This window comes from Eretmochelys imbricata, chromosome 6, assembly GCF_965152235.1.
Source record: "Eretmochelys imbricata isolate rEreImb1 chromosome 6, rEreImb1.hap1, whole genome shotgun sequence".
In the NCBI taxonomy this organism is placed as follows: domain Eukaryota; kingdom Metazoa; phylum Chordata; order Testudines; family Cheloniidae; genus Eretmochelys; species Eretmochelys imbricata.
In genome coordinates, this window is record NC_135577.1 from 52,356,003 (window position 1) to 52,500,181 (window position 144,179).

At 43.9% G+C, this 144,179-nt stretch overlaps 1 protein-coding gene across 3 annotated transcripts; it reads left to right on the forward strand.

The window, feature by feature from the left end:
• Nucleotides 1–21,270: 21,270 nt before the first annotated feature.
• On the forward strand, nt 21,271–120,360 carry TRIM44 (tripartite motif containing 44). 3 transcript variants are annotated; one of them, XR_013346336.1, is made up of 6 exons: nt 21,271–22,031; nt 33,837–33,914; nt 58,886–59,125; nt 64,172–64,191; nt 101,168–101,298; nt 116,408–116,531. XR_013346336.1 is itself a non-coding variant. In XM_077818543.1 (6 exons), exons 1-5 carry the CDS (start codon nt 21,663–21,665, stop codon nt 116,493–116,495), a joined length of 795 nt encoding a protein of 264 aa, XP_077674669.1. In that variant the 5' UTR covers nt 21,271–21,662; the 3' UTR covers nt 116,496–116,531; nt 120,207–120,360. The 3 variants fall into 3 exon arrangements, 1 of the variants encoding a protein (XP_077674669.1); XR_013346337.1 differs by lacking the exon at nt 116,408–116,531 and adding an exon at nt 102,455–103,284; XM_077818543.1 differs by lacking the exon at nt 101,168–101,298 and adding an exon at nt 120,207–120,360.
• Nucleotides 120,361–144,179: the final 23,819 nt, after the last annotated feature.

Genomic DNA, 144,179 nt, shown 5'->3' on the forward strand with positions numbered 1-144,179 from the left:
ACGGCAGAAGCTTTTAGAACTCTACAAATTTCAGCTCTCTTTACCACTTAACTGTGTAGGAACAGGTTAAATATATCTAGCATACCTTTTATATTTTGGCAAAAAGAATGCTCTGCTGCTGGTCTCTGCTAGGTGCAAGATAGAGGCGAGGGCTTTTTAGAAGATGTGTCTTACTGCTTAGTATTCTGCCTGTTACGCTGTGAGCAGGGAGCACTGCCTAGTGCTGAGAGCATGGGTCTGGGACTCAGGAGATCCAGATTGCTAAACCCCAGCTTTGTTTCAGACTTTCTGTGTGACCTATTCTAGTTAGGTTTTTATACTGTGCCTGATCGTGGGCGTGTCACTTAACCTCTCTCTGCCACAGTTTTCCCATCTGTAAAATGGGGATTGTCATACTAAGATGTTGTATGAATTAATTCATTAACATTTCCAAAGCACTTAGAGACCCTCAAATAGAAGGTGCTATAGGAAGGCAAAGTATTATTATCAACTGAATGATGCATTTTCACTTTAGATTTTTAGAAGCATTCCTCAAAGTGACAAACCTCTCCATCCAGATCCAATGAAATAATCTCATTGTCACAACAGAGAGTATTCTGATCAAGATGTTCCCCAGAACAGAGTCTGCTCTTCTGCAACGTGCAGAACTTCAGTGCGGCAGGACAGACAAGAAGGGTGTGTATGCTCCAGCACTTAGAAGGAGCAGGCATAGATGCGGGATTGTGTTGCAGGTGCAGTTAAGCGGACCCTGTGCTGTGAAATGGACCCAGCACATCCTGATGTTCAATTGATTGTGACTTTTGAGTTCCAGCAGCACAGAAGACCATAACTGGGATCAACCATGAGGCTGACATTTTATTTTAGTAACTAGAGGTTTTTATTAGCTAGAGGTTAGATTTGAAATGATTCAGCTTATTGCTTGTCTTTTTTTCTCCCCCCTCACATTCCACCACTAATTCAAAAGTGGCTGAGTGATTTTATCTCAAAATGTGCTCCATTTTACAACAAAACAAACCCCCTTCCCCCCAAAAAAAGCCTATTCATTCCACTGCTGAGCTCTTGCAAAATCCCCTGAAAGTAAGGACAGACAGGCACTTAGCTAAAGTGGTATTAACACACTAATAGCATTAATGTAGCACATAATAGAGGAAGGAGTGAATACATTTTACACTGGTATCTCAAATGTAGCACAAAAGAAGTATGGTTTATTTCTGCATATCTGTAAATTTCAGTTGTAGGAGTAATAATTTTTTAATGGGCCTGTCTTGCTAGCTTCCTCCTTCTGTCCTGCTGTGGGGGAAAGTGCATTAATAAACCATGTTTCAAAGCTGCCTGTGTGATTTTTTTCTTCTGTGTACGATTTTTTTGGAGTTGAGGTGGGAACCTATTCACTGTATTTGTTTAAATGACTGCAGTTAGTCAATTTCCCTCAGTTTGGCTGGGTCACCTTCACACTCCTAGAAATTTTAAGCAGCATTTAATTTTTTTCCTGATAAGAGAAACCAATTGTTTCCTTTGATTTGTTAAAATTATACAGAATTTACACTGGTGTCAAAAGGTTTTGTATTGTTGCAATGCAAAATCATGTGACATACATTATGGATGAATATGGATTGACATCAATGGTTTTATTCTCCTTTCCCTCCAGTTGTACAGCAGAGTAACTATTCACATCAATGAAGATATTCCTGATTTAGAACCATGGGAGTTCAAAATCAGGCCCCACTACACTTGCAATTTGTTATATAAAAGTAGGCTAAATTATGTTCTCATTTACACCCAGGAAGGGCTGAGAGCATGAATTTGGCTGCAATTTGGAGCTAAAAGCTGCTGCTGATCATATCAATGGCAAGTATTATTTATTACATGGTTTTATCTTGCTTGCTGTTAACAATGACAAGGAGACTAACAGCAGTACTCCCTGCTCCTTCCTCTGCTTGCAAGCCAGCAGACTTCCAGGAGCCCAACTAAACAGAGAGTTACAAGAATCAGGACGGTAGGACATTTTATGATCTGCTGTATTATGGGATATTTCAGACTATACCAAAAAGCAAGGCAATCATCTGCAGGCTCGTAAAACAATTATCTGTGTAGAAATCTATCAAATGTAGCCTGGGAGGGGGGGGGAGATTTACACTGGGAAAGTCCATATAGGGGCCCAGTTATATTACTGTCAGGCTCATAAAAGAGGTTACTGGGTGGCATTCAGTTATTACCCTTCAGGAAATATACCACAGCGTGGAGGGGCACAGGAAATGACCTGGAGCCTGGTAGAAACAACTAGTGGGATGCTGCCTCAATGCCATAGACCCCTAAGGAATTTCATAGAAAAACAGTAATAAACAAGAAATCTGAGACTCAGATGTGGAAGAGCCCTACTGAATAATCAAATTCATCCCTCCATATGGTCTCTGGTCAATGCAGAATTTCTTTTCCTACAGTATATCCTCCAGGGTTTTGCCCAGTCTAATCTCAATTGACTCATATGATTGGGATTTCCTCAGTTTCTCCCGAGAGACTAACATTCCACAGTCTAACAGACCTCATGGTTAGGAATATTTCTCCTCCCGATATTTAACCTCAGTCTTCCCTTAGAAAAGTTCTTCTTGGAGGATAGAAGGCTCTTAAATAGGAAGGACTAAAAAATAATTACAGGTTTCAGAGTAACAGCCGTGTTAGTCTGTATTCGCAAAAAGAAAAGGAGTACTTGTGGCACCTTAGAGACTAACCAATTTATTTGAGCATGAGCTTTCGTGAGCTACAGCTCACTTCATCGGATGCATACCGATGAAATTTCCACGGTATGCATCCAATGAAGTGAGCTGTAGCTCACGAAAGCTCATGCTCAAATAAATTGGTTAGTCTCTAAGGTGCCACAAGTACTCCTTTTCTTTTTAAAAAATAATTGATAGAACAAATTTGCCAAGGAGGAGCTGGGTCATTTCAGTTGATGTGGTATCCTCTGGAGGAGAGGTGCTGTATAAATGTAGGAAATTATTACTTCAGACTGTAACAAGGAGAATAGATCCTTACTGTATATTTACGTGTATGAACAGCAAACCTGAGAGACTTGAAGGTGTGATATGGATGAAAGCTTCCATTATGGATGTTAATGAGGTTCTTCAAGTGTCTGTCAGCTATTGAACAAAGGATGTCAACTGATGACTGGCAGCTTTCACACTAGCTTGTGATTTACAGTGAGCTGCTGCTATGTTTCAAACTTTTAAAAGAAAGACAGGTTTCAGAGTAGCAGCCGTGACAGTCCCGTTGGAAATGGAAGGCTTAAAGGAATGTTGCTAGTTGCACCTCATGTTTTTAAAAAGCAAATTTCCTTCCTTATGTTGCTAATACACTTAGATTATTAAAACTGGAGATAAAATAAAAATGTAATTTTCTGGTCAGCACACTGCATATGTAGTTAGTTTACTTTTTGTACTTCATTCAACTTATATAATGGAAATCAATGAAGCACTCTATATTTATAGTGAGTTTCTAATCTGTTTCATTTTCCAGTCCTCTTCTTCTTTAGTAGGATGTTGCAGAATCTGGGCTGTGGATGTTATCCCTTGAAAATTAAACTGTTTCTGTTGAAATGAAAAAAAATCATGAAAAAATTTCCATGGATGTTATTTTGTAAAATGATCTCTTTAGAAAACCTATATTTTGATCTAAACTCATCTATATCTTTTTAATTCTACATTTTTCAAGCTCTCAGCTTGAGCTCCTTCATGCTGGAGGGAAGGTAGAGAAATGATTCACACTCAGACACTTATCTGCCATGAAACTGCATAGAAACAGAATAGAACCATGTTTTGGGTAACAGGGCTTTTGATTATAAGTTCTGCAAGACATTTATAATGCCACCATTGAGCATATAAAAGAGGCTCAGGCCAGGGATGGTATAAACACCAAAGTACATTTCTAACAGTTGGTTGACAAATGGGTAACATATTGCTGCTCATAGGTCACCAATTCACATAAAATGTCAAAACTGAACTTGGATCAAAACAGCTGTAAGCACAAATGTTACTTAGGAAGTCTTTCTTTGGCTCTGGATGAAAGCCGCTCAGAACCAACAACACCCAAACCTCTTCCTCCCTCACTTCAGTGTGACAATGGCGCCTCATGCCACTAAGCTGGCAGCAAGACTGTACAGCATATTAAGACAGGAGTAAAACAGATGGACAAAAAAAACAGTAAGCTCCATGATAACTCTACCAGCGTGCCTGCAAGATATCGTCAGAGGGATGGTAGGTGGTGTAGAATTTTGAGATAGACTTTTCCGAAAGCAGTTGTGCTGTCTTCTACAAACATAATATTACTCTGCAGGTTTGACTGACTAAAGCTGCTAGCGGCATAAGATTCTTTTTCTGCGTTCTGATAGTTGCTCACTGATTTTATCCAAAATAAGTGGGAAATTTGGCTGACATTTTCCAGTACGACTGGATGGCAAAAAACAAGCTTTCTGTATATTTAGTTCATGAAGGTAGCAGAGTCCTGTGGCACCTTAGAGGCTAACAGACATATTGGAGCATAAGCTTTCGTGGGTAAATACCCACTTCGTCGGATGCATGTATTCACCCACGAAAGCTTATGCTCCAATACGTCTGTTAGTCTATAAGGTGCCACGGGACTCTTTGCCGCTTTTATAGCTCCAGACTAACACGGATACCCCTCTAATTCATTAAGGTAGTTATTGATTTACACCAAACTTGCACCTTTCTCTTTGTCAGTGTCACATTGCTCCTCACAGTGAGATTAACAAGGGTTTTACACATCAAATTGGTAGCATTTGTATCAGGATATTTTAGAGCCATGCCAAAGGTGTCTCCCCTCTTCATCCTTTTTGGAAAAACTATTTTCCATCAAGGCCCTTCCTTTTAGCTTTTTACTATTTCAGCTACCACTAATATTAATAATAATGCTCAGATTAACCCCCCCACAAACACACACCTTAGATAGTGTAGAATGGGGCCTCTGCTGTCTACATGGCACTCCACCACCACCCTTGGACTCTGTGGAGGCCCTTCCGCTGGGATTCCATAATGCTGAGACTCTGTGAGACCTTATGGGTGGGACTGGAAGGGCAAGGATTAGGAGATCATCCATCTCCTTGATGCCATTCTCTGCTCAGATCCCAGATTACTACACAGAAGTCTAAGAAGGGGTTCAGGAAGTTTGTAGCTACTTGATCTCCCGCTTGGTTGCCTCCATGGCTGCTAGTGAGAAGTTGTATGAGGACTCTGGGCAACAGCAGCCTGGCTCTTACTGGAGCCATACTGCCAGTAGGGAATAGCTAGATGGACATCATAGAATCATAGGACTGGAAGGGACCTTGAGAGTCCCCTGAACTCATTGCAGGACTAAGTATAATCTATAGATCTACCCATGGACAATCTGACCACAATAATCATTACAAAACCTCCAAAACACCTTAACCAGAAAAGGGCTAGCTAATGAGAGAGACCTTGCAGTATGCCATAAAGGGCAAAAAACTTGGACTTTGTCAGTCCAGCTGAGGAAATGGACTCCAGAGCTACCTGTCTCTTAACAGAAAATGCCCTGTTCCCAGCTTCCAGACATTTTATCAGGAGGCTGTTATCTCAAGTAACTCAGCTTATTTCGACTAACAGGATGGAACACTCTCTAATGAATGAAGGATGTAGGTAAAAAGTATTATGTTCATTTTGTGAAGGGGAAACTGAGGCACAGAGCAGGTAAGTGACTTGCCCAAGGCCACAGTGTGAGCTAGTAACATATCTAGAAATAGAAACCAAGAGTATGAACTCCTAGTCCCTTGCTCAAATCATTAAGCATGCTACGCCTCCCACAGCATATAGACAACATTCACACTCATCTGCACTTTGCTACAGGTTCTCAGATGCCAACATTCTCAATACATATAAATGCATGCTGTAATTTAAACCTTTTTTTAGGACATGAGCCTGTGCTACATGCCCTCTTCTATTTGCTGCACTGGGATAAGAGGACATGCCCACACAGAGACATGCTGCTCCAGAAACTCTCTCAGACACCACTTATGGTGATATATTGAAGATGACAAGTTACTTTACTATACAAATGCAAATAGGTATTTACTTCACTGTTACCTTCCAATGTGATGGCATTTTAATGGTCCCCATAAGCTTCTTTCACTTACAGCAAGTATCAGTATGCTCACAGTCATCAAGAGAATTTATTCTCAGATAGGGGGAGTGTGCTCATAGAATAACTTTAAAAATGATCATGCTGCCTGATATGGATTATTCACAAAGTTTGTTAGCATTTCATTTTTCAGTTTGAATAATAGCACAATAAATATAGGTTTGTCAAATGGATTCCTTTATGCAACGAGATGTGACAGCATCCTCCAGTCTTGACTTTTAACATTTTATGTGTTCACAAATCTTCCAGAAATTTGTGAGAAAAGGCAAATATAAGGAGAAGAAAGCAGCATCTGTATACCACTGTCAGCGACCTGTGATACAGCATGAATATATAATAAAAAATAAGAATACTTAATAATATAGCACATCAAAAACTCATCAATAGTAATATAAATGCAGTGATATTAACAATGTAATATTAAGGCTTTGCACTTCTATAGGACCATTCATGCATGGATACTAAAAAGTGGTTTACAAACATGAATCAAGCCCCTTGCAAGAAGTATATTATTGTCCTTATATTACAGATAGGAATACCAAGATACACTGAAGTTAACTGATGTGCCTAAAGGAAGTTAGTGGAAGGGTCAAAAAACAATAAATCTAAGTGAAGTGAGGGATGTTTAAGCTGGAGTAACTTATACAGGTCCCTCCATGTAAGTTACACCAACCTTACACTCCCTCAGGCTCACATCACTTATCAATTCACAGCCCTTTACAAAGCTCTTCTGCATATGTCCCACTGGGCCAATGGGTTTTGTCTACATGAAAAAAAAGGTTGCACGGTTGTAACTAAATCTACTGAATGTTAAAGCTGGCAAACGAATACTCAGGTAGACAATGATGATTTCATGTTGGAGAATTATGCTTGTTTGGCCTGGAAGATAAAGACGATTTCTATTGAAATTTGAAGTTGGCTAATGGGTCTAGCCAAATTCAGCACCTCATATACAGTGGTGCTGCTAGTAGGGGTACAGTCATACCCCCTGGCTTGAAGTAGTAATAACAAACACCAAAGACTTGGTTTCCATGACTTCCATCAGCAGCACCCCGGCATAAACACATATGCATATATATTGAACAATGACAAAAGGAAGCACTGGTAAGATTCAGTGAAATGTAACCACTTGGCTAGACACATCCAAATGTAGGACCTGATTTTCTACTGTCTTACCCCTTTTGTAGTAATTTGCCTCTGTGTAATGTGGGTGTAAAACTAAACTGAATCCGAATGGTAGCATGTTAGTCCCACTTTGCACTCACTTTTTGTTGGTGCAAATAATAAACAAGGGGCAAGGCAGCAGAGAATCAGTCCTGTCATTTTTTTTAATATGCATTGTATGCTATTGACTACCTAATTTAATTAAGGTAAAATACTATATCGGATTGATTATTTTAAAAGAAAATAAACCTTTATTAGCACATAAAGATAATGAAATTAAGTAATGACAAGTAGGTAAGACCTCTACAGCTCATTTGATAACAAATGCAATTTAATGGCAAGTGTCATCTATTATTGTTAATGATTCCACCACTCAGGAAGGAATAGGGGAATCTAATTCTGATCTGACTCACCCCCAGTTTTACAGTCTGGTTCTTCTGCTTTATACCAATATAAGTCAGGGTAGCATCAGGTTTTGGAACTTATTTAACCCAGCACAAAGCTTTCCTGAGATTTGATCCTAGCCTGCTTTCAAATATTTTTCTTCTTTTTCCCACTGTTGCTTTTTGAAAATATTTATTTTCTTTGTGGATGGCTCTCCGGTTAGGACTAAACGGCTCATAACGGCAGCTAAGGCAGCCCGCAGCATTCAGATGCTCCTCACAGAGCCTCAAGTTTTGCTCTGTCAACACTTTTCTTAAGTGCGTTGCATTAAGAATTCTGTATGACATGTTTCCACCTCAAGGCAAAGTCTTCTTTTTCTCTCCTCTCTCTCGCTCTCTGACTTGAAACTTGAAGTCTTTTCACATCAAGTATTTAATTTTTCTTTGTTTGGGATAAAATGGTATGTAAAATATGTGTTTCCATGGATGCAAAACCCACAGAGCTTATTGATCCTCTTGCACAGGTAGTTTTCAACCAGGTCATCTAGCATTATACAGTATTAAGGCATGGATAGGGATGGGGCAAGGAGAAACAGCTTTTAAATTTTAAATTCACTCTGCTTGAAGGAAATTTATTGAAATAAATTTTAAAAAAGCCTTTTATCTAAAAGGAGAGTTGGCTGGACTGGTTTTAAATGTGTTGAGCAACATTCCTTTGTCAGGATTTCATTTTTCTTTCCCTGTATATTTTTTTAAATATCTTCACTGATAAAGACTGACAGCAGAACTCTTGTGTTTCCCAATGACTGAGTGGGATTGTTTGCCTTAAATAGGTTCCTAAACCAACTGCTTCTTTCTGACTCATTTTAAAACTGACATTTTCCCACACTGAGCCTGAGGTGGAATCCATGCGAGACTTTGAGGTACATTATGGATCAATGCTCAATTACTCTCTTTGCACCCCCTTCCAAAAATACATGTTCATGTTCTGTAAAAGCGCCATAAACATGTATCTAAGAAGCTTGTCATGGAATCCCTCATCATAGCAGATGACCCTAGCTAAGAACTATACGAAGACATTGGTGGCACGTCTGGGGTCATACACTCATAAATATGTAGAGCGTGCAGTTCCATCCCAGTGACCTGTTCCAGAATGTCCTTTTGTGACTCCTGATTAAGAGGGCCTGTGAAATGGCTTCTTTGTAAGTTTCGCATAGGTAGCAGAATAGGAGAGGAAAAGTTCTGTCCTGCAGTTCCTCACAGGGCCCCAGGTTTTGTTTGTTTTTCAGTCTGATCTTTTAATCAGCACCTATATTTGGTTTCACCCTTTGAGCAGTAGGGCTCACTAATTGCACATCCCTAACTCTTATCATTATGGCATTTGCCTGCTGCATTCTTAATAGCTCCCTAGTAGTGGGTCTACAGTAGGAGGGTATTCAGCAGGGATATGAATAGCCTGAAGTTTGATTCTGGGCTCTGCTCTGCCGGATTTGCTTTGCTCCAGCAGCCGCTGACTGAGTGCACACAGCGCCATCGGGGCACACAGCGCCTTTTGTGTAGGGGGAAACTGGTTGATGCAGAGCCATCAAAGTAGCTCTGCCATCTCTCCTCTTGACCCTAGTGTAGAGGGTGCTGTCTGTTAGGTAAAGAGTGTGTAGCAAGGGCATCCTCACACCCCACAATACCTGGCTGTCAAAACAGCCCATTGGGGCTGTTGCTAATTGGGCATAATAGCAGCCCCCAGGGCAAGCCCCGCCCCCTGCCAGTCACAGGATTAGGGTAACACAAAGGTGGTGTCAAGTATCTCTAATAGTTCCCAGGGTATCCAGGACTGTGAGACACTTTGTTACCTCCTGCTTGTGCTTAGTTGGCTGTCGGCTTCCTAACCTAGCCACTCAAGCACTCTCCTCTAGGCTATGCCAGCTCTTACTTTGCATTGCAGATTAATAATAGGTGCACTCCAGAACTTGAGTCTTTCTGAAGCATTCCCCTGTGTGGAAAAGAGGAGACTAAGGGGGGATATGATAGAGGTATATAAAATCATGAGTGGTGTGGAGAAAGTGAATGAGGAAAAGTTATTTACTTGTTCCCATAATATAAGAACTAGGAGTCACCAAGTGAAATTAATGGGTAGCAGGTTTAAAACAAATAAAAGGAAGTTCTTCTTCACTCAGCACACAGTCAACCTGTGAAACTCCTTGCCTGAGGAGGTTGTGAAGGCTAGGACTATAACAGGGTTTAAAAGAGAACTGGATACATTCATAGAGGTTAAGTCCATTAATGGTTATTAGCCAGAATGGGCAAGGAATGGTGTCCCTAGCCTCTGTTTGTCAGAGGGTTGAGATGGATGGCAGGAGAGAGATCACTTGATCATTCCCTGTTAGGTTCACTCCCTCTGGGGCACCTGGCATTGGTCACTGTCGGTAGACAGGATACTGGGCTGGATGGACCTTTGGTCTGACCCAGTATGGCCATTCTTATGTTCTTATATCCAGCCCGTCACTGGCTACTCACAGAAATACTAGGTCTGCTGTCCACAAAGAAACAGTGTATGCACCACATTGTAAGATTCAGCTCAAGACCAGCACTTCGCTTAACACCATAGCACTGAGACATACTGATAATAAAAATAAGAATACCTTCATAATCAAAGATTCATAATTCAAGTGATTGTGAGTAAGAATATTGGAAAAAAATGGTTATATATAAAACAAAATCATAACACACTTGCTAGAGACTAAACTTAACTATCAGATAAACCTGTCTAGAAAAGTTTCTCTCAATCAAAGTCTTTTGCAGCATTTCCAACCAAGATTGGCTGAGATTTTCATGAATGTAAATGTGCTGCCCATTTATTTCCTAGGTGCAGGAAGAGGGGATGTCTTCTTTGCCGCCTATCCCCAAAGTTCATTGTCTATCCTTGTTTTTCCTGTGTGCTGTTTTTCCTATGTGCGGCATCTCTATTGATTTAACATGTCATTGTTGACATCTGACTTTGTATGTAAATGGGCATCCATTGTGTTAGCTTATAATGCTTAATTTACATCCTGACAGAGAAAGAAACATTTCTTACCTCCTGTCTGGAGGACTAGTTTTTCATCTCAGCCTTGATACAGACTTTAAAACTATATTTGCAATATATACATAACTCCTTACATACTGTCTGTATGTACATTTCACAATGATATTAATGACCCATGGGACCCTGGCTTTCATTTAAGACCTCTTGTGACATTCTTTGGTGGACTAGACTGTACATACCAGAATCAGGATATTCTTGTAACCCCTTTGCCAGTTGGCATTAAGGGGTTCTTGAATCACAATAACGTGTGCCAGCTCTGCCCCCAACAAGTTCAAGAGCATTGACTCTATACTGTAGAATCAGGGCTTGGGTGTCTGAAAGGGGTAACAGAGAGATACAATTACTCCCAACTGAGGGCATTCTTTAGGGGCACAATTCTGCTCCTTTGGAAGCCTCCCTCTCTCTCTCAGACTGAGATCTAGGATCTTCCTGAATTCTAATCCAAGTGTGCTCACAGGTTTGATCTGTGGCCTTGGACAAGTCATTTAGCATGTCTGCCACAGGTTTTCCATCGGTAAGTAGGACTAATTCTATTTAAGTACTGCACATGAGAGTTGTGAGGAGTAACTAAAGTCTGTACAGTTCTGTAGGAGAACTAAATATTAGCCTTACATGACACTGTGTACATTCTATGTTTTTATGGCCACAAGTCTGGCATGCCCACATTACCTGGCAGTTGTGGCTTGTGGCACTTGGTATAACCCAAACAGCTCATAAGAACACTTTTCAATTCTAGAGAGAAACAGGCAGAAAATTTCTGGTTCATATATACTTTAAAAAATACTTTATAAAATCCCTCTAAGTTAATTTAAACCTTATTTTGTAATATCCTTTGTATTTTTGTGGCTTCATCTCCTTTCATTTCAGCAGTAGCGAACTTGCATTAGAACGTCAATTTGCCCATCATAATTACATTGGACTGTGGCCTCCATAGAGCTGCACTAAAATTGTTTCTTTTCATTTTGTCTAAAGAGTGTAACATTGCCGCCATAGACTTGGACCATAATTGGTTCATTTCTTTCCAAATCATCTCTTCCTAGTAGGTTGTATTATAATTTCTTGCACTCATTCCTTACTGCTAGATACATAAGCTTCAATCCAGCTCAGAAGGCAAGTTCTCAGTTCAGTACCCTCTGTGACAGGATCCCCAGGTTGCAACCTGGGACTGTACCCCCAAAACTCTCTCCACCCTGGGCTCTCTCTCAATGCGTTGCTAATGACAAGCAGAAAGCCCCTCCAGGCGCTGTGATCACTCAACACAACCGCATGTTGAGCCCCACACTCTGCTATATTAGAAGATGAGCAGTGCAAATTTATTAATAATTGGTTCACCACTTCCTCAACGTAAAGTGGATATACACCAGCCTTTGCAAACCTGAGCACATTTGCCACACATTAAAGGAAATTTATTGACTACAAAAGATAGTTTTTAAGTGATATTAAGTGACAGGCAAAAAGTCAGTTAATTACCAAAACAAATAAAATATAAGCACACAGTCTAAACTCTCAACCCTATTAGACTGGGCAACAACTAGACTAAGCAGTTTTTCTCACTCCACTGGATATTGCAGTCTTCTCTGCTGGAGTCTTCAGTCTTCTTATCAGTGTCTTTGTTGCTTGCAGCGTAGGTGGGGGCAGGAGAAAGGCGAAGCATGGGTCTGCTGTGTTCTGATTTATACCTTCAGTCCCATGTGCTTCAGGAACACACAAGTCCAGGCATGTCTGGGGGGCACTGCTGACTCTCCAGGCAAGGTTGAGCAATTCCCCTGGTGTGGCCTTATGCTGATGAGTCATTGAATTGTAGCTCCCTTGCTGGACAATGGTTGTTGATGGGTTGTCTGACACCCCGCTCGGGTGTTGGTTACTTTCCTTGCTGTTGCCTCTGGGGAGCTAATATCTGGCTGATTCCCCAACTTACAGCACATTTTAGGGACAACCATACAACACAATTCTCATAACTTGTGCATAATGATATACATATATGGATAGAGAAATGACTTTCAGCAGATCATAAGCTTGCCCCTGATACCTTACAAGGCATGCTTTATATGTAAGATCACGATTATATAAAAATAAGGAATACAGGGGGGTTACAGGCTGCTCCCCCACGGAACAGAATGTCACATCCCCTATACAAAAAAAAAGTAGGGCACATCAGAGGAACCTGATCAACAATTTGCATGGTTAAGCATGTGGAACTGTTGTACCTGCTCCAAAGGAACCTGGAACTAAATAAGCATGGTGCCTGAATGAGATACTTATTCAAGAAGACAGGTTTCAGAGTAGCAGTGTTAGTCTGTATTCACAAAAAGAAAAGGAGTACTTGTGGCACCTTAGAGACTAACAAATTTATTTGAGCATATGCTTTCATGAGCTACAGCTGCATCTGATGAAGTGAGCTGTAGCTCACGAAAACTTATGCTCAGATAAATTTGTTAGTCTCTAAGGTGCCACAAGTACTCCTTTTCTTTTATTCAAGAAGAGTGATCCCTCTACTTTTGGGATGAAGGAGACATTAGCATATATGCAGAATGGATGTTAGCCATTGATTTCTTTGTTTCACACTTCAGAACATTATTTTCCAATAGGGCTGTCAGACCCTGATTACTCATGAGGGCTACGGTAGCAGAAAACTGCATTCTTCTTTCTAACTGAATTGGGGCTTTAATAAAGCTATTGTATTTGACCACCAGCTTAGGAAACCGTAATGTCACACAATAAGAAAAAATCACTAATGTTCATTGAACACATCACTCGTCTCTAGCTTCTGCCACCCTAGACAGAAGAGGAAAATTCTCTTTCTGTAATTGAAGTCTACATAACTGTATATTTAATTTTCACCTCCAGCACTTTTTCCAGTAAACTGTGTGATGTTTGCTAATTTCCTCTTAAAACCTGAGGTAATGCACACTTAAAGGGGCTGTCCTGCCTGTCAGCAGGAAAATAATTATCAGGGTTCCTTGAAAATAAAAACTTGCTTCTTCTCACTCAGATGGCTCTATTGGACCTGGGTCACCTCCCAAATACTTCCCATGCCCACAATGGTCTAAAGTGGACCTTGTAGATAGATCATTACATTTTATTCTAAAATCGCTGAAGAGCAGAGGCACTGTGGCAACACACACTTTCCCTAGCCATGCCCCCAATATGTCACCTACTACAGGGACTGTAAGATATTCTCCCCTATCCAGGGACTATGCAGCAAGAATTCTTGGATTGAGAGTTAAGATGGCTTTCCTTCTGTGGTGTTAAGCAGGAGGAATGGGGTGCTTTAAAGTTCTTTGGACTAACGCCTTACTTTTCTAGGGAAGTAAATAGGCCAGGAAATGCCCAAAGCCATGGAAATTGTTGTGTACTTTCCCTTTCTTGAAACCTAGATCTGGATCCAAATTTTATAGCTAGCCTAATCTTTATAATGGGCTGTACAAAACCCCCATTTCCAAACACCTCAAAGATTGGGGTGTTCAAAATCTGCTTCTGGATCCAGATGGTTGTGGTTTGAGATTGTCTCTAGCTACAACTGAGAATAAATCCTGGCCAAATTCACCCTTGTAGAAACTGAGGCAAACCTGTGAGTCCTGCTGCTGTGGAAGCCCACTTCAATCCCCATCAAGTTCAAGAAACAGCTTACTCTCCTGCCGGCAAGCAAAAGTTGAACCACTTTTGCTAAGATCACATAGAAGACTTAAGCGCAGCATTGCAATGCCTGACCTTAGGAGCCCGACTGCCTAATGGAAAAAACAGCTCCCAGTTAGGTGGTCAGGCTCCCTACACAATGCATGGAGAGAGTTAGGTGCCTGAGAATGGGATCCATAAAAGCCAGCATGCTGAGCAGGGAGCCACCTAAGCTACATGATAGGAAATGATGAGGAGAAAGGTGTGGCCTAAGCCCCTCTTCCCCCCAGAAAGGCATGTAGACACCTAACTCTGGGCCAGAAGGAGGCACTTCTCTGTACTTGGGATTCGCAGCTGTCAAGGTTCCCTCCCCACTCTGAACTCTAGGGTACAGATGTGGGGACCAGCATGAAAGACCCCCTAATCTTATTTCTACCAGCTTAGGTTAAAAACTTCCCCAAAGCACAAATCCTTCCTTGTCGTTGGATGGGTACTGCCGCCACCACAAAGTGAGTTAGACAAAGATTCAGGAAAAGGACCACTCGGTGTTCCTGTTTCCCTGAAATATCCCCCAAGCACCTTCACCCCCTTTCCTGGAGAGAAGGGCCAGCTCTAGGATTTTTGCCGTCCCAAGCAAAAAAATTTTGGCCACCCATGGCTTTTTTGGTGCCCCTCCGCCCCAACTCCAACCCTTCCCCAAATCCCCAGCCCTGCCTGCTCTCCCCATTGCTTCCTGCGGCTCCCACCCCCTCCCACAACCCCCCACCTTAGCTCACCAGCCTGCTCCCCTGAACACACCGCTGCTCAGCTTTTCCCCCCTCCCTCTCAGGCGAGGGAGATGCAGTGCATTCAGGGGAGCAGGCGGAGCGGAGGTGAGCAAGGGCGGGGGGGAGGGGGAGTGCAGGAAGTAACAGGAGGTAGAGGAACCTCTCCCTGCCCCAGCTCACCTCCGCTCCACCACCACTGCCTCCCCCGAGTGCGCTGCCGCTCGGCTTCTTCTCCATCCCTCCCAGGCTTGCCGTGCCAAACAGCTGTTCCGAGCACGGCAAGCCTGGGAGGGAGGGGAGAGAAGCGAAGCGGCAGCGGCAAGCTCAGGGGAGAAGGCGGAGGCGAGCTGGGGCAGCGGGGGCACATTTCTAGGGGCAGCATGGCCGGCGCCACAATACCGCCCTGAGAAATGTGCCGCCCCAAGCACCTGCTTGTTTTGCTGGTGCCTAGAGCCGGCCCTGCTGGGGAGGCTTGAGAATAATCTACCAACCAAATAGGTAAACCAGATTCTTAAAAAACAGAACTTTATTATAAAGAAAAAAAGTAAAAGACGCACCTCTGTAAAATCAGGATGGAAGGTAACTTTACAGGGTAATCAAATTCAAAACACAGAGGATTCCCCTCTGGGCAAAACTTTAAAGTTACAAAAAAAAACCCCCAAACAAACAGGGATAAACCTCCCTCTTACTACAGGGAAAATTCACAAGCTAAAAACAAAAGATAATCTAATGCACCTTGCCTTATTTACTTACTCTTTTTGCAATATTGAGACTCATTTTAGGAGAAGGAGTTTTCTGACCTGATGCTTCTCTGCTTCCCCAGAAAACACACAAACGAAGACCACAAACAAAGTCTTCCCCCCAGATTTGAAAGTATCTTCTTTCCCCATTGGTCCTTTTGGTCAGGTGCCAACCAGGTTATTTGAACTTCTTAACCCCTTACAGGTAAGGAGGAATTCTGGGCTACCCTTAGCTGTATGGTTGTGACAACAGCCGTGAATCCTCTCCTGGAATTAGGCATCCTAAGCCTTTTCTCTCAAAAAAATGAGGAGGAGGAGCTGTGGCCCTTATTTATAACCTTGAGCCCAGTGGTTAGAGCACTCATCCAGGGTGTGGAAGACCAAGATTCAGATTGCCCCTCTGCCTGATTCAGAGCAGGGATTTTAATCACACCTGAGGAGAGCATCCTAACCACTGGGCCATGAAGTATTCTGGGGGGGTCTCTCTCAATTTCTTCTGTTGAAGCTGTTCCACTTTGTATAAATAACTAAATATTCATTGGGCTAGATGAAGAGTGAGAATGACTCTGTGTTCTAGTGCTTAGGGCACTCACCTGGTACATAGGACTCAGACTAAAATTCATGTCCCTGTTGAACTTGAGTCTCCCAAAGTTAACAGGGGCCCACTACCACTTGTGTTCTGTTAGCTGACCTCTGAGAATGCCTACCAGATTGGGTCCTGCAGGTCAGATAGGTGGGGAAATGCATAGTTTGAGAATCCTGCCAAGGCTTAGGCATTTGTATGATGGGACTGAGGCAGCTGTGCACATGCCCTGTGATAGATCTTTACATGCCTAATGGACTGTACCAGCAGAAACTTACAGAATTAGGTGGCAGCTACAGAATTAGGTGGCAGCTGAGCAGGGGTTTTGAAGATCTAAATTTTGGACTTAGGTGTCTAAAATAGCAGTTAGGTGTATAAATCCCTTTGTGGATCTAGTCCTTTAGCCCTAAAAAAGGGCACACTGGATCTTATTGAGTACAATGTTTCAGTACAGCATTAATAAAACCAAATGTCTTCAAGGAAAAATTTGATAAAGCTAATGTAACATTGTTAGTTGTATTTCAATGTAATGAAAAAGAGCACTACAGGAAACTGCTAGTAAACACTTTATCCAGGCTTCTCTTAAGAGCGCTTCTTGGTCAATTATGCCACCATAGAATACATCACCTTCACTCTCCAAAAAACCTACTAAAAGGGACAAAAATTAGAGGACATGACTAACATGGCTACATGATTAAAGATAAATGGATGATTGTTTTTGAGTAGCAAATCATCCTGGATAAATAATAAAAGGCTTATAAATATGTATGATTATATTTCATGTTAGAAGTTCTATTTACAAGGCAAAATGCAGCAATACTGTACAAAAAGGACTATTAAGAAATAGTTTGATCCATAATAATAAGTCTCTGTGGTTCAAAGTGGTTTTGCTCTTGTCATATTAATTTTGTGTGCACATGTGGGTAAGTGAATAAGGGTAAGTGAATACAATTAACACAAAAAGAAAAGGAGTACTTGTGGCACCTTAGAGACTAACCAATTTATTTGAGCATAAGCTTTCATGAGCTACAGCTCACTTCATCGGATGCATACTGTGGAAACTGCAGAAGACATTATATACACAGAGACCATGAAACAATACCTCCTCCCACCCCACTCTCCTGCTGGTAATAGCTTATCTAAAGCGATCACACTCCTTACAATGTGTATGATAATCAAGGTGGGCCATTTCCAGCACAAATCCAGGTTTTCTCACCCTCCGCCCCTCCCCCCCCCCCCCCCCCCCACAAACTCACTCTCCTGCTGGTAATAACTTGGATTTGTGCTGGAAATGGCCCACCTTGATTATCATACACATTGTATCCGATGAAGTGAGCTGTAGCTCACGAAAGCTCATGCTCAAATAAATTGGTTAGTCTCTAAGTTGCCACAAGTACTCCTTTTCTTTTTGGATAAGCTATTACCAGCAGGAGAGTAAGTTTGTGTGTGTGGTTTTTGGAGGGCGGGGTGAGAAAGCCTGGATTTGTGCTGGAAATGGCCCACCTTGATTATCATACACATTGTAAAGAGAGTGGTCACTTTGGATGGGCTATTACCAGCAGGAGAGTGAGTTTGTGTGTGGGGGGGCGGAGGGTGAGAAAACCTGGATTTGTGCTGGAAATGGCCCAACTTGATTATCATACACGGCTGTTACTCTGAAACCTGTCATTGTAAGGAGAGTGATCACTTTAGATAAGCTATTACCAGCAGGAGAGTGGGGTGGGAGGAGGTATTGTTTCATGGTCTCTGTGTATATAATGTCTTCTGCAGTTTCCACAGTATGCATCCGATGAAGTGAGCTGTAGCTCACGAAAGCTTATGCTCAAATAAATTGGTTAGTCTCCAAGGTGCCACAAGTACTCATTTTCTTTTTGCGAATACAGACTAACACGGCTGTTACTCTGAAACCTACAATTAACACAATTCATCAAACAGCATTTGTGGATTATGGTCAGGCAATATAGGCAGTGTAGAGGTTAAATCACAGTTTTTCTAATGAGACTAGCAGTTTACATTCTTTCATGAGCACGGAATATTAGCAACAGCTGGGATTCTTTCATTCACAATATTCTGAAATGGATTTATTCTGCAAGGGGACATCACATTTCGCTGCAGTGAGCTCTAATAAGATAAGATATTGGCTAATATAGCAACAGCAGGAGATCAGATTAGGTGATCTTGTGGGCACGCCTGGTAAAATGAAATCAGTCATAAAGTCTAGCTGCATATGAATATTGTATATATTGCGTGCAGGATTATCTGCATTAGACTGTGTATAACGCTAACTAGCTAAAAGCTCCCCTGCCCCTTCTTGAGTTTACTCCTTTCATTACTTCTCCAGGAAAAGCAAATTTCTCATTACTTACTAATCAGTATACCCAAAGTTAGAGTGATATGGAAATAAAGAAATAGCTCACTGATCACATGAAAAGGTTCCATGCATGGGGGGAAAACCAGCATCCACTTAGCAAAGGAAAGTAACTGCCACATGGGCTGACAAAGCTTCTGTAATGTTTGTGAAAATATTGTTCCAAGGGAAGGTGCAGATGCAGAGTAAGGGGTCCCAGTTTGCACTTAATAGAAAACACTTCCCCTTGTGACAGCCCCAGATAGGTGTTAATGGATTCTGATTAATACCTTAGTCACTGTGTGCTGAACATATGAGGCTGTATTCTGATCTCAGTAATACCAGGGTAAATTGGAGGTAGCTCAGTGTATTTTCCTCCAGTGTAACTGAGATCAGAATCTAGCCCAAGGTGCACTGGCTGCAAAGTTCAGCTACGTATTCCAATCATTTGAAGCAGAAGAAAAACTGGATTTGCAAAAACTGTTGAAGACACTGGGACAATCTTAATGTTGCCATCCCTCACAGTTTTATTGCAAGTGACCAATCTTCACAATCTTATTGCAAGTCTCACAATATCTGGAGCTTTTCTTAAAGCCTAGCTTCTAGATCCATGTGATTAGACAAAAAAAAGTAGCGTTTTTTAAGCCCTCAGGGTTGCCGAGAAACACTTGAAAATGTGACCCCCAGTGCAACCTGCAGACTCAGAAACCAAAGGAAAATAAAAATAACCTTTTTAAAAAATTGTGATTTTTTTTTTAAGCCAAACTCAGGATTTGGGGGAGGAGAGGAGCTGTACAAGGCCACACCGCACAGAAGTCACTATTTTGAAGAGTGCACTGCCCTGCTCTCACTGGAGTGACCTCGCATGCAGGGTGTGTGTGAGGTCACACCAGCAGAGGCGAAGCATCAAGTTCTTCAAAATGGCAGCCCCCATCCATGATACCAGACAAACTGTGTTCAGTTTTGTCTCCATACTGGAAAGGGGACGCAACCACGGAAAAAGAGGGGTTTCTGGTTTAAAGCCAGATGAATGGCCTGCCTAGATGGAGGTCTTGCTCCAGATTCTGTTACCAGATCTCAATGCTGGCAGCAAAGCAGAATATTTGGTAGCATCATGTAGCTAGAAGGGAGTTGGAAGGTCTCAGGCCTGCTGTGAGAATAGTGGCTTCCTAAAATGGTGTAACTCATACGTTCCTATTGGTATTGCTATTAGGTTTCTAATCCTCTTGAGGCCACTACAGACAAGGGGCCTGATTCTTTTCTTGCTTAAGCAAGCAAAACTCCACTGGCTTCACAGCAGTTATTCCCCACTGATGCTAGGGTGACTAGGTGTCTGGTTTTGACCAGAACACACAGTCAAAAAGGGACCCTGGCGGCTCCACCCAGCACCGATGACCAGGCCGTTAAATGTCCTGTGGGTCTAAGGCAGGCTAGTCCCTACCTGTCCTGGCTCTGCACTGCGCCCCAGAAGCAGCCAGCAATTCTGGCTCCTAGACAAGGGGGACCCACCAGGCTCCGTACGTTACCCCCACCCTGACCACTGTCTTTGCACTCCCATTGGCCGGGAACCATGGCACAGCACAGAGTTAGCACAGGCAGAAAGCCTACCTTAGCCCCTGCACTGCGTCACTGACTGGGAGCCGCCAGGGATAAGCCCATGCTCCAACCCCTGCCCCAGCCCTGAGCCCCCCCCAAAACGCAGAGCCCCCTTCTGCACCCCAAACCCCTCATCCCTGGCCCCATCCCAGAGCCCACATCCCCAGATGGAGACCTCACCCCTCCTGCACCCCAACCCAGAGTCTCCTCCCACACCCTGAACCCTGTGTCCTCAGCCCCACCCCAGAGTCTGCACCCCCCTCCTAGTGAAAGCGATGGAGGGAGGGGGAATGTAGTGGGGGGGCGAGGGCCTCAGGGAAGGGGTGGGGCTAGGGCGTTTGGTTTTGTGTAATTAGACAGATGGCAACCCTAACTGATGCTGAACTTAGTCTCTAAGCACCTTGCCCTAGGAAACATACAACAGAGTGAGATTTTTAAATGAGTCACTGAAACGGAGTGTTGTTGCCACCGTGTTGGTCCCACACCTGAAGCAGAGCTCTGTGTAAGCCTGAAAGCTTTGTCTCTCTCTCACCAACAGAAGCTAGTCCAATAAAAGATATTACCTCACCCACCTTGTCTCACTGACACACACACACACACATTTTTCATCATACCAAGAGGGAGATACTTTAAAAAAAAAAAACCTACCTTAAAATTTAATCCCAGCAGGTGAGGGATTTCCCCTTCAAATCAGCATGTTCTGAGAGAGCTGATGCTTCCTGCGGTCTTAAAGGGAGGAGAGGGGAAAGAAGAAGAAGAAGAAAAAAGGCCTCTGCCACTTTAAATGACTCAGGAAGTAAAAACCAGGATGGCCTGAACTTTAAAAGTGAAAGTAGCTGCTAATGTGCATTGGGCCCTGCTGCTTGGTTTAAGGGAGCAACTGAGATCCCAGCACCCTGCTCATGAAAACTAAGGGGAGTGAGGTTATTTTGGCGTGTTAAATCCCAGTTGCTCAGAAGGTGGGAGACGGAGGGGGATCAGGCCGGGAGCTCAGCTAGAAACAGCAGAGGGATTGTGGCTGGAGAAGAGGAAGCAGAGCAACTGGGCCGTTCAAGTGTCGCAGGGCAGAGAGCAGCTGGAGGCTTGTGCTGGAAGCGGGGAAGCCGCTTCCCAGCAGAGAGGCAGCAGTTATCCCCCCGAGCTGAGAGCTGCGGCAGGAAAGCGACCAGGCCGGGCAGGGGGCTGCAGCCCCAGCCAGGCCACCCCGGGAGAGGCTCGCCATGGCCTCTGAGGCGGGGGAGCGCGCCGAGGAGCTTCCCCCCGACGGCACGTGCGATGTCTGCGAGCCCGATGAAGCCAAGAGCGCGGTGGGGGTGTGCGAGGAGTGCGGCTTCTCCTTCTGCCAGCCCCACGCCGAGGAGCACGGCCAGAAGTTCGCGGCCCACCGCCTGCGGGGCCCCGCCTCGGGCGGCGAGGAGCTGGAGGAAGAGGCGCCCAAGCTGGAGCGGAAGAAGTGCGAGGAGCACGGGCAGGAGCTGAGCCTGTACTGCAAGGAGCACGAGAAGATCATCTGTGTGCTGTGCGCCGTCACCGGCAACCACCGGCAGCACCAGCTCATCACCCTGGATGAAGCCTACCAGGCCATGAGGGTAAGCGCCCCCCCTCCCCGTCCCTGCCTCGAGCCTCTCCAACAGGGGCAGGGCTCCTCCTTCCTTCCCCCGGTTTCTCACCGCCCTGGGACCTTCTCCTCTGCTCTGGGGGTGTCGGAGGAGGAGCTCCACTGAAGTGGCAGCATTGCACCGATGTTGTGAGTGGAGCCCCATTGCACACCCTGGGGAAACTGAGGCGCGAAGAGGGGCAGTCGCTTCTTTGCTGGGCTGTTATGCAGTGTGTCAGTTTCAGGGTCCAGTATAGCCTGCCAGAATGTGCGTGGTGGTGTTAGGCCAGACTCACTGTTACCCCATGTGTCCTCACCCCTTATGGCTCCCCATCACACTGACCCATAAACAGAAGGCTGGAAAGAGATGGCGAAAGAAGGGGCAAAGGGGCTTTAGAGCAGGCCCTAGGTACCTCTTTAGGATGGTGTGATCTCATGTCTGCCCCATACCAGTGCAACAGATAGTCCACACTCACATATTGGGTGTTGGTTGCCTGAGATGGTCCTGCACTCCAGCAGTTCCCCATTGCCACAAGGTCCTTTGGGACTATGGCATTAGGGGATGTAAAATTAGGTTAATGTTCAGGACTGCAGTATTCTGCATCAGAAGCTGAACTGGCCCCTGGTACTCCTGAACAAGGGAGGCACAAGCAACCTCCCCTTCGCCTTTGTGTCGGTATAGAGGTTAATTCCCCTGATGATACCCAGGAGTTCATAGGCTATCATGGGCTTGATTTTCCTCTTGCACAAGTTGACACTGGAGTAACGCCACTGCTGCCAGTGAAGTTGCTTTTCAATCCCATCAGAACCTCAAGAGAGTAAGGCCTCTATCTTTTTGTCTTTACAGTGCACCCAGGAAACAGACAGAACCAAATTCTCTATTGTGTATTGCTGCTGACAATCCACATATAAGTCACAGCCAACTTTTTCAGTGTCGAGTTGTGAAGCTTTCATTTGGACCCATCAGTAGGCTGCATATTGGAAGCATGGTTGTTAATGCACTCTAAGGCCTGATCCATGCCGCAAAGTTTTATCTGTAAAACTTGCCTTCTGTTGGCCCACAGGCTGTATGCAGTGTGTTCCTTCTTAGAGATCCTAGGGAGGTTTTGTCTTTCAGCATTTCCATGCCTGCCCCAAAGGGATGGTTTGTGGTGTCTTTAATATCCTTGGCAAAGCAATAATTTCTGGGACCTTTTTCCACATACTGGCATCACATCTGACCTGCCCTTCGTCTGATGAGGGCATTTTCTATACTGAAATGAAGTGAGTTAGAAACGAAATCCCAGGGTCTGTCACTGCAGACTCAAAAAGCAACCAGTCAGACCAAGGTTCTTTTCTCTGCTTCTGTGTTACTTGGGGCAGCTACAGGGACATATGTGAGTTGGCCCCAGGGAGTTATCAATAGACTGCTTCTTTCTCCATCTCTTCCCACCCTTCTGTTTATGGGTGAGTAAGATGGGCAGTCATAAGGGGAGAGGACACATGAGACAAGAATCAAGAAAGAAGAGAGGGGGAAGAAAACATACATGGTTTAGAGAGTAGGGAAAGAGACCTGGTGAGATGGCAGCAACAGTGCTGGGGCATTGGCATGTGAGGACATAGAGAAAGGTAACCAGCCACCAATCAGTTGTAAAGAGCATCTCCAATGGTGGGACAAAACATGGGAACTATGGAATAAAATCCATAGGCAAGCAGCTCTCAGTAAATGTAATATTGCTGGGTTTCCTTGGGACAACTGTTTGTCCTCCCCTCCTGTATTCTATCTGTCTGCTCCAGTCTGATGTTTAGAGAGGCTATTGACATGTATAAGCCTCTTATTCTCTGAAGTGGGAAATTCTTGCATATTTCAGTAGCCTGCTGTTGCAGTGTGCCCTGGCAAATCAAGACACAGCTGGTAGTTTAATTTTAGGCCTCCCTTCTAGCCTTCATGATTGTTTTTCTGCAATCCCCTGAAAAGTGCTGCTCTGTCTCTTAGAAAATTAACACCATGTCTTTAAAAACTCCCACACTTCCTAAGTATCAAAATAGAAAGGGGGGGAAATACACAGACATGCTGCTTCCTCTTTGTTCACTGCAGATTTATTTGCTCCATTAACAGGCAAAATGACTAGCTAAAGGACTGGTAGCTCCTCTGGGTACATCTACACTGCAGCTACGAGCTTAGAGGGTCGAGTGGGCTGGAGATCCCGAACTCCAGCCCATGCTGCTAAGCCCACACTGCTATTTTAAGTGTGCTAACACAAGCTCTGCTAGCTCAAATCCATCTACCCAGGCTGAGAGGCTTGCTCCCTGCTGCAGTGTAGACATACCTTCGGCCTACCCTGCTGTTGCCTTTCAGCTGCACATTTCTGAAGCCTTCTCCCATAGTTCCATAAAGCATGGACTGGATGATTCAGGGGGATTGGTAGTAAGATATTAAAAGCCTCTAAGTTGTATCCAACTCATTAGTTGCTGTTGTTGATTAGCTGAGAGTTTCTACCATCTGATGGCTGCTGGGTGGCCTGTGTGAAATACATTTGTTGGCTCATTCCAGTCTCACGGTCTAAATAATAAATATTGCTAGTGCCCGTAGCGCTGTTGTTGGCAGTCTCAGCAGAAGGGCCACTGAGAGCAGGCTCCTCTCCAACTCCGAGAGTTGGTCCCTTTGATCTGGGTTGCAGCCCATGGGGAAAGCCTGTCTGGCTGCTTTCCTTGCATTGCCTGTTTTCTGTCTCAAGTTGGGACTTCAGTCTCCAGGGCTGTCAAGACAGCTCCTGTTCTAAGCACTAAATTCACATGCACAATGTTTTCTTGAAGAGGTGGGTGGGGGAGAGATCTACAAATTCTGCAGGAATGCTTCCAAGCCCATCCGTGTTTCAGTGTCTCAGATTGTTATTGTGCTTCCCTTAGAAGAAGTGAAAGCTTCTGTAACAAAGACTCCACTAGCTGCAATCCATCCACAATCCACCCATTCGCAGAGGTGAAGGGGCTGGATAACAGACTGAAATCTTGTTCTTGTTTGTCAAAGTCCTTCTTTGGCTAAGGGTTCCAAGTCCCAGAAAATTAAAGATGGGCCTGACCTGCTAAATTGGAATCTGAATCCAAGCATTGCCAGGGTTGGAGGAGGTGAAGGGTGGTGGTTCTGTTAATGAATTTTTGGTTTGAAAGAGAAGTATATGGTCTGACCCCTGGAGAGAATCTTATGTTTTTTTGAAATTGGTATTGGATTTTCTTTTGGCGCTCGAGTAGTTGCTGATTAGAACAAAGCAAGTAATGCAACAGGATTAATGAATGCCCATTTCATTGAGGGACTTATTTCAAATGTGCTGAACACCCATAGCTTCCAGTGACTTGAACTGGAGCTGTGGGTTCTTAGCATCTCTTTAAAAACAAGGGGTGGGATCCTTCCCCCTGCCCCCTCCATTCCAGCTCCTTTGTTCAGGGTAAAAAGGCTGAAATGGTGTAAGCGGCTCTAAAAGCCCCGGATCTGGAAGGGACAGGTCTGGGGCAGGTATTGTGGAGACAGCCATAAGGAGTCCTTGAGAGTTAGCCTTCACAAGCCCTGGCATTGGGGGCAGGGGTGACAGGGTGTGTTGCAGCAAGCAGACAGTTTGGGGCAGTGTTGCCAGTTTAGCAAATTTGTTGCTAATCTAGCATCTTTTTAGGTCTTCAAAAGATTTTTTTCAGGCTTTCCTGCACCAAGTCTCTGAACAGTGACTTATAAATAAGTTTGTGGATACTCTGATGACACTTGCTTTTGCCCATGCTCAGGGAGTGAGCTTCAGTTCCGGTCGGGCCTTGCTTGGAGTTGGAGGCACCTGTCCATGCGCACGTCAGGGGTGTCAGAATTTGGCAGGAGGGGAGCGAGGGGAAATGCAGTGACACCAGTTGCTCCTTGCATACCTGTAGGCAGCGGCAAGCAGCTGCTGCAGTCTGACCTGTTGTCACTCAGGACCCAGCTGTGTGGAGGATGGAGCCTCTGGCTGCAAATGGTCCCACTGGGCTCAGCAGGGAAGAGACTCTCAGCACTGAGCTACCTGCCTCCCCGACCTCTTGCAGGCACTTACCATGCAGCACCTTGCATTCCTGTAGACACGCAGCACCCACCAGCCCCTGGCATCCCCCAGACACCCAGCACACATCAATCCCCCCATAGACGTTGATCACCCACAGCCCTTTACAAAGGGTCATTTACGATGAATGTGGAATCAACATCATCTCAACACAACAACCAAATACAACTCAAATAGATCCTGAATCCTCTGTTGTGCAGCTGCGAAACATGGACATTATGTTGCTCAGACTGGACAAAGCTGGAGGCTTTCCACACAAAATGCCAACATCGTATATTGGGCATAAAGTGGAATGACTTTCTTTGTAATGCAGATGTTTACTGTTGTTCCAGTCTACAGACTACTGGGTCCATTGTCCATAACCGGCATTTTACGCTTTTCAGACATATCGCCAGAATGCCACAAGGCATTCCAGCAAACTCCATTTTCTGGGTGGCTTGTAACATCCAGGATATAATTCCACTAACTGAGGGGTGGAGGCGACCCAGAGGCAGTCCTCCCTCCCCCCCCCACATTACATGGGTGCATCAAGTCTGTTCCAACATCGAACTTTCAGTTGGTTAAGCCCTTGCGGCCACACAGGAATGGACCAAATGGTGAACGAGTGGTACGGCAGATTGTTCGGCTAAGCATTGAAGGAGAAGAAGAAGAAGCAGCACCACCTGTTTAGCGGCCTTACCATCTCCTACACAGAATCTCTTGTCTGTCTGTCGGCCTTGTGTTACCCATAATGCTTCCCCAGAGCTCTGTCCACCCTCCGGCACTTCACCCAGAACACTTAAATCTTGTTACAGTATATCTGAAAGGGGAAACCTTTGCATGAGAACAGTCGGGTCCTTTTGTTGAAAAGGACAGTTCTATCTCCGCAGCCATGTGGAAGAAAGGCAATTGGTAGTCTTGATGCCGGTATTCACTTTATTTAAAATTCAGTTTTAATTATTTTAAAACTCCAATGAGTGCGTCTATAGCTGTCCTAATGTTTACCACATCTATCAGAGAAGCAGCCTTTTTCTTTTTAGCTTTTATACTTGTGGATTTTTATTTCAAATTGCATGCTACAGTAGCATTCAAAAGTGTGACATTTACAACTGACTCCGCCACAAGTTGAATAAAACCCATACTGAATCGTTCAGGGGCACACTGATGTAATTCATATGTTGATCACCTTTTTCCAAAAATTACAAAAAGAAACAAGGAGAGAGGAAATGTTTCTTTAAAATGTGTCCCTGCAAACAAATCTATAAAGCTTTACCAAGTAGCAAGACATTTCAGTCATGTTTCAGAGTAGCAGCCGTGTTAGTCTGTATCTGCAAAAAGAACAGGAGTACTTGTGGCACCTTAGAGACTAACCAATTTATTAGAGCATAAGCTTTCGTAGGCTACAGCTCACTTCATTGGATGCATAGAATGGAACACAGAGTAAGAAGATATATATATATATACATACAGATAAGTTGGAAGTTGCCATACAAACTGTGAGAGGCTAATGTTGGTTACAAGACTGCTCCTGTTTAGGAAAAGATGGAGGGGCCGCCCCCGCTGAAGTCCATGACTTCACTAGCAGTGGAGTCAGGCATCAAATCCAGAAAGTAGTGTGGAGGTGGGGCTTCTTTGTACCATGCAATGACAGCAGCCAATAGAAAACGATCACCCGGATAGCCACAGTCTGATAAAATACAGGCTCTTGGGAGTTTAGAGAGAGTTTTTTGCTCCATCTGGAGACTTTTCAAGGTCCAGATGGTGACTTCCACTGAGTGGTGGTTGCAACACTGACCCAGAGCACAGCCCCTGGAGGTTGCCATAACTTAGGCTTTTAGCTATCTGAGCCCTGACCCCGTCTCTTCTTGGGCAGCATAGAATCGCACCCCTGGCACTTTTAAATTTTTTTTATCCCAAAGTTCACAGACTAAATTAACTGCATACACTCCTGGTTCATATTTACCCACATCTAACCATGTTGCTCCCATCTCTATTACAGATAAAGATACTAGGTGCAATTTTAATTTCCTTAGAGCACTGTTTCTTGAAACGAACTAGCAATTTCTCGTTGTTCATCCTGCTTCTTACTGAGTTCCTAGCAGGGTGTCTATATCTAACTTCACCTGCTATAGAAGTTCTGTCCTGCAGGATACTGAGTGCTCTGGACTCAGTGAAATCAGTGAGCATTGAGATTTCTCTGTACCCTTATTTGTGAAATGGTAGGCCTGCAGTACTAAGGATGTAATCGATCTGCTTCAGTCAGGTGGGTGGAGGGATAAAGTTGGTTAGGTTTTTGCAAACTTCAAATTGCTGGCTGTACTCCTGTATCCACAGTGGAGAGAGAATCTTTAATGGGTAAGAAACATTTTTAGCAGTGGCTTGGATTGTCCTAGTTTTAGAATGTGTGTGTTCAGACTCAACTCTCCTTTCCAAAAGAGCATGCTCCAAATAATGGCATTGATACCTTGTGAACAGGTGAGAATAACCAGCCTTGTATGACTTTCAAAAGTCATACTCTGATACCTTATTTATCCAAAATATTTTGGATGATGTTTTAATGCTATGGAAGAGCCACATGGCAAGTGAAACGAAATACTCAGGAAATGCCCCAAGCTGATCCTAATCTCTGAACTAGGATCGTAGGAGCTACTGTGGAGGATCTAGAGCACAGAAGTTTACATCAGATGGAACATGCTCACATCTCTCTGCTTTGACATTTAATGTCTTTTGAGAGGAAAAATGCTCTTGTTTTCTGTCTCTGGGTGTGTGATAAGGATCATTGGGATTGTCATAAATATAAAGGGAAGGGTAAACCCCTTTGAAATCCCTCCTGGCCAGGGGAAAGCTCCTCTCACTTGTAAAGGGTTAAGAAGCTAAAGGTAACCTCGCTGGCACCTGACCAAAATGACCAATGAGGAGACAAGATACTTTCAAAAACTGGGAGGAGGGAGAGAAACAAAGGGTCTGTGTGTCTGTCTGTAGTCTGTCTTTGTCGGGGATAGACCAGGAATGGAGTCTTAGAACTTTTAGTAAGTAATCTAGCTAGGTACATGTTAGATTATGATTTCTTTAAATGGCTGAGAAAAGAACTGTGCTGAATAGAATAACTATTTCTGTCTGTGTATCTTTTTTGTAACTTAAGGTTTTTCCTAGAGGGGTTCTCTATGTTTTAATCTAATTACCCTGTAAGGTATCTACCATCCTGATTTTTCAGGGGGGATTTATTTATTTCTATTTACTACTATTTTTATTAAGTCTTCTTGTAAGAAAACTGAATGATTTTTCATTGTTCTCAGATCCAAGGGTTTAGGTCTGTGGTCACCTATGCAAATTGGTGAGGCTTTTTATCCAACATTTCCCAGAAAAGGGGGGTGCAAGTGTTGGGAGGATTGTTCATTGTTCTTAAGATCCAAGGGTCTGGGTCTGTAGTCACCTAGGAAATTGGTGAGGCTTTTTACCAAACCTTGTCCAGGAAGTGGGGTGCAAGGTTTTGGGAAGTATTTTGGGGGGAAAGACGCGTCCAAACAGCTCTTCCCCAGTAACCAGTATTAGTTTGGTGGTGGTAGCGGCCAATCCAAGGACAAAGGGTGGAATATTTTGTACCTTGGGGAAGTTTTGACCTAAGCTGGTAAAGATAAGCTTAGGAGGTTTTTCATGCAGGTCCCCACATCTGTACCCTAGAATTCAGAGTGGGGGAGGAACCTTGACAGGGATGCTGCTTGCATTGTTTAAATCACTCTGCCTTCTGTCTCCTGTCAGACTAGTCCTTCAGGACACTTGCCATTGGTACCTCATTGGAAAAACTTCTATTTGGAAACAATCCTGCTTATACCATATTTTAATAGTTTATTTGGTTGATTACTTGGAGCACCTGTATACAAATAAGATCTTTGTTGCTTTTGATTTTTGTCTGTTCCTGCTGCTTCTGCCTCCTTTTGAAATCCTAATTGTTAAGGGGCTTATTCCTTCACCCACTTCCTTCCCTGGTCCTTCTCGCATGAACAGAGAGCAACAATACCCGAAGTCCAAAGGTGCAAACAATTCGATGTTTATTGGGGTGAACTTCCAGCGAGCATGATTCCTTCCTTAGTGTCCCTCTTCCCAGCTCTGACACCACAGAGGCTTACCTGTGTCCCTGTTCCCATTTCCCCCTTTAGCTAAACATGATTCCAATTTCCCCACCCCCATTCCCTGTTCCCATTTCCCACCCACGCACACACTCACTTCCTGATTGACTGCAGATTGTATAGTAAAACTTGAGATCCGCTTAGCTATACCTTAACCAATCATTTTCCTGAAATTTAACTAACCAATCCTAACATATTGTAACATGATTATGTAACCAATCATATCCCAGCACCTTAATTAGTTTACACCCAGCAAAATTAATTATACAGCAGACAGGAACAATCATAGAACCAGTCAGATTATACAGACAAACAATAGCAAAGTGGGAACTCTAGTGACAAAACAATACAGAAGTGAGGATTTCACATCCCAGCTATTGATAAGTGAGTTCTTGCCAGACAGGATGCTATCCGACGAAGTAAGCTGTAGCTCACGAAAGCTTATGCTCAAATAAATTTGTTAGTCTCTAAGGTGCCACAAGTACTCCTTTTCTTTTAGCGAATACAGACTAACATGGCTGCTACTCTGAAACCTATCAAACTAAGTTTCCTTTTACATCTTCTAGGCACTTCCCTTTCTCTGGAGGCAATAGGCATTATCAGGACAGGATTGTATTCCTAACAGCCCAATAGCACCTTCTTTCAATGTGACTAGTTTGGAATATGAGGATGTGACCGGTCGCTTCCCAGCTTATGGCTGCCTCCGTTGCTTAGCCAAAGGCCTTAGCCTAAGAACAGGGCCTCAGACTGTCACAGTAAGAGAAGGACCTTACACTGGCAGACAGTGATTTTGATTCTTTCTTTTATACCTAGCTAAGTGATAAGAATACACCTAAATTCTTAGAGTCTAGGCCTTTACAGACAGGCGTGAATATCTATATCCTAACACTAATCTGAACGTGTGATGTCATAATTGATTGCTCAAGGAACAGAGGATACTATGCCTGGAAACTGACTGGGGCTATATGAACACCTTAATTAGGTACGCTTCAATGAGGAATGAGCAATAGAAGCAGATGACATTGTGAACACAGTATTTCTGTTTTGATGCAGCTGTCCTAAGTAATACTTCCTTTTTTTTAAAGGAAGACATCGGAAACATTCAGTATAAGCAGAATCATCCTGAAATGGAGGGGTGCATTTTGGGCTAAGGGACAGACCGTGACGGATAGAATGGGAGCAGTTCAGAGCGGCTCCTCAGCAGCAATTACTGAAGAAATCCTGGCTGGTTCACCCAGGATACTTTCAGGAAGCAAAAGTTGCATCGCTGTTGCCATACCTTTTGAAAGAAGCCATTGCCCTTTGCAGAGGCCCAGCCTTCAGCTAAATCACTCCAGCCCTTGCCTCATCTTTTCCCATTTTAGAGCATTATCAAACCTCAGGAGCAACAGATGGGGTTTGAGAACTGGAGGATTGGGATTGTGGCTAGCCCTTGCATAAAACTGCACTGTTCCTAGGCTAGGGATTGAACTGGGGGGAGGAAGGAGTGCTATCCTCCCAAACACTGCCCACAAACCAAGCCTTGTCCATTCTGAGGCAGAGTGCAAAACGAAATAGACCAACCCTCCCCTCCACCCCAGTCCCATTTTCAGCTATTCTGGGTTTGGCTCAGTGATGTTTGCATATGTCTTTCCATTGTACAGAAGGAGCAGTGGGAACAGCACCCCACAGGACATGGCCACATTGGGTTTGTCTACACTGCAGCTGGGAGTGAGCCTCCCAACCCAGGAAGACAGATTTATGCTGGCAGGGCTCAAAGTAGTGCATTGAAAGTATCAGTGTGGACACTATGGCTCTGGTGGAAACTTGGGCTAGCTGCATGAGCTCAGATCCAGGGAGTCGGTTATGGCACCCGAGCTGCAACGTCTCGCTGCTATTTTTGCACTCTAGCTCAAGCCCTGTTAGCATAAGTCCATCCAGAGATGGCTGATACCTGCTAATGGGTGTGGAGGGGTAGGAGGCACAATTTAAAGGTCCCCTCCAACAGCTTGAGTCATGCGTCCCCCTCTTCCCTCAGTGGCCCCTCCCTGCAGCTTTCAGGTGTTTGCTGCTACTTCTCCCCGTGAAGCTAAAGCAACGGCCCCTCCCTGTAGCCCCCAGCTGTTTGCTGGTGCCTCTCCCCGTGGTTGCAGCTTGCCAGCTCCAGGAGCTGCTGCCCAAGGAGGAGGCCTGGCTGGCAAATGCTGGCATAAATCTGTGGGGGGGCACATGTCGCCCCCCCCCCCCCCCCACGCATCACCTCTGAGTCCATCTACCCAGGCTGGAAGGCTCTCTCCCAGCTGCAGTGTAGACAAACCCAGTGTGGCCCAACTACAATATGGCTCTTCCTTGGGGGGGTTGGACCGCACCCCCAATCATGGTTGGACTCAGTTGGTTTGTTGTCTCTTGCTTGTGGGGCTCTTGGTTACTGCCTGTGCTGTTTTTCCTGTGTGCTTTGGGGATGCTGCTTCTGCCCCCACAAGCAGGCAGTAAGAATTGTTGGCACTGTATTTCTGACTAGCAGTGGTGTCTGTCAGCTGGAGGTATCAGAGGCTCTAGGTTGTGGTGTGTCTGTCTGTCTCTCTTTTTCTCTTGGCTTTTGAGCCCAGTCATGTATTTGTATTTCGTGCCAGGGCCTCTCTGACCAGTGGTGCTGGTGACAACACAGGGTGGTCGCTGAGGAGACGAGGAAAAATTCAAAATGGCAACTGGCAACAAAAAGTCCTGGCTTGCTGTGCAACTACAAGCATTTCTTGCACTGGAGTTGTGGGTAGCCTCTGCAGAGATGGACAATGAGGCTTACTTGCTTTCTTTTATCCCTTCTGTGCTGGTATAATAGAATGTTTTCCATGAGGTGTCAGTATTCTGATAGCTGCTGTAGATAGGTCTGACCCATGTCTTGGAGAAAACTGCCTTAAGATTGCTGTTTAACTCTTGTATTTGTCACTGCGATCATTCTCTGCAAAAAGTAAAATTACACTTATTTGAGAGGAACAGTTGAAGCAAAGGAAACGAATATTCCAGGGATTCCATAAGTGCCTATCACTTCACTTCTCTCTCCTGAAGTATGAACTCTTGATTGCTTCCTTAATTAGTTCTTTCCTTTTTTAATCTCTCTCTCTGCTCCGATTTATAAATGGATATACAAAAAGTGCAAGATTAAATTATCAGGCAGCCAGTGCCCATAATAGAATATAAATGTTACATGGACCCAGGCCACCCATTCTTGCAGATCCTTAGTAAGAGCCTTATCCTGTAAAGTGCTGAGTGCCTCCTGCAAGTTACTGAGCCATTGGCTTTAATACTAATTGAGAGGCAATGAGCATCTTCTAGGATTGGACCCTAATTCAGTGAACATGGGTGCAGCTGAGCCACGAGACAAAGCAATGAATGAGTCAGCCTGTGCAATTGCATTTAATTTTCATTCCAATAGTTTTCCCAGCTCACTTGGCGGCTTTTTTTTTTCTTCCCCTTGTGCCTTTTGCCTGAACAAAAATAGTCCTAGAAGAGAAGGGAAATGTATTAATGGGCTCACTGCAACATGGCTGATAGAATTAGCTGAAAAATTGCTGCCTCCCATTGTCCTGTGAAAATCCTTGTTGTGCTTGGTAGAGTTAAAACGAGTACTGTTTAGTGACCTCTGTCCTCCCTTCCTTGTAGAATAGAGAACCCGTTGACCTGAAGGTGGCCATGCTGGAGATGGTGGAAAGGTTAAAGTTCAAGTGTGCAGACCCTAAAGTAAGTTACTGAAATGAATGTTTGTTTGAATGCGCGCACTCTCTCTTTCGCCTTTCATTCTCCGTGAGCTAAGTGCAGTATATTGTTAATGACTATCTGAATCGTACATTGAGATCTAATTAAGCATGTCAATCAAAACACAGAAAGCAGACTTCTGATATGTCATATGTTTTCCCCTTCTATTTTATGACTTTGAACATACAATCATTAATTGTTTTCCCTCAACTGCAGACAAGTGTGTTGTTAATTTCCTTTGCAGTAGCACTTACCTTAGAGGCCCACACCCACTCTAAAATCAGTGTAGCTAAACGAACTGTGAAAGGTCCACAACAAGCTGTACTGTTGCTAAGGTGGCACCAGAGAAACATGATCTATTGGGGAAACTAGGACAACAGTCTTCCTTCTGTCATCCAAGTGGAGATGATAACCAAGAGAATGTGCTAAGGCTCCACGTGACAAGGAATCTTGTCAGAAGATGTAAAGGTGACAATCTTCCTGGGAAAACAGACCTCCTGGAAAGAGAAGGGAAGGTATAACCTTTCAAGTGTATGTATTCCAGTGCAGAGTCAGGGAGTGGACTAAGAACTACCTACTGGTATACGGTGTTATTAACATGGACTCCCACTTGCTAGCCAAAACACTGCAATGGAAGTGGCATCTGCAAAGCTTCATTTGAGGGCCTGGGAGCGGTGGTCAGAAGGGGAAGCCACAAACGGGAATTATCATTGACAAACAACCCAGCAGGAGAGAGGAAAGAGGGCTTCTACTTCTCAACATTGTGGAAAGTATAAGGCATACTACATCAGCAAAATTGAGGCTAACGTGGTTTATACAAGTGCTGGGAGCTATTCTCCTCTTGGAGGTGGTTTTATTACAGTGCTGGAGCCGCGACTACACAGCCACGGATGCCACAGCAGCGCTTTAACGTCAGCTGTGTAGACATACCCTTAGACCAGCTATCAGGAAAAACTTCCAAGCGGCAAGATCTATTAGATTATGGAGGAGTCTCCTAAGGGAAGTTGCAGCAAGTCCCATTGCTTGATGTACTGAAAACACAATGGGACAAAATAGAAGCATAACAAAGGAGCCATAATATATAGAGTATAGTAGAACCAGTCAGTTACCAACACTAGAGTTACGAACTTGCCAGTCAATCACACACCTCATTTGGAACCAGAAGTACACAATCAGACAGAAGCAGAGACCCAAAAAAAAGGGGGAGGCAGCGGGGAATAAAGCACAGTACTGAGTTAAATGTAAACTACTAAAAATATAAAGGGAGAGCAGCATTTTTGTTCTGCATAGTAAGATTTCAAAGCTGTATTAAGTCAATGTTCAGTTGTAAACTTCTGAAAGAACCATAACATTTTGTTCAGCATTACAAACATTTCAGAGTTACAAACATCTTGGGAATGGAGGTTGTTTGTAACTCTGAGGTTCTACTGTAGGTGACTGGGTAGATCTTCCTTATCTCTTATCCTGTGCACTTATATTCTCTTGAAGTTTCCTGATTGTTTCCATATTTCCCTGCAGTTGCTAAATCATGTATTTACTTATTTGTAAGTACTTCCAGGGTTTGCATAGTGTATGGTAATTGTATTCTGCTTGCTCCACGCTAAGGGGTGTTCAGTACTGGAATTCCAAAATGAGCTGGAGGAAAGTTGTGATCAAATGGACACTGAGTATACCGTACAAGATCATGGACTGTAATGTAAAAAATTTTCTACTAACACCCAAATCTCACGTTAACTGGGCTTTGGTACAGTAGCTGGGGTGGCTGACTGCCCCCGTCCATTGTGGCCAACATCTATTTTTCCTTCTATAATAGACTATTGTGTGACCTGAGATTTTTTTTTTTTTTCCCTCTGCTGTAATTCTCCTGGAACATCTGCTTGAACCAGAAACAAACGGCTGTTCGTTCTCTGGATACTGCGTCGTTGCCTGAATGCTCTGGCCCAGAAATCATCCAGCGTTTTGTTCCTGTAGCGTTTTTTCCCTGTAGCACTACAAGACTTGATTAATCCAAATGTTGAAGTCCCGCAGGCACTGTAGTTATTTTTAGCTTTAGAGCTCTGCAAAAGGTGAATGAAGATTTATGATTTCATCTAATATAAATCTAGAAGCTCTTCCCTTCCCTGCTAGGACTTGGATGGATTCCAGCAACCTCCTCCCCTCTCTTAAATAGCCTTTTATTTCTTTAATTATAAAGTTGAGAAGGGCCAGTGACTCCTTCAAGGTCCTAAGGTGCATGGATAAAATAGGTACAACATATAATGTTAGGAATTTCTGCGTATGGCTGCTTTCTTTTGGGGATTATAAATTGGCATTTGCAAACACCCATTTATTTTGTGCATTGGTTCGATGTCTTGGGGGTGGGAGGAAGAGGAGGCTGGAGTGGTGAGAGAGACTGGTTAGGCTAGTGATGAACCTTAAAAAGTTTGGAGATCCATTTTGGATGCTTACCTAAAGTTCTAAGGATCACTTATTTGAATATCTCCTTAAGAATGGCCTCCATCTTTATGCCACCTTTCCATTTCCCTATGTACTTCATCTTTTACAGTTGGCTTTCAGAGACGCTGACTCTTATTCTGAGGGGATAAACCTTAGAACAGGGGTCTGCAACCTTTCAGAAGTGGTGTGCCGAGTCTTCATTTATTCACGTTAATTTAAGGTTTTGCGTGCCAGTAATTCATTTTAATGTTTTTTAGAAGATCTGTCTTTATAAGTCTATATATTATATAACTAAACTATTGTCATATGTAAAGTAAACAAGGTTTTCAAAATGTTTAAGAAGCTTCATTTAAAATTAAATTTAAAATACTGATCTTATGCCGCTGGCCTGCTCAGCCCGCTGCCAGCCTGGGGTTCCGTTCACTTAGGCCAGCAGCAGGCTGGGCGGGGCCTGTGGCCAGGACCCTGGCTGGCAAGGGGCTGGCAGCCAGAACCCCAGACCAGCAGCGGGTTGAGAGGAGCTGGCAGCCGGGACCCCAGACTGTATAGCTGAGCCCGCTGCCAGTCTGGGGTCCTGGCCCTGCCCACACAGAGTGGGTACCTACCTTCTCCCTGGTTCTAGCCCATTCTCTTCCTCTCTTTGCACTGAGCACAGGGCTGGGGGTGGAGGAGCAGGCTGGAGGTTGGGGTGTAGGGTCTGGCCAGGAGCTAGAATGAGGGAGGGGGCTCTGTGTTGTGGCGGGAGGTTTGGATGTGGAGTGCTTACCTGGGCAGCTCCCATTTGGTGCGAGGGGTGCAGATGAGAATGTAGGGAGAGGGGTAGGAGCTCCCGTTTGGAGCTCAGGGTCAGAGTGGGGAATGTGGGAGGTGCAGGGGTCAGGGCAGAGGGCTGGGGGTGTGGGCTAGGGTCCTGGGGTTGCTCCCAGCCCCTTGCCCAGAGCGGCTCACGGCAGGGGGCTGGAGGGGATATGCCCTGATTCCACTCCACGGCCCCTTCCCCCCCCCTCTTCTCCGCCTCCTCCCTGGAGCAGCACGAGTGCTACGGCTCCACTCCTCCCCCTCCCTCGCAAGGGCCATCAGCTGATGGGCAGAAGGGAGGGAGAGGACGAGGGGCAGGAACCCAGCACACTGGGGGAAGAGGCGGGGGAGGGGGGAGCTTGCCTGCCCTGCAGCAGCAGCTGGCAGGACCAAGCTTCTTCACCCTGCCCCTGCGGGGGCAGAGAAGACTGGGCTGGGGCAGGCAGGATTTTTAATGGCTCGCTGCTGCCTGCTGGGGTCCCGGCCTGGGTTCGGCAGCGGCCTAAGCGGGGCCAGTGGCTGGGACCCAGCAGGCAGCAGCATGCCATTAAAAATTGGCTTGTGTGTCATCTTTGGCACGCATGCCATAGGTTGCCGACCCCTGCCTTAGAACATAAGAATGGCCATATTGGATCAAACAAATGGTCCATCTAGCCCAGTATCCCATCCTCTGACAGCAGCCAATACCAGATGCTCAAAGGGAATGAACAGAACAGGGCAACCATCAAACGATCCATCCCCTGTCATCCAGGGTGTCCTTAGGCAGCCAGATGCCTAGGGACACCCTGACTATTTTGTCTAATAGCTATTGATGGACCCATCCTCCATGAACTTATCTAATTCTTTTTTGAACCCAGCTATAGTTTTGGCCTTCACAACATCCCCAAGCAACAAAGTTGACTGTGCATTATGTGAATTAGTACTTCCTTATGTTTTGTTTTAAACATGCTGCCTATAAATGTCATTGGGTGACTTTGTTCTGTTTGGCTCTTGTGTTATGTGAAGAGGTAAATAACACTTTCTCCACCCCAGTCCTGATTGTATATACCTCTGTCATGCCCTCCCACGCCCCCTTCGTCATCTCTTTTCTAAGCTGAACAGTCCCCATGTTTTTAATCTCTCCTCATACGGAAGCTGTCCCATGCCCTTCATCATTTTGTTGCCCATCTCTGTGCCTTTTCCAGGTCTAATATACCTTTTTTGAGATGGAGCGACCAGAACTGCACACAGTATTCAAGGTTTGAGTGTACCACAGATTTATATAGTGGCATTACTGTCTTCTTATCTACCCATTTCCTAATGGTTACTAACATTGTTCGCTTTTTTGACCGCTGCTGCACATCGAGTGGATGTTTTCAGAGAACTCTCCACAATGACTCCAAGATCTCTCTCTTGATGGTAACTGCTAATTTAGATGCCATCATTTTATACGTGTAGTTGGGATTGTTTTCTAATGTGCATTACTTTGCATTTATCAACATTGAATTTCATCTGCTGTTGTGTTGCCCAGTCACGCAGTTTTGTGAGATCCCTTTGTAACTCTTCACAGTCTGCTTTGAGCTTAAATATCTTGACTAATTTTTGTGTCCTTTGCAAACTATGCCACCTTACTGTTTACCCTTTTTTCCAGATCATTTTTGACTATGTTGAACAGCACTTGTCCCAGTATAGATTCTTGGGGGACCCCGTTATTTACCTCTCTCCTTTCTGAAAACTGACAATTTGTTCCTACTCTTTGTTTCCTGCCTTTTAAACAGTTATTGATCCAGGAGAGGATCTTCCCTCTTAAAGAAAAGGAGTACTTGTGTGCGGCACCTTAGACACTAACAAATTTATTTGAGCATAAGCTTTCGTGAGCTACAGCTCACTTCATTGGATGCAACTCCACTTAAGAGCCTTAAAGACCTTGTCAAGGATGTTATGAAAGTCCAGCTTCACTATATCCAGTGGATCACCCTTGTCCGCATGTTTGTTGACACCCCCTACCCCAAAGAATTGATGTGGCATGATTTCCCTTTACAAAAGCCATGTTGACTCGTCCCAAACAGATTGTGTTCATCTATTTGTCTGATAATTCTGTTCTTTGCTATAGTTTCAACCAATTTGCCTGGTACAGATGTTAGGCTTACTGGCCTCTAATTGCCAGGATTGCCTCTGGAGCCTTTTATAAAAATTGGCATCACATAAGCTATCCTCTGAACATCTGGTACAGAGGCTGATTTAAGTGATAGATTACATACCATAGTTAGTAGTTATGCAGTTGTATATTTGAGTTGCTTCAGAACTCTTGAATACCATCTAGTCTTGGTGGCATATTACAGTTTAATATATCTGTTTGTTCCAAAATCTCCTTGATTGGCACCTCAATCTGGGACAGTTCTTCAGATATGTCACCTAAAAAGACTGGCCTAGGTGTGGGAATCTCCCTAACATCCTCTACAGTGAAAATCAAATGCAAAGAATTTATTTATCTTCTCCACTATGGCCTTGTCTTCCTTTAGTGATCCTTTATCAGCTTGAGAATCCATGGCCCCACTGACCGGCTGTCTGCTTTTGATGTACTTAAAATTGTTTTTGCTACTAGGTTTTTGCTAGTTGCTCTTCAAATTCTTTTTTGGCCTTCCTAATAATACTTTTACATTTGACTTGCCAGAGTTTATACTTTTTTCTATTTTCCTCCATAGGATTTGACTCCTAATTTTTAAAGGATGCTTTTTTGCTTCTGCATTTTTCTAGTTACCTTACTATATATAAATATATATTTAATTTGAGGCTCTATAATAGTGTTTTTTAAAAGTTTCCATGCAGCTTGCAGACCTTTAACGCCTGTGACTGTTTCTTTTAATTTCTTTGTAACTAGTTTCCTCATTTTTGTGTACTACTTTTTGAAGTGAAATGTTACTAGGGTGGGCTTCTTTGCCATTTTCCCCCTTACAAGGATGTTAAATTTAAGTATATTATGGTTGCTATTACTGAGCAGTTCAGCTATATACACCTCTTGGCTTAGATGCTATGTTCCACTTAGTACTAAATCAAGAATTGTCTCTCCCCTTGTGGGTTCCAGGACCAGCTGTTCCAAGAAACAGTCATTAATGGTTCTAGAAACGTTAAATCTGCATCCTGCCCTGAGGTGACATGTACCCAGTCAATATGAGGGTAGTTGAAATCAGCCATTATTATTGAGTTTTCTATGTTTAAAGCCTCTCTAATTTCCCTTAGCATTTCACTTTCACCATCACAGTCCTAGTCCAGTTGTCAGTAGTATATTCCTATTGCTATACTCTTGTTATTCAAGTATGGAATTTCTATCCATAGAGATTCTGTGTATAGTTTGATTCATTTAAGAGTTTTGCTATATTTGGTCTGAGCTTTCTTTCACATATATAGTGCCATTCCACCACCAGCACGACCTACTCTGTCATTCCTATATATTTTGTACTCTGGTATTACCATATCCCATTGATTATCATTGTTCCACAAAGTTTCTGTGATGCCTATTATATCAATATCCTCATTTAATACCAGGCACTCAAGTTAACCCATTTTAGTATTTAAATTTTTACCATTTGTATACAAGCACTTTTTAGTTGTCTGCCCTCCAAATGATGTCATTGAATGGGACTCTTTTTCATTTGACCATTTCTCTTCAGTTCCTCCCTGTACTCTATCAACTTCTATCCTCTCCTCTTTGCTAGGATATAGAAAATCCCTGATAATAGATCCTCCACTATAGGATGCATCTGTGTGAACTGTGTGCTACTCCATACCTGTCAGCTTTCCCCCAGCCCTTAGTTTAAAAACACCTCTACGACCTTTTAAATTTTACATGCCAGCATTCTGGTTCTGTTTTGTGGTTTAGGTGGAGCCCATCCTTCCTGTCTAGGCTCCTCCTTTCCCAAAAGGTTCCCCAGTTCCTAATAAATCTAAAACTCTCCTTTCTACACCATTGTCTCATCTATGCTTTGAGACTCTGCAGTTCTGCCTGTCTAACTGGCCCTATATGTGGAACTGGAAGCATTTCAGAGAATGTTACCATGGAGGTCTTGGGTTTTAATCTCTTACATAGCCGCCTAAATTTGGACTCCAGCACTCCTCTCCTACCTTTCCCAATATCATCGGTACCTACATGTATCATAACCACCCGTTCTTCCCCAGTGCTGCACATAAGTCTGTCTAGTTGTCTGGAGAGATCTACAACCCTTGCATCCAGCAGGCAGTTTCCTTGGAGAAGAATTATTTGGTGTGGAGCCTTTGGAACTTGTTTGTTAGCCTTCAGGCCCACCTTTGCTTCTTGTCTGTGAAGCGATGTATGTTGGCTGTATAACAGCAATGTAGGCAGGTTAACTTTTCTGTTTGTGTATTTAACGGGTTTGTCAAAGGTGCCTAGAGAATTGGATGAGGCCATTGTATGATTATATAATAAAAGAAATCCAAACAAAGAATGAATAAAAGGCCCAGACTAAAATTGTAAAGTTCTTCTAAAATGCTGGCCATAAATACAAGCAACAGCTTCATGGCTTTGTGACCCGACACATGCTCAGCAGCTCATTGGCCAGCCTGGTTAACAACCTTTCTGGAGCCAGCACAAAAAGGCAGCAACAGTCCCCGACTTGTCTAAAAGGGAAATAGTTGCAGGATGTACCTTTTTGTTTGGTAGGGAAGGAGAAGCAGGAAGGGGAGAAGGTTAAATGGCCTTTTTTAAATGTCAACTTTATTTTTTAAAGCCGTGAAGAGTTCTTGGTCACCTCTTCTGTTTTATTGTTACTGACAGAGAAGCGTGGACTTTAAACAGTTCAATACAACTAAAATATTGCCTCTTCATCTAAAGTTTTAGCAAGTAGTTTTCAGAAACGGTCTCTGCCAAATGGTGATTCATTTGCCTGAACACCTGATTATGAGGCAAATTCCATTTTTGACGAGCAGAGCTGTCAGACTCTTTTTCCCTATAGGAAACTACATTTCATGTTTCTAGTGCCAGATGATATGTGACGTTTAATTTAAGACCCTTGCTACCTACTTTATTGTAATAATAGTGACAAAGCAGCTGAGTGTTGCATTTGACAGTCATCTTCCCTTTGCCTAGTTCATCCGCCTGTTCAGTTTGGGCTGAGATGCCTTGCTTGCATTAAAAAAGAGGCTTAACCCTACATTTTTACGAATTAAGAAGATCTGACTTGTAGATAACAATCTGACAGTTTTCAGAGTAGCAGCCATGTTAGTCTGTATCCGCAAAAAGAAAAGGAGTACTAGTGGCACCTTAGAGACTAACCAATTTATTTGAGCATAAGCTTTCGTGAGCTACAGCTCACTTCATCGGATGCATTCAGAATCTCATTTAATCTCTGGGATCATTCACTGGCTCACTTGTTATATGCCGGGCAAATGTATACAATGCAAAAGGAAAAAGGGGTAGGGGATAATGGCATCATAGGGAAGGGTCCTGTAGTTAGTTCATACAATTGCTAATTTCCCACTGGAGTAATGCAGATTTCATTGGTCCGTAATTGAAATCCCCACAGAGGAAAGGGCACTAATAATATTGACAACCCTGTTACCATGAACAGGAAAAGCTGGGGTTTTTTTTTTGTTTTTTTGTTTTTTGTTAAGTTTATTGATGGTATTGGCATTGGTGTGACCCTGTCAGATTCTGCAGGCTAAACTGGGTCATGCCAGTTCAGTCTCTGAATGGGAGACCTCCCAGGAAGCAAGGTTAATGATTCACTGAGTGGAGTGTCTCCTCCTTGGTCAGTGCAGAACTCATGCCCCAGTGTGGCACTGGTGGGTGTTTTCCCTCAAGTGAGATATAAAACAAGCTTTGACCACCAGTGGTCATGAATTTGGTAAGGGAAGAGGTGGTGATAATCGTGGTGTTCTGGCTAAATTCCAGATAGGCAAAAAGTGATTTATACCATCAAAATTACTACCCCCCCCTTCCCCCAGTGCCGCTATTGGATAGCATGTTCCCAAAGCATGGTCCTCTTATCAGTCTTTGATAGTGGGAGTTGTATAAGTACCTTACCATTTGAGCACCTCACAATCTGTAATGTATATATTTATCCTCATAACACCTCTCTGTGGTAGAGAAGAACTACTATCCCATTATATGGATGGGGAAAACTGAGGCACAGAGAACAAAGCAACTTGCCCAAGGTCTCTCAGCATGTCTGTGGCAGAGCAGGGCGTTGAACTCTAGTCTTCTAGTCACCGACTTCTATGGAAACAGAATTGGAACCTTAATTTGATGGAAGTTGCAACATAAATGTAAATTTATTGTTGGGGTAACTTTGGACTCCAAGCATAGGGTGTGGCAAACTGTAAGGCTGCAAGTGGATTGATCACTTGTAACTGGCATTTGGTAGCTAGTCCATCCCCCTCTTCAAACAACTAGAGAAATGAGGTAGTGTCATCATACATTCAGCAGTCAGAGGTGGCAGTTGCTGGGTGAATGGCAGACTTGCATGTAACTGTGGGGTCCCTGGCTACTAGTTCTGTTATAGGAAAGCATTCTTCCACCATTTGTAAGTTCACCCTCAGTGCTGCAAAAAAAACCTTAGAATGTGTACTGTCCAAATGAATTGTCCCAGTGCCGGGAAAAGTGGAGAGCAATGGACAACCAAGCAATCTCCACCGTCTGATTGGTTCTACTGTGAAGTGCACATAGCAAGCCCAGCTTTTGGCAATGAGGCCTGCTCTGTTTTTCTCTGAGCCCTCATCAAACTGCTGCAGCGATTTTACTGAGATGTCTCTTGCAACGAATGTTTAATCCTGAGTTTTACTAGGAAAGGAAAATGTAATAACGAGAGTCCATAAGGTAGCAATCTCCCCACAGATGCCCTTGCTGTATGTGCATTTTGCATGTTGCCACAGGTGAGACTCCAGCCTGACCATTAAGTATGTAGATTGCTCCTTTACTAGGTGAACTAATAGGGGCTGTACTAAGGTTGTGTCATAACTGTCTTTGGCTTGGTCTATACTAGACATTTTTTTCCCCTGCCTTAAAAATTTCCCACTATTGTGCTACCACGAATGCTGTACCACTTGTGTTAGCTGGGGCGCGAGGGTGGGTGGGGGAGAAGGGTGTGAATGATGCTTCCGATCAAGAAGTTACATTTGCAGCCTTGCACCAGAACTAGAAAGCGCTTGGGTGGGGAAACCAAGGGGCTGACGTTTCAACTGTCTTTCACTTTGAAATAAGTGGACTCGTTTGGGTGTGGAATGAATCCCCTTTTGTCTCTGTAAACCGAATGAAATATGTTCTACATCAGTTTTAAATATAGTGCCTGCCTGAACAAAGAGCCTCCACAAACCTTTTGTGTCACTTTCAACCACCCACTTCCTATGTGATTACTCCTAGAGCGGAATTGTTTCTCTAGGTTTTGAGAGGAGTGGGTAGGAGAATTGCAGAAATCCAATAACATTAGACAGCCATGATTCTCGGAGTGGATTGGGGCTATGTCTGTAGTACTTTGTGCTGCCTATTCCTAAGATGGTTAAAGTATTATTTAGAGACCCTTTATACGCACACACAGAAAGGGAGGACAAATCCACTGAAGCAACGTGATTCTTCTAATGCGTTGCTGTATTTTTTCCTCATGGAAACTTATTGCCTCATAACATTCTAAACAAATGGCTATATTCTAGAAACAATAAAATGTTGGCTGAATGTCCATTACTAATCAGCTCTTTCTTAGGTTTTGTTAAATCAGGGCAGTTGCTGTACATTTACACTGGCAAACTGACCTCACACGCCTGATGACTAGCCATCAAAAGGCAAATGCACAGTGTACTAATGAGCTGCTAAGCTATTGTCAGAGCCATCATTTTTAATGGGGACTAAACTGCACTGTAAACAGATGAAGTAGAATGTCTGTGAAAGACTGTTCCCGAAATTGCTTGAATTGGTTTCTAGTCATGAGTGGAGATTCCAGTTTTAATTGGAGGGTAGGTTGACTGCGTTTTGCTTTTTTGGAGTGTCTGGTTCAGAAACTGAATGTCTGTCCAGTAGGAGCTGTCGCCTAAACTAGCAGATGAAATAATGGTGTAAATGACTACTCGAGGTGAAAGACAGTGAGGAATAAAGCTCTGTGTGTCTGGAGACATGGATCCAACTCCCTGTTCTACAACAGACTTGGTTTGACTTTGGGCAAGGCGTAGGCTACACCTATGCTACAGACCTCTGGTGGCCACATGTAATGTACATGTATATGCCATAGTGAAACGCAGGCTGTGTCCACACTTTGTTTGTGTGTAGCTACACGTGTCAGTGAAGGGTTCTGGCAGAGGTGAGGCAGTGGAGAAAGGCTTCAGCGGGGGGAGCTGCCAGAGTCTTTCCCTAGTGCTGGAGCCTTTTCCAGCTGCAGGAAAGACTCGGGCAATGAGGAGGCAGCAGGGACACTACACTGCTAAAAAGCAGTGTAGATGGGAAGGCATGGTTTGGGTTACTAGTAGGTTTGCCCGCCCTCCAGGATTGTCCTGGAGTCTCCAGGAATTAAAGATTAATCTGTAATTAAAGATTATGTACTGTGATAAAATCTCCAGGAATTTGTCCAACCAAAGTTGGGAACCCTAGCTACTAGAGAGTTGTGTAGATAGGGCCCTTCATTTTCAGTTTTTATTATTTAATTTTTCCCAGGTATTTATCAGTGTTTATTACCACCACCACCACCACCACAACAGGTGAAAATCGGTGCAAAAACCTGTTAATTTTTCTGGGTAAATATCGGGGTTTATTTTGGTGGCTGGAAAGACAGGAGAAATAAGTATTCAGTAGATTGATGAATGGAATTCAAAGCATTTAAGTGGTTGGCTGCAGAACTAAAACGGAACTCAAAACACAATGCCACCCCTGAGTTTGAGAAAACAATACATCTCTAATCCCCAAATAAAACTTTTTTCATTTGAATAAACAGTTTACTGTTGTAGACTTAGAACTATTAACCTATAAATATTTACATTTAATAATTGGGCCACACCATTTGCAGCACATACACTCACTTCATACTTTTCTCCTGTTTGTTTTTTTAAGACTTGAATACTTCCTTGTGTTCTGAAATGTATTCTGATACAGGTTTTCATTTTCTTGCCATTTAATGTGTCAAATCTTTAAACCATTATCTGCTAACAGCTTGAAATGTGTATGTGGTGGTTGTGAGATTCATCAATATGTTCAGATGCGTACGCACTTCAGAGCTTGCATACGTGCCTGTTTCTTTATTGCATGTATCTTCTAGACTAATATATAGCCTTACTTCAACAGACCGCTTTGCATATACACCCAACTTAATGTATTATCGTAATACATATATCTCATGCAACATATTGTATTGTCCTAATAAAACAAGTTGTTTTTTTATATATTTAAATGATACAAAAGTAGGGTGAAAATCAGAAAAAACTGGATAATATTTTTTGTAAAAACCTGGGAATTTTTCAATAAAAATAGGTTTAAACTGAAAACAAAGGGGCTTACATATAGGGTTGCCGATTTTGTAATATATTAAAAACTGCACACTCCTCCCTTGCCCCGCCCCTTCCTCTGAGTTCCCACCCCCCCGTTTGCTCCTCTTTCACTCTACCCGCATCGCTCGCTGCTCTTCCCCCTGCAGAGCCCGGTCTGGGAGCCGCAGCTGCCCGATGCAGGTAGGAGGCGGTTCCAGCTGAGTGGGGCTGGCGTGGGTAATGACTAGGTGTCTCCCCCCGCCTGCTGTAAATGGACTTTGGGTGTCCAGTCAGTAGATCTGACCGATCTGACTGGACACCAACAAGTCCCCCTTTCAACCAGTCTTTCTGGTCGAAAACAGGACACCTGGCCACCCTAGGACCTTGCAAAACTCACATACATACATACCCATACCCTTTGGGCCTGTTCAACTAAGCTGTATGGCCCAGGTGTCATGGTCTACACAACTATTCTGTGCTGGGGGGCTATGCATGTACATATTCTCTACACTGCCAAAAAAAGCATGCAGTATAGACATACCCTTAGGCTCCGTACCTCGGTTTCGCGAGGCTCATCCCTATTGCAGTGCTGGTGTACAAAGGAAGTATGGCTATTGTACTAGTCCTCCGGCAGTCTTGTGATTGCTCTTGCAACTGCTCTGTTTAAGGTCTTCTGCAATCGTGATTTATTATATTGCAGGTTCTGTAACTTTTTATGTGTTTATAAAGTACAATGTATGCAGTCTTAAAGCATTTCTTGTTTAAATACATAATGTATTACAGTACATACATTAGAGGGTTGCACACTTCATTACTTCTGAGCTCATTGTATTTCTCCTTTCCCTCCCTCCCCCCCCCCCCCAAGCTTCTTGTTTGCTACTCCAATGCTGGGGCTCTGTGCATCCCCTCCCCGATTATTTCTTTTCTTTCTGTCTGATAAATCATTCATTTTGTCAGTATTTATAACTGGTTTGATATATAGTTGCAGCTCTGCAACCAGTTGAGTTTGCTGACCAGATGCCAAGGGTTCTGTGTGCCCCCCCATTTTTCCCTTCTGATTTTCACCAAATAAACAGGGTTCTTGATGCTTAGAGCATTCCCTGAAATTTCGTAGTTTGATGGGAGGCAGTGTTCATAAGTTACCATGTTACAAAGAGACGCCATCAAATTAAGTGTAAGGCCTCTTTTTCTCCCCTCCCCCCACTTCTCAATGTAATTTGTTTTGGCCAAGTAATGTTGGACTCACAGGACACAACTCCTCTCTCCTGCTGCCAGCTGAGGTACTGTCTTGGGGGTTGGGAAATGGGTTTCTGGGTCTACTCTAGGGAGTACTTGTGATGAGCGTGACACAGCTCTCTTTCTTCCTGATTCCTGCCCCAGGTGGTACCTCCAGGGAGAGGTATGGGGCCATGTGCTGGGTTTGATGAATGGAGGCAGGGGGTCAGGAGCCATCCAGGCTCTCTTTGCTCTCTTGCCCATTCCAGCAGCTCTCAGGCATTCTCACTGTGCAGTGTACTACTGCTTTGGTGGCAGGGTGGGCATGGCTCATTAGAATGTGTGTGCTCAGTTATTACTTGAGCATTCTCTCCCCGTATTCCTGAGGAATACAAGCAAGAGAAGGGAAATGACAATTGTTAGCAGTTAATATATCTGGAAAACCCACTGTCCTTTCAAAGGACAAAGAAAAGGCACTTCTCGAGCCAGAGAGCTTTCCTGTAGCTGCGTTTCAAAGGCCTGCTGCAAACATGGAGGTGTTGGAGTGTCTCTCACAAGTTGCAAGAACCTTTTATTTTGGGAAGTGTTAGGCAAGCTAAATATAGGAGTTGCTGTCAGCTCCCCCTACACCTTTTATGCACTGCTGATCTGCATTAATTTTACAAAATACCCACTGTTTTATACAATGGAATGGCAACTTACAGAGTTTATATTTTGAAAATTCAAAACTCCAAGCATGGATTGCTGCTCTGACAAACCCCTATGTCAGAGAGCTGTGCTGGGAACTGTAGGGTACGTACTCTCAACTGACTGGTAATACAGTGATGTGAGTGCTGTGTGGGAACACACTGAACTTGTTTTACACAAAGCATGATGATTAGTGTGACTACCTGGGACTGTTGAACATTACAGTGGTTCAGCTGAGCCATTGTGTGTCCAGTGTAGACGAGGATCTGTCAGGTTATGGCCACTTCTCTTTAATGTAGTGGATACATTGGAGAAACCAAAAAAAGGAATGTTCTATTTACAATCCAATTACAAACCTCCTCACTAGGCAAAGTTACCCCCCCCCCCCTTGCTGCCTTTCTCATTCCCATCTCCAATGTACTGACAGATGATGCTTTAACAAGAGCTAGCTGACCAGCAGATGTCCAGTGGGAACCCCTGCCATGTAGTCTGGGGGAGCAGTAAAACCTGGGTGGGCCCTGTGCTGCCAGTTTCCATTTTGGTTCTGCCCTAATATATAGAGAGAACCTGGTTTAGAAATTATGTGGGGGTTGCAGATTTATTTGAGACATGGCGCTTGTTAGTCAGGTGTTTTTGTTTCATTTTTTTGAAAAAACGCTGTTCAGGGAGTGTTTTTTGACATGCAGATCCAGCCCTCTAACTAAACTCAAAATGTCAACAAAATCCATCATTTCTATGGCAAATCAGAGCCCTGGAAGGCAGCAGGATAAAACTATCAAGAACAAATGAAGACATTTTCATTTCATGCTTATGAAGTTGAAACCGCTAGGGTGCTCGTGCTACTATGCCTGCTCTCTGTGCTGGCTGGGACAGGGCAGATTCTCAGAGAAGTGCTTTTTTTTTTTTCTTTTTCTTTTCCCCAAGAACAGCGACCATTCAAATGAGCATCTGAGGTAGAAGTACTCTTGCCTTGATTTTTATTATTAGATCTGTAGTTTCAATTCTACTTTCATTTCAGCCCTTTCCTCATAAGGTGGAGCACAGAATGGCTTTCTTTATACCTGGCAGGTAGTCTGGCTAATAGGATGAATGCTTCAGAAGCAAGTGAGCCATTTCAGCTTTCTATTTGTGCTGCTTTCTGCCCTTGACCCTTGCAAGTTTTTGCTGGAGAATGCCCTGTGAGTGTTTTCAAGGAGTACTTCCAGCACAGGTTTCCATCATTATCTAATAGTGTCAATTAAAGGGGGAAATGTATCCTGTCTTGCTACTTGCTGATAACAGCCCTGCCAGCAGATCTGGGACTACCTGTCCGAGGCTCACAGAATGATACCTACAAAGCTATTGTGTTTTGTGTGTTATTAATTCTATTCTTTTTTCCTTCTCGTTTTTAACTGATATAGGTGGGGCTGGTAGTACTGCTTACTATAAAGGTTGCCTGGGACTTTCTATTATAAGACCGTTTTCAGTTGGTTATAACTATAGCCAACTTTAGCTGCAAAAAGAACAGAAGTACTTGTGGCACCTTAGAGACTAATGAATTTGTTTGAGCTCACGAAAGCTTATGCTCAAATAAATTTGTTGGTCTCTAAGATGCCCCAAGTACTCCTGTTCTTTTTGCGGATACAGACTAACACGGCTGCTACTCTGAAACCCAACTTTAACTGGTCACACTGAAATGTTCCATGCCAAGTGTCCATCTGAGACTGGGTTTGTTTGAAACTTTTTAGCCAAAACAGTTCAGCCATTTTTGAGAATGAGGTTAAGGGGGAAAAGATGTTTTGCAACGTTTTTTAGAAAAATGTTGGTAACCTTTTCTTGAGAAGCTCTAGCATACTGTTACTTTGGTGCAGAGACTTGAAATTTGACAGGGTGGTATCCTCTGTGTCAGGATGTGCCTTTTGCTTGTTGCTCCAGGTTGGAATAAGACTAGGGACTGGACCTGAGAGCAGAGAACCTGTTTTTCCTGTGCTCTCAATTAGCTTCACCTCTTCCCCCTGTAACTCCTTTCTCCCCCCCTTCCCCCCCCCCATGCCCATATAGTGTGGAGGAAGAAACTGCCTGATTTGAGTACAGAGGGGACAAGAGCTGGACTGGGGCCAGGAGGGGAAGAGTAGATTGGGACAAGGAGGCTGGTGGGACTGGATTGGAGGGAATGACTGGGAGTTATGCTTGGGAAACAGAGACTGGGAACTGCGGAGGGAGTGGGACTTGTTGACTGGGACAGGGGAGGAGAGGCAGTGGGTGTGAGCAAGCAAGGGAAATGGGTGTGGGAGACTGGGACTGGGAACCAGTGTGGGAAGAATGGACTTAGAAGGGGAGTGGTGACAGATATGGTGGAGCTGGGGTGTGGGGGTAGAATTGGGACTAGCTAGGGCAATAGATCATACAAGGAGCTGGGGATGTGGTAGGAGGAGGGAGAAGGAGATTCTCTGAGGAGCAGAGGAAGGAAAACTAGGATTGGGAGCCAATGGAAGGGGCTGGGAATCCAGGGAGAGAATGATCGGAGGGTGGGTGAGGACAGGTGGGTAGAGGCAGATCAAAGAAGTAGCTAGGATGGGGAGACTAGGACTGGCTGTGCTAGAAGACTGTGATGGGGATGAGAAGCCTTAGGAGTATAGACTGGGACAGGGTAGGCAAGGAAAATAAGACTGGAGTGGGGAAGTGACAGGACTGGGACAGGAACAGGCTGTAGAGGATGGGGCCGAAGAGGTTCAAGCTTGGGGGAGGATGCTCGGAGGGGTTTGTGTATGCTACAGTGCACACCTCGCCTGACCCTGGAAAGAAACCCAAGATTCCTGAGTCTCACCATTCCTCCTGCAGTCAGCATATATATGTGAAACCTCATCCTTCTCTAATCCATAGTGGTCCTTATAGAGGATGACAACCTACTATTGCTATAATTTACTCCGTTTGCTCATGTGGAAGTGGTCTGTGCAGTGGATCTAAAGGTTCCAACTCTTCTAATGACCCACATGACTGTCAGTATGATTCCACGTTATGGAATTTCTGTTTTTTCAGTTTTTTTTAGAAAAAAACACTGAGGAAATTAAACACACAAAACTAGATTAAAAGAGCATTAAGCTTGCAAAGTCAAGCATTTGATATTTAGGAAATGCCAGAATTAAGGTTGCTTGGTGCAACCGTAGTTCAGCCCCCTTGTGTGTATAGGCATTAGGATATAGTTTTTAATTACATGATCACAAACTATATTTTCCAGAGGCCCAGCTTCATTCAGTGCACATGATGGGAGTGATGAGGATTGTGTAGTAAATGAGGCTGTTGTCTGTAGAACCCCCTGCTTTGTTTGTTGCAGAAGTTGGTAGATGTATGGTGAATGAGGCAGGGGATTGCAGGAATAAAAAGGAGAGTCTCTTGGTTAAGGCAGTTGAATGATGTCCTAGAGAACTGGATTCTGTTCCTGTCATGAAACTTTGGGGCAGACTGTTAAGAACCAGGGCACAAATCCCAAATTGGCGGTGAGTTCTATACTTAGATTTCACCAACCAGTTATCAGTTATGAATGCCTTAAGCACTATAACAGCTTAAACATGGTGTCATAGGCAGTCCTCTTGATTGCTCCAATCTATCTTGTCACCTAAGCAAGTCTACTTTTGTGATAGATGGTCACTTACACCATGAATCACAGCAGTATTCAGGTTACTTCCAGTCCCAAAGGACCAGTCACTTCTCCCAGGTCAGTTGCACTGTAGATCTCACACAAAACACTTGTAGCCAATCCTATAATAAACTATATGGATTTATCAATAGGAAAAGGAAATGTTATTTACAAGGTTACAGCAGGTAAACATATATACAAATGAGTTACACTCTTAAATTTTCAAAAGGTGAAAGAAACTTCTACAATGAACATGCTCTGTTGTCTTAAAGGGCTAACCCAGCCTAAGCAGCTGGTGATTCCTTACTTTTTCCTAGAAAACTTTTTCCCCATTGTCCAAGTAGCAATGAGATGCAGTTCCTCCTTATTAGAGGCTTTTATTTTGTTTCTTCCTTTTGTTTTGAGTGGCAAACTCAGCTGATGGGAGGAATTAACTTGCAAGAATTCTCTTCATGGGGGCAGAGCCAGGAAAAGAGAAAACAAAAGAAAAGTCTTTTGTCCTCTTTAATGTTCCACTTCAGTCCATCTGGTGTCCAGGGGCATTCCTTGTCAGTCAGGTCATAACACTTTCTGTTGGAGACCAGCATTTCACTCTAGTTAATGTCTCTCTCCTTTCTGATGATTTGCATAGTTACAAAGGCTTAAAATGCCAATATTCAAATATTACCTTACCATATGGGATACAGATCTTATCAGTGAGATTAATGCATGCAGCAACTCACGAGCGTTCAATAAAGTCTAAACACATTCTTATCATTCTAAATCCTGTTTTAACAATGCTAACACAGAGATGAGCCAGACTGATTTCAGCCATGTATTTGTCAGTATTCAACTGAGGCATGGGGACCTTGGGATGAGCTGGCATCTGGTTTGCCAGTTTCACAATCCCTGCCTCTGCCACAGAATTCTTATGTGATACTGGACAAGTCACTTAAACCAGATTTTTTTACAAGTGGCCACTAATTGTGTGTGCCTCAGTTTCTGGGTGCCTGACTTGAGACCCTGGTGTATAATTTGCAGGAGTCTTGAGCACTCAGCTGCAAGTGAAGTCAGTGGGAGCTGTGCTTTGACTATATGAAATGCTATATGAGGCAATGTACTCTGAAAAAACCAGGTCCTAGTTGTCTCAGATTGGGCATCCCTAATTAGTAGATTATCCTGACCTAAGTGCTCTGTGCCTGTTTCCCCTTCTGTGAGATAATACTGCCTCATCTCACAGGGGTGTTGCCCATGAAGAAATTAATAATTCTGTCTTTTGGAGCAGGGTTTGAATAGTGTGCAGTGAAGTGTGTCAGCTTTGCAAAACATGTGCGTCACCAAATCCGTGTTTTTCAGCCAAAAAAAGTTTCAGCCAAAAAACTTCACCCAGGCCTAGATTTATAGGTTGTCCTCGTCCTGCACTCAAGGGCTGTGCTGCTGCAGTCACTCAGACATTGGAAGTACATTTTTGGGGGGAGGGGGTTGTGAAGGAGTGTAGATTTCAAAGATGCCCTGCACCTAACCCCCCATTTACTAAAAAGAAAAGGAGTCCTTGTGGCACCTTCGAGACTAACCAATTTATTTGAGCATAAACTTTCGTGAGCTACAGCTCACTTCATCGGATGCATACTGTGGAAAATGTAGAAGATCTTTTTATACACACAAAGCATGAAAAAATACCTCCCCCCACCCCACTCTGCTGCTCCCCCCACCAGCAGGAGAGTGGGGTGGGGGGAGGTATTTTTTCATGCTTTGTGTGTATAAAAAGATCTTCTACATTTTCCACAGTATGCATCCGATGAAGTGAGCTGTAGCTCACGAAAGTTTATGCTCAAATAAATTGGTTAGTCTCTAAGGTGCCACAAGGACTCCTTTTCTTTTTGCGAATACAGACTAACACGGCTGTTACTCTGAAACCCCCATTTACTGTGATCCCATCAGACTGCAAACTAAGTAGGGTAAGATTGGGTCAGTACTTGGATGGGATGGCTGCAACCAGGCTGCGGTGCTGCAAGGAATGTTGTTGGTAATTCAGAGGGCAACTCTTCCCTTGGAGTTGTCGCTGCGTGAGTACCGCATCATGGTGTGCTGTGTTTCTGTCTTTTCAGAAGATATGTAAAGCTGAGGTCCTGCTTGCTTGTGTTCATTAACAGTCCTGCTTGTATCGCCAAGGGGGTGTTAAACTTGGTGTGCTGGCCAAATTCTAACAATAGGAATTTAATTCTCCCTAACTAAATTCTGTCTTCAGTTTCACTTGCACACAGTGCTCTTGTTCTGTAGCGGTAAACAGGAGCTGCTGAGTTTGACTCCAGAAGTGACTGCATTTTGGTAAAGGATTACTCTAATCCATTACAAGTTTTTAGATTCATCTACATTTGGAAAGTGCTTTGAGATGAAAGATGCTGTATAAACAAAGTGATGTTATTTAGTCTAATTATTTTTCAGAAAACTACTGGATTTGAAAAGGTTGTATTTTCTCTTTCCCTCGCTCCCCTGTTTCATCTTAACCTGAGGTAATACTGCAATTGAAAGGTTCATCTGTTCTTTTGCACTTCCAAACTGCCCATATGTCCTAGGTGCCGACTTAAACTGTCTTTCGTTTGCACCTCATGTCCCTAGAGTCTTGGAGGGACTCTGCTATGGAGTGACGTCTTCCTTTCCAGAACACATCACAGTACAACTCCTAGACTAGATCTGTCAGTCTGAACAGTGGTGATCTGATCTTACACATTCTGCTTGGCCCCAGTATATTTAGGAAAGGAGAACGTAAGATCAGAGTTTTTGTTAAGGTCTGACTGTATTCTCGCTGATGCACAAGGCACAGACAAAGACCATTTCTGTCCTGAGGAGCTACTGAATGCTCCTCTGAGGGAAGGTCATGCCCCCTTTGGCTATGAATTTCTTTATTGAATTCAAGTCTGTGTGAGACAAATAAGGACTCTGGTTGCATTACCACAATGCACTCCTTGTGGGGCAACCTGAGAAGGTAACTCAGACTTCAGCTAGTGAGAGAGTGGCTGCCTGCATAATGACCAGGATTTCACATGGAGCATGTTGTAATGTGTCTGTGCTTTCAGTTGGTTTCCATGGGTAAATCAAGGTGTTGGAAAAGAAAATCTTTTGTAGTTTTAATCCTGGATCTTGGAGATCATCTCCCACTCAGTTTGCCTGTGCTAGGAAAGAAGTGGATGCCTAATTCTCTGCTGGTGGGCACAGTGGTGAGGGCTGGAGTGTAGAAATGCTGCTCTTGCTACAGCATCATCTAACTGTAGGCTATCCACTATTGCGAACAACAGTGTTGCAATATGGATGCTGAACTAATGGGTCCAGTTTTGCCAGTGCAGAAGCAGCCTATTCAGGCTCCAACTTGGCATTTAAGATCAGCTGGCACAGTTGAGCTCAGAGCCTTCTGGTTTGTAAGTCTGAGGTCTGAGGGAAGGCTAGTCCCAGAGGAGGGCCATTCACTCTGGAGCTCACTGCTCCTCTTACTGCACTTGAATCTGAGACTATTTTCCCACAGGGTATGTTGCAAGGTGTATGCGAGGAAGGATGGTCTTGTGGTTAAGGCATTGGACTGAGGTTCCAGAAATCTCGGTTCCGTTCCTTTTTCTGCGAAAGACTTTCAGTGCAACTTTGGGTAAAGTCACTTAAGTCCAGATTTTTGAAGTTCTCAGCAGCCACAGCTGGGGCCAGATCTTCAAAACTGCTCAACATCCAGAAGCTCCCCTACATTTGTGGTTAAACTTTCAGATCAACTTAGCACCCAAAATCCTGAGCTCTCTCAAATCCATCTATTTTGGTGCCTAAATGGGAAATGAGCTTTTAATCACTGTGTGTGCCTCAGTTTCCCCTCTCTAAAATGAGGAGAATGCTTCCTTTGTCTTGTCTATTTAGACTGTAAGATCTTGGGGGCAGGGATTGTCTGTTTTACTAAGAGTTTGTACCATTGCTAGTACAGTGAGGTCCCAACCTCCCAATACAAATGAATTTGTTCTATCTTTATTATTTTATTACTGTCATCTCAGGAAAAGCTTTTTGGTCTGCAGAAAAAGTGTTTGAGGGTTTCCCTTTGAGGTGGGAGAATAGGGAGTCCTTTTGGCATTGATTTGGTGACGGATGTAGATGACCTTAGCGTTCGTACATGCACCTAAAGGCTGAAATGGACAATCTTCATTATTACTTTTATTCTTTTTTAATAAATTGGAAAACGGAAAAATTTTCCATTAAAGCAAAAAGCATATGGAAAAACTGCCATAGTCTGAAGGCTCTGGCAAGCCTTCCTATTTAGGAAGTGTGAATTTATGCATTTAATTACAGGCCCCTGTTCAGAGGAAACTGAATATTCGTCAGGATTAACAGAACCTTTACATGAGGAGTGTGAAAGTGGGTTGTCAGCATAACGAACGTGTTCCTGTTCTCAGTTTTGCGACTCATGCAGTCATCTTGATGTGTCTTTTTAAAAAATATTTATTATTTATTTACATGGTGCCAGTTATGTGCCAAGGGCCTTTACAGACACACAACCTGATTCTAAACTCACTTACACCGTTCAAACTTCATTGGTGTAAGTGGAGTTACTCCCAGTTTACATAGTGGTCAGATCATGTTCTGAAATATACTTTTGCTCAAGGGTGTGGCTAGGGCCTTTTGAGTCAATGTAGGGGGAGGCTTAGACTGCTGCTGCCAGGGCTGTATCTGTTCTGTGGATAAAAAGAAGACTTCAACCTCCAGGGCTGTCAGTCAGGGACCTTTCTTCAAAGCTAACTATCTATATAAACACTAGTCTTGCAAAATTCTGTCCTTCCAGGGTGAGCAAATGACTTACTAATTTTTTTTTAAGTAAAATCATTAGTCTATTCATCAATAATCATCATGGCAAAGGACGACAAGTAAATATAATGCCAGGATTGTATATTTGCAGGACTTTCTTTATCAGGCTGAAAATAGTAGAGTGAGACAATTACTTGAAGTTCATAAAGAGAAGGATGCTGTGGCAATGAATGATCTAGTTCCAATTTCTTTACTTAATTGGTGTGGCCCTTCTTTGATATCCATGTCCTAGAGGAACTACAGGGAAAACTATGTGCAGTGTTCATCCCGTACCACTTGCGCAACTAAGGGCTTATCTGCACATCCAACACTAAAGGGGCGCAGCTGCACCACTGTAGCGCTTAGGCTGTGTCTACACTAGAGAGCTTACTTTGGCACAGCTGTACTGATGCAGCTGCATTGTTGTAAGATCTCTCTTGCAGCTGCTCTGTGCTGATGAGAGAGAGTTCTCCTGTAGACATTAATCCACCCCCAGTGAGCGGTGGTAGCTATGTTGGCAGGAGAAGCTTTCCCACCAACGTAGCGCTGTGCACGCTACTGCTTATGCCGGCATAACTTATGTCGCTCAGGGAGGTAGAATATTCATATCCCTAAGTGACATAAGTTTTGCTGACATGAGTGGTAGTGCAGACATAGCCTTAGCGAAGAGACTACCTATGCCGACAGGAGAGCTTCTCCCCGAGAGGCAGTACCTTGTCAGCGGGAAAAGCTCTCCCATCGACCTAGCACTGTCTAGACTAGGGGTTAGGTCAATGTAACCGCATCACTCAGGAATATGGACTTTCCACACCCCTGAGCAACATAGTTATACCAATGTAAGTCTGTAGAACAGACCAAGCCTAAGGGCTGGTCTACACTATGGGTAGAGAAGGGGGAATCAATCTAAGTTAAGCAACTTCAGCTATGTGAATAACGTAGCTGAAGTCGACATACTTAGATCTACTCTACCGCAGTGTCTTCATAAGGTGCCCTCCTGTTGATTCCCCTTATCCTTCTCGTTGAGATGGAGTACAGGAGTCGATGCTAGAGCGATCAGCGGTCGATTTATTGTTTCTATACTAGACACAATATTGACGATTTATTGTGTCTATACTAAATACAATAAATCGACCCCCGCTGGATCAATTGCTGCCCGTCGATCTGGGCGGTAGTGTAGACAAGACCTCAGACAAAGTGCTGTGAAGTGTACTGATGTGGTCAGATAGTTTTGTTGTTAACTGTTGGGTCCTTCACCTTGCTGCAGTAGAAAACCTTTGTTTACCTCGAGTCTCTTTTTTTTATGCCAATTTTGAGACCTTCCAAGTTAAAATAATTTTACTTTACTTTAACTGCTGTATCCTAATCTTTGGTAAATGAGATAATGTCCCACTTGCTATCCGGTAATTGATCTTGTCAGGTTTATTAAGTATGTTTAGCTTTGGTTCACCACACCTCTGAATCCATCAGTCATTTAGCCTACAGGGATTAATCTAGGACTCTGCTGCACAGAATCTCCTGTTTAAATATAGAGCCAGACCTCTACACTTCCAGCCTAGTGGCATGAAATGTAGACTTGGGAGCAGCCTGGGACTTAGGGGTTTTGAAGGCTCTACAGAAATGCGAGGGAGAGTTATGTTGCTGCTGGAGTGGCAACAAAAACAGCCTCGCTGTCATCCTTTCTGTGTGGGGAATGAACTCCATTTATGGATGGAGATCAGAGATTCACTTGAAGGAGGAAAACGATGACTTCTAGTTTGAAGGAATGGGCCTCTTCTGGAAATATTTTGTAATAGGCTTTTGTTTTGGGGGCAAACAGGTGCAGCAATGGAGAAGAGGTTCTCAGATGCCTGGGGAGCAGGGATCAGTTCAATGCTTTGCCTGCTTCCAAACAATCACCGAAGGGGTGATAGCTCAGACACTTGCACTATAAAGCTGTTCTCTGACAAGCAACGTTCTCTCCCATGTGTGTGACCTGCAGGTGACTCGGAGTGAGATGAAACTGTGTGTTCAGCAGGAGTTTGACACTGTACGGCGGCTGGTCTGTGAGGAGGAACGGAAAGCTCTCCACCTAGTGGACCTCCAGGAAGCGGTGGCCACTGCTCATGTGACAGAGGTGCTGGCGGAAATCAACGTCCACATGGCAAAGCTGATGACTGAGATGGCAGAGATCAGAAGGCAGCTGAACACCTTCAATGAGTTAGCCCTGCTCAAGCCTGAGGTAAAAACTAAGAGCAGATTAAATGATTATGGCAGGAGGCAACACAACGTTGTGATGGATGCAGGAAAGCAGTCTCCCATATGTCAACATTAAAGATGCCCTCAAATGCCACTAAATGTCTGAGGTGATAAGCCAAGATGCAAGTAATAGTGCAGGATGAGTTGTGCGGTCATATTGGATACTCACTTTCTTTAAGTGGTTAAAGGGGCACAAAGCCAAATGCCTGTAACCACTTAATAGTGGATTTCTAGTGTACTGCAGTTGTAATTTTTGAATTGTGCTATTGCTTCATAAAACATCCAGAGAATGCTTTAACATTCTTGTAACATGGCTAACAAGTGGTGAGCTTCAGGGTTACAATAGCCAGCCAGCCTGCCCTCATCCTCACCGCTCCACTTGGGATACCCATTTTTGGCATAGCAGGACTATTGTAGATATAATAGTGCATGTGCGTTCCTGAGAAAATGAAACACCTAGGTCAGTGGTATTCCATCCTTGGTTCTTAAACTATAAGTAGATCTCAAGGGTCAGGGGCTGAACAGCACTCTTCTCTCCCTACCTGAGTTCTGAGTTTGGGATTAGTTAAGCAAAATTCATCTATAGCCAAACTCCTTGAGGGTGCACACCTGAACTAAAAAAAATCTTATGTAACTGGCATTTCTGTTTCTAGTCCTCCTTTGAATCCCGAAGTGCAAAGATGGGGACGGGGGCAGGGCAGGGGGGATTATGGTTGTAGTAGGGAAAGGGGAAGCCTAGTCAAACACTTCAAATGTGCACAGCTTCAGTTCTAAAAGCCTGCAGTGGGTTTTTTGTTTGTTTGCTTTTGTTTTTCCCCAAACCAATTTGCCTCTCCCTTGTCTATCACTTTACCCATCAATTTATGCTTCCTCTATCTTCAGCACTGTAAAAGCTTCATAAAACACTAGCTTTTCAGAGTGTTCATTACATGGTAAATGAAATTCCTGTAACTGTTTAGACCATAGAATGATATGGTAACTTTATATATGCCTGCTAAGGGAAGCCAATTCTTCACATGTGGTAGTTGTGTACATCAATGTGGAATTTGTGTTTTTGTTTTTGTTACAGTACCGACCAAAGGCCCCAACCAAGATCAGAACCTCTTTGTGCTAGGCACTGTACGCTTAGTAAGAGAGAGTCCCTGCCCCAAAGAGTTTATTATCTAATATTGAACACCTGTATAAGGCCCACATATGGGAATACAGGTTTGCAGTTTAATCCTTTCTATGAGGGAAAGATGTATGGTTTTATTTCACATAAGATCTCTTTTAACCATCTTCACAGACAGTGGTTGAAATTCAGCCCTGGTGAAACTGTAGCCACTTTCCTGGAGTTACAGCAGGGATGAATTAAGAATCTCAAGTTGGAAAGAATCCCAGCAGGTCAAGAACTAAAACTTGAGCCATAAGAAGTTCTAGGAACAAATTAATTCTGCTCAATATCTTTTGATGCAATTGCACCTGTAATGTAAAAGGAACTGAAGACACTCTGATAGTGGAGTTGAATCAACAGTCTTTCACTGTTGGTACCACTAGAGCCGGGATCAGCAACCATTGGCCAGTGGGAGCTGCGATCGGCCAAACCTGCAGACGCTGCAGGTAAACAAACCGGCCCGGCCCACCAGCAGATTTCCCTGATGGACCGTGTGCCAAAGGTTGCCAATCTCTGCACTAGACTCTGTGTTCAATTGCTATTTTTTCAATTGCTTTCACATTATTCAGTGAATTGCCACTGAAGTGCCTAAATCAGTGGTACCATGAAGAGATTGTTTCTCCAGCAGTGAGAGAAGAGTGTTGCTAAATCGTGACACTAGCCATTTTGACACTGGTACCTAGAGGTTGTGCACTTAAAGTGAAGGTCTTAAAATCAGAATTTTGTATGAGTCTAACTGTTAAGGTGTCCTGGTGCTTCCTCTTAACCAAGCTTTGAAGAACCTCCACCTAGCACAATGGGGTCCTGGTACATAACTGGAGCATTACTGCACTATAAATAATAATTGCTTTGCTACCAGTCCCTGGTTCAAGATCACTGTCTTGAATTTGAGTCACCACTGGCTTGAATCTTGTACATTCCAACTGTAAAGGGTCCAATTCTGTTACACTAAGGCCCCTTTACGCTGCTCTTACAACATAACAAGACTCCTAAATACTGCTGGGGTTTAGGGGGAGCTCCCAGCCTGCAACAGCAGGCAGACCCAGCTGGGAAATTGAACTGGGAAATGTGTCTGCAGCACGTTCTTCTCTGGCTATTCTCTCCTTTCTGGGAGCCAGGGGAAACAGAGTGTAGATTAGAAAGGAAAAAAGAAAAGGAGTCCTTGTGGCACCTTAGAGACTAACCAATTTATTTTAGCATAAGCTTTCGTGAGCTACAGCTCACTTCATCGGATGCATACTGTGGAAACTGCAGAAGACATTATATACACGGAGACCATGAGGGTAAGAGAACCTGGATTTGTGCTGGAAATGGCCCAACTTGATTATCATACACATTGTAAGGAGAGTGATCACTTTAGATAAGCTATTATCAGCAGGAGAGTGGGGTGGGAGGAGCTATTATTTCATGGTCTCTGTGTATATAATGTCTTCTGCAGTTTCCACAGTATGCATCCGATGAAGTGAGCTGTAGCTCATGAAAGCTTATGCTCAAATAAATTGGTTAGTCTCTAAGGTACCACAAGTACTCCTTTTCTTTTTGCGAATACAGACTAACACGGCTGTTACTCTGAAACCTAGATTAGAAAGGGTAGAGTAACCCTGAGGCTATTGTAGTTTTTCTGAGGGCCAGACAGAGCTCTGCCAAGCCCAGAACACAGGGAACTCAAAGAAAGCTTGAAGCCACCTTTGCCCCAAGCACAGTGATTGCGAAGTGGATGTAAGAGTGCTACTGATCTGCTTTGGTAATCTTATACCTGCTTTGCATTCCCTTGTATAATTGTATATGACTACATCAAGTGCAAGACAGTGATTGAATCAAGCCTAAAAAGCCAAATTCTGTTCTTGGTTACAATCATGCAACCCTGCTGGAGTCAGCAGCCTTGCACAGCCTCACCAAGGGCAGAATTTAGCCCCCTACTTCAGAAACAATGGAGCAAATCAATCCATGTTAAGAATCCTTTAACTTCAGTGCAGTTACACCTGAGGTTGAGTTGTCCCACTGTGTGCCAGAAACTGAAATTTGGATTCACTGGTGGAACAGCATGACTTCTGGTAGGGTTGTGAATTAATTTGTGTCTGGAATCTCCATACTTAGTTGTAGAATTCAAAGTGAACAGTCCACTCCTCATTATTCTTTGTAAATAAATACGGTTTTGTAGAATTTTCAAAACTCCAGTGGAAAGTTGGCGTGGGGGAGGATGGGGTGTTTTCTCTAAATGAATAAGCCTAGTCCATGGAGCTTGCAACCCAAACACTTGCAGCCTAGTGTTGGTACCTGAAAACCTAAAAGTGAAATTGTTTAGAAACCTGATTGTGATTTACACTGAAGTAGATCTAATTCTGCTCTCCAGATTTAACTATAAAAGAGAAGTGAAGGTCCAAGCTGAGAGAAATGAAAGGAACTAGAGAAATAGCATTGAAAAGTAAATCAAACTTGTGGGAATTCTCTTAATCTAAGGTTAGATTAGTAACCTAGGAAAAAGAACATGCTCTTTAAAAGTCTGACTGTGCTTTTAGCCTGACTATGGCCCTTGAACTTTTCTCTCTGTGGTTGGAAGGCTGATTGGTACATGTCAATCTTGGGTGCAGCAAGAACAAACCAAAGTCTGCTTCAGCAAGTGGGCGGTTGGTTACTGACCTCAGATACACAGGTGAAAGATACTGGGGTGAGCAACCAAATTTGGCCATGATTCTTTGCTGCAGTGGATGGTTGATGTGGAAACGTTTCTGATGGGATGCAGAATAGTGACTTGACTTGGGGGAGATGACAATCCACACAATTGCCACTTGTGCGTGTCCTTAGCTTTGCTTACAGATAATTTTCTCCTTCATAATTATCTAAGGTAATGTCAAGTTTTTGTCCATCAGGTGTCAGCTGTTCTATAAGGCAAATGATTTAAGCATTTAAAGATGTATTGAGGTATGCTGTAGATACGTTGAGTTGCCTAGTTATGAAAATCACGAAATTGCATGACTCTGCTGGTTCATATAATATTTCCTATCAGACTGTCCAAGCAATCAGAAATCAGCTGATTTCTTGCTTGCTTAACATAGCTCTTTTGCTTTTGCTTTTCTCCCGAGGAAGGCAGTGGAATGGGAGTGTTGTTTGTATATCCCCATTGTGGAAATACTGCAATTTGCATAGAATTTTTGACGGATGTGATTGCAATGCTCGTGCTGTATTAACATCTCATTTAAATAGTTTTATTGCTCTTGTACTGAATGAATAGCTTTAATGAAGAGTGACTGATTCTGTCTCACACCAGTTTTACATCTGTGTACTTTCATTGACTTCAGTGGAGCTATTTCTTCTTTACCAGTGTATGTGAACTGAAAATCAAGCCCAGCATGTTTTGCTTTATATGCAGTTACTATTTAAACTCCCCTGTGTATATAGAAATGTAGACTATCGGATGCCAGGTAATATTAGGCCCTTGTGCATTTACACACCATCTGCTTCCACACATGCTGGATATCTGATCAACCTGTCTGTGTAGCAAGTAACAGGATGGTGTTACCACAAAGGGATTGCATTAAGCCAGTTTCTCCTTTGGTGCAGGTGGGAGGAAAATGGGGCCTAAAGGATGTGAAAATATTTCAACTGTATTGGAAATTGATGTGATTGCATACTGCTGGGGGATATTGGGCTACGTAGGCCTTATAATAAACAATGACCTGTCCCTCTGGATCGCTGGTCAAGCCAAGCCTGTGATTTTTAAATGTGATCATGATGACCTCAGCTGTTGGAGTATAAACACTTTCCTGCCTTTAAAGACAGCCAGCCCTGAATGTGCCTATGCAATAGTAAATAGATTACTAAAATGTTTGAAAAGTGATAAACCCAACACTGCTTCTGTTTTTGTTTTTCCTGCAGAGCAACGATGAGGAACGCAGGTAAGAGTACTTCATTTCTCTGCTCGTCTATAATGTCTGAAATTCCATTTGAAAAGCCGTATGTCTTTAGATTAAAGATTGTGAGAAGCAGCATAGTCCAATGGACTGATCGTGGGACTGAAATCCAGGAACACTAGAGGTATAGTCCTAGTTGTGCCTCCGACTCCTTCCACAGTCTTAAGCAAGACACTTCCGTCAGAATATTCAAACTTAGCTGCCTGACTTCAGGAACCTAACACTAGTTAAGCCCTCTAAATGACATGGCTTGATATTCAGGGATCCTTAACACCGCCAGCTCCCGTTAGCTTCAGGTATACCTGGATTTGGCCTAGTTTTTTGTTTTGGAACCAGTTTTAATATAATATAACTTTTGTTTCTCTAGCAATCTAGGCAGGGCAAAAATTTATTCAAGCTCAGTGACTGTAAAAGAAGCTGTTGTTCCCGGCCTTATCCAATCCAATGCAATGTAAAGCTACCTACCTATAAAGCAGTTTTAAAGAATATGAATCTGTGCACCACCAGGCTCTGGGAGGGAGTTTGGGTGCAGAAGGTTGGGCTCTGGGAGGGAGATTGGGTGAAGGGGGTTGGGGTGCAGGCTCTGGGATGGAGTTTGGGTGCTGGGTGCAGGCTCTGGGCTGGGGCAGGAGGTGGGGTCGCATGCTCTGGGAGGGGGTCGGGGTACAGTGCTTACCTGGGGCTCCAAGGCAGGGCAGGCCAGGGGGCTTCCGTGTGCAGCTGCCCCCAGGCACAACCCCCGCAGCTTCCCATTGGCCACAGGGGTGCTTAGGGCGGGGGCAGCGTGCAGAGACACAGCCCCACCCCGCCCCGGTGTCGCAGGGAGGGGCAAGCAGACATGTGGAGCAAGCAGGCAGACACCACTCAGCTCCCCTGTGCTGCCGGTGGTGGGCAGGGCCCCGGGCCATTGTAAATTGCCTGTAGGGGAGCGCCCGGGAGCAGCAGGCAGGGCCAAGGGAGAGACCCAGCCCCAAAATTGCTGGAGCCCCCAGGCCACATTGTGGAGGTTCTCAGCCGCAGCTGGCCCATGGGACGGGAGTTTGAGACCCCTGATGTAAACTGAAGGGACCCAATCTCCTTTATAATCTTATGCTACAAAAGTGAACAAGTACAATGAGAATCAGTGCATGCTGACCCCTGTGGTTACGGTTACATTATGTAACTCTTATTCAATCCTAAATTAAATGTTATCCTTTTTAAAATGAGAAAATGCATGCATGCTGAAATGTTAAATCCAAGAATTAGAAAGAAGGGGGAAAGTGAATTGTTAAATATAGGGGCTGGTTCATTATCATGTCTTCAACAGTGGCCGGAGAAAGGTACAAGAAACTCTCCAGAAAGCAATTATGGAATAACCAACTCATTGCCCTAACAAGGAAAGTTTCTTCCCACCCCCCATTAGTTAGAAGTAGTTTTATGTCCCAAAGCATGAGGGTTTATAACCTTTCCAAAATTTAGTTATTTCTTTAATGCTTACTATCATAACTCTACTCCTTTTCTTTTTACTATTGGCAGCTTAGAGACTAACCAATTTATTTGAGCATAAGCTTTCGTGAGCTACAGCTCACTGCATCGGATGCATTCAGTGGAAAATACAGTGAGGAGATTTATATACACACAGAACATGAAACAATGGGTGTTACCATACACACTGTAAGGAGAGTGATCACTTAAGTTAGCTAAAACCAGCAGGAGAGCGGGGTGTGGGGGGAGAGAAAACCTTTTGTAGTGATAATCAAGGTGGGCCATTTCCAGCAGTTAACAAGAATGTCTGAGGAACAGTGTGGGGTTGAGGTGGGGGAAATAAACATGAGGAAATAGTTTTACTTTGTATAATGACCCATCCACTTCCAGTCTCTATTCAAGCCTAAGTTAATTGTATCCAGTTTGCAAATTAATTTCAAATCAGCAGTCTCTCGTTGGAGTCTGTGATATATGCCATCATGTGCCAGCAATACGCCTCTGCCATGTACATTGGTCAAACTGGACAGTCTCTACGTAAAAGAATAAATGGACACAAATCAGATGTCAGAAATCAGATTACATATTATAATTATGTCAAGAATTATAACATTCAAAAACCAGTCGGAGAACGTGTCAATCTCTCTGGTCACTCGATTACAGACCTAAAAGTCTCAATATTACAACAAAAAGCCTTCAAAAACAGACTCCAACGAGAGACTGCTGAATTGGAATTAATTTGCAAACTGGATACAATTAATTTAGGCTTGAATAGAGACTGGGAGTTCCTTGACGCTCAGGAAAGTGTTACATGTATTCTAATAGTCTTCAAAAGACTTGTAGCATCCTACATATGTAGGATCCTAAATGAACAATTGAATCTGTGGATGGGCTGAATTGGGGAGTATGGTAAGAATGAACAGTTTAAGGTAATGGGATGACAGAGGTAAAGCAGTTCTTCATGTTCTGTTTAGTGTGGGACTTTTGATCTGGCTGCAGATGGTTTAGTGTCCTTTCAAAATTGCAGCCGGTAGGTAACAAATGGTGTTAAGTCGTTAGAACCCAGTGATGCATTGCTGCCTCCATGAAGATGCCCTGGTGTACTCATTGGTACTGATTAGTTTGTTTATGTTGAGCTTCTGTCTGACTGGGTCTATTGTAACTAACACTTCGGTGCCAATTTTGCTGTTCTTATTCATTCATTTATGATATGCTCTTCACAATCACTGAAAGTCAACTGCATCTTTTTGACAAAGGTGCTGATAACAATTTTGGAATGCAGCTTAATGTAAGAGAGAGATCAGGAGAGGCAACAACACTTCTGTAAATGGGGGAGTATAGATAAAAATAACACTATGAATTGCTATTCCAATTCTTGCACCAGCTTGGATTGCCTGGAGCCCAGGACAAGTAATATTGTGCCTGTTGTTATTGACCATTCCATGCAGTGTTCGCATTCTCTCTCAACCGTGTTAATAACCCAAAAAACTGTGGATGCACTGTGGTACACTGAAAATGTGGAAGAAGTGTCGAATTGACTTTAATATCAGAATAACACAGGGGTTACTGTGGTGACTATCGTCTGGTTAATAAAAATCTCAATTCTTTCAACATATCTGAAGCTGCTGTAGAGTCGAGGGACCCTGAAGTAGATTTTCGGTCAAATGTGCCATGGAGTAAGTGAGACCTTGTGCATAGACTGAGGCAGCTGGCCATGAGTCTGTCTACTCCAACAGAGGGAGAAGCAGCATCAAAGGCCACCGAGACCACTGAAACAGAGCTGGTCCCTGCTGCTCTGGCAGGACTTTGCTGATATCACACCCCAGCGAAAAACTCTGCAAGCCACCCTACCATTCATGGCCCTCTGCTGAGGTGGGCAGGGGTTGAGTTCTCTCTCCTTTTGGGATGGACCCCAGCCCATGGGAAGACAGGTTTCATGGCCAGCTGCCTCAGCCTGTACAGAAGTTCTCACCTACTCAATGGCACATCATACCTAAAATCTGCTTCAAGGTTGCTGGACTCTGCAGCAGCTTCAGATATGTTAAAAGAAACCATTAGGAAAAGGATAGATAATAAAGAAAATATCATAATGCTACTATATACGTCCGTGCTACACCCACACCTTGAATACTGTGTACAGTTCGGTCGTCCTATCTCAGAAAACGTATAGAGAAGGGCAACAGAAATTATTAGAGGTATGGAACAGCTTCCATTTGAGGAGAGATTAAATAGACTGGGACTGCTCATCTTAGAAGAGAGATAAGGTGGTGGGGTCAGAATATGATAGAAATCTATGAAGTCATGAAAGGTGTGGAGAAAGTGAATAAGGAAGTGTTGTTTACCCGCTCATGTAACACAAGAACCAACAGTCACCCAATGAAATTAATAGGCAGCAGGTTTAAAACAAACAAAAGGAAGTACTTCTTCACACAACGCTCAATCAACTTGTGGAACTCATTGCCAAGGGATGTTGTGAAGGACACAAGAATAACTGGGTTCAAAAAAGAACTAGATAAATTCATGAAGGATAGGTCCATCAGTGGCTGTTAGTCAAGATAATCAGGGATGCAAATCCATGCTCTGGGTGTCCCTAAGCCTCTGACTGCCAGACGTTGGGACTGGACGACAGGAGATGGATCACTCGATAATTGCCCTGTTCTGTTCATTCCCTCTGGAGCATCTAGCACCGGCTACTGTCAGAAGACAGGATACTGGGCTAGATGGACCATTGGTGTGACCCAGTATGGCCATTCTTATGTGGTGGCCCAGAGATTAGGAGAGGCCTCTACTAGTCCAAAGAGTAGTGGTGGTGGAGGCCTCAGCTTTTGTGGTGGGTGGCCCTTTCCACTACCACCCCAGTTAAAGGGTGACAGGACTGTCAAGGCCTCCATATAAGGGTATTCCTAGGGGCTAGACTGCCTTAATCTAGCCTCTGTACAAGTGCATGTATGTTGGATAAAGTCCTTTTAAAAATCAATGTTCTTTGTGGATACTAAAAATTTCATGGCCCTCTTTGTAAGAGGAGGAATTTGCATTGTGTCCTTGCCAAAATTTCCTTTCTCTGCCTCTACTGTTCCTTCCTGCTACACGGGGTTTGCATTTTGCTCATGCTCTGTTTCTATAGCGTGTAAAACGCTTCATGATGAAAGCCCCAGTAGAAATTTAACATGCCATTTCTCTGGCCTAAATGGTTGGTTCCTAGTGACTTCACCTTTCCCACTTACCTCCAAGCCTCTGTGCATTGTAACAAATGGCTTAGTATCTCACAGGGGCGGCTCTACCAATTTTGCCACCCCAAGCAGTTGCCGCCGAATTGCCGCTGCCACTAAATTGCCACCACTCCAGGAAAAGCGGTGGAGCTGCCGCCGAATTGCCGCTGCGGGACACGAACTGCTGCCCCATTCTGAATGACGCCCCAAGCACCTGCTTGGAAAGCTGGTGCCTGGAGCCGACCCTGGTATCTCATATCACATCCATGCTTTCTTTAGCCACTTCACCTTCCATATATGCAATACTAGTATCAAACATTCTGGATGCTGTGCTTACTTTGCAATAGCTGAGCTACAGGGCTTTCTATACTGCTCATTTCCTAGGATTCCGTATATAACCCGTCATTATTCTAAACAACAGTGATTGAAATCCCTGATGAAAATGAAGAGTGATTGTAAAGCAAGCATGCACAAAATGAAGCTTGCACCCTACCATAGTAGTGTGCATGCTGTATGGAGTCTGCACATAGCTCACTTACACTGTAGCAATATTGGACAGTAATTTTCTCATGCACTTTTATGATCATAGGTTCTTATTCCTGCATCGCTTACAAATATCCTTCAATGTGATGAATAAAGGAAGAGTTTGAAAGTTACTTGGGGCACCCATCCAACCCTACAGCCATCGGAGCCCTAGCTTTACTAAAGCTATCTCAGTGACAGTAAAGAGATATTAACAGGATCCCAGAAGAAGAGTAAATTATAAACAGGAACAATCTGCTCACCTTACACAGAACAATTTTGAGTTAATAACCCGCTTTGCCACTAGGGAGTAGTTGTCCATTGTCTTTCCATCTGCCCTTATTTTGTCTCTCTCTGATTAGAACTCGTTTGGGTGGGGGCGTATTGATGTGCATGGAGATGGAGGTTTAACCAGTGCTTAGTCATTTTAAAGAGGGTTTTTGCCGAGGGCAGACTTGTAAAACGGACAGCAGCTTTCCATCTTCTGCCTGCTATTCTAGGCTGTTCCTGTCCAGGTGAGTTTTTCTTATCCTCCTTCTGCCTGATCTGGAGGTGAAGTATTGCACTGTGTGAAACTGTCGTCAAAAAATTTCCAGCCTAAACGCAATATCTAATCACCCACCCTTAGCATGATGATGAAAAAGCAAGTGGTATTTTATTTGCCCACCGGATAAAATTATTTGCCTTAAACTTTGTATGTCAAATGACACTACCAAGGCTTCCGGGCTCCATATAATACCCTTGCAACTTTTCCTGCCCCCTACATAAGCTAGCCTTGCTTTTGGAATATAACTGTGATGCAAAACTGACACTTGGTGTTAGAAAACTAAGGTAGTAATAGCCTTAAGCTTCACAGTTGCTAGAATATGCCCCCTCAGTACATCTGTTTGGAGCACTGTATGCAGGGCTAGCCCAGGTTATGCTTTAAAATTACGGCCTCTCTCTCTTCAGAGAGCCTTCTGTATACTAACAATATAGGGCCAGATTCTCTTCATAACGGTCTGCCCCAGTACAACTCCAGTGAGTTAAATGGAACTGAGAGGGTATAATTGAGAGGAAAAGCAGGCCCACAGTATTTAAATAAGATTAACATTTTTGTCGGAGTGGGCTGGCAAAAAAGACAGTGTCTATATTTGTGACTTGGACAGTAGGTGTTTTGTTAGAAAGCATTTGTTTTGTCTTTTCTGCTGTGAGTTGCTCTGACACACAAAGTGTGCTCCATAAAGTGAGCTGTGCATCATCAGTTCATTGCACTCTGAGCAGGAATGCTAATGCAGCCCTTTTATTTCTCTGCTGTTATGAATTCATTGCTTGGTTGCAATTCATTCATTGTTGCATTACCTTAATTTCGGTGGGCTTTCTCTTAAGCCCAGGCATATGGCTGTGATACTAGGGAAGCAGAGAGCATGTGAGAGAGGAGCCATTTATCATTCTAAGAGACCTTCAAATACTCTTGTAGGACTGATGTATATAGACTCACCTGTCACACTTCAGCTGTGTAGGGTGAGCGGGATCTTTCTTCTCCCTCTCCTTTCTTTCCCTCAGTAGGATGAAAAGTGGGGCTACTTTATGTGAGCTCTGTCTCTAACAAAACCCAAGCAGTAATTAATTTTCAGAGCATAACAGCTTGCTAATTGCAATGCTTTTTATTTTGTAAGTTTCAGCATGCTTTCAAGAGAATGCTGTCCACACCAGAATATCTTAAATGGTCCCTCTCTATCACTTATTGTATGTTTAATGCTGTGAGCATAATTCATGATGGCTCAGGTTGGGGAACTGGGGGGAAAGAGGTGTGGGTGATGTGGTAACTGTGTGCCCATTTACGGATGTTTAGACTGGTGTGTCTGAAGGGGGTCACTTATGCAGGGAGCACCCCAGTAATTATTAAGAAGAATGGCTGTGTGCTCTAGAATAAGATTCCTCTAAAGTCTCTGAAGCCAGCCCCAGAGGTGGCCACTCTATGGTTCCTTTAAGAGTAGGTTCTGTGGTGAATTCTTTATATATTGTTGGCCTTAACATCTGTTGGTCCCATGATAAGAAGACATCAGGAATCGGTGAGCTTGCTTTCTCAGCAAAGGTAACGTAGGCACCGGCTTGTCTCCTCCAGCCCAGGAAAGACTAAGGCAGCACCCAAAATCTGTTCAGGGCCTTCCTTCAGGGTACATTTTTATTCCTCAACCATAAGACTCACAAAGTAACACCAAATAAAGCTAGTCCCCATACCAAAGCAGGCTCTAGGGGCCCAGAAGCCTCTTTCCCACTGCTTCAGGCCAGCCACAGAGAGCCATCTGCTCCCCACAGCTTGCTTGCTCAACTGAGACACTTGTTGGCTTGTATAATCACTTGATCAGTCTCAGCTGGGAAGTAGCTGATCATTCACAGATGAGACTGAGCCCCCACTTCTTTAAAAGGGTCAGTCACCTTGTGACAGGTAGCATTTTACTGAAGAATCAGAATGCAATATTCTCCTATCATCCAGCAACTGGTTAGTCTGACTGGGGACTCTTAGGTTTGGCCTATAGGTTAAATATGTTTTAATTGTAATAACTGCTTTGAGGTTCTAACTATAGATGAGCAGGTATTTCCTCCTCTAATAGTGTGCATACCAGTTATAAACTAAAACCCTATCCCATCTTCATGGAGAATGTGTGACCTCTTTAGTGATGCACAAAGAGAGGAATTTAGTCAGAAGTCTGACAATTGTTAACTTTGTTTTTGCCACAGACAGAACTGGCTCTTTAAACTACCCTGACAATGCCAAGATGTTCTTTCAGGAGCATAGAGTTTTCATTTTTTTGACATTGCTCCATTCACCTTACTCTTACCTACCATGCTGGTGAACTCTGTATGGGGCAAGAATGAGAAATCCTGATGAAACCTTTATAAGTCTAATCTATGCAGGCATTTACACTGTGGTATTCTTGCTGGGGTATTGTCAGTGACTTCATCCTCTGCATTGCTGGAAGTGCAGACCTTACTTTGACTTATTAATTTCTCCCACTTACTGAATGTGATCTGATTGGTTTTTGGTGCATATGGTTACTCTTTATGATGTAATAAGGGATGTTTTTTAAATACCTTAGATTTCTTTCCTGTTCAGCTACTTGACGGACTTTCTTTTTAAAAAACTTAAATGCATATACTGGGGACTCTGCTCCCTCTTTCCAGTGTTGTGTAGAGCACAGGTCTGCAGCCCAGGGAATCTGGGACCATCTCTCAATAAGAGCAGGGTTACAGCTGCATTGTCTTTATATAGGACCGTTTTTAATACAAAAAGGAAATTACTGATTTAAGTTGCTATTTTCTTAGAAGTAGTATGCTTTTCTCTACTACCTAGTCTTACTTGACTTGTGAAAGTCTCTTTTAAAGTCCTGGCAGCAATTGGTAATTCATCCCATGGAGTACATATGCAACTCAGCACAATTAATGTAACATTAATGAGAGGCTGAGAGGTGATGCTGACAGGTAGTGGATCTTATTACTACTTCTTAGAATAGTAACGGAGAAGAAAGATTATCCTTTTTCAAAGCTACAATGACTTATCTGTCATCCCAAGAGACAGATGGGGCGGGGGGCACTCAGAATCCAGTGAAGGGATGGCATAAATTGTGTCTAAGGGTATGTCTACACTGCAGTTAGATACCCATGGCTGGCCTGTCCCAGATGGCTTGGGCTTGGGCTAAGGGGCTGATCAGTTGCACTGTAGAGGTTCAGGCTCGGGCTCTGGGACCCTCCCATCTCATGGGGTCCTGGAGCCCAAACCTGTACACTGCAATTAAACAGCCCCTTAGCCTGAGCCCTGTGAGCCCAAGTCAGCTGGCAGAGGCCTGAAGCAGATTTTTAATTGCAGTGTAGACCTGTTCCAAATGCTTGTGATGGGTCATTGGCCTAATCTTCTGCATGAGTAAACATAATTTCCTGTGGGCCACAAAAAATAGGCTATTACCTCAGTCTCTCAGCAAATGAAGTATTTGTTTTTGTGTTCCCAGTTCAGTTTCTTTTTTTACACTACTGCTTCCTGGAGGCTGGATGGTCACAGACATGTTGCCCAATGGAGATGTAAATAATTTTATTTCTTATGACTTATGTTCTCAGCTCTGGCACAATAAACAGGACAGTATGACGGAACTTAATGAGCTGGCCAGGCACATTCAGTAGGACAGCTATTCTGCGTAAATAACGAAGTGCAGCTGAAAGCTCTCCCGGTTTCCAGGTGTGCCCAGTTAGATACTTTTACAGATGCTGGTCAAGTTGTATTCATTTAACAAACACATACGTGGGAGAAAACGGGCATGATGTTTTGTCAGCTAGAAAAACTGGTAGGCCCCATATCCCTAGCATTTGTGTTATAGAATTATTGCTCTTTTGCTGAACAGTAGCAGAGTTCTGGGCCTTGTAATTGATGAGGAGTTGGGTATTTTCTTAATGTAACATTAATGTTTACAAAACGTGCACAAGACTTGTTTCTTTGAACAGGGTGGCAATAGACTTCATCCAGGCAAAATGCTCTCTTGCAGAATCCTCAGGTAAGGCACCAGTGCCCTGTCCTAAGAAGTAGTTTTCTTGGACCTCTGTCTTCAGGTCCTCATGCAAGGCTAAGGGTGTGATCTATGAAGCAACTTATGTACCTAAACGTTAGCATTAAGTGCCTAAGAACCTATGCACAGCACCACTGCTCTCCATGGAACTCCAGCTTGGCTGCTTCCAGACTCCGTAAGTGCCTAAACACACTCGGCACCTAACATTCTGCTGTAAACTGGGCACCTAAGTTTTAGACTCTGGGGCATGTGTACTACTGTCACACTCTAGGCCTACAAATGCCTATCTCCCACCTAAGCCACTGTGTGGTTCACGAACAGGGGGAAAATGAACATTTGGCCAACTATGTTGTGTGCAGGTCCTGATCAGGTAGGTGTGGTCACAGGCCACCTACCAAATTGGGTCCCATTTGAAATGGAGGGAGCGGTGACCTCACTGCCCACCGAATAGCCCAGTGGACAGAACACTTGCCTGGGCAGTGGGAGATCCAGATTCAGTTCTCCCTCTCTGCCAAAGTGGGAGAGGGGATATGAACAGGGGTCTCCCACCTTTTAGGAGAGTTCTCTAACTACAGAGTTATGGCATAGTCTGATGTGGGGTTACTTAACAAGTGCTTAACTCATTCCCATGAGAAGGGGCCTAAATGCCTAAACCACCTAACTCCAGGAGGTAGGTTCCCATTCATGGATTGCAAGAGATAAGAGAGGGGTGTGCACGCATCTCTGCATTCGGCATCTCCGATTGGTGTGTTTAGGCCGCTCTCTGTCTAGTGTGCTGGCTTTTGTGAATTGCATAATCTCAGGTGCCATCGCTCCCCATTCATTGTATAAGGAGCCTAGGTGCCTAACTCTGCTTTGCTGATCACAGTGGTGTTCCTGTAATTTTTCTAGGTGGCTAAAAGTTCGGTGCTTTGATGCTCAGCATTGTAGCACTGAAGACCCTTCTTGAACTCCACCCTATTTGCTTTATCAACTCTGTGCCCCTTTTCTCCTTCAGCCCCTGCACTTTACCTGGCATCCCCCTATTCTCAGGTTGTTCAGAGACTACATGGCCTGCAAAAAGGGGAGCCTGGGCGTCTTCCCTCCTTTAGTGTATCTCCGTTTCAATACAAAGGAAGCCAGAAAGGTGAAAGGGCACAGAGAAGGGTGCTTTAAAGCACATTATATCCTCAACAACTCGGGATGAGTTCTGTATGGCGTTTTTAACTCCTTTCTCTGGAGAGATTTCATCTTGGGTGCTTATTCATCGGGTGACCTTAACAATCAACTACTAGCACCTTTTGGCATAACAGAACCATAGCAGTTCTGTTATGAGGCGAGAGGACAAGGTGTCTATTAGATTCAAGATTATTCTGTGCAATATATCTTTCCGGTTTTGTCTATTGCACTTTAAAATGTCTCCAGGGTTGGGGCTTGTGACATTTCACTCCCCTTGGCAGATTATTTCAGTTTTCTGCTGTATAGATCTTGCTGTCAAGAAGTTTTTCCTTGTTAGAACCTAAATTTCTATTCCTTAGCTTTATCCCACTGCTCCTTGTTATCCCCCTCTGTACAATGCAAAATAATTCATCATCTTGCTGTTTACTTCCTCTTTTTGTAGAACGTTTCCTCATTCATTCTGATTAATGTGAGGTGCTATGCAAGCATAAAATATTTGTAAATGAATTATTCTAAAGGGATTTTATAGATCTGGCGAGTTCCCTCTGTGTAAATGGGGATTGGCTAGCACCGTTTAAAAAAATAAAAGTAATGCTATCTCAACTACTTTTAAACATATTAAAAGACTTCAAAAAAATCCGACTTGAACAAACAAAGAACAGGTAGATAAGATCTCATGGGAAGAAAATCTAAAGGAAGGAGGAGTTCAGGAGAGCTGGCAATTTCTCAAGGAGACAATATTAAAGGCACACTGCAAACTATCCCAATATAAAGGAAAGATTGGAAGAATAGTAGGAGGCCAATATAGCTCTATTCGGAGCTCTTTAAATGACCTGAAAATCAAAAAGGAATCCCTCAAAAAATGGATACATGGACAAATTGCTATGAAGGAGTACAAAAGAATAGCACAAACATGTAGGAACAAAACCGGAATGGATAAGGCACAAACTGAGTTACACCTAGCAAGGGACATAAAAGGCAATAAGAGGATGTTCTTTAAATGCATTAAAGAGAAAAATGAGGAAAAGTGTAGGTCCTCTAGTTAGCAGGGAAGGAGAACTAATAATTGATGACATCAAGAAAGCTGAGGTGTTTAATGCCCATTTTACTTCAGTCTTCACTAAAAAGGGTAATGGTGACCATACTCTCAACACAATTAATATTAGCAGTAAGGGGGAAGGAATGAAAGCCAAAATAGGGAAAGAACAGGTTTAAGAATATTTAGAGAAGTTAGATGTATTCATGTCAGCGGGGTTGAATGAAATTCATTCTAGAGTTCTTAAGGAGCTAGATTAATTGCTAATGGTTCCAAAATTGCTTATCTTTGAGAACTCCTAGAGGATGGGTGGGGTCCTAGAAGACTGGAGTAGGACAAACATAGTACCTATCTTTAAAAGGGGGGGATAAAGAGGACTCGGGGAATTATAGACCAATCACCCTAACTTTGATACTTGGAAAGAAACTGGAACTAATTTGTTAGCACCTGGAGGATAACAGGGTTATAAGGAATATCCAGCATGGATTTGTCAAGAACAAATCATGTCAAACCAACCTACTTTCCTTCTTTGACAGGGTTAGCGTCCAAGTGGATAGTGGGGAAGCACTAGATGTGATTATATCTTTATCTTTAGTAAGGCTTTTGGCACAGTTCCACATAACATTCCTAAATTACTATAAGGTTGGTACACAACTGATTGAAAGACCATACTCAGAGTAATTACTAGCAGTTTACTATCAAATTGGGAGGTTATATCTAATGGGGTCCTGCAGGGGTCAATCCTGGGCCCAGTATTATTCAATATTTTCATTAATGACTTGGATAATGAAATGGAGAGTATGCTTATGCAATTTGCAGATGACACCAAATTTGGAGGGGTTGCAACACTTTGGAGAATAAGTTTAGAATTCAGAACTACCTTGAGAAATGGTCTGAAATCAGCAAGATGCAATTCAATAAAGACAAGTGGAAAGCGCTTCACTTAGGAAGAAAAAACCAAATGCACAAATACAAAATGGGAAATAACTGACTAGGTGGTAGTACTGCTGTAAAGGATCTGGAGAGTATAGTGGATCACAAATTGAATAATTCAACAGCGTGATGCAGTTATGAAAAAGGCTAATATCATTCTCGGGTTGATTAGCAGGAATGTCATATGTAAAATACAGGAGATAATTGTCCCACTCTGATTGGCACTGGTGAGGTCTCAGTTGGACTACTGTGCCCAGTTCTGGGCACCTCACTTTAGGAAAGAAGTGGATGTATTGGAGACAGTCCAGAGGAGAGCAACAAAAATGATAAAAGGTTTAGAAAACCTGACCTTTGAGGAAAGGTTTAAAAAAAGCTGGGCATGTTTAGTCTTGAGAAAAGAGGGCGGGGGGACGGGGTCCTGATAACAATCTTCAGATATGTTAAAGACTGTTTATGCAGAGGACTGTGTTCAATTGTTCTCCATGTCTACTGATTGTAGGAGAAAAGTGTTGGGCTTAATCTGTGGCAAGGAAGATTTAGGTTAGATATTAGGAAAAACATTCTAACTATAAGGATAACTGAGCTCTGGAACCAGCTTCCAGTGGAGGTTGTGGAATCCCCATCATAGGAGGCTTTTTAAAAAACAAGTCGGACAAACGCCTGTCAGGGATGGTGTGGGTTTACTTGGTCCTGCCTCAGCACAGAGGCCTGGACTTGTTGACTTCTCAAGGTCCCTTCAAGCTCTACATTTTGATGATTCTATTGTGATTTAACAAAAAAAATCTGAGAGATTGGCTAATTCCGAGGACTGGTAATGACATCTAGAACCTTCCACTTCTCCCATGCACACCAAATCAGTAGTGACCAAAAGTTGTTACTGTTTTACAGCAGTGTGCAAACTGAATGTATGCTCTCTTGTACTTTCCCAATATAAATCCTACCTGCAGGCCTTTTAGGGGCTGTCAGGGGCTAATACTTTTGTACAGTGCTTTTTATTCAAGGATCTCTGAAGGGTAAGCATTTAACCTATATTAGAGATGGGAGAAATGGACACATGAAAATTTACGGACAAATGTTTTAGAGGTGGGCATGATTTTTGGTTTTGCAGCCTGAACCAGGTTGGGTTGGAGTTTCTGAAGGCGCTGAAGTTAGACTTCAGTTGGAACTCAGCACCTAGAAAATCAGGCTCAAGATGTCCCAAAGTGGGCATCCAGAAATATTGGAGACACCCAGAATTAGAGCGACTATTGAAAAATTTGATCTGAAGTCATTTAATAAACATCGCACAGAGAGTCTGTGGCAAAGCTGGGTATAGAATCTAGGTCTCCTGACACCCTGTCCACTGGGGCCACACCACCTTTCTATATTAGAGAAACAAGGTGGGTGAGGTAATATTTTTTTTTTAATTATTCTACAAACTTCTATTGGTGAAAGAGACAAGCTTACACAGAGCTCTTCTTCAGCTCGAAAGCTTGCCTCTCTCACAGCAGCAGTTGGTCCAATAAAAAGATATTACCTCACCCACCAGGTCTCTAATGTCCTGGGACCAACACAGCTACAACACCACTGCATGTAATCTTTGTATATGGTAGTTTGCTCCTTGTACTCAGTTTTCCATGTAATACACGCAGAATAGGAAGTCACCTATTGCAGTGAAAGGGGCAGCCAAATCTTCAGCTGCTCTGTGTTGGTGTCCGTGTCTGTTCTTTACAGCCCACGTGCTGGGATGCCTGGAGCAGCAGACTGCCGATGGCTGGCGCTCCCTAGATGCATTCCCACCCAACGTCCCTCTTATCCCTTCCTAGATGGGACTCCCAATATTTACATCCGACTTATGGGAAGAAATCACAACCGCAGCCAATGAGACTTTTTCTTTCCAAACGGGCCACTGTTCACCCAGTGGCAGATGCGGGCCAGTTGTTGTCATGGCAACAAGGGCAGAGGGAGGAAAGCCACTTAATTCCAGAGCTGATAATTAGCTGGGGGGGAATAATTGTAGCAGGAGGGGAAGCTCTCAGTAATTATAGGAGAACAGCACAGATGAAAAGGCAGGGCACAGATGCTGTCAGTGTTGTGTGCCCTGCTGTAGCCATTTAAGTTGTCACAGGCTGGGAAGTGTTGCGAAATGGGACACTGCCATTCCTAGCAGAGAAGAGCACGTCCTGGGGAGCTTTTACTTGGGGAGGGATTGAGGAACAGACCCATTATGGAAGCAGTAAGGAGATCGTCAGAAAGGGGATTTAAATTTACAAAGCAGATTCCAAAATAGGCTGCTAACCAAATTCCACTCACATGTACACCAGTATATACCAATAATATAACCGAAGAGCTGAAACCAAAACAAGTGGTAGGTAGATATTGGCAAAGAGAACATAAGGCTTACACTGTGTGATGGAGAGCAAAATTACAATTAGATGAAATATATGCATGGATACCTATGAAATGCAGCCATTTCTGTGGTGGAACACTGCAGCCAGTCATCTTGGCAACATTAAACAGTTCTTCAGAAGACAGCTTCTGAAAGAAGTTGTTAGGGCTTTGGCTTTATATCTAATCTGAAAGGCAGTAACACAGCACAACACAGCTATGCAGAGCACCGTTCTATTGCTGACTCAGAAAGACATGAAGCACACTTTCTGAATTATCAATGCCATTATCTACAGCTCCTGTTTCTCCTTGGGGATGTGACTAAGGCTGACTCTCTTTAGTCTGAGATCTGACAGAATCACAGGGAGAAGTGGTTTGGCTTTTAGGATGTTACTTGGGATGTACTTTGACACTCCCTTTCTTTGCCCTAAGGGCTGTAGAGTAGATGGTTTGTGATAGAAGCGGTTGTGAGGGGAGGGGACGCTGGGGTCAGTAGAATGATATTCAGTAGTGCAGTGACCTACTTCTGGCCAAGCTGCTGGGATGTTTGTAGCTACCCCGCTTAGGATCTGTTCTCCTAAAATCACCATGGTTTTCTGTTAATAACATGAACTTCCTCTTGTTTTCTTCCCAGAGTTTGCTATATACCAAGCTGCTGTTGGAATCTATAGACAAGCAATTAGTATTGGAGTTGGGGTGTCTGACTGACACAATAATTACGCTGGAAAATGTAATTTCCCCTGCATATTAGCAATGGGGTTATTTCAAGGAGCTCTCATTAATGTGCTGTTTGCCAACAAAGAGCCCAGTAACCTCTCTTTTAATAAGATTAGTGCAGGGGTCATAATGCAGCAGGCTGTTAAGATGATAATTTCTCCCTCTAGAACAAAAAGCTGAATATATCTTCTGCTATCTACACTGGTATAAAGGAGAAGCTTTCATTTAGAGAGCTGGAGACTCAACAATCGCTCCTTTCCTAGTAACCAGTGCCCACCCTTCTATGCACAGATGCTGTGCATCCTCACAGTGGAAGTTTTGGAGTTGGGAGGGGGTGTGGTGAGTAGTGGCTAGAGCAGAGGACTGGCAGCTAGGTCTCCCGGATTGTCTTCCTAAATCTGCCAATTACATGCCATGTGACCATAAACAAATCCCCTTAACACCTGTCTCATTTTACCCATGTATAAAAGGTAAATATTTGCCTCCCCAAAGGCAATTGTTTGTAGAACATTTGAAGTTCTACGGGCACCTAGAGTGACCAAGTATTATCATCATGTTCGTCCTGCTGAGTTCCAAATGCAGTAACAGGTACGTAGGAAAGAAACACAGTGAAGTTCAAAGCGACTCAAGCAGTTTGAATTATTTTTAAATTAACTAATTTTTGAAAATTCAGCCTTCCGGTAGAGCTTTAAGCCATGTGTAGACAGTTGTTGTTTTAAAAAAAAAAAAAAAAAGTGTAGGACTCTTTCATTGCTTCCTGCTGATGTTTGTGAGGGTTTTTGGGGTGAGCCAGGGGACAATACAACCAAACACGCTTAGGTTCCATCTTTCCCTTTCCACTCTGTGAACCCATCTGTATACCATCTGTTTTGGTTTCAGCTCTACTACTGTGTTACTGGTAAATACTGTCTTGCAGGGCTTGGAGCACAGAGTGCATGGGAATGTTTTCCATCTAGACCAGTGTGTAAAGCGGTGGTTCTCAAACTTTTGCACTGGTGACTCCCTTCACACAGCAAGCTTCTGAGTGTGACCTCCTCCCCTCTTGTAAATTAAAAACACATTTTTTATATTTAACTTGATTATAAATGTTGGAGGAGAAGCGAGTCTTCAGGACGGAGGCTGACTGATTGCAACCTCCCACGTAATAACTTCATGACCCTCTGGGGGGTCACGACCCCCAGCGTGAGAACCCCTGGTATAAGGGATATCTTCCTGATAGCACACCAAACAGGAAGTGCAATTGATAGGGTTGCCAACCCTACAGGAGTCTCCGTGAATTAAATATTGATATTTTAATTAAAAGATTATGTCATGTGATGAAACCTCCAGGAATACCTCCAACCAAAACTGGCAATCGACCATCAGCCAAACAGGGTAAGTTGCTGTATGTAAAGTGCTGCATCAGGGAGCAGACCAACTAGGATCAGCTGCTGGTCTGCTCCAAGTAACTTTGCTACTAGGCACCCAGTGAGCCCAGTTTCACTGCTTTGGAACTGACAGAGTTGCCACAGCCCCTGATTGGTGCTGGTTGAGCAGCCCTGCTTATAAGCCTGACCCACAACAGCAGATCAGGAGCTGCCCATCGTATACCAAGCCTTCAGCTGTGCTTGCCCTTGTTCCAGTCCCTACTCCAGGCCTCTGCTCCCCTCCTGCTTGAGATTTCTGGCTTTGATCCCCAGCTTTGCCTCTGGCTTACAACTCTGGTTGTCCCTCCGGTTCTGGCATTCGGCTTCTCTCTCTCTCACCAGTACTGACTCTCTGCCCATTTCCTGGACTCTGCCCACCATGAACCCAGCTCTAACTGGTAGGCTGAACTCTCGCTGACTACCCACAGCCTGGTTGGCTATATGATGTCACGTGCATAAACAAACAACTGGGTTTGGGGGCATATTTTTTCCCTCTTCCTACTTACTTCAGGCCTTACTCATAGCAACAGTATATATGATATTTTCAGTTAGAAATATTTTTTCCACTCCCACATGAAAGACCACATTTTGATTTATGACCCACTATGATAGCTGTGCTCCACTCGGACAATGCAGATTGCCAAGCCCAGGACAAAACGCGTTAGAACTGGGATCAAACCATTTTCAGTCAATGTGATCCAACTATGGGACAGATTTCTAGAGGAGATTAGGGAAATCCAGAGACTGCCTATTTTTAGAAAACATTGCAAAACCTTTCTCTTTGGAAAAAGCCTTTTCACTGCAAGAAACACATTCACAACATGGACACCTCTTCTACTCCAAAACCTCCACTAACTTAAAAAAAAAATTATTTAAAAACTACTTCAAGCAGTTTTTACTTGAGAATGGAAGATTGTTCCACGGACTTTGTGAAATCCACAAGGGACTATGCTAATGCTATTGATTTTTACACAGAAGGTGCTCAGATACCATGGTGGTAGGAGGCATGATAAAATCCTTAGCTTAAAAAGCGGCATCAGTTTCCATCAATGTGAGATTAGCTGCTTTAGCATAAATAACATTGCTTATTGTCTCAGTTTCATGATATAATATTTGTGCTTTGAATAATTTGCAACAATAGAAGTGAAAATACAGAGCATTAGATTTATGTAGGATGGAGGGTCATTTGAAGCTGTGATAATGAGGAGCCATTCCAAGCTATGTTTGGAAGCAATTTGCTTATGAAATAATTAGTACCTAGCGTTAATGGGTTTCGTGAGTAGAGTTGGGTGAATAACTGATTTCTTTTTTTCCAGTTTGCTGGCAGTTCTGAAAAATGGAGGGATAATTGGTTTGGGCTGAACCAAATCAGGAATTTTGGGGAATTTTTGGCAAACTGAAAAAGCTTGTTTCAGGTTGAACAAAACATCTTGTTTCCAGGCATTTCCAGGGATAGATTCACAAAACAGGAGAAGTGGTGCCCTCCTTATAACTTCCAACCCAGTGGATTAAGGTGCTCACCCAGGAGGTGAGAGGCTGGGGTTCAATCCTCCTGCCTGATATGGAGAAGGTCTTTGTACTTGGGTCTCCCCCTTTCCAGGTAAGTGCCCTAACCACTGGGCTATAGGCTGAGGTTCTTCCTTGAGTGGCTTTCTCTCAATCTCTCCTATTGAAGCTGTATATTTTTATAAATATTATATATAATTATTGTGACAAAGCTCTGTCCTTGCCTCTGTGGGTCCCATGTTTCCTGGCAGATTTCACTAGCCTCAGACTCACTGTGACCTTCCACATAACCCTTCTCTCTCTGAGCCATTTTCATCATAAGACAGTGAGGGAGGTGAGGAGAAGTTATCCTTCCTTGCACAGTCTCTGTTGTCTCCCAGTCTCGGTGATTAATCAGGGGGCAAAGGTGGGGGAGGGAGCCCGGGCCCACCCTCTACTCCGGGCTCCAGCCCAGGGACCCTAATAGTATCAGCTATGGTAGCTGACCTTTTAGAAACATGACATGTACAATTCCCTGGGCTACTTCCCTCACAGTAGCCCTCACTTCCTCAAGCTCCACTTCACTCTTACCTCAGGGCCTCCTTCCTTGTGCCTGATATGGTGTGTACTACTCAGCCTCTCCAACAGCGCAACTTCCTCCCACAGCTCTTGACATGCACACCCACCTGACTAACTGGGAGGCTTTGAACTAGTTTCAGCCAGCCCCTGATTGGCTTCAGGTGTCCCAATCAACCTAGCATTCTTCCTGCCTTCTGAAAAGTTCTTAATTGGCCCCAGGTGTCTTAATTGACCTGGAGCAGCTTCCATTTCACTTATCCTGGTACCAGGGATTTGTTTAGCCTGGAGCTAATATATCTATCTCCCACTACTTTTCTATAGCCATCTGACTTTGCCACGTCGCATTATACATTATTAATGTTTATAAATAATTAAAAATTCACTGGAGCAAGGACTTGAACTTAGGTGCCCCATCGCCCAGGCTATAGAGTCAGTCTCTCTCGCTTGCTGGCATAATGGACAAAGCAAGTACTGTATGTATTTATTTATTATACAAACTGGAACAAGCAGAACTCAAATAATAAACAATGGTTACTTCAGTTGCAGTCTCTTCTATATATCTCTCTGTGGACAGATTATGCCTCTAAGAGTGGGCTCACTGCTGGTAGGCACTCTTCTGTTGTTAAGTTAAGACAAAAGTTGGTAGTGAGCCCTTTCTTAATGTGTCATAACCAAAACAGTTTGTAGATGGACAAAGGAATTTTGATTAAGGGCAGGTGAGTCTTGTTCAGTTTGATGGATTACCTAAACAGTTTATAAATGGCTAAAGGGAGTATTAACTAAGTCCTATGAAACCAAATAAAGTATATATTGAAATCAGTTCCTCAAAAGAAGCAGTTCAAGGAACAGTTTTAAGACAGATAAATGAATGCATATTAAGAATCTTATTTGAATTAAATCCCACTACAGTAAAAGCTGTGTTATCTGGCACTTTACCAACCGTAAAGCTATAGAAACCAGCATTTCTGATATCTCCCAATACAAATTTTCAATAGGGTTGTCTGGCTCAGTGTGGCTCCCCGGAAGCAGTGACATGTCCCTGCTGCTCCTAGGCAGAGGAATGGCCACCGGGGCTCTCTGCGCTGCTCGTTCCCCGCCCCAAGCCCTGGCTCCGCAGCTCCCATTGGCCGGGAACCGAGGCCAATGGCAGCTGCGGGGGTGGTGCCTGTGGGCGGAGGCAGCGCACAGAGCTGCCTAGCTGTACCTCCACCTAGGAGCAGCAGGGACATGTCACCACTTGTAGGGAGCTGCCTGAGGTGCGTGCCACTCAGATCCGGCACCCCGCATCCCAACCCCCAGCCCTGAGCCCCCTACCCCGAGCCCCCTACCCCGCCTAAACTCCAGTCCCCTCCCACCCCAAAGCCCATGTCCTGCACCCTGTCCTGTGCCCCAGCCATGAGCCCCCTCCCGCACCCAAACTCCTTCCCTCCATTAATAAGTATAACTCTTAGTTAACTGGAATTTTTGACTAACTGGCACCCCCCATTTCATAGATTCGTAGATACTAAGGTCAGAAGGGACCATTATGATCACCTAGTCTGACCTCCTGCACAACGCAGGCCACAGACTCTCACCCACCCACTCCTGCGAAAAACCTCACCTATGTCTGAGCTATTGAAGTCCTCAAATCATGGTTTAAAGACTTCAAGGAGCAGAGAATCCTCCAGCAGGTGACCCGTGCCTCATGCTACAGAGGAAGGCGAAAAACCTCCAGGGCCTTTCCAATCTGCCCTGGAGGAAAATTTCTTCCTGACCCCAAATATGGCGATCAGCTAAACCCTGAGCATATGGGCAAGATTCACCAGCCAGATACTACAGAAAATTCTTTCCTGGGTAACTCAGATCCCACCCCATCTAACATCCCATCACAGGCCATTAGGGCTATTTACCATGAATATTTAAAGATCACTTAATTACCAAAATCATGTTATCCCATCATACCATCTCCTCCATAAACTTATCAAGTTTAATCTTAAAGCTAGATAGATCTTTTGCCCCCACTGCTTCCCTTGGAAGGCTATTCCAAAACTTCACTTGATGGTTAGAAACCTTCGTCTAATTTAAAGTCTGAACTTCCTGATGGCCAGTTTATATCCATTTGTTCTTGTGTCCACATTGGTATTGAGCTTAAATAATTCCTCTCCCTCTCCAGTATTTATCCCTCTGATATATTTATAGAGAGCAATCATATCTCCCCTCAACCTTCTTTTAGTTAGGCTAAACAAGCCAAGCTCCTTGAGTCTCCTTTCACAAGACAAGTTTTCCATTCCTCGGATCATCCTAGTAGCCCTTCTCTGTACCTGTTCCAGTTTGAATTCATCCTTCTTAAACATGGGAGACCAGAACTTCACACAATAAACCAGATGAGGTCTCACCAGTGCCTTGTATAACAGTACTAAAACCTCCTTATCCCTACTGGAAATACCTCTCCCTAATATGCCATATAACAAAGCTGTTACTGTATTTATTTCACCGATATAAGGAAGTATTTACATTAGAAACTTTTGCATTTAGATAAAATATTTGCAGATATACATCTCAAAAGAGGCTTGTCCTCACAAACATTTAAATTACCAGGTTTGCACCATTGAGAGGAAACATAAACTGGAAGCTACTAATATCTTCTGTAAAACATTTTCCAACCATCAATGTTTTTCTTACCATTTGAAGGTTTAGAGTACCTATAAAAGAAATTACTTTCATTAGGAGTTTTATAACTGGGGAGTTTTTTTTCTCTATGAAAGAAGGAGGGGAGAAAGACAGCCTCCTTTTATGACTTAGTCTTTACTCTGACAGCACATCTGTACATTCCTCTTTGTTCTAAAACAGAGCATTCTTATATTCTTTTGAAATCAGAGTGCTTTCTAAAAATAAATATCTTACAAAGATTGTTTGTTTTCTTGAAATGCATAGCTATTCCAGACTAGTCTCTTCTCTGAGAACACAATCATGTCATTTGTTTGCCTTTTTGACCAAAATGGTCCTTTCATTTACGACTTGCCATTTGTAGAATATTTACAGTTTGCAACTAAAGACTTCCCTTAAACATGCTACACAAAGCACAACAAACAATGCTTATGTCCATTTTCAAAACCTAGCATAAAAGAAAATAGAAACATAAAACAAAATAAAAGTTATGAAAGCTGCATTTTTAGAGCTTGTGTTAACACACTTGAGTATAACAAACATGGTTTTGTGGCCAGAGGTGTTATCTTGCCTGATATTTGGCTTGGCCCTGGTGACAGAAAGCAGAAACCTCTTGGAATTTCTTTAAATAATAAAATAAATAACCAAAACCATAGGCTTGTGTTATATTCTTCAGGCATCATGGATACAAACAGAGTTGTAGGTATCTCTTAACATCAATATTGCATCAATATTGAGGTTGTTTGCCTGAGAGATCCTCTTTTCCCCCAAACATCCCCTTATTCAAGGCCCAAGGTCAGTAAGATTCAGCTCTGGGTATGAGAGTTCTTCTGTCCTGAACAAACTTGAAAAGCTGTGATATTTTATATGTAATATCATGTCTCTGCAGAGCTAGAAACAGGAAATTTAAACCATTGTGAAGGGAAGATTATAGAGAATCCATTTTTGTCCCCAAATGCATTATGCTCATTTTTTTTTTCTTTTTGCCAGGATTCAGGGTTGGAAATTCCAATGATGATGTGTCCATGAGTCATTTCTTTGCTAACACAACTGAGAATGGAAGACTGATGGCTAGGAAATCCTAGCTGAATTCAAAAGGGCATGTGTAGCCAGGGTCATTTTTCAGTACTCATAGCCCAAATCTCAGATTTCATAACTGCTCAGTTTCTGCTCTCTCACTCCATTATTTATATGTATAACTTTTTAAAAAATCTCTACTTTCTCTTCAGTGCCAAACAGTAGGTAAAAACACAATAGCATTTTCCAAATAGATAAGCCAAGTGGGACTCTGTGTTTGCAGAGATAAAGTTCCACTTTAGTAAGTAACCAAAAAAAATTGAACAATTCTCTTTAGTTTGAATGATGTAAACATTACTCCAGCTTTTCAATAAATGGTGGAGCACTTTATATGCTGTAACATATGATTTCAATATTATTACCAGCTAACTCTGCTTGTGTGTGTAGGGCAAAATTGCCTTAAAGTAAAAAGTGTGTAGTGGCCATGTGGGATTGCAGTAAGAAAAAAATTAATTGGGGGAAATGCATGGGTTTGACAATGGGCAATACATAGATTAAAGGTCAGAAGGGACCACTGGATCATCTAGTCTGCCCTCCTGTGTAATACAGGCTATAGCATTTCAGTTACTCCTGTACTGAGCCCAGTAACTGGTTTGATTAAAGCACCTCCTCCAGAAAGCCTCCCAGTCTTGATCTGAAGACTTAATTAAGCAGCTGTTCTTCTCAGTCAGCTGTTCCAATCCAGCCTGATCAGATCCAACTAGACTGATAGTGATAAAAAGTTGTTACCAGATGATAGCTGTGTGGTAGCATCTGAGGTAGCTTGGTGGACTGGGCCTAATTCCTAAGGGAAAGGTGAATACTTTACAGAAGTCCACCAACAGAGCTGGCACTAATTTCCCCCTGCCTGTAGTTAGGCCATGGATTGATTGGGCCCGAGCACCTCAGCTCCCGTCTCCTCCTTAAAGGTACGCCCTCTTTCGGCTTTCACACTGTCTCTTGCCCTCTCCATTTTGGTCCTTTTTAGGAGGTGGCTGTCTGTCTTTTTGAGTCTTGTATGTTGCCGGTCACTTGTGGTTATTGCTAAACAAAAGTAATAATGGGGTTTTACTGTCTATTCATATGTGACGAAATAAGGGGATCACTGTCGTGACAAATGGCATCGTAAGGGTATGAAATGAGGCAGCCATTTGGATGGCTGTAGCTTGGCCAAGAATGTTTCATTTCTTTGCTTTCTCTTTAAAATTAGATGGACCATAAGGGGAAATGTAGGGTAAATAGGTACTTGTTTATAATGGTGATGAATGTGCCATAAGACCGTAAGAGGGACCTTCATTTTGAGGGTGGGATTTTTTAAAGCACTCTTTGCCAACCTAACTTTGCATCCAACTGAAGTCCATAGCAAAACTCCCAGCCCTGATTTATTTTGGTGTGTCGGTCTTTGCTTTTGAATATATTTTCTTTAGCAGTTTGGCCCAACCTGCTCAGGAATGCAGCAGAGATTATCTCTCTCAAGTGGGTCTCTTCAGGCGCAGCTGCGGCAGCCATAAAACCAATTGAGTAAATTCTTTACCTCTCAGGGGCGTGTACTCATGATCTCTCAGGACTGAAGGATGCTTGCTATAGGATGCCTACTTGGCCCAAAAGCATAAAAGGCTTTACTGCTATATCCAGCCCTCCAGTTTGCCTGTGGTACAGCCCAGGCACTTTGTGCTCCTATTCTGTTGGCTGCTGTTAATTCACTCCATTTTCCCTGAGTAATGAGGATGGTGCTAGGAAAGAGAATGCTTTTGAAGGAAAAGAGAAATGTATCTCTCAAAGATGCAGCAGCTTCTTAGAATTCTGTCTCGGCCTCCAAAAGCTGATGCACGGACGTTGAGAGTTCCAAAGCTAGAATTCTGCAATATAGGCTGAGTTGGAATCCTATGGCATTTCTTAGTGAGACTGAGGTTACCCCTCTGTGTCCAGGCTGAGCTGAAGGTCAATTAGTTTCAGATTCTCCTAATCCATTGGGATACTAGCAGGGAGCTGGGCATGAGGAGGTATTAAAAGTGTGAGATCCTTGCTTGCCTGCTGGCTTCCAAAAAACGTCAACACCTTGGTTTGGATAAATTCTACAATAGCAATTGTTGGCAATATTAAGCAACAGTGGTCCCTCTGAAGGTTACAACTGAGTTTCCACGGTAAGATTTTTGGTTCCCTCTCTAAAATCCACAGATGTATTGGTTTCAAAATCAGTAGTGAAATTTTTCTACAAAAATGTTTTGAAGTGAATCGGGCAGAACATGCTTGTGACCCTGAAAGACGAGCTGTTCAATATGTCTTCTTATACGCGTTAGTTCTCTGCAGCAATAGCAAACCTTTGGAAAGAGAGGGATCTTACGCAATGGCTCTTCACTGAGATTGAAAGTAAAAATTTCAGGCACACCTAAGTGACTTAAGAGCCTAAGTTCATTTTCAAAAGTGACTTCAGCTCTGAGGAACTTAAGTTAGCTGGGTGTTGCAACTCTGAGTGGAGCAGTGCCTAAATACCATTAAAAAGTTGGGCCTTAATCACTTAGAGCTTTTATATATAAATAGGGTGACCAGATAGAAAGTGTGAAAAATCAGGCTGGGTAGGGGGTAATAGGAGCCCATATTAAAAAAAAGTCCCAAATATCAGGACTGTCCCTATAAAATCAGGACATCTGGTCACCCTATACATAAATATTTAGTTTGTAGCAAACTGGGATATGACTCTACCTCTCAGTAGCCTCCCGTGGACTAGCCATCCCTGTGGACCCTGTTGGTGCACATTAACAGTTTGTTAGTTTATGTTGACGTAGTTCCATTTCAAAGCAGACTAGATCAAAGCGTGTTAACTGTTGGTCTGTGTCAGTATGGTCCACATGGAAAGTTAGTCCCTGGCAGCCTAATGCAAGGTAGATTCACACCCCCAGCTTGCCATAACTAAATGTTGGTGTAGACAAGTCCTTAGAAGCTCTTGAAAATTTCCCCTAGTGCCTAGGACCAAATTATTTAGTTAAATTTTCAAATAAAATTGCCAGTGTTATAAGCTAAGCTTTCATTTAAAAAACAAAAAAGTCTTTCTAGCTCTTTTTCTATGCAGAGCCAGATCTTAAAATGTAAGTAGATAACACTAGTGAGATTTTTGTCAGTGTTAAAACCAGAAGTTTTCTACCTAAAGCCACACAAATGAGGTCCAGCAAGCCTCCTAAACCTTATTGTGGATCTTGCTCTCTTGCAAACTTGAGGAGATTCACAGAAAGGGTGACTGCATGTTCCTTGTGGTAAAAAATCAATGAACTAAAATCAATGCTAGAGTTTGTAAGCACTGAAACCCCACTGATTCCAGTGGCATTGCATCCATTTACTTCGGTGGTTGAATGTTCTGTCAGTGGGCTGTATTTCCCTGCTTAGACTGGGAGTGCATAGCCATTTGTTGTGTAGGAGTGGGGGTGTCTTTGTGTTTTCTTGTATCTTTGATTCAAGGGAGGGAGGGAAGTGCATAAACTTGAACAAAACATTTTCTGGCAGAATGATTTGGACAAAATTGCATGTTGCTGAAGAAATTGTGATTAAAATATTTGTCTGCATTCCACTCTGTGGGCTGGATGGCTGACAAACTTGTTTCTGCCCACAGCATGGGAGGGAGCTGGGGGGCAGGCAGCTGACACAGAACCAAAGATGGTGATTCTGGACAGTGCTCATTTCTTTCTTCATTGCAGACACAAACTGAATGTTTTGGGCTTTTCATTTTGCCATTTCTTGGTGAATAGCCTAAGATAGTGGGGTCTGCCTCTGGGACACCCAAATGGTGTGTGAAATAAACACACAGATTCTCAAAGCCATACATCTCTCACATTTCTGCCGGGGGTGGGGGGTGGGTGTAAGCCATAGCAATTGCTCACTTTCAGGTTTTTATTTTGATTTTAAAGTAACTTTAGTGCTGGTGAAAATCAAAGGTGCAGTAGTGCAAGTTTCACACCCTCTGTGCCTTGCTGATGTACATCAGTGCTCAACTGAAGAGATGCCCATCGAGGGAAGTTTAGGGTTAGGTTTGCATGCTCTCTGAGCTACATTTCAGCCAAGGCCTCACTCTGGTGCCGCTCGCCTACCTCCGATAAATATCTTGACTCTCTGTTTACTAATCTAGTGCAACACTGGAATTGAGATGTAAATGGTTTGTAGAAGACCCAATTTTTGTCCTGGTTTTTGAACAAATTAAGAAGGTAAATTTAGGCTGAATATCAGGATTTTTTTTTTTTTTTTTTTCTACCCAGCAGTTTTGACAGACTGTGGAGTAGTTCCCTAAGGGAAGTGGTAAAAGGTCCTCTTCAGGAAGCTGAAACTAAGTTGGCTAAAGCAGTGGCACTCGACCTTTCCAGTCTATTATACCCCTTTCAGGAGTCTGATTTGTCTTGTGTACCCCCAAGTTTCACCTCACTTAAAAACTACTTTTTTTACAAAAGTCACAGCACACTATTACTGAAAAAAAAAAGCTTACTTTCTTATTTGTAACCATATAAATATAAAGTAAATCAATTGGAATATAAATATTATACTTCCATTTCAGTGTATAGTATGTAGAGCAGTATAAACAAGTCATTGACTGAATGAAATTTTAGTTTGTCCTGACTTTGCTAGTGCTTTTTCTGTAGCCTGTTGTAAAACTAGGCAAACATCTAGATGAGTTCATGTATCTCTTGGAAGAGCTCTGATTATCCCCAGGGGTACGTGTACCACTGGTTGAGAAGCGCTGGGCTAAAGCACTAGTAAATGTACTGTAGTAAATATACTATGTACTAGTAAATGTACTGTAGTCGATAACCTGCAGTGGCCAGAGAAGAGGCTCTCTAGAAGACCAAATCAGCTCAGATAGAGATGGAAAAAGACCAATATTAGGGAACAGCAGCAATCCTTTTACAGGAAAGTGTTAAGAGCATGTGCACTTGTATCTCCTTAGAGCCTTTGAAATGGCAGTTCGCCATTATGCAAGTCTCCCTTTAATTTATGTGTTACACCCATGTCCTCTATCACTTTTATTGATATGAAATCCAGCAACACATTGCTTTTTAAATGTCCTGCCATTTTGAATGCATTTGCTGTTCATTGTAATAGCGCTCATCGTAATTAATTTATTTTGCATTTATGTGGATGTCACCGGCACTTTGGATTGTTTAGCTGTAATTTATGTTGGTAAATGGACACTTAAAAGCATTACCTGCATGTCCATTACTCTACCAAGAGAGCAAGGGTTAAGTGTGTTTGGATGTCAGGTTTGTATACCGCTTAGTCAGAAAGCTTCCACCTGGCTCAAAACGAGTGACCAGACATTCTACATTGATTGATTGATTATTCCTTGTGACAGCGTATACCCTATCCAATTTGTTGCATATGCAACTTGTACATCAGTGTTCGTGCTATAGGTGTTCCGCTGTGATTTAGCAGTTGGCTCAGTTTAATGGGCCATGTACTATATCAAATATCTGTCTTAAGTTTTTCAGTTCAGGTGAAGAGGAGGGAAATCCTCTTAATTTATCATAAGAAGCATTCCTGGCTCCTTTGCTGAATGCTGTGTGTCTTTCCTCTCACATGTGCAGACTTTAGCTGAGAGAGGCTGGCACTGAGATGACAAGCCTGTTGTCAGTGGATAAACTCTCTAGTTCAGTGATGCAGAATCTCTGCTCAATGAACCAAGAGAGAGAAATAATTTGGTGGCAGATGTTTGGAGTTCAAAAAGTATAGACCTATAAATGCTGGTATGAAATGTAGTGTGTGGAGGAAGGGAAACAGAGGAGAGCAGAACAGGGGACCAGCGAAGCTAAGCACTCATGTAGGCCCAAGAACAAAGGACACAGAATGCTGAGATGAGGCATTTGGGCTCTTTGTAACATTCTTAATGTGGGAGCTGAGCTGCACTGGATGAGTCCCATTAAAGAACAAAAGCTTGTAGGGCTGGGTGCATGTGTAGAAGCACTAAATATTTCTTGACCCTTTTAAGACCAATCTTCTGAGTGTTAAGCATCAGCTGGGAAGTCCCAGTGATTTCAGCAGGAGTCGAAAGCACTAGAAACCAGCCAGGAAATGTTCTGCACAGGATTGGACCTCTGGATTACCTATACCTCCAACTGAGAGTTTGATATTCTCCCCATTTTAAAGGTAGAGAAACCGAAGCACAGAGAGACTGAGTGATAGACTGAGTCAGTAATAGCTGGGATTAGAATTTGGAAGCTCCTGGCCCTCAGCCCTGTGCTCAGTCCATCTAGCCCTTCTCTCTCTCCTCTAGTCTCTCATTGTATAGCTCCATATGCAGACCTGAAAACAGGAATCCTAGATACAGCTTCCCCACATCCCCACCAATTGGGCATGACTTCCAGGCACGATACGCTTGTATTGCATTCTGGAGCGATGTATTTCTTGGGGTTGCATCCGTTAAGAAGTTATTGTCCCCAACGTCATAAGTTAAATATATATATGGGATACAAGCACAAACAAAATGTCTGGTACTTCACCTGATCCCACTGTTGGGCTCTAACTAGTGTCCTAAGCATTAAATCAGGAGATAGAACAGAACATTTAAATCTAGAAGCAGTTGGTTCAATTTTTGGAGATGCTTGGGAGATAGAGGGCCAGAAGGCTGTAGAGCAGAGGGTTGGGCCCAAAACCCAAGAGTAGAAAATACTGAATTGGGTCCTCTCAGCTATCCTTGGAACACTCTCACGTCTTGCAATGCATAATCCAGAGCATTTCATCTAATAAAGGCCCATGTCCCATGAGTTCTACTCACTTTAATGTAGTGTAATCTTTGGACCCTCTTATACACAAGGGAAAAATCTGACTTGTGTGTTTGTGTGAACATACGAGAGAGAACTCTGAATTGTGAACAGTAGGCAGAGCATTGGTTAAATCTTAAATGAAGGGAAAGGGCTCCTCTTAGAGCCATTGTTCTTGGTTGTTTTTCAGCTGGAGACTTTTAACAACTAACACCTGCTGTTTCATGGCTGTAGCAATGAGTGGAAGCATTCAGTAGCTAGGCCCACTTCATCAGAAGTATGTGTGTGTTGCTTTAATGCTTCTGACCAAATTAATCTCTGCTGACTTCCACACAGCTCCAGCTGTAGCTAAGTGTGAGGACCATGATTTCCAGGCACATTTATCTGTAGTTTATTAGAAATGAGGAGAAAGGGTTAGTCTTTTTTCCACATGAAACTCAAAACCCCCAACCAATATCTGTTCTGTAAAGTGGTAGGATTCTCGGACATGATCCTGCAAGGTGCTAGGTCCTCATACCCCACTGATTTGAAATCAGGGGCCTGATTCTGCAAAGTGCCACACACCTCCAACTCCATTCATGTTGTGGCATGAGGCTTTTGATTTCCTGCCTGTTCTGAAATTCAGACCTGGTTCAGTGGTGGGTTCACAGGTGATCAGCAGCCCGTCAAACCAGTGTAGGCTGAGTTTCAGGAGAATCTGTGCCAATTTATAGTGGCAGTGTGAAACTTGTTGATTTTATTAAAGAAGTTGATTTCAGCCCCAAACCAGACAACATATAAGGAGTTTTGCCCTGAATTTTTGGAACTATCTGAAGATTCAACTCAAAGCAACACTCAGGGGGATGCAAACCCAAAGTAAATTGGAATGGGAAACAGAGTAACAGCCGTGTTAGTCTGTATTCGCAAAAAAGAAAAGGAGTACTTGTGGCACCTTAGTCTCTAAGGTGCCACAAGTACTCCTTTTCTTTTTGGAATGGGAAAGAAGGTTGTCACGAATGGAAACCTCTGAGTTTCACTCAGTCCTAATAGTAAAAGGGAACATGTGCACATGAGCCTGCAGTGGTTATTATTGGCATTACCAGTGATGCCTAGATGCAATGGAAGATGTTCTTCACCTGTGCTTTGCAGGCCTGCAGAAAGCTGGCTGGTTACATGGTTCTGGCCCCTCCTTGTTTCCAGGTGCTAAACTGCATTAAAAGAGGTTAAATATACATTAAATGTTTCCCTAGAGTGTTTTAATATAAGAAATCGCTGTAGAATCTTCAGCAATTATAGTTGTCAATGAGAAGCAGCCCAGGAGTTCATAAAATGCAGGGGATGTGTTCCTGACTTAATTTCTCTAGTAAGATGTAGTCTGCACTGTGTGAATGCTGGAGAACTGCTACACTACAGTGATTAGAAATGCCTGAGATAGGCAGTGTTACTAAATATACAGTAATGGTAATTCTGTCAGGAACTGTTTACATGCCACCCTGTTGTCCAAATCTTCATAGAGTCAAAGCTGTTTGATCCAGGGGCTGTCCAATGATCGATTGAAGCAGTATATGATATGAGGTATGGCCAACCATAATCAGTAATGCTTTTTATGGGAGTGCAGAAAACAAGAACCAAAACCCTGCATTCAGAGCACAGTACTGTTCTACCTACTGTGTAATTTCTCTGCTTCCCTTGCCGCTCTGGCTTTGTTCAAATCAGCTGAGCCAGCATAAAGAGATCTGACTGCTAGAGAACTGGGGGCATACTGCTTCATTCCCAGAGACAGGCCTAGGTTTGATAGATGCGTCAGCAAGTTGGAGTGAGATCTGGCAGCTCTGTGAAATCACTCGAAAGAGACAACCTCCAAGACTAGAAACAAATGATAAAGATGTGAATAGCCTATTAAAGATGTCACGTGACTTTTAAAGAAGTGTTCCCCCACTCTAAAACACGCAGAGATGTGGCTAGAGATGTGATCTGAGCTTTGCGTAATCTTAAAGTCCTCATATTTTTATTTTTATATCTGTTAGTCCCTTTTAATTTCAAGCTGTATTTTCCATCTCCACCACCTAACCTCCCTTGCCTTTTTAATTTAAAATATTCTATTAACTGGCACATTGTCTTAATGGACATCTTCTCTGGCCAGTTAATGTGCTTGTTACACAAGACTAGGGCTGGGTCTGTTTTCGGGTTTCAAGAGCAAAAGTTTGTTCCCACTTGTGCAGAAGTAAGGTTTTGAATCTTTACAGTGTCTCTGCTTTGGAACAGAGGTGGGAAGGAAGCAATCTATGGAGGATCCCCACTTCTCCAATTAAAAGTACCAGTGATCCAGAGCCTCATTCAGTAGCTAGGTATATTAAGAAAGGCTAGCTATTTTGTGGTTAAGAGGATGTGGGAAAAGATGTTTAGGTCTAAGGGATTTGGATACCTAATTCCTATGGAAATAGTGGGAAATGAATGTTCGAGTCCCCAGGCGGTTTTAAAAATTGCAGCCTTAGGCTAGGTCTACACTAGCACTTTTTTCGGTATAACTTACATCTCTCCGGGGTGTGAAAGAAACACCCCTTGAGCAACATAAGCTACGCCGACAGAAACGCTGATGTAGCCGCCAACATAGCTCCCGCCGATCGTTGGGGGTGGCTTAATTACGTCGATGAGAGAGCGCTCTCCCATCAGCATAGAGCGGCTACATCTGAGATCTTACAGCAGAGCAGCTCTCTGCCGCTGTAAGCTCTGTACTGTAGACGTGGCCTTAGATAACAGAACAGTATTAATTACAAAAGGCTTTGGGGAATTAGAGCTAAGATCTAAGTGCAGAATAACTGAAGAGCAATTCCTGAAGTCCTTACTTAGTACGTAGTTGGGGAAAAAATCCCATTGAAGTCAATAGGAATTTTTTGCTTGAGTAAACATTAGGGTTTAGCCAGTATAACAGCAGGCTCATGTTTCTAAGCAACCAGGTGAGAAACTTGACTGTTGCTGTCTCTGTCTCTGGAGTGGGTATTTTTCTCTCGAGTGGTATAGCTGAATCCTACTAGCTGTGCTAAATGGCTCTCTGCTATAGTATGCCATGCTGACAACTGCACTAGAAATTCCATGTATTGACACTTGAGTTACAGGAAGTGGGCCTGAGCTACTCTGGGTCAGTTGTGTGCCCGCAATTGATTGTGGCCCTATTTTTATTGCATTTTCAGTTCACTGATGGGGTAGAAAGTCGTTTTTCCTCCATGACTTGCAGGCACACACTGGTATTTAGTCACCTAACTCCTAATGTTTGCACCCACAATTCAGTCTTGACCAATCATTATTAAAAATGTGAAGTAAATAGTTGGCTATTAAATCCGATTCATTGTTCCGTTTTTGCATGCAACGGTAGCTGTTCATGTAGTTTGATTGCATGATCCAGAAATGGAAAATCCATTTTTATTTATGGTCCCAGATGTAAAGTACTCAAGTTCTGAAATCCTTCCAGATGGCTCAATGACCTGTCTTTTTTTCTCTCTTGAGAGTAGCATTGCTCTCATTAGTGAAGAGTGAAGGAAGAAGGCTCTCTTTTATTAAAAGGGAGAGTGGAGGACTGTCTTTCATTTGTGTCTAGATCCTTCCCCCAGCCTACCTTCATGATTTTCTTAAGTGTGTTTTAATGGCTGCCTGAAACTAGAAAGAGATTCCCTAGTGTGAGTTCAATTTGTCACCCTTGCTTGTTGCCAGAAGTGACCTTGTGGTTTGCCTCTCATTGTGACCTGCAAAAAGAACCCTTTGCTTTTGTAGAAGTGCAAGATAATGAGCCTGATTCCTCCCTGTGTAAGGGCAGAGAAGAAGCAGCTAGCACCTCTTCTATTCTAGGGTGAAGGGGCTGGTACAGCGCGGAGTAGTGCAGCTGTGAGAGCTGTCCTAACTCGTGGCACTGTAGCAATGACTCCTATGGCCCCTTGCAGGGTGCAAAATTGCCAAAGCATGGGCCTGCCAGAGAACACCCCCTGGACCAGGGCTTTCTGTAGGGGGAGCCGATTCCAGCAAAGGTCCGCCTGTGCTGCAGATATGCCTTGAAATGGGGGTCTTGGGGCTGCAGTGCCAGTGTGAATTCTCTTTTACTTACTGGGAGATTAGGAAGAGGGCTGGAGGTTGTTCTTTATCCTAGCCCCGATGTCATGGGCATACATGCAGTCTCACACACACTTAATGATTTAATGAGCAAGACATAGCCAAAATATGCTACATACCTTTGAGGCACTCCTTGGGTTTATGTGAGCATGTGCAGTAGTTGGAAAATAGCCACTGAGTGCATACTTGGCGAGGTGGAGAGAACTGAGTAATTAGTGCAGGTCAGACTGTCGTATGTTCAGCTTTACTTCTTCTGTGATTTTTCAGTAATAATGTGCTGTGCCACTTTTGCATTATGTCAGATTTTGTAAGCAAGTGGTTTTTAAGTGAGGTAAAAGCTGGGGTCTGCAAGACAAATCAACCTCCTGAAAGTGGTTCAGTAGTGTGAAAAGGTTGGGAACCACAGGTTAGAAGGCCTAAAGATAAGAGGGGGAATCTACCTTTGTCTCTAGTTTAATAGCTGCTATATTTCTTTCCAGAGGTGACTGCAGATCAGAACTGGATGAAGCAGTCCCTAATTGTACTCAGTTATACCAGTATAGGTCAGGAGCTCATTTTATTGGTGTATCTGAGAGAGCAATTTGATCCACTTTTTATACTGCACTCTGGGATCCTGAGGTGGGGTGAGGTTTAGAGTAAGCAGGGCATTTGCCCTATTTCCCCAGTGAAATGAATGTGCAAGTATATTCTAACCTGAGATGGTAACTGTATTGGATTTCTTACAACCTTCATATTGGAAGTATCTTTTGATAAGCCATGAACAAAAGAACGTCTGACAAGTGGAAGATCTCAGCCCTTCTGAATAAGTGGATCTGTTAGAGGTCCTGAGGAGACATTTGTGCAGGGACAGTCAGGTGCTTCTCTAGCTTAGGATGGATGGCAATCTTTGAGGAGTTCACCTAGCTTTGTGTAATAATTGCTAATCTTGTCTTCACTCCCTCACCCCTCTTTCTGTGGTATATTGTCTTTTTGACGTGGCTCACATCATGAGGTTTCACAGCTATCCAGAGTTTGGATTTTATGGGGGAAGGAGATAACTGAGGGTGAGTCAAAGGCTCACGATCCCCTGTGTTAATTGGGAGATGGGAGTCATCCTGTCTACTCCTCTCTTCTTATTATATGGCATGGGAACTTTCCTGAGGAATGGATAATATTTTCGCAAATTATTTGGCAAACAGGATTCAACAACAAATTCAAGAAAAACCCCTTTAGTTTTAAGAGCAGAAAATGAGGACTTTGTGATTATCCATTATGAATTATTCCTTCAACTTTTGCCCCTTTCTGGGAAGAATGGTGTTTGACCTGGCTCTGGCTAACACTGTGAGGCTAAGGTCTTACACTCTAACCTCTACCACTGTGGAAATCTATGTGTTGAAGCAAGGTTCAGAAACACAGTTCAGTTGCATTTATATGCTGGGAATCACCAGGTTCCCAAAAACCACATAAATTCCAATGGCTAATTGGCTAAGTCTTGTATCCTTCCCTTAAATTGCTGGACATGTATAGAGATATCAGCATTCTTTCCGATAATCATTCTTTCTTCCTCCAGGCTTTGTTCGCCCTGATACAGCATTTCAAAATGTTGAACACAGAATTTAGAGCAGCACATTTTACTTTTTGTGAGAAATTGGACATGAATGGCACAGAATAGGGCCATCTTTCATGAGGCAATGAAATGACTGCCTGTCAGCTGGCTCTTGCAGGTCAATTTTGTTAGGGAGCAAGGTTGAATTCAAACTAGTTTGACATCTACAGTACAGTGAAATGATACACTGTCCTGAGAGGCAGGCATCGGTGCTGGAGATATATGTGGAGAGAGGGTGCAGCTAGTGGAACTGTGAACATTAATCTAGCTTAAATGTTTGGTTCTCCTAGATAACAACAATGAAGTTTAGGTGGTGGTGGCCTTTCCATCCTTGATCCCTATTTTCTGTCTCTTGGACACTCCTCCCCATCTTCAGTTTGAGGTAAAGCTTGTCATGCTTCAGCTCAGTTTAGAAGTCAGTTTGGTTTGGGGAAAGCTTCCTTACAAATCCATTTGACAGTTTTGAGTTTGACGCTTGAGAGGCAGGGAAAATGCACATTTTACAATTAAACTTTGCAGATGCTTTTCTTCACACATTGGTAGCTAAAAATGCCACTGCGTTGTAGCCTGACAAGTACATAGTCCTGAGTGATGAATGCATGCTTTCCCTGGTTGTGAAATGCCAACATTTCTTGTAAGAGAGTTATGTAAGTATTGAAAGAGTGTACTTGGTGTGGATGACACATTATTTTCCTTAAGATCTGTAATCTACGCTGTGATGTGAAGATTCCCAGATCCCTAAGGGAATATGTTGAAATATACAAGTAGGAGAGGGGGAAGGAGCCATTTGTTACATTGGTATTTGGATGCTTTTGAAAACTGTACTTGATGCCTATTGGCAGGAAAAGGATTCTAGTACCCCTCTAATCAGAAAAGCCAGCTCTATACTGTTTCTTTCAATGATAAAAACAAAGGAAAATCTGGGAGTACAGTGAGGAAAGCAGATGAAATTTTAAAAAGCTCTTTTTTTCTCTGCAAGCCCAGAGCAGTGAATGGCAATAACTGGACAGTGGTTAGCAGACTTGTTCAGCCACAGCTTTATTCTATGCTGTCCCATCCTCAACCCAAGAAATAGTTTCCCTTGGCATAACAGTTGGGGTGAAATCTTGGCTCTACTGAAGTAAATGGCAAAACTCCTGTTGACTTCAGTAAAGCTGGGATTTCATCCGAGACCATTTTGTTGCTCTAGCAATGTCTGCACTACACCTTTAGCAGTGTGAGGAGACCCCATTACAACAGCAATGCTCTGTATTGCTATCAGAATGTTAACTGTCCCCACACTGAGATGACCATGGTGTTTGCAGAGTTCAAATAGAAGGTTTAAAAGCTGAGTCCTATCTATACTACATAATAGAACAGCATTCTTACCGTGTCCCCGATCTAGTTCTCAGAGCTATCATGCCTAAGATTGCTTAATAACCAGTCTACTGCATTATTTTCTTTCAGTGTTCTTAATAGATAGATGACTGACATCATCAACACAAGAAATATCATACCAGTGAAGGCAAAATTAATTTCTGAGGCTTGGATCATTGTGTCTGAGGAGAAAGAGGAAAGAAAGCATGAGTGTCCATAGGGTATGTCTACACTACGAAATTAGGTTGAATTTATAGAAGTTGTTTTTTCAGAAATTGACTATATAAAAACAATTGTGTGTCCCCACACAAAATACTCTAAGTGCATTAACTCGGCGGAGTGCTTCCACAGTACCGAGGCTAGCGTCGACTTCCGGAGTGTTGCACTGTGGGTAGCTATCCCACAGTTCCCGCAGTCTCCGCTGCCCATTGGAATTCTGGGTTGAGATCCCAATGCCTGATGGGGCAAAAAGCATTGTCGCGGATGGTTCTGGGTACATGTCATCAGGCCCTCCCTCCCTCCCGCTGTGAAAGCAACGGCAGACAATTGTTTCATGCCTTTTTTCCTGAGTTACCTGTGCAGACGCCATACCACGGCAAGCATGGAGCCCGCTCAGGTAACAGTCACCGTATGTCTCCTGGGTGCTGGCAGACGCGGTACTGCATTGCTACACAGCAGCAGCAACCCATTGCCTTGTGGCAGCAGACGGTACAATAGGCCTGAAAACCATCCTCATCATGTCCGAGGTGCTCCTGGCCGCCTCGGTAAGGTCGGTCAGGAGCACCTGGGCAGATATGGGTGCAGGGTCTAAATTAGAAGTGACTCGACCAGGTCATTCTCTTTAGTCCTGCAGGCAGTCCTATTATACCATCTTATGGTGAGCAGGCAGGAGATGTGGATGGCTAGCAGTCCTATTGCACCATCTTCTGCCGCACAGGCAGGAGATGAGGATGGCTAGCAGTCCTATTGCACCATCTTCTGCCGAGCAGCCAGGACATGTGGATGGCTTGCAGTCCTTCTGCACCATCTGCTGCCAGCCAAAGATGTAAATGATAGATGGAGTGGATCAAAACAAGAAATAGACCAGATTTGTTTTGTATTCATTTGCTCCCCCCTCCGTGAAGTCCTACCTGAAATACCAGAGGAAGGGATAGCTCAGTGGGTTGAGCATTAGCCTCCTAAACCCAGGTTTTGAGTTCAATCCTTGAGGGGGCCATTCTGTGTGACAGTTGTTGTTTTTGTTTCTTCTTGATGTAAAGCCACCCCCTTTGTTGATTTTAATTCCCTGTAAGCCAACCCTGTAAGCCATGTTGTCAGTCGCCCCTCCCTCCATCAGAGCAACGGCAGACAATCGTTCCGCGCCTTTTTTCTGTGCAGATGCCATACCACGGCAAGCATGGAGCCCGCTCAGATCACTTTGGCAATTAGGAGCACATGAAACACCACGCGCATTATCCAGCAGTATATGCAGCACCAGAACCTGGCAAAGTGAAACCGGGCGAGTAGGCGACATCAGCGCGGTGACGAGAGTGATGAGGACATGGACACAGACTTCTCTCAAAGCACAGGCCCTGGCAACGTGGGCATCATGGTGCTAATGGGGCAGGCTCATGTGGTGGAACGCCGATTCTGGGCTCGGGAAACAAGCACAGACTGGTGAGACCGCATAGTGTTGCAGGTCTGGGACGATTCCCAGTGGCTGCGAAACTTTCGCATGCGTAAGGGCACTTTCATGGAACTTTGTGACTTGCTTTCCCCTGCCCTGAAGTGCATGAATATCAAGATGAGAGCAGCCCTCACAGTTGAGAAGCGAGTGGCAATAGCCCTGTGGAAGCTTGCAACACCAGATAGCTACCGGTCAGTCGGGAATCAATTTGGAGTGGGCAAATCTACTGTGGGGGCTGCTCTGATGCAAGTAGCCCACGCAATCAAAGATCTGCTGATATCAAGGGTAGTGACCCTGGGAAATGTGCAGGTCATAGTGGATGGCTTTGCTGCAATGGGATTCTTTAACTGTGGTGGGCCATAGACGGAACCCATATCCCTATCTTGACACCGGAGCACCAAGCCAGCGAGTACATAAACCGCAAGGGGTACTTTTCAATAGTGCTGCAAGCACTGGTGGATCACAAGGGACATTTCGCCAACATCACCACCCCTTGGCTCACTCTACTTCCCTGAAAGCTAACCACCCTCCCCTCCTCCCTTCGATCACTGCTTGCAGAGGCAATAAAGTCATTGTTGCTTCACATTCATGCATTCCTTATTAATTCATCACACAAATAGGGGGATAACTGCCAAGGTAGCCCGGGAGGGGTGGTGGAGGAGAGAAGCATCAGGAGGGGTGGTGGAGGAGGGAAGGACAAGGCCACACAGCACTTCAAAAGTTTAAAACTTTAAAACTTATTGAATGCCAGCCTTCTGTTGCTTGGGCAATCCTCTGGGGTGGAGTGGCTGGGTGGCCAGAGGCCCCCCCACCACGTTCTTGGACGTCTGGGTGAGGAGGCTATGGAACTTGGGGAGGAGGGCGGTTGGTTACACAGGGGCTGTAGCAGCGGTCTGTGCTCCAGCTGCCTTTCCTGCAGCTCAACCATACGCTGGAGCATATTAGTTTGATCCTCCAGCAGCCTCAGCATTGAATCCTGCCTCCTCTCATCACGCTGCCTCCACCTTTCAGCTTCAGCCCCTCTTCAGCCCGCCACCTCTCCTCCCGGTCATTTTGTGCTTTCCTGCACTCTGACATTGTCTGCGTTCGCACATTCATCTGTGTGGGAGGACAGCATGAGCTCAGAGAACATTTAATCATGAGTGCGTTTTTTTGCCTTCGAATCTTCACTAGCCTCTGGGAAGGAGAAGATCCTGTGATCCTTGAAACACATGCAGCTGGTGGAGGAAAAAAAAAAAAGGGACAGTGATATTTAAAAAGACACATTTTATAGAACAATGGGTACACTCTTTCGTGGTAAACCTTGCTGTTAACATTACATACATAGCACATGTGTTTTCGTTCCAAAGTCGCATTTTGCCTCCCCCCACCACATGGCTAGCCCATCACTCCTCCCCCCTCCCCATGGCTAACAGCGGGGACCATTTCTGTTCAGCCACAGGCAAACAGCTCAGCAGGAACGGATACCTCTGAATGTCCCCTTAAGAAAAGCACCCTATTTCAACCAGGTGACCATGAATGATATCACTCTCCTGAGGATGACACAGAGAGATAAAGAACGGATGTTGTTTGAATGCCAGCAAACATACACTGCAGTGCTTTGTTCTACAGTGATTCCCGAGTACGTGCTACTGGACTGGAGTGGTAAAGTGTCCTACCATGGTGGACAGAATAAGGCTGCCCTCCCCAGAAACCTTTTGCAAAGGCTTTAGGAATACATCCAGGAGAGCCGCAAATGCCAGGGCAAATTAATCCTTTCACATGCTTGCTTCTAAACCATGTATACTATTTTAGAAGGTACACTCACCAGAGGTCCCTTCTCTGCCTGGTGGGTCCGGGAGGCAGCCTTGGATGGGTTCAGGGGGTACTGGCTCCAGGTCCAGGGTGAGAAACAGTTCCTGGCTGTCGGGAAAACCTGTTTCTCCGCTTGCTTGCTGTGAGCTATCTACAACCTCATCATCATCATCATCTTCCTCATCCCCAAAACCTGCTTCTGTGTTGCCTCCATCTCCATTGAAGGAGTCAATCAACACGGCTGGGGTAGTGGTGGCTGAATCCCCTAAAATGGCATGCAGCTCATCATAGAAGCAGCATGTTTGGGGCTCTGACCCGGAGCAGCCATTTGCCTCTATGGTTTTCTGGTAGGCTTGCCTCAGCTCCTTAAGTTTCACACGGCACTGCTTCGGGTCCCTGTTATGGCCTCTGTCCTTCATGCCCTGGGAGATTTTGACAAAGGTTTTGGCATTTCGAAAACTGGAACGGAGTTCTGATAGCATGGATTCCTCTCCCCATACAACGATCAGATTCCGTACCTCCTGTTTGATCCATGCTGGAGCTCTTTTGCAATTCTGGGACTCCATCATGGTCACCTCTGCTGATGAGCTCTGCACTCACCTGCAGCTTGCCACACTGGCCAAACCGGAAATTGAAATTGAAAAGTTCGTGGGCCTTTTCCTGTCTACCTGGCCAGTGCATCTGTGTTGAGAGCGCTGTCCAGATCGGTCACAATGTAGCACTCTGGGATAGCTCCCGGAGGCCAATACCGTCTAATTGCATCCACAGTACCTCAAATTCAACCCAGCAAGGCTGATTTCAGCGCTAATCCCCTTTTCGGGGGTGGAGTAAGGAAATCAATTTTAAGAGCCCTTTAAGTCAAAAAAAAAAAAAAAAAAAAAAAAAAGGGCTTCGTCGTGTGGACGGGTGCAGGGTTAAATCGATTTAATGCTGCTAAATTTGACCTCAACTCCTAGTGTAGACCAGGGCATAGAGGTCTTGCAGACTTTCTCTTCTCTTTCTCTTCAGCCTTTGGCACTGGAAAGAGTAGGACAATAGTTTTAGGTAACACAAGCTTAAAGATTTAGGTCTTGGTTATTAAGAACTATTAAAGGTACTAGGTAACCCAGCAATGCCAGAAATGTACTAATGAAGCTGCAAAAATTAGAACTAGTTTATTAGATTATTAAAAAAGAAAAATCACCATGCTTAACTGCCTCTTAAAAAAACCAAATATACAGCTTTTTTCCTTTTGAAAGGTATAAATTCAGTTTACTAGCTTTTATCACCAAGTTGCATTAGAAACCGCAGAAGGGCTAAAAATAGTTTCCTATATGGGTGGCTTTAGTTTTTCCTTTTAAGTAGCTTGATTTTTTTTTTTTCAAAGCCTAGTAATCTTTTTCCTCTTCTCTAAGCAGAATGATCTGGTCCATCCATTAGTAACTGATTATCTCTTGTCATTTACTGCATTAGCAGAGCTCTCATTGCTCCACCTTGTTATGTTAAAAACGCCACTTGGGTACATTCTGAGCACAGCATCCATTGGAAGGAGGCCTGTAAATTCCATCAGAAAATTCCAAGACATGCATGAGGCTGAAATCTCCCGCTGAAATCTCCCACGTAAATCCATTAGAGTTCATGCATAATTTACTTTTTATGTAGCTGTTTTGGTGCTGTGAAATATCGTTAACAATAACTTGCTTCCTTTAAAAACATAGTGATGTCTGCAGATAGGTAACATGCTCTTGGAACTGAGAAACCATTTTCTGCCTCATTAATTTATAAAATCTCCTTAATTATAAAACAAACAAAAACCATTTATTTTTCCCAGTATCCTAAGAGAGGAGATTGTCAGTAGACTTTGGCTGCTTTGGACCAGGAGCAGAAGCACAAGCCAGTGTTTAGATCCTACTGAGAATACCTGTTCCCTGGATGTACAGATTTATGAACTGTTAGCACAGGGGTCCCATCTGATCTCAAATATAGTGTTATCATGCAGAGATGCTGTCTACACTGGCTTTTTAGACCTAAAATTTCCCTCTGGTGCAGCTACATAGGTGGTGTCAACAGTAAGAGTACTAGTGTAGACCAGCTACTGCTACTTTTAAATGTCCAGTCTTGCTCCAAGCAGGTCTAGACAATGTTGGCAACTCTCAAGGCCTTGTCTACACTAGAGCTCGCACCACTGCAGCAGTGGGATATTTAAAATAACATTAGTCTAGTATAGACCAAGCAAGGGAAAGAGAAGATCTCTCCAGGATTCAAGCTGCATTGGACTTTATCAACTAAAGGGACCAACATGGTGGGGAACAAGAGGGTTGGTTGCAAAAAGCAGTGGCTAGTCAAAATAAGGAGTTTATCTTGCAGCCTGTATCCCCCTTTATCAAAGGGAGATGTAGGATCAGCGTTGACCATCTTTCTGGTGATCTATGTGAAATGAGTCAGTGGTCTTTCTTTTGTTCTTAGTAGGAAGCTCATCTGCATCACAACTAGCCCGCACACTCTCAGTCTTAGCAGAGAGGCAAAAGACAGAATGCAGACTGACTTCTCCTGTGGGCCGTAGAGGGGTTCCCGCTTAAAATAAGACCGAGGACATGCTAGTGGGAGAGCACAGGCACTGCTGGGGGGTAGCTTGCACTGCTGCTGTACCTGTTCAGTGAATGAATCATAGAATCATAGAATATCAGGGTTGGAAGGGACCCCTGAAGGTCATCTAGTCCAACCCCCTGCTCGAAGCAGGACCAATTCCCAGTTAAATCATCCCAGCCAGGGCTTTGTCAAGCCTGACCTTAAAAACTTCCAAGGAAGGAGATTCCACCACCTCCCTAGGCAACGCATTCCAGTGTTTCACCACCCTCTTAGTGAAAAAGTTTTTCCTAATATCCAATCTAAACCTCCCCCACTGCAACTTGAGGCCATTACTCCTCGTTCTGTCATCTGCTACCATTGAGAACAGTCTAGAGCCATCCTCTTTGGAACCCCCTTTCAGGTAGTTGAAGGCAGCTATCAAATCCCCCCTCATTCTTCTCTTCTGCAGGCTAAACAATCCCAGCTCCCTCAGCCTCTCCTCATAAGTCATGTGTTCTAGACCCCTAATCATTTTTGTTGCCCTTCGCTGGACTCTCTCCAATTTATCCACATCCTTCTTGTAGTGTGGGGCCCAAAACTGGACACAGTACTCCAGATGAGGCCTCACCAATGTCGAATAGAGGGGGACGATCACGTCCCTCGATCTGCTCGCTATGCCCCTACTTATACATCCCAAAATGCCATTGGCCTTCTTGGCAACAAGGGCACACTGCTGACTCATATCCAGCTTCTCGTCCACTGTCACCCCTAGGTCCTTTTCCGCAGAACTGCTGCCTAGCCATTCGGTCCCTAGTCTGTAGCGGTGCATTGGATTCTTCTGTCCTAAGTGCAGGACCCTGCACTTATCCTTATTGAACCTCATCAGATTTCTTTTGGCCCAATCCTCCAATTTGTCTAGGTCCTTCTATATCCTATCCCTCCCCTCCAGCGTATCTACCACTCCTCCCAGTTTAGTATCGTCCGCAAATTTGCTGAGAGTGCAATCCACACCATCCTCCAGATCATTTATGAAGATATTGAACAAAACCGGCCCCAGGACCGACCCCTGGGGCACTCCACTTGACACCGGCTGCCAACTAGACATGGAGCCATTGATCACTACCCGTTGAGCCCGACAATCTAGCCAGCTTTCTACCCACCCTATAGTGCATTCATCCAGCCCATACTTCCTTAACTTGCTGACAAGAATACTGTGGGAGACCGTGTCAAAAGCTTTGCTAAAGTCAAGAAACAATACATCCACTGCTTTCCCTTCATCCACAGAACCAGTAATCTCATGATAAAAGGCGATTAGATTAGTCAGGCATGACCTTCCCTTGGTGAATCCATGCTGGCTGTTCCTGATCACTTTCCTCTCATGCAAGTACTTCAAGATTGATTCTTTGAGGACCTGCTCCATGATTTTTCCAGGGACTGAGGTGAGGCTGACTGGCCTGTAGTTCCCAGGATCCTCCTTCTTCCCTTTTTTAAAGATTGGCACTACATTAGCCTTTTTCCAGTCATCCGGGACTTCCCCGGTTCGCCACGAGTTTTCAAAGATAATGGCCAATGGCTCTGCAATCACAGCCGCCAATTCCTTCAGCACTCTCGGATGCAACTCGTCCGGCCCCATGGACTTGTGCACGTCCAGCTTTTCTAAATAGTCCCTAACCACCTCTATCTCCACAGAGGGCTGGCCATCTCTTCCCCATTTTGTGATGCCCAGCGTAGCAGTCTGGGAGCTGACCTTGTTAGTGAAAACAGAGGCAAAAAAAGCATTGAGTACATTAGCTTTTTCCACATCCTCTGTCACTAGGTTGCCTCCCTCATTCAGTAAGGGGCCCACACTTTCCTTGGCTTTCTTCTTGTTGCCAACATACCTGAAGAAACCCTTCTTGTTACTCTTGACATCTCTTGCTAGCTGCAGCTCCAGGTGCGATTTGGCCCTCCTGATTTCATTCCTACATGCCCGAGCAATATTTTTATACTCTTCCCTGGTCATATGTCCAACCTTCCACTTCTTGTAAGCTTCTTTTTTATGTTTAAGATCCGCTAGGATTTCACCGTTAAGCCAAGCTGGTCGCCTGCCATATTTACTATTCTTTCGACTCATTGGGATGGTTTGTCCCTGTGAATCGAGGACTTCACTCCCGAAGGTGGTCGATCTCAGCACTTTTCATGATCCCTGAATTCACTGAGAGGTCTCAGCCCAACAACGTGCTGCGCTGTTGTTGTGGAGGATGTCTTACTGTGGGGGATGGTGAAATGGCACTTGCATGTCATGTAGGGTTGTAGAGTAACAGCCATGTTAGTCTGTATTTGCAAAAAGAAAAGGAGTACTTGTGGCACCTTAGAGACTAACCAATTTATTTGAGCATAAGCTTTTGTGAGCTACAGCTCACTTTATGCTGCTTTGCTGGGGATAGACCAGGAATGGAGTCTTAGAACTTTTAGTAAGTAATCTAGCTAGGTACGTGTTAGATTATGATTTCTTTAAATGGCTGAGAAAAGAATTGTGCTGAATAGAATAACTATTTCTGTCTGTGTATCTTTTTTGTAACTTAAGGTTTTGCCCAGAGGGGTTCTCTATGTTTTGAATCTAATTACCCTGTAAGGTATCTACCATCCTGATTTTACAGAGGTGATTTCTTTACTTCTATTTACTTCTATTTCTATTAAAAGTCTTCTTGTAAGAAAACTGAATGCTTTTTCATTGTTCTCAGATCCAAGGGTTTGGGTCTGTAGTCACCTATGCAAATTGGTGAGGCTTTTTATAAGTGAGCTGTAGCTCACGAAAGCTTATGCTCAAATAAATTGGTTAGTCTCTAAGGTGCCACAAGTACTCCTTTTCTTCATGTAGGGTTGTGTTACTGCAGCTTTTAGAAAGATAGATCTCAGCCATCCATCTGTGTCAGAGGATCTTGCATGTCTGCTCTCTTGATCTCCAAGGGAAAACCTCAGGCAGTGAAAAGTATTCCAAGGTCTCCCTTGCTTCCTGCTTCTTCTAATCTGCATTCTCAGGAATGAATCAAAAGTGTGAAAGGAGTTTGTGTTTGGTCCTATGCTTTAAAGGGCTGGAGGGGAAGAGCAGGGAGAAAAGAGATGAGATCTATTTATAAGCCAAGAACAGACTTTTCTCGTCTGACACTTCAAGGTCTTATTTGAGCAGACAGTCTGGTGAGAATAGTTACACGTGTGTGTCCTACTCCACCAGCACCTTAATAATAAATAGTGATGTTATAACTAATACTCCAAGAGACTGGAGTGTAATTTTTCTGTTTTATCTTAGTCTCTTGCTGCAGTGTTGTGTATATGTGTGCTTTTATATTGAGCTGGCATCTTTCTGTATCGAAAGGGAAAAAATAAAATAAAATGCAGGTTTGGCCAGACAACCAGTGAGTTTGAGTAGACACTTATCCTATCTCCTGTCTGGGCTGTGTAACTCTGCCTGTTAGGGGCAAATGAATTTTAAGAAAACAAAACCTGGCACCTTACTGCCAGCCACTCAGAGTCTTTCCCTACAATGAGGAAAACTCTCCGGCCTGTGAGATCGCTTATGAGAATTTGTAGTTCAAAATATCTAGAAATAAAAAGGCAAAGAATTAGGAGAGGCAGTGTATTCCAGTGGCTAGAGCAGTGGATTGGGAGTTAGACGACCTGGATTCTGTTCCCAGATCTGCCAGTGATCTCAGGCAATTTACTTTCCCTCTGTTTCCCCTTCCCCACGCTCACTTCTTCTCTTTGTCTGTTTAAATTGTAAGCTCTTCAGGGCAGCGGCATTCTCTAGCACAGTGGGGCCCTGATCTCTGTTTGGGGCCCAGAAGTGTACACTAATAAATACAAATAGGTGGGGAAAGCACTGAAAATTCCCATTTCTGCTTTTTACTTTCATTCTAGGTGACCATTTGCTTCCAGGAAATGTGTGTAGATATTATATATATTTGCATAACGAAAATATATAATGCCTGAGACTTAATACAACACTTGCCTTCCCAGTGAGAAGAAACTAGTGATGTGGAATTTTTTTTTTCCACTGACATTTAGTGACCATTCTATTAACAAAGAGTACAGAAGAGATTAAGTGCCTGATGATGTTGTCTTCGCTGATCCCGGAATTTTAATTTTGCCAAACAAGTGTGAAACTCTCTGGCAAAGGGGGAGACCATTCTGCAAGCTGAGGAGCCTGATCTTTCTTGGCTTGTCCCCTAAGATGTTCTTCCCGGTGATATACTCATGACTGGCACGTGTTATCATTCCGAGTGCTCTCCCGGTTGTGTATAATGGTGTAAAATGTTTTTGAGAGCCCTGGAGTGTGGATCCATTGTATGAAACATTCTCTGTCTATTTCTGAAACATCTGTGTTTTTGCTGCCTCCAGCAGGATTGCACTGAAAGTGTTCCTGATTATTTAAAACACAAACCGAAACCTGGGCCGACTGAACCTTCGTGGGATAACTTGTTTTTTCTATAGGGCTGGCCAGCCTGTTGGTTTGTTTTCCACCTCCCCAAGAAAAGGTCCTCTGCTCTCCAAATGTTCATACTGCCCCCTTCTATTTACTAACTTCCCCTCCCAGCTTAATATCATGCCAAACACCATCCTAAAATAGGGATGATCTGGCTCCTTCCTAAAAGTAGAAAAGAAAAATATAGAGCAATCCTCCACAGGCAATGGGTTGAATTAGTTTCAGCAAGTAGATCTCCCCCATTTCTATTATCCATGTTTGAAGCTTGTCTCCAAATTGGCTAGAAGGGATCACTGTGGTTTAGTATGAGGCGCATTCCCTTCCTCTGGGGACTGAGCGCCCTGCCAGCTAGGGAGAAGAGGTTACTCGTATTCTCTCCAGCTGCAAGAACACCCACCCCAGGAGAGGGACAGATCTGATGGAATTAAAGAGATTAACTAAATGTCAGCCAGGTCTAATCAGAGGCAGATAGAACAGGTCAGGTAGATTTTGGGGGGGGGCACATGGTTGAATATGACACTTTAATGGGGCCAGTTTTATGAGATCACTGGTTATGAGCTGTCTTCCATCACCTCCTTTTGGGAGTTGGGCCATCCGTTCAGACTTCACAGGACACTAAGAAAGTGCGGGGATTTTCCCCAACCACCTTTAACTGAGGGCATCGTGTACTCCAGGACCCTCCTCCTTCCAGCCTGCAAACCCTTGAAAGAAAAGCTCCATTAATTGCTGAGGTTGCCCCTTTTTTCCCTTCCCCGGCCCATCCAACTCTTTTCAGAAACTGTCCCACCCTTTGGTTGCAGACTGTTCTTTTCCCCACCTCTCCATTTGTCCCAGCAGTTGTCTGCAGCTGTGCCTCTCTGGAGGCCATCACTCTATTGATGTCTTGCATAAACTGGGAGATTGTTCTCCCCCACCATCCCGCCGCCCCATCTCCTTTAAATGATGGATAGGCTGCAAAATAGTCTGTGTGGAAGATGAATACACTGGGGACACTTTCAGGGTGCCTCACAAAATGGAAATGACTTCCTGAGATTCCCACTGTTTCAGAGAGCCATTCTGCTACTGCTTAGCATAACTTCTCAGGATAAGCCTCAAGTATTTACTGAAGACAGCCTGGCACCCCTCTTTAGTTGGTTACCTTGGTGCTGCTTGTTTGCACAGTGAAACATGCAGTATTTTTATGAGTAAAGCACCTGCATTTCTGACCAGGCTGCTCAGGAGAACTACGCCAACCATTTAAAAATATGACCAACAATATTAAGCTCAGTATTAAAACAAACAAAAAAATGTAACCTAAACAAGAGCATCATCTCAGAATTAGGGAGGGGCCTCACCCGTGTAACGCTTGCTTAAAATACAGTATGACTCTGAAAGTGAGTTTTCTAATCAGGGATTTATTCTGCACTATATACACCTGCTTCTGCAGCAGTACAGACTGCTGGTGTGTGGACAAGCAATTGCCATCCTATATATATATATACACAAACGTGTACAGTTCATAAACATGATAGGGTACAATGAGCACTTTGTTGGAGGCAATGACCTGTTGCACGGAAACGGAGAAACCAATTTGCACACAGCTGTGTACGCACACTTACACAGTACAGGTTTTATATGCACTGTGTAGATTCCTGCATGACCTTCAATTGCTTACACACAATGCTAGTGCAGTATAGCATATGCTCACTTAGAGTGGTCTGAGAAGTCTCTTGGTTTTAAGCAATTGCTAATTTTTAGCTTAATGAGAGAGTGTGGACTAATGGCCAGAACAAGGGATTGGGAGTCTAGCTTACTGGATTCCATTCCAAACTCTGCCCCTGACCTGTTCTGTGACCTTTGGTAAATCTGTTAATCTCACATTGCTTCATTTCTCCTATCTGAAATGAGCATGGTGATACTTGCCTTTCTCATAGGGCTGTTGTGAGGTTTTGTTAATGTCTGTTGAGATCCTCTGATGAAAGGCCCAACAGAATTGCAAAGGTATTATCATTATCTTCCAGGCTTCTCTTCTTTTACAGATACACGTTCACTTGCAGTCAATATCTAATTATTAGCACAGATTTCAGCAAATCAAGATGAGCCAATAGGACTCCATTCTTTTGTCCCCTCACAACGAAGAATGCTCTTTCAAGACTTTGGCACATGAGCCAATCAGATGAGCTTTTGTGTGTGCTGAGGACAACTTGACAGCAAGATACCCCAGAGGCAGAATGGGTGAACTGGTCTCCCTGGGGAAATGTTTTTTGCAGAACCCCTGATTAGTGTGTTGTGCTCTGGGGTGTGCCCTGAAGAATTTCAGTTTCTTGTCTGGGTTGGTAATGACTGAAAGTTGTGATCATCCGATGGCTGTTTTGCTGAACCTGTGTGAAATGATTTTCTGCAGTCTCAGTCCAAGTCCCAACGGACAAGTAACCACATCACAAGCCATTACTACATATGGCACTAGTCGATCTTTGCTGGCCATATCAGCAGAGACCAAGGACCAGGTAGACCATGGACACTGACATTCACTCTACTCATTCCCTAGCAACGTTCCTTGCTGCTCAGGGTTGACGCGTGCTGGCCGGGCCCATTGTGGGGGGGAAGTTTACACTGCTGTTGCCTATGCTTCCACCTGCTCTGTGAATAAATAAAGCTTCAGTCTTCAGGGCTGTCTGTCTAGCACCTTTCACTAGCACAAAAAGAAGGACCAAAAGAAACAAATGAATTCTTCAGCATGGATTAGGAATTGGTTTTAAGATTCCTCATTGCCTCCCTTTGCAGCCAGTCCTCATGTAATGGAAGGGGAAGGGTGTAAGCGAGTGCTGTCCTCCCTGATTAGCTGGAGATATGTCCCCTGCTGTTGCCTGCCATGCCTCTACTAGTTCCTATTTTCCTTTTCCTGAGGGCATGTCTACAATTAAAAATTACAGCTGTGCTAGTTGGTTAGTCTCTAAGGTGCCACAAGTCCTCCTTTTCTTTTTGCGAATACAGACTAACCCGGCTGCTACTCTGAAAGCTGTGCTACTGTAGCACTTCAGTGTAGACATGACCTGTGCCAACAAGAGGACTTCTCTCTTTGGCATAGGTAATCCACCTTCCCAAGAGGTGGTAGCTAGGTCAATGGAAGAATTCTTCCAGCAACCTAATGCTGTTTATGCTGTAGATTATGTCAGTGTAGCTATTATCTCTCGGGTGTGGATTTTTCACATGCCTGAGAGACATAGCTATGCCGTTGCAAGTTTCTAGTATAGACCAGCCCTGAGTTTCCTAAGCGGGGAGATATACATGTGTCTTGAAGGCTGCTCACAGCTGGATGCAGAGTTCAACACATTGCCACAAGAGCAGATGTCTTATGCAGAAGACAGATTAGCGCAGCCATACACAGAGATTAATAGATTTAGCCAGAATTCTTGGTTGGTGTGTGCCTGCTAGTTTCTGGGTCGTGTGTTGCTGATTTCATCGTGAAATAAGATTTCCCTCAGCCCCACTGTGCCGATACTATTCTTCCTGCCTATTTGTGTCAGCAGGCAGCTCCGTCTAATCTGCTCATTACTGTGTTTGGTTTTTATATTAGTTTAGAAGAGGAGTAGACATTTATGGTGCACCACTCAAAGTACAATTCCTAAGGACATTTACCTGTGAGAGAGATCATTATCAGTGCATAGAGACCCTAGACAGACAAACTGAGCTTTCATTTTACCAGCATTAGTGAGAAGTGACTGGAAAGCCAGGCTGAGCATCTGTGAAAGCAAAGGGGGTGGTGAGGTTGTGAAATTCTCCAATATTGCATGGTGCACAGCCGAGCCAGAGCATCAGGAGACGTGTGAACCCATTAATCATTGGAGGGCAGCTGCCAGCTCTCTGACTTTAATTGCGGGCCTTCTAATATTTAAGCTGATTTTGTGGGGTAAAGGGCGCTGTTAGAGAATTTCATTGCCCACGCAATGAGGTGTGAACTTAACTCAAGTTTGCCGAGTGACTTTCAACTACTGGGGGAAATAATGTTAGCACCATTTTCCTTCAGAGATTGCTGTCTCGGCAGCACGTTTAGATTTTTGTATTTTTCTCTCTCTCAATTTCCTGTTGCCCAGGCCCTCTATCTCAATGATTTACAATCTGCTGCATTTTTATTAAAGATTCTCATGGAGGGAAACTGCTTTGGAGAGAGTTGCTTTTCAATATCCCTGCCCTGAGAAGGGGGGTGAGAGTTGGGAGGGAAACAGTTACTTAACAGGGAGAGGTGGTTCGGGAAGTGTGTATTTAAGAAGAATGGTTGAAAGTGTATCTTATAAATTCCACCCACTTTCTAATAAAAGAGGGTGCCAGACTATATAAATCAAAACACCTGCCTGGCCCTCAGGACTATGTGACTTTGCACTACAGCCAAGCTTTTCAAGAAACCCAGCTGCATTGTTGCAAGCAAAATAGGGATGCACCCCCTCTCCCTTTTTGTTTTTAATTGAACAGAAATTGAGCCCTGATTTGTCATTCCATGCTCTATATAATTTTCTCCTATGATTTTTTTAAATGGCGGTTCTGTGGCATTTGGTAACCTAGTGCTACCACCTGCCTAACCTGTATTCCCAAGAGTATGCAAGACAATGAGCCTTGAATCTAATATTGCACCGATGTTACACCAGCCTTTCTTTGATTTCAGTGATGTTACTCCTGATTTTACACTGGGGTAAGTGTGAGGAGAATCAAGCCCTGTGGATGCAGCTTGCAGGTGTATAGCTTGTACACCTGTTACAAGGTGCAGCCCTGTGTCCAGAGGAAGGCTTCTTTGCAGGTCATCTGTCACACAGGGGGAATCATTCATTGGTGTATTGTTTGCGTGGGCTCTCAGCTCTTTTCCCATCTCTGTTTTGTTTGATTACAGAGCTGATCCTTTCCCTCCTGCCTCTCCTTCCCGAGGAAACGGGCGATATGATGACAAGGACCCATCGTCGGCTAACGGGCCCTGCTGAGACAAGATGGGTTTGGCTGCAGTGGAGACATTACAGGTATTTTTCATTTCCTCATCAACTGCTACCTCTTAAATTTACAACACAGGTAAAGGTAGGAAGGAGCATGCTCCTCCAGTGACCTCCCACACCCAAGTGATGTCAGGGAACTGACTGAGCAGGGATAAGGCCCGCCTGCTATGAATAGAAGGACAAGCTAATTTATTTTGGTTTTTACATTGCACCCCTCACCATGTATCTGAGCACCTTCTAGGGGTACATTAAGCAGTGTGACTGGCCCATGTTGCCTTCTTCAGAAGAAGGTAAGGTCTTTGAAAATCTCCGTCTAAGGCGCTATGTTATCTAGGCACTCAAATCCCATTGAATTTCAATGGGATTTGGGTGGCCTAATTTCCCTAGGAGCCCTTTGAAAATCTCAGCTTTAGCCAGTATGTGCTGGGTGAAAAAAGTCTCAAGCCCAATATGGCAAACGTGTCATTGGTCCGATGCTAGTCTGGGGATCATCTGTTCACCATGTTTACTCACCTTGCCCCCATTTTATATTCCATCTCTTGGTAATGCTAATAGATTTTTCTTAAGTCATAGTAAAGTTGATTCATGTGCTGGGAAAAGGGCAGCCCAGATGTGGTTGATTAGTCATATTTTCTTGAATCTATTTGGATTTTCAGCCCCACGTTCAGTAGTAAAAGCAAAGGGGAACAATAAGATCTTGCTTTAGGTTTCATACCAGTGGAGTCCAGGGATGCAGTTCAAACTCTGCAAGGCTTCTGGTGGGAGTCTTTCACAAAAGACACTTTGTTCCCTTTGGGACAGATACCACCAAAGAGTAGAGTTTATTTCGTAATTATTTTTCCAGGGCCTCACTGTTTCCAGCTTGCTCACAAATACTTTGCATAGAGATTTGCTTGGAATGGCACGAAGGGGGACCGACACTGACGATTTGCTTTCTATGCATGACATGGCTTGCCCTGTCTTCATGAGATCTTTCTTGTTCCTAGGATACACTTGCTTGCCTTAATTTATGGGGCTAGTTTCCCCACCCTCCCATTTGGCTGAGATTTGTTTTGACTTTCTCACTAAGCTCCTTTCTGTGCAGGGGCAAAACCACTAACAATTAATTTAAGTGAAATGAAAATACCGTCCTTGTGCTCAGGTAGGGTCTGGGCTGCTGCAACACACTCCACCTGCTCAGATGCAAAAGGAACCTCATGTTTTGTTCAACAGGAACCCATCTGAAGAGCAGAGCGCCACTTGTGGGAGCTCCAGAGGAACTCTGCTCCCATCAGTGTAGTTTGAAAGATGTGGACTACAAGAGTGATGGCATGTGAACTAAGGAAAGGAAAGAAAAGAAATGATCTACTAGATCAGACCAAATATCCACCTAGTCCCCTCTCCCGACAGCAGGTAGTTCCAGATGCTTCAGAAAATGACATAACTTCTCCGCTCCCCTTGTTCAACAGTGGCTATTAATAATGGAAAATAATCATAATTACTCATAGCATATGAATAAATGTTATCAAAGCTAATGAGGGATACCACCTATTACTAATAAAAAGGAAACGTACCTCATTCTGCGGTAACATTCCAAGGGTTGTGGGGAAGGGCAATTTTTTCCTGACCACTAATTTGTGCTCTGAAGCATGAGGATTGATTGCCTTGTAACTCACCGTAGCAGGTGTCATTGCAGGTATCATTCTTGTTCATATGTATGTAACATTTGGATTCTTATTGCACCGTTTCAAGTTGAGAAGAAAATTTAAGGCTGCACAAATTGCTCCCCAGAAACATTATTACCCAAGGGACTAAAGGGGAAATCCAGTGTTAAAATCTATGTATCTTGTAGGCCCCTTGCTTCTTAGTGGACTGGATGCATCTGCCTTTAAACCAGTAAAAAAAGATTGAGAGCAGTGGAATCATTTAGTTTCATTTAGTTTTTCACGGTGTTACTGCACGCAATGAGCTCAAAGTCTGAGCTGGACAAAATCTCCAATTTTCTGCCCATCCCCCCGTGGGGAAGATCAGCGATCAGGTCCCAAGCTTGGGGGTCTTGCTCTTTTGGCTTGTGATGGGCTGGGAATACTATGATAGACAGTCAGGGGAAGGGGGAAATAGGATTATGTGGCTCTATAGAGAGCCACAGTCCCTGTCTTCAGATGTTAATGTCAAACAGGGGAATGAGCAAAGTAAACTAGTCAGACTACCTAGTGCCCTCCATAAAGGGACTGATGGCTCAGGGGGTTGATAATGGGATTTACTTCAAGGTCCCTGGTTCAAATTCAGCCCAGATCAGTAAAGACTAATAGTGGTTATCATCCAGTGACTACTATGTGGCTAATGGAAAAAATGTTTCAGCCTCAGCCCAGCTCCTAGAGAGCAGGTGTCCACATAATAAAAAACTGTCTCCATTGGTAGGTTTGTCTACAATCGTAACAGAGAAGCTATGTGTTGAATAAGCAAGACACTGAACTTCCTTCTCATCCCTTGAGGTGGCTCAGTCAGGACTGAGGCACATTAATAGAGCTTGTACACAGTAGCGCTTACTCCGGTATAACTTAAGTCGCTCAAGGTGTGGAAAAGCCGCCCCCCTTCCCCCCCTGCCTGTGCCGTATCTGCTTTGTGGGTGGATGGATGGATAGATCAACTCCGTCTCCGAAGCTGTCACTCTTGCATTTCCAGCTAGCACTAGATTATCTTAAACTAGATGAACAAGCCCTTTGGGATGTCAGTTGTTTCAAGAGCATCCTTTTGAAGTTAAAGGTCCCGGAAATCTATTTTTGGTGGAACCACTGGTACAGCCGTATACATTATGAGTTAACGTTTTAAACTCTGTCCAGTGTCAGTTGCATGCAGCTGAGCTGGTATTTGTCTCCTCTTATTAAAAAGTTTAGGCGGGGTAGAAGAGCAGTCGTGTAATACTTTACTTATCACGGACAGAAAATGTAATCTGGCCCCTAGAATCTTCACTGCATCTGTATTTGTCATTACTGGTCCCAGCGATTTTACTAGTAATGAAATAGAAAGAGCACAAGTAAGAAAGAAACTAGACAGAAAGTGTGACTCTTGATCCAAACCGATGGAGGTGGATTCAAAGAGCTGATGATTGTGTGGGCTGATGATCTCTGAGGGAGGAAGAGATAGGAGAATGTGTTCTAAATGTGACTTATGGTAAGTGGACAGGTCATGGGATATAGAGACTTTGTAAGCTCTTCACTTGCAATGTAGCCTAAGTCCTAGATACTAAAATTTGTTACCAGCTAATGACTGTTCATTGGTCTATGTGCAGTGAGTTGGAGAATCTCAATCCAAGTTCTCCTATGGACAGGTGTCCACGTCACAAACTTGGCCCCACTATAACTAGTCCTAACTGCCCCCCTTGTTGGCAATCTCCATAGAGTGCCCAAGGATTGAATACGTGATATTCTCTCCTCCATGACCTGGTCGTCCAGAATCCCGTTGAGACATGCCAATGGTGAGAAGTTGGCCAAATCAGACACCTGAAAGGTGTATAGTCATCTGGAAAGGTTGAGCACCACTGCTCTAAATGACAGAAGGAGAAAATGTTCAGGGTTTGATTGTGTTTAATTCATGTAGGCTCTTACATTCGAGCTGGGGAGACCTATTCATCATCATGAGCCATACATTTTCCACCTGTAGATCACCTGTCATTTCCCTGCTGTTCCCTTACTAACAGGAAAATCTGCTTTTGCTTCACAGAAGGATCCTCTCCACACAGACTCCATGTGATGCTGAGCATGCAGGAAGAGGGTCTTAAGTCACACAACTGCAGCAGAAGCAGCAGCAACCGTTTCCTCCCTTTACTTTGCTGTGTCTTTGGTTCTCCTAGATAAAAATATGATCCTTCCACGCACCTGTCCTTTGGGAACACACTTACTGTCACGCCTAGCAACATATTTCCCGAGCCGCCTTTTCTTAGGAGGACAAATATCCTGCAAAGATATGACACTGGGGAACCAGTAATTAGAATGAAGAATGCAGTATAGTAGAAAGTAGAAATATGAGTCTAAAAGCCACACTGGAGTTTTTACTGATGGGGGTTATTGAGGACTTCAGTTTAATAATTCAGTGCAGCTAAGATTAATAAATGATATGAGGTGGAAATGGTCTTTCAAGAAGAAGGATTGGAGTGGTATGTTAACAGTTTAATTTAGTGTGTTCTGAAAAATGCTGCATGAAACCCTGTATAATAACTGAGCACAGTCCTAAGATTTCAGAGCCTTTGTAGGGGGGGAGAATGTGTATCATGAATGATATTTATGCCTCATGAGTGAGGCTGTCTGAGCACAGGCTAGAGAGTCAGGGATCCCAGCTCTGACACTGGCTTCCCGTTGGGCTTCCAGCAAGTCTCTTCATCTCTCTATCTCAGTCTCTCCACCTGGAGCATGGCATTGGCTTTCATTTTCCAGGACCAAGGGCTGCCACAGGGAACTCCCACAAAGCGCTCATCTTCAGGTTTCCCACTTGTAGCAAATCACAGCCCCTGAGCACTTGATATATTGTCATTCCCTTCCACCCCTTCTACCCTCTTTGCTCCATCTGTCTGTAATGTCAGTGAATTCCAGCCCTGCTTAATGAAAGGGCTTCAGGAGACCTAGATAGAGGTCTATGCAGCTTAGAGGCTCATCCTGCCATCACATACTACAGGTCATTGGCCCAGATCTACAAAGGGACTTAGGTGCCTAAATACTTAAGCATTAGGCCAGGGGTTTGGGGGGAACAGTCGCCTGGTGGATATGGTATCCAGCAGGGAGGTGGGAGACCCAGAATCTAGTCCCCCTGCTCCAGTGAACTTTTATCTTATACAAAGTGGAACAGGTTCAACAGGAGAGATTACAAGAGCCCCTTCCCTCCCCATTAGACTATTCCATAGCTCAGTGGTTAGAGCACTCTCCTGAGAAGTGGGTGTCCGTGTTCAAATCTTTTCACCCCCCCCCAGGCCAAGGAAGAAATTGAACCTGTCTCCCCCACATCCCAGGTGAGTGCTCTAACCATTGAGCTAAAAGTTATAAGGGAGCTACATCCTTTGGGAACAATGAAACTGTCATCCAGTATGGGGAGGCTCGTGAGAAGAGTGAAGAGATCCTTCTGAGGAGCGGTGAGCTCACTCCTGTGAAAGATAAGAATACCTACTAACCATGCCTCATTCAGGTCCCTGATTCATCGAGGTACTTTTAAGCAGTGAGCGGTTCCTTGACTTCCTCCTCCTCCTCCTCCTCCTCCATGTTCTCCCATTCCTCACTCCAGATGACTCCTGGCCAGTGTTAAATTGATTAGTTGATTACCTTGCTACTGTAGAGAAGATTTGGGAAAAATCTTATTTCCTGGCCATGCTTCAGATCTTTGTATATATTACAGCCATATGGCTGGGGTACAAGTGGTCTAATGAATTCCCTGTCAGGGATGCGGGATGTCAGAGTGTGCGTGCACATGTTACCCTGGCCGTCTCAAACGTGCACATATATTCTCCAGGTACCTCTTGCGCTATCATACATTTAGTTTATGCCACTCAGTTTGTTTAGTTTTGACTTAACAAACAAACAAACCAAAAAAAATTCTGCTTTCATTTTTCCATTTTTTCCCATTAATTTCATTAATTATTATTGAAGAACTGGGCCAAAGTTCACTCTGATGTAAGCCCCTCCAATTCCATTGAAGCCAGTGGCGTAATCCTGCTTACAGTAGTGGTGAATTGGGCTCCGTGAGTTCAATGGTATAGATGGAATTTAGTGACTTCCTAAGGTGCCGTATAATGTATCAGTTTCTAGAATAGCTTGAAATTGAATATCAAGGTTTGGGAAACACCTTGGGTTACTCATAGGTACACAAATAGCAACATCAGTGGAACCAGGCATGTGAATAAGGGAAGCAAATGTGGCCCTGAATCTCTAAACAACAGGATCCACCCACTAAACAGGATTGTCACAAATCTCAGAAGTTGCACAGGATTGTTTTTATTTAATTTTTTTTTTTTTAAACAGCTCCCGGTGGGAGGTTGTTTTTTTTCTCCTCAGCAGCACAGGGTTTTGCAGGCTACACCATTTAGATAGATTTCAAGGGAAACCGATATTTTAGTCACTGAGTGAAACATTTTTACTTCCTAAAATTAAAAAAAAAAATCACAATTTGCATAAAAATAAAGACCATCATTCAGAAACCTGTTATACGAAACTCAATAATCCAGACAGAAAGAGGTACTGCAGTATATTTTTGGAAAGGTTTCTGGTCTCTTTTGCAGTCTCATGCTGTCTAGGACACCTGGTAAAAACCTGAAGCAGGGAGAGCATTAAATACAGAGCAATGGCTTGTACAGAATGACCCGTGATTTCTGTTTTATACATTTGATCAATTTAAATCCTGTGATATTTCCCATGATTGCTCCAGCAGCTTTCCATAAACTACACAGTGCCATGTTAGTCCTTCAGCATAAGAATTACATTGTTCCCATATTATTCTTAAACCATACTGTGTAAGGGCAGATGTATTATTCAGATTGGATTGAATTATGTTTTGATTTGACACGTGCTGCAGTACTCACAGAAATACCAAGTAAGCCTTTATCGGGGAGCAGGTAACAGCTTCTGTAATGAATCAGGAGCTGAATAAGGGTGACTGGTTGCTATCCAAACAGAAGCAAAAGTTCCTATTTAGCATGGCTCATTAAAATGATGGTGCACCCAAGTGGGTAATAGCAGCAGCAGAGGAGATATCCTGTAGGTATCAGGGCATTGATACAACTACACTGGGAGGAAATAGCTGAAATGACATTTAACTCCCACTGCTTTGCTCCCTAAACTCCCTGTGTTTTAAACGAATGCCTCTGCCACTGGGTTGCAAAGATGGACAAATCAAAGTACTTTGTGGACATTAATTAATCCTCACAACCTCCCTGTGAGATAAATGATTCTTATCCGTATTTGACAGGTCAGGAAACTGAAGCATTAAACAGCTAAGTGACTTGGCCAAGGTCCCTCAGTGACAAAGCAGGGAATAAAACCCAAAGCTCCTGATTCCGTCTCATTTTCTAACTACTACCCAACAAGATCCTTCTTGTGTGATTCTCTTTCCTGCTGTTCGCGTTAATAGGAATCTTGCTGTATCCTGCCCTGAATGGGTAGTAGTTAATGTCTGATGTAGTGTTTAGAAAAAACACACAGCATCTAGGCCAAAGGATTAAAAATATGAAACTCATGGACATACTGGAAACTCAGCTGCTGTTACTATGAAGCACTCTTGACCCTCCAGATGGTGCTGTATATTTTTACATAGACATAAGTCTTCTCCATACTCTTGTACCGTTGAAGCCTTAAATATAGTTGCAGGTATTTTTCTCCAACCAAGGAAAGCCTGGCTCCTATTTTTGCTGAAATGCATAAAGCTGAAAGACGCTCCAATCAGTAAGGCTACTTATATAAAGTTCCCTTTGCTGCAGTTCCTGCAACAGAAACATTGTATTATAATGGAGATTTCAACTCCTATGTTGCACAGCTCTTGGGCAAATCTGTCTTCCTCATTTAGCTTTGGGTCCCACGAAGGAGGATGATGGGAATGCCAATTAATCTCCATAAAAGCCACAAATCAAGCCCTGTCATAACTAAAGAGCGCTCAATGTGGTGTCATCATTACTTACCTCTGGGTGAACATGAGAAGCAGGGCGCTCAATCTGGGCCTAATTGCAAGTGTCACAAATTACTTGTAGTTGAGAGATTGGCTCATTAGTTGAGAGCCTTTTGCACTGGGAGGCCCAGAAATTCTGATGCAATGTGGCACTGCAGGAATGGAGTGGGAAGAAAACATGCTTCTGAATCAGCAGAAATCACAAACATTAGGACCTCTCTTCATGTCTCGCTGTGCCACTCTGATGGTTAGCTAAAAGAGAAGAGGATTCCCTGGGTAGAGCCTTCTCTACTACAGTCCAGATTCCACAATCTATCTTTATTTAGGCCCTGATTCTGCAAAGCTCTTCAGCATGTACTTGAGGTTAAGCACAGGCTTAAGTCCCGTTGAAGCTAATCATGTATTTAAGTGCTTTATGTAGAAACTACCACTGATTAATAACTGCTCTTGTTCAGTTGCCAAATGTTCATCACACAAGCCACAAGGGAAAGCTATTACATATGACTGCCTCTGGGCTTATTGAAAATTAATACAGTTTGCAGTTTCTCCATGAAAAATGGCATGGCTATTTTTTTTTCCGTTTCCAGATCTTTGATCAGTCAAATCGGTTTCCATGCATTTACTTTTGAGGAGGAGGCATGCTTTGAGTATGCACCTGGAAGTCAGGAATTTGAGTTCTAATTCCAACTTTAGCCTTAGGCACAGCATGTAACCACTCTGTGCCTCAGTTTCCAAATCTGTAAAATGGGGTTAATGATACAAGGGTGTGGTGAGGATTAACTAAATTCTGTTCAAGTCCTTTCAAGAGGGATAACTACTGTATGTAAATATTTGGTTTGCTTTTTGCTACCTAAGTCTTTTCCTTTCTTCAGTCTCTTTAGACGAAAATCATACATGCCACAGGCTCCACAGAGTGAAGCTAATTTTTTCATAATATTATTGTTTTAAAATCCTAAATTATGCCCAGTGGCTGTTATTTTAATATAGTCCCAGGTTAATTGGACTGGAACCATATGTATATTTGGCAACAAAGTATAACTAAAATGTTCTCTCTTTAGTTATTGAGAAAATAATCTGCTGAATGCGAAGAGTCATAACTATGGTCCCTGTCCTACAATCAGTTCTGTACAGGTGGACCTCAGTTCCCATGCTGACCCCTTTTGATGCCAGTTGATTTACATGCACAAGCAGGGATCCACACTACTTGATCCATTTGCAGGACTGGGCTCAAATCGTGAAGTCCGGCCTTGCTTTTCTCAGTCCTTTTTCAGGCAAACATTATCAAAGGGGACTTGCCTGAAGCAAGACTACATTTGTGGGTGAGGACTTCAGGACTTTGAACTTTGGTGAGGGCAGATAGGTGCCTCAATGGGAATTAAGTACCTAGGTGCTTTTGAAATTCCCACTAGGCACCGAAGTGCACCTTTATGTACCTAAATGCCTTTAAAAATCTGGCCCCTATGCAACTCACATATACAGTGTTCATTGGGGGGAAAAAAGAGAATTACATCCACACACAGGGTCAAAAGGGACCTATCTGCATCTTTAGGCACTTGGGCACCTAACTCCTGTTGGTTTCAGTAGGCATTAGGAACCTAAATACCCTTCAGGATCTGTGTCTTAGGGTATGTCTACACTACGAAATTAGCTCAAATTTATAGAAGTCTGTTTTGTAGAAAGCGTTCTTATATAGTTGATTGTGTGTGTCCCCACACAAATGCTCTAAGTGCATGTAGTCGGCAGAGTGTGTCCACAGTACCGAGGCAACCATCAACTTCCGGAGCGTTGTACTGTGGGTAGCTATCCCACAGTTCCTGCAGTCTCCGCCGCCCATTTGAATTCTGGGTAGAAATCCCAGTGCCTGATGGGGCTAAAACATTGTCGCGGGTGGTTCTGGTTACATATCGTCAGGCCCCCCTTCCTTCCCTCCCTCCCTCCGTGAAAGCAAGGGCAGATAATCGTTTTGCGCCTTTTTTCTTGAGTTACCTGTGCAGACGCCATACCACAACAAGCATGGATCCCGCTCAGCTAACCGTCACTGTATATCTCCTGGGTGCTGGCAGACGTGGTACTGCATTGCTACACAGCAGCAGTTTATTGACAGCAGACAGTGCAGTATGACTGGTAGTCATCATTGACGTAGTCCTGGGTGCTCTTTTAACCGGGCACCTAGGCAAACATGGGAGTGACTCAGCCAGGTCATTTCCCTTGTTTCGGCTCATGGCGATTGAGTCCTACCGGCAGTGCACTGTCTTTTAATCAGCAGCCAGCAGAAGATGATGGCCAGTAGTCATACTGCACCGTCTTCTGCCGAGCACCCAGGAGATGATGATGGCTAGCGGTCGTACTGCACAGTCTGCTGCCAGCAAGATGTATAAAGATAGATGGAGTGGCTCAAAAGAAGAAATAGACCAGATTTGTTTTGTATTCATTTTCTCCTCCCTCCTTCCCTCTGTGAAATCAACGGCCTGCTAAACCCAGTTTTGAATTCTATCCTTGAGATTTTGAGTTCTGTCCTTGAGGGGGCCATTCAGTTTCTCGCAAAGCCACCCCCTTTGTTGATTTTAATTCCCTGTAAGCCAATCCTGTAAGCCATGTCGTCAGTCGCCCCTCCCTCTGTCAGAGCAACGGCAGACAATCGTTCCATGCTTTTTTTCTGTGCAGACGCCATACCACTGCAAGCATGGAGCCTGCTCAGATCACTTTGGCAGTTAGGAGCACATTAAACACCACATGCATTATCCAGCAGTATATGCAGCACCAGAATCTGGCAAAGCGATACCGGGCGAGTAGGCGACATCAGCACAGTGACGAGAGTGATGAGGACATGGACACAGACTTCTCTCAAAGCACGGGCCCTGGCAACGTGGGCATCATGGTGCTAATGGGGCAGGCTCATGTGGTGGAACGCTGATTCTGGGCCTGGGAAATAGGCACAGACTGGTGGGACCGCATAGTATTGCAGGTCTGGGACGATTCCCAGTGGCTGCGAAACTTTCACATGCGTAAGGGCACTTTCATGGAACTTTGTGACTTGCTTTCCCCTGCCCTGAAGTGCATGAATACCAAGATGAGAGCAGCCCTCACAGTTGAGAAGCAAATGGCAATAGCCCTGTGGAAGCTTGCAACGCCAAACAGCTACCGGTCAGTCGGGAATCAATTTGGAACGGGCAAATCTACTGTGGGGGCTGCTGTGATGCAAGTAGCCAACGCAATCAAAGATCTGCTGATATCAAGGGTAATGTGCAGGTCATAGTGGATGGCTTTGCTGCAATGGGATTCCCTAACTGTGGTGGGGCCATAGACGGAACCCATATCCCTGTTTTGGCACCGGAGCACCAAGCCAGCGAGTACATAAACCGCAAGGGGTACTTTTCAATAGTGCTGCAAGCACTGGTGGATCACAAGGGACGTTTCACCAACATCAACGTGGGATGGCCGGGAAAGGTACATGAGGCTCGCATCTTCAGGAACTCTGATCTGTTTCAAAAACTGCAGGAAGGGGCTTTCTTCCCAGACCAGAAAATAACCATTGGGGATGTTGAAATGCCTATAGTTATTCTTGGGAACCCAGCCTACCCCTTAATGCCATGGCTTATGAAGCCATACACAGGCAGCCTGGACAGTAGTCAGGAGCTGTTCAACTACAGGCTAAGCAAGAGCACAATGGTGGTAGAATGTGCATTTGGATGTTTAAAAGTGTGCTGGCGCAGTTTACTGACTCGGTCAGACCTCAGCGAAACCAATATTCCCACTGTTATTACTGTTTGCTGTGTGCTCCACAATATCTGTGAGAGTAAGGGGGAGACGTTTATGGCGGGGTGGGAGGTTGAGGCAAATCGCCTGGCTGCTGGTTACGCAGAGCCAGACACCAGGGTGGTTAGAAGAGCACAGGAGGGCGCGGTGCATATCAGAGAAACTTTGAAAACCAGTTTCATGACTGACCAGGCTAGGGTGTGAAAGTTCTGTTTGTTTCTCCTTGATGAAACCCCCCGCCCCTTGGTTCACTCTACTTTCCTGTAAGCTAACCACCCTCCCCTCCTCCCTTCGATCACTGCTTGCAGAGGCAATAAAGTCATTGTTGCTTCACATTCATGCATTCTTTATTAATTCATCACACAAATAGGGGGATAACTACCAAGGTAGCCCAGGAGGGGTGGTGGAGGAGGGAAGGACAAGGCCACACAGCACTTCAAAAGTTTAAAACTTTAAAATTTATTGAATGCCAGCCTTCTGTTGCTTGGGCAATCCTCTGGGGTGGAGTGGCAGGGTAGATGGAGGCCCCCCCACCGCGTTCTTGGGCGTCGGGGTGAGGAGGCTTTGGAACTTGGGGAGGAGGACAGTTGGTTACACAGGGGCTGTAGCAGCGGTCTGTGCTCCAGCTGCCTTTCCTGCAGCTCAACCATACACTGGAGCATATTAGTTTGATCCTCCAGCAGCCTCAGCATTGAATCCTGCCTCCTCTCATCATGCTGCCGCCACCTTTCAGCTTCAGCCCTCTCTTCAGCCCACCACCTCTCCTCCCGGTCATTTTGTGCTTTCCTGCACTCTGACATTGTCTGCCTCCACACATTCATCTGTGCTCTGTCAGTGTGGGAGGACAAAATGAGCTCAGAGAACATTTCATCGCGAGTGCGTTTTTTCCACCTTCTAATCTTTGCTAGCCTCTGGGAAGGAGAAGATCCTGTGATCCTTGAAACACATGCAGCTGGTGGAGAAAAAAAAAAGGGACAGTGGTATTTAAAAAGACACATTTTATGGAACAATGGGTACACTCTTTCATGATAAACCTCGCTGTTAACATTACATACATAGCTCATGTGCTTTCGTTCCAAGATCGCATTTTGCCTCCCCCCACCATGTGGATAGCCACGGGGGGTGGAGAGGGGGAGGGCGCGGAGGATGGAGGGGCTAACAGCGGGGACCATTTCTGTTCAGCCACAGGCAAACAGCCCAGCAGGAACGGGCACCTCTGAGTGTCCCCTTAAGAAAAGCACCCTATTTCAACCAGGTGACCATGAATGATATCACTCTCCTGAGGATAACACAGAGAGATAAAGAAAGGATGTTGTTTGAATGCCAGCAAACATACACTGCAATGCTTTGTTCTACAATGATTCCCAAGTACGTGCTACTGGCCTGGAGTGGTAAAGTGTCCTACCATGGTGGACGGAATAAGGTTGCCCTCCCCAGAAACCTTTTGCAAAGGCTTTGGGAGTACATCCAGGAGAGCCATGAATGCCAGGGCAAATTAATCCTTTCACATGCTTGCTTTTAAGCCATGTATAGTATTTTAAAAGGTACGCTCATGAGAGGTCCCTTCTTCACCTGGCCGGTCTGGGAGGCAGCCTTGGTTGGGTTCAGGGGGTACTGGCTCCAAGTCCAGGGTGAGAAACAGTTCCTGGCTGTCGGGAAAACTGGTTTCTCCGCTTGCTTGCTGTGAGCTATCTACAACCTCATCATCATCATCTTCCTCGTCCCCAAAACCTGCTTCCATGTTGCCTCCATCTCCATTGAAGGAGTCAAACAACATGGCTGGGGTAGTGGTGGCTGAACCCCCTAAAATGGCATGCAGCTCATCATAGAAGCGGCGTGTTTGGGGCTCTGACCCGGAGTGGCCGTTTGCCTCTCTGGTTTTCTGGTAGGCTTGCCTCAGCTCCTTAAGTTTCACGCGGCACTGCTTCGGATCCCTGTTATGGCCCCTGTCCTTCATGCCCTGGGAGATTTTGACAAAGGTTTTGGCATTTTGAAAACTGGAACATAGTTCTGATAGCACGGATTCCTCTCCCCATACAGCGATCAGATCCCGTACCTCTCATTCGGTCTATGCTGGAGCTCTTTTGCGATTCTGGGACTTCATCATGGTCACCTCTGCTGATGAGCTCTGCATTGTTACCTGCAGCTTGCCACTCTGGCCAAACAGGAAATTGAAATTCAAAAGTTTGCGGACCTTTTCCTGTCTACCTAGCCAGTGCATCTGAGCTGAGAGTGCTGTCTAGAGCGGTCACAATGGAGCACTCTGGGATAGCTCCTGGAGGCCAATACCGTCTAATTGCATCCACAGTACCCCAAATTCGACCCAGCAAGGCCAATTTCAGCGCTAATCCCCTTGTCGGGGGTGGAGTAAGGAAATTGATTTTAAGAGCCCTTTAAGTCGAAAAAAAGGGCTTCGTCATGTGGAGGGATGCAGGGTTAAATCAATTTAATGCTGCTAAATTCGACCTCAACTCCTAGTTTAGACCAGGGCTTAAATACCTTTGGAAATCTGGCTTTACATCCCTTCTGTGTCTTAGGTTGGGCTGTTAGACTTTAGACCTTGTTAGACTTTAAATATTTAAAACAACCCTCTTTAAAAACAACATCTGTAGTATTATATTTCAGTTACAAAGCTTGTTAAAAGAGGGAAGGATTTGTGTTTCCAAACTGGAAAACCAGACTGTATCACATTGGTTTGATTTTTGTTTTCAGGAGAATGCATACATTATTTTAATGTAAAGGACAAATCAAATCCCATCAGCTATTATTGACACCAGCATTATCACAAGGGAAATCATGCAGACTCTGTTTTAGCTTAGGATGAGCTTCGTAATATACATAATTCTTAATGAACTGGAAATATTGCTTTTTTTGCACTTTCTGGGCTGTGTGTCTTGATCCAAGTTCTGTTCTCCATGAGCATTATTTCTTAATGGTTTAAAGTTGCAGATGTTTCTTTGTTTGCCTAGACCAGTCCAACTAAAGAGGAAAAAGTAAGTCTGCAGCCTGAGGAGACTAGGTTGAGACTTTTGGAAGGCAGCAGAGGTAAATGGTGACAGTGAAGCAATCAAGTGGTCAGTCTTAGTTACTGGAATAAGAAAAAGGGATGAAATGCTACTTGAAGTTGATTGAGTCATTAGCAAGCTTTCAATATGACAAAAATGCTACTGCTCCTGTGGCAGCTAGCCTCGCTTGCCTTGTTTATTGCAGTCTAAGTATCGTCGTATGCATCCATAGTAGTTCTATTTCTGTCTGCAGAGAGTGTAACGGTCTCAGCCTGATGCTTTGCAGGCTGAACTTCTTAAAATTCGATTTTACTGGGATGAAAAGTAATAAGCAAGTTATAGATCAGATTTATAAACTCATTTATACAGCAAAGAGCTCGTTCCTGATCTCATTTATACCAACGTAAAGCCAGAGTAACCCCACTGAAGTTGATAGAATTTACACTAGTGTAAATGAGGTGAGAATTTGGCCCAGTATTCTTAGGCTTTCCCCATAAAGCACAGGACATTTTTAGTTCTGCAACACTCAAGCCTCTTTATTCATGTTCCCATCTGCTGATTTGGTTTATGACAACACTAGCAACAGACAGTTTCCCTAGGGCCACATCAAAACTCTTTAAGACATCTGAATCTGAAGATTGGATGAGTGGCGGGAAACGCAGCTGACAATATTCACCCTCTTCTCTTGCAAAGGCCTAGATAATGAAATCTTTAAGCAAAACAAATTGATGTAAAGAAATTCAGAGGTTTCTGGTGGGCTTAGAAACCATTACAGCAGCCAGCTTCTGGAAGACTGATTTAATTATACCAGTCTAAAGGGGCGCTGATCACTTGACATCTCTCCAGCCCTCAGATAGTCTTGGAACTGGACTGGAGAAATCATTTGAACGCAGTGGTGCTCATTCAGTATCCAATTTACCAGCAATAGGAAAGCATTACAATAGGATTGACATTATAAAATATGCCCTCTCCATGTCCTTTGTGCCAAAATCAGAGATGTAGTTCCTCCATAGACAGCTGTTTGGTTCCTTCCCTCTTATGCTGTGATTTCTGGCTGTTCCCTGTCTGCACTCTTGCAGCAGGTCATATCGTGATATTTTGAGGGGACTGAAGTGTTGTGAAATATTTTTGCATGGCAGGAGATGCAGGTGAGTTGACTGGGTAAGAAAGATGTGGAAAGATGCCAAATTGACCAAAGACACCTGTATAGCCATAGGACAGCAGGAGGAACAGCGATGTAAATCCTCCATGCAGTCCTCCCTCAACTGACCTGCAGGGACTATATGTAGGGGGATTGAGTGTAGTTTACTCTCCAAGACCTGTGCAGTCTTCTGCCGCAACAAGGGCATCAACTATTGCCAGTGGACACTGTTCTCCTAGGAAGTGGATATGGGTCCATGCTCCATGTGCCATGGTGATGAGAGTTGGTATAAAAAACTAGGCATTGGATTATGTAGGAGACTGAATGCTGTCAGATGGTCACCACTGACCTAAGATGGATTTAAAGCATTGCCCTAAAAAGGAGGGGGCTCGATGGACCTGATTCTCAACCACCTTGCACTTTATGTAGTCCCTTACACCTGAATAGAAGGTATATCATTTGGATGTAGTAGCATTTCATATGCACTTTACACAGGTGTAAATAATCACAGAAATCTGCACAGCAGAGACCCAAGATGCATATCCCTGTTACCATGCAGCCACCATTCTGCCATTACTTTAACACAGCAGTTCTCAAACTGTGGGTCGAGACCCCATTTTAATGGGGTCACCAGAGCTAGCTTTAGACTTGCTGGGGCCAAAGCCAAAGCCTGACCCTCACTGCCCGGGGCCAAAGCCATAGCCTGAGGGCTTCAGCCCTGGATGATGGGACTCAGGTTATAGGCCCCACGCTTGGGGCTGAAGCCCTTTGGCTTTGGCCCCTGCCTCCAGGGTAGTGGGGTTTGGGTGGGCTCAGGCTTTAGTGCCCCCTGTGGGGTTGTGTAGTAATTTTTGTTGTCAGAAGGGGATCATGGTGCAAGGAAGTTTGAGAACCCTGCCTTTGAAGCAAGCAAGCAGCAAGACACAACAGTCCAAATTGGGGCTTAGCAGCTGCAACATCCAGGAAACTCCACAAACCCTAGGTTAGTGCCTAGACTCCCTACACAATGCATGGGGAGAAACAGGTGCGTGAGAATGAGATCCACAAAAACCAGCATGGTAGGCAGGAAACTACCTAAGAGCAAATACCAACGAGAGGGATGTGCCCTAAGCCCCCACCTCTCTCAGGGAGGGAGGCACTTACCTCTGCACCTCTCCACAGGTGCGATCTCTATTCTGGAGTCAGGCCCATAAGCCATTTCATGCTATAACAGCAGCAGCGTACACCTAATTCCACACATAACAGCTGAGTAGGCAAGCCTCAGAACCGTAAGCCCAGTGGGTAAAATACTCACTCAGGATGTGGGAGACCCCAGCTTAATTCCCCCACTCTGCCTGATGAGAAGGGATTTGATCCAGGCACTTCCACCTTTCAGGTAAGTCTCCTGCCCACTAGGCTGTGAAATAGTCTGAGGGTGGGGCTCTCTCAGTTTCTCGGGTTGAAGCCATGCCACTTTGTATAAATAAATATACATGTAGCCACAGAAAGAGTGAGACTGATGCTATCGTCCAGTGGTTCGGGCCTACCCATGTTCAAAGCCGTCCTCCACCTTCTCCTCAGGCCAAGGGGGGAACTAACCCAGCATCTTCCATATCCTTGGTCAGCACCTAAGCACTGGGCTAATGATTATAAAGGAGACCACCTTTTTCCTTTCCCCCCAGCCATTTTGTGTGGAGGTAGGCATGCTCACACCTACCATATTGTGCCCCACAAGTCAGATAGGTGGGACAATACCTGTCTTCACCTAGTTTGACAATGGTGCTGGGGTCTAGGCACAAGATAGGCAACTGGACCCCTGCTTTGGGCAGCAGTGCACATGCTCAGAGGCAGAAACTTAGCCACGTAGGGAACTGTTACAAAAAAAATTAGGCCCCAAGTGAGTCTAGGTACCTATAGAATTGGGAGGCAGTAGAGCAGGGGTTTTGTGGATCTTACTGGTGCCTAAAACTGGGACTTTGTGGATCTGAGCAACATTTATTCCCCCTTGCAAAGCTTATTTCACTATAGAAACTTCTATCCTGAATCAGCCAATACATCACCTAATCTGACATTCTGTCTCCAATAGAGGCCAGTACTGGAGGTTTCTTCAGAGAACTCATAAAATCCTTCTAAAGGATCCAATGGCACAATGCTATGCCACAAAGGGACATTCTTCCTGACTCCAGCTTGCGCTCATCTTATGCCTTGAAGCATGAGAATTAATTAACCGTATAATTTTATAATAGCCAGGGTAACTACAAATACTGTTCTGAAACATAGAACCCTTCTCTAAAACTTCCTGAGTTCCTCATCTCACATACAGCCCATGTCAACAGGTTCCACAGGTTACAGAAACCAGCTGCTGGGGCTCTAAAGCCTCCTGCACCTCTTGGGTACCCTGCATGTGGCCTTCCTCATACCTGATCAGAGCTCTTCTTGCTTTGCCAGCAGCAAGCAATTCAAACAAAGCACTGATAAAAGGGAAACAACAGAGAAAATAAGAGGGTTGTTCATTCCTCCATTTCTGTTTGCAGCCAAGATGGAAGAGAAAACGAGCTTCTGCCCCTTAGGCAGCCAGAGAAGAAGGAATCCTAGAGAGCCACAAATTCATCACTGTGCAACATCTGCCTTGCAAGGCCTTCGACAAGTTGGGGCATCAACTCTTGAAGACAACACAACCAAAGCTGTCAAGAGCTTCTGCTGTAATCATTTTATGGTTCCCTTCCATTCCCTGTGGCAGGGCCAGATTAAGTGCAGCATAAGTCCCAATAACCCTGATGACTGAAAACAAGAATTTTATTCTTGGAGAAGGAAAAACAGAACATCTCACAAGCACTTTAGTGTAACCCCCCCATTAACTGAGTTTGAGCTGCTAATTCAGGCTTTATACAGCTAAGCCAGCTGTCCCATCAAGCAAAGCTTCCTTAAAGAAACAGTGACAGCATATTTCAGATCCCTCTGCTCCTTGAGACATCAAGTTCTTTGCTTCCAAAGGCTTTCAGTTTCGGAGTCATTTCCAAAAAATAAGCTCCAAGCTCCCACTGGATGCTTTCTTACATAAGAGGACAACCTCAGCATGATCCCAAGAAGTATTTCCCTTACAGTCAAGAAGTAAATAGAAGAGCTTCAAAGCTACTGAAGCAAGAGAGAGAAGCCCTCTCCATTGAGACCCCCAATCATAGCAGGTAAGTGTATTAGCACTGGTGTTCCCAGACACACAGTTACAGAGAACTATAACCCAACCCCTGACAAACAACCCTTCCCACAAACAATGCTTTCCCTCAGCAGCTCTAGCTGTCCCATGGGAAAGGAAGGTAAGGGGAACAGTGAGACCTGGCCCACTCCTGCTCCAAGAGCTTCACTTACACGAACTCACAGAACATGGATTGATGCCCATGCCTGTGATGAGTATGTCAGGACTCAGCCCACAAGTCAGTGTTTAAATGCAGTTGAAAGAAAACCCTTCTCTCCCATCTTCTTTCACCTTGATGAGTAACTAGGTAAGGGGGCTGTATCCCTTTGACACACTCCCTTTGATGATTAACTGGACCCCCACTTATCTAGCAGATAAGCTATTTGATTTGCTCTCCATTCCATGCTCACTTTTTTTTTTAACTTCTCCCTTTCACTGTAGCACCTTATGAGTTTTAGGGTAGGAGTTTCTGTCAGTGAATACAATTTATTTCTGTTCACAATCTTTTTATTGAACATAACCTCTCTCACAGCGGGCAGGATTAAATCATAATAGGGCCCAGTAATGGCATAAACAGTTGAAGAAAGAGGGATGGAAAGTGACTCACTGCCCTGGCTTCCTCTCCAATATCTGGCTTCCAAGGCACATTCAAATTGTGTCCAAAGGAAGTCTATAAATTCCTGGTGCTTTTTAAAATGAAGTGGCAGCCTATGTCACATCTGTAACTCAAAGTGAAAGCCAGGATTTGCAGTCTGTGCTTCTCCTAGTGGAATTCATTCACTGTATCTCACTTTTCCTGCAAGCCTAAGAGAGTGTTTAATATTTATTTCCACTGATCCAAAAGGACAGGTTAAGTCAATATTTAATAGTTGGTTCTGCTTTTGGAAAGTTGAGACCAAGTGATTTTTTTCCCCCCCTCGCAGGTTGCACAGCCGTGACTTGCTATCTTCATAAACAGCAATGGAGCTGTAAAGACAGTGAGCTTGTTTATGAGGAGGCAGCCCTCGAGGTTTACAGCACAGTTTATAACAACTCCAGGGGCTGGAGGTCAGGATTCCTTAGTGCCCAAGGAGATCTGGTATCCAACCCAGGCATCACGCCTGCAAGATCTGAACTGAGCAAGGGTCTGATCCTGCTAGGTGCTCAATGCCTCATGCAAGGTGCTCAACTTCAACTTCCATCAATTCCAATGGGCACTGGGGGCACTCAGACCAGAAAATACTTCATTTGACCTCATCTGAATGGCAAGCACCAGCGACAGGATAAAATGGTAACAAAAACAAGTTGAAAGAGAAGCAGTAATCTGGCCTGCTAGACTCCAGATTAGGTTACAGTGATTTATGAGGATGGATCCCACCCTGCTATTTAATAATCACCACATTGAACTGTGTGGTGAAAGCTTATCACTTAAAGTTGGCTCTTGCTGCTGAAACGTCCAGACCTCCAGGAGTGTGAAAGAAGCAAATCTGAGTAGTAAGACTCTTTACCTTTTAAGATTGAACGAAAGGAGGACCTGAACCTGGCCCTCCCATTCTGCACACGCTTTGGCTCTTGATGTATACTTCAGTGCTGATCCATTTTTCTAGTTTGGAAAACCTTAGATATTAACACCCTCAAACTTTAGAGAAATTCAGGTCCAAACTTGGTGGTTCAGGCCCAGCTCTGACCATGGTTGCTCAATCTAATCACTCAGCTGAGCAAAAAGAAGCTTTAAAATGAACAGCAGTGTAATATGGCTCTTGGGCGTAGTTTTTAGATCTTGTACATTGTAAGACCTTGGAACTGCAGGCAAAAATAGGCATGTGTATAAATGTTCATGAAGATGCTGCAGAGGAGCCACTTTTTGTCTTTGCTTCCTCTCGATTTGTAAAACTTCTGCGGGATAAGGGGGTGAATACCATGAATAGATGCTCAGGCTCTTCCACTCAGAATATTCTTTCCCTGCTACAAAACCGCATTGTCAGGCAATAACAGCTGAGGTGTTCCCAGAAGGAAATAAATAAATAAGAGCTTTTTTTCCTCCAAGCTTATTACAGAAAAACCACTCACAGTGTATCTGAGAAAAAGAGAAAGCAGGTCCCTTGGGAGTAAATCCAATGAAAAAGAAAATAAATAATGAATTCCTTCCTATTGAGGGATATCCCCAACCAGGGTTTGGTGTGCAGCTTTTTTCCCCCTTGAAGTGGTTCTCCTTCCTTGTGTCACAAGAGTTATGAGTAAGAAAAACAGGTTGAAGGTGAACAAAGGAAAACAGGTTTCAGAGTAGCAGCCGTGTTAGTCTGTATTCGCAAAAAGAACAGGAGTACTTGTGGCACCTTAGTGACTAACAAATTTATTTGAGCATAAGCTTTTGTGAGCTACAGCTCACTTCATCGGATGCAGAGAGTGAATATCAAAGGAAACTTGGTAGCAATGAAACCTATTAAGCTGCAGTACACCCTTTAAAGGGAAATGGCCAGTGTCCCCTACTGAAGTTATGTAAATCTAGGCTGCACTGGGGAACAATCCTGCTCTGACAGGAGAGAGGTGGGATAGCTTATGCTACAGTAGGGGCTAGATTCACAAGGGGAGTTGGAGGTGCCTAACTGCCCCTTTAGGTGCGTGCCCTAACCGCTAGACTATAGAGTCATCCTCACCCTCTGGCCTAGTGAATATTTAAGTATGTATACAAATTGGAACAGCTTCAACAGGAGAGATTGAAAGATAGAGCTCAGGAGTTAAGGCTCTCCCCTGAGATGTGGGACACCACAGTTCAAGACCCATCTCCACATCAGGCCACCACCATGGCCTCCTTGGCTTTTCTTGAGAGAGCGCTGATCTAGGCTGGGCATCTAACTCCAGGAGAAGGTTCATGGCTGTGAATCCCAGATGAAGATAGGTGCCTCCCTCCACCCCAGACGGAGGCACCTAAGTTCTTCTTGGCATTTCCTATGGGCTGGTTTAAGCGGTGTCCTACTCAGCCTGAAAGCTTCCGTGAATCCCTTCTTGAGGTGCCTAATTCTCCCCATCATTGTACAGGGAGCCTGGGAGCCTAACTCAGGGTTGTGAATTCCACTAGGCAGCAGGACACCGAAAAGTGAGGCACTGCACCACCTAAGTCCCCCTTGTGCTACTAGCCCATGGTATTTACCCCCAGGACAACCAGAATATGATACTGGCCAGTCTAGTTTCACTCTCCAATGTCAGTGAAATGCAGACTAACAATGGTGGAAAATGTTAGATTTCAGAATTATTACAGTTTCAGCATATGGTGCTGGATTCACTAAAAATTCTTAATGCTTAGGTTAATCACACAGTTAAAGGAACTTCATCTATTCATTTATCGCAATATCAGTCCTCTGTATTTGACAAGCCAGCTACCGTTTTGACCTTTAAACTAGAACTTGCACATGCCCAGAACAGCTCACAAAGCCAGTCTGCTGCCCCTGACAGCAACACAAAGCTACCTGTTTCCTTTTCCCCTCATTATAAAAACCAACATTAGCATTCAACATATGCAAGTACGCTTCACAATAGCTGCTGTTTGTCTCGGCAGCTGGCACCATCTGTGCTCTGTCGTGGCCCCACATTGAACTCCTGACGCAGCGAGGGAGGAGGATAGAAGTTCCATGCTCAGTGAGTCGAACGCATGCTGAACAATGAGACATGGTTCTGTTTGTTAGAGTGGCAAAGCAGGGCCCGCCTCCCCGCTTTTGTTGCCATCTCATTGAGGCAACTTTAATTTAATACAGTTCTAAGTGACTTGCCACTGAAGTGAGACGTGGGTAGTGCTGCCAGGATCAGATGAGTCTGTGACAGGGTTTCTGCCATGGAGGGGACTGCCCCTGCCAGCCACCAGATGGAAGAGAGGCAGGCATGCCTCCATTTTAACCATAAAGCACACAGGCATGTCAGTGTTCTAATGGTATCCCTCAAAGTGACAGCCTATGTTCTGGTTGTACCTGTCGAGGTGACTGGGTATGTAGTTAGTCTGGTGGTAATGTTTGATTGTAGTGTGAAGAGATACAATGCATTTATTATTTATATTACATAGTGCTAAGAGGCCCCAGCTGGGATCGGGGCCCTGTTGTGTTAGGCACTGTACGTATGCATAACAGATGGCCTCTGTTACAAAGTACTTGATTCTAAATAGACAAGAGAGACAAAAGGAAGAATTATTGTCTCCAGTTACAAGTGCAGAAGCTGAGGCATGGAGCAATTAAGTGACTGGCCCAAGGCTATATGGGAAGATGCTGGCAGAATGGAGCAGTGATCTCCTGAGGCCCAAGCCAGAGCCATCCTCACAAGACCATCCTTCCCTTCATATGCATCCTCTCCACAAGCCCATATACATACGTCTCATTTGTATGACTGAGAAAAAGGTGCTCCAGGGAGAAGGCACAACATGTAACTGATACCCTGGACCCACAAAACTCTTGCCACAAGGGCCAAGAAGAACTGGACTCCAGCAGATTGGTCTTGGGGTACAGGAAGTGATTACCTGCTGGTGTGTGAGAGTGCTTTGGACTTGACCATTCTTTGGCTGGATGAGTATTGAAGAACTCAGCTGTGAAGCCCTTCCCTGCACTTAGAGCAGGCTTTCTAGTGAGCTGAAATCAAGGGAACAAATCAATGAATTTTGAGGCTGGACTGTACAGGACAACAAGCGAGTCAACATTGTTTGTGTCTCTAGGCAAGGCTCTGCTCTTCCGGCAACAATCACAGGGATTCTTCAGCCCACCCCAAAGCTGTGGAAGTGCTGTGGCATGAGGAAAGGTCACTGTGGGTGTGGAGGCAGGAGGAGGGTGCCTGTCTGCCAGTTAATGCTGTCTCTGATACAATCTGTCTACTTTTCCTTCCAGAGGTGTAGTCTTTGGTCATCACATACAGGGGCGTCCCATCCCCGATAGCGAATTACTGCCTTTGCCAGCATTCCAGGTCACTATCATTTCAATTTTCCCAGGGCCACCAGAGCAGCAGAATTAAAAAAAAAAAAAAAAAAAAAAGAGTAGAAGGCTGGGGTCATACAAGGAAGAAGAAGGAACCCCTGAGGAATAAACATTCTGCAGCTAATGAGGTGTGAATCCAAATGGCAGGGAGGGGTTAAGTGACCAGCAAGCCACCAACCAGCGTTCACTAAGCTGCAGAGTAACTTTGAAACATAATGAGGGTCACAGTCTGTCTGGCTGTGATCCACAGCATCTAATGAGGGGTCCAGCCCATTAAAGTGAGGTAATGGAATGCATGAGTTTTTTTCGTGCCCTCATTAATTTCTCTCCTACTTTAAAAAGGGGATGGGAAGCAAGCAGGGATAAAAGATGACAAGTATTGAGGGTTATTCCTGACCAGAATTATAGCGTTACTGTGGCCATTCTAGGAAGATGGTGTTGGATGGCTGTAGAGACCAAACTGAAGCTCCTAAACTGAAGAGGCTGATTGGTGTGTGCAGAGAAAAGAATTCCCAGAGAATTAAATGTGCTAGTTTATTTCAGCTCCAGGTGTGATTCTAAACTAATCCAGCAGGTGTCTGACTATTGCATTTATCAGACAAAACAACTTACAAGAAAAATGTTCAACTCTTTTGTGGACAGCAGTTGCCTGTTGTTCAGAGCTGTTCTCATTGTAAATTTGGATCCCTTTTCATAATGGGGATGCCAACAGTAACAGCTCTCTCATTCTTCTGGAGAAAAAGTAAATCAAGACTTTGTTTTCTACACTTGTCAGCACTGAAGTATATCAAGTATACTACAAGTCAAGCCTTCACGTTACCCAGAAGATATCTTCATTCAGAGAGCCACTTCAGGTCAGCAGCTTTCCAGCATCTGTATATTTCCCATGGACTGCTTCTTCCCAAACACACAGATCAGGACGAAATATTTGCGGCAAGTCACCAACACCAGCAAATCGTTTAGGTCTCACAGAGAAGTTTTGTTACTAAATAAAGATTTCAGATCACTGGATGTGGTGGAAACTGAGGCATACAGAGCACCGTGCAGTTACCCAAAATGTGCCGGAACCGAAACCTGGGATCCAAACAACCCAAGAAGGTGGATGGATTCAGAATCGGAATCTGGATCCAGATTTGCACAATTGGGTTCCCTCCCCCATCTTTTTCATGAGCTGAATCCAACACCTCTGAATTGTGGGATAGTTAAGATTCAGATCAGATTTTTCAGCTTGGGAGCATCCTAGCCATAGGTAGACATGATGTCTTTGGAAACACCTAAGACTCTCCTCTCACAATTTTAAAACAGGTGTAAGTAACATCAGTGACAGCAATGTAGCTACACGTGATTTACACTGGTGCGAGTGTAAGAGGAACCAAGCCTTAAGTCCCTGCTCCAAGGAGCTTAGGCCAAAATTTTCAAAAGTGGCTACTCATCTGGGTCTCTGGATGCCCAACTGGAGACCCCTTGGGCCTGATTTCCAGAACTACTGAACATCCAGAGCTCCGGTTGAAGTCAATGAGAGTTGCAGACATTGAGCACTTTTTGAAAAGCAAGCCCTTTTTAAAGTGTCTGAAGATGAACCCTCAAAAACGGAGGTACCCTACATTATTAGACCCTTTTCAAAATAGCTATTACAGTTTAACTCTGACAATGTGATACTTGAGACAGGAGTTCAATGAAGAACTTACTACTAAGGGTTTGCAAAAGAAATGGGATTCAGGCATAGGAGTAAGCGAGCAGGAGTTGCCAGGACTATTTTCTCTTAAGTTTCATGGAAAGAGGGTCTTTTTCTGCTTATTTCTATCTTTTGTGTTTTTAACACTTCCCCTGCAGTGTTGGGAACCCAGACCCCACAGTGGCCACGTGCTAGGTCATGAGCCCCAGAATGTGACTCTTCCTGAGTCTTAAAGGAATGCTTGAGTCACAATTTGAAGCTTTTCTCCGCAACTGTTAGGGTTAGAAACTTGTTTTGTAAATGAAAGCTGATATTCTCACCTCATCATATGCCTCCAGCAGCTGGAGCTTTAAGGAAAAACAGTATCATATCAAGAGACTCACAATAAAATTGCAAGCATTGGCAATGCTACAAATGGCATCACCTCTTTTGAGAGGTCAAGGTTTGTGTTCCTGTATTTTTCTAACAACATTTTTAATTGGTTGACAATATTGGGCCAAGTTGTCCCCTGGGTAAGCCAAGCACAGCCCTGTTAAGGCCAATGGAGCTGCACCAGTGCATCTGAGGGGAGTGTTCGTCTCAGTGTTTTCAGCGATATCACCCAGTGGGTCTCACAGCTTCAGAGCTCTGAACAGGAGGGACACGGTATTGCGAAGCATAGCCCCAAGTCGAGAAGCCATTGTGGCACCTGTTGAGTGGGGGTGGCTCATAAGTATGTCCCTATTGGGGTTGCTGGATGAAGGTGAAGTAGAGAGCGATTCCCATGGTTGGAGGCTTGGAGTGTCCCTAGTGAATTTTACTCTGCCTCCTCCACCTAAAGTAGTGGGAACTGGGAAGCAATATTTCTGTACTTGCTATTGCTGCACAGTCGCTACACTCAGCCTCCAAGGGACAGGAGGTCAAGATGAGCCACCCGCGACCCCTGCAGGATCCAGAGTGAGATGGCCCATCCCTCCCTGTTTGGGAACTGCAAGGTCTTGAGGGAGGAGATAGTATATGGGGGGAGACACGACATGAAACTGCCGCACAGTAAATAGGAGAGGGAAGAAATTTTATCCCGCAAAAGTGTGTTTCTGCTGCTTCCTCCTCATGTGCACAGCAGCCCAACTAATGTGGGCTGATTTCCAGAGCGAGTGTGTGCCTATAAATTCCCCTGGCTTTAGTGGGAGCTGCAGGTGCTCAATACCTCTGAAAATCAGGCCATAAACCTCTCTCTCACCACACTCTCTGTCTAGCTTTCTCTTTCTCAAGCTAGTTGTAAATACAATTCCATCTCCTGTTGTTTCCAGGGTTTGGGAATTAATTGTGATTAAATGCAATTGAAGGCACTGTGGCCCAAGCCTTTTTGCCCTCATGCTTTGTGACAGCATTGGAAACCTGGAGAAGACCTTATCTTGCTGCCTGGGGTTTAAAAAAAAAAAAAAAAAGTTGTGGAACTCATCTTGTACTACAGTTGCTAACCTGGTTAAGCTCAGAACTGCTGGAGCTCCCCTTTATTTCTGTCAGGATCACTATGTAATTGTATTAGATCCACTCCACTGCTACTGATAAAGTGCAGCCCTGTGAACAGATGAGAACAGGGACAGGGCATATAAAATTAGATTGGTTGTCACTGTGAACTCAAACAGATATTTTTTCCAACATTTTATGTCCCAAGTCCAAGTCTTTCTGTGTATGTCAACAAGACTTCTTTCTCTCCCCCTCCGTGTAGCTTAACTTCCCCCACTGCACACACATCTCACCCTCTCTCACACATATGCCAGCTTCTCCCCTGTGCTCCCTTTCGATCCATGGCCTGGTATCCACAGCCATTTCTGCTTCCCATTGGGTTGTGTCCTTGAGCCATATATGTGCCTCTGCTATTACTGCATGTGGCCTTTGCATTCTCCGATGTCTGCCTCTAAGCAGTCGGTCTAGTGAGCACAGATCACAAGAACAAATACTGGACAATGTGGCTGCATTTTAGTGGCTGGCTTGCTTGCTTTTTTTGTTTGTTTGTTTGTTCATTTGTTATTGTGTGCTTTACAAACTCTAATAAACCGGTCTATTTACTAAAAGCTGCATTTTGTATATATTAACTCCAGCGCATTCGAAGAAAGAACAATCCTCTTCCACTGTTTTTTTTTCCATGCTCTGCTCTGCCATCCTGTGCCACTCCTGCTTCTGTGCTGCTCTGTGCCCTTGTGCTCGGGCACCAAGGTGGGGATGGAGTACTGCAGCTCATCAAACTTTAATCTTTTCTGACATCAGTAACAGCTGCAGCATGGCAGGGAAAACGCACACAACACCTCCGCATGGAGATGAAAAAGACTGGCTCCAAATAGCCTCTCCAGGTGAAGAGTTCACTGCCCCAGAAATGGAGAGATGGTGTGAAAGGA

Bases quoted from the DNA above. Each gene is read 5' to 3' on its own strand.
- TRIM44 (XM_077818543.1), top strand. From the start codon at position 21,663: ATGGCCTCTGAGGCGGGGGAGCGCGCCGAGGAGCTTCCCCCCGACGGC. The intron at 59,126-64,171 runs GTAAAAACTAAG...TTTTTCCTGCAG, and splicing joins TAGCCCTGCTCAAGCCTGAG to AGCAACGATGAGGAACGCAG. The intron at 64,192-116,407 runs GTAAGAGTACTT...GTTTGATTACAG, and splicing joins AGCAACGATGAGGAACGCAG to AGCTGATCCTTTCCCTCCTG.